Source organism: Brachycentrus maculatus, unplaced genomic scaffold, assembly GCF_059751285.1.
Source record: "Brachycentrus maculatus isolate JH-2025_06_01 unplaced genomic scaffold, ASM5975128v1 h1tg000117l, whole genome shotgun sequence".
Lineage (NCBI taxonomy): Eukaryota > Metazoa > Arthropoda > Insecta > Trichoptera > Brachycentridae > Brachycentrus > Brachycentrus maculatus.
Window position 1 is genome coordinate 1,576,619 of NW_028280870.1, and position 121,896 is coordinate 1,698,514.

The 121,896-nt window shown below is 33.6% G+C and overlaps 6 protein-coding genes, 2 long non-coding RNA genes and 1 other non-coding gene across 13 annotated transcripts; 6 read left to right on the forward strand and 3 right to left on the reverse strand.

The window, feature by feature from the left end:
- Nucleotides 1–43,090: 43,090 nt before the first annotated feature.
- Nucleotides 43,091–43,174, forward strand: TRNAL-CAG (transfer RNA leucine (anticodon CAG)). The gene has a single exon. It is a non-coding gene; the product is annotated as a tRNA-Leu (tRNA).
- Nucleotides 43,175–43,909: 735 nt separating this feature from the next.
- On the forward strand, nucleotides 43,910–56,318 carry LOC148309808 (transcription factor grauzone-like). The gene is made up of 10 exons (XM_088259395.1): nucleotides 43,910–44,166; nucleotides 44,241–44,456; nucleotides 45,190–45,385; nucleotides 46,644–46,884; nucleotides 48,764–48,937; nucleotides 51,955–52,158; nucleotides 53,309–53,479; nucleotides 54,082–54,271; nucleotides 54,971–55,121; nucleotides 56,039–56,318. Exons 1-10 carry the CDS (start codon nucleotides 44,032–44,034, stop codon nucleotides 56,209–56,211), a joined length of 1,851 nt encoding a protein of 616 aa, XP_088115521.1. The 5' UTR covers nucleotides 43,910–44,031; the 3' UTR covers nucleotides 56,212–56,318.
- Nucleotides 56,319–57,175: 857 nt separating this feature from the next.
- LOC148309809 (uncharacterized) lies at nucleotides 57,176–64,618 on the reverse strand. Its single transcript, XM_088259447.1, has 6 exons — nucleotides 64,324–64,618; nucleotides 62,443–62,782; nucleotides 61,088–61,258; nucleotides 60,189–60,390; nucleotides 59,654–59,827; nucleotides 57,176–58,301 (listed from the first exon to the last, which is right to left on the reverse strand). The coding sequence occupies exons 1-6, from the start codon at nucleotides 64,453–64,455 to the stop codon at nucleotides 58,094–58,096; spliced, it is 1,227 nt and encodes a 408-aa protein (XP_088115573.1). The 5' UTR covers nucleotides 64,456–64,618; the 3' UTR covers nucleotides 57,176–58,093.
- Nucleotides 64,619–65,431: 813 nt separating this feature from the next.
- Nucleotides 65,432–74,089, forward strand: LOC148309810 (uncharacterized). Of its 2 annotated transcripts, none has more exons than XM_088259495.1 (6): nucleotides 65,432–65,779; nucleotides 66,768–67,158; nucleotides 69,022–69,210; nucleotides 70,552–70,753; nucleotides 71,632–71,805; nucleotides 72,027–74,089. In XM_088259495.1, the coding sequence occupies exons 1-6, from the start codon at nucleotides 65,648–65,650 to the stop codon at nucleotides 72,250–72,252; spliced, it is 1,314 nt and encodes a 437-aa protein (XP_088115621.1). In that variant the 5' UTR covers nucleotides 65,432–65,647; the 3' UTR covers nucleotides 72,253–74,089. The 2 variants fall into 2 exon arrangements, with proteins under 2 accessions (XP_088115621.1, XP_088115622.1); XM_088259496.1 differs by having other exon boundaries at nucleotides 69,025–69,210.
- Nucleotides 74,090–75,225: 1,136 nt separating this feature from the next.
- LOC148309811 (uncharacterized) lies at nucleotides 75,226–78,129 on the forward strand. The gene is made up of 3 exons (XR_015837486.1): nucleotides 75,226–75,439; nucleotides 75,860–76,963; nucleotides 77,993–78,129. It is a non-coding gene; the product is annotated as an uncharacterized LOC148309811 (long non-coding RNA).
- A 6,814-nt stretch (nucleotides 78,130–84,943) lies between these two features.
- LOC148309812 (uncharacterized) lies at nucleotides 84,944–101,799 on the forward strand. Of its 4 annotated transcripts, XM_088259404.1 has the most exons (7): nucleotides 92,153–92,397; nucleotides 92,917–93,280; nucleotides 93,458–93,664; nucleotides 94,141–94,342; nucleotides 94,720–94,893; nucleotides 95,336–95,572; nucleotides 98,192–98,558. In XM_088259404.1, exons 1-6 carry the CDS (start codon nucleotides 92,269–92,271, stop codon nucleotides 95,544–95,546), a joined length of 1,287 nt encoding a protein of 428 aa, XP_088115530.1. In that variant the 5' UTR covers nucleotides 92,153–92,268; the 3' UTR covers nucleotides 95,547–95,572; nucleotides 98,192–98,558. The 4 variants fall into 4 exon arrangements, with proteins under 4 accessions (XP_088115532.1, XP_088115529.1, XP_088115530.1 ...); XM_088259406.1 differs by lacking the exons at nucleotides 92,153–92,397; nucleotides 93,458–93,664; nucleotides 94,141–94,342; ... (1 more) ...; nucleotides 95,336–95,572; nucleotides 98,192–98,558 and adding exons at nucleotides 84,944–85,222; nucleotides 87,465–87,831; nucleotides 89,206–89,412; nucleotides 89,797–89,998; nucleotides 90,377–90,553; XM_088259403.1 differs by lacking the exons at nucleotides 92,153–92,397; nucleotides 92,917–93,280; nucleotides 93,458–93,664; ... (2 more) ...; nucleotides 95,336–95,572; nucleotides 98,192–98,558 and adding exons at nucleotides 84,944–85,222; nucleotides 87,465–87,831; nucleotides 89,206–89,412; ... (1 more) ...; nucleotides 90,377–90,553; nucleotides 91,030–91,413.
- Nucleotides 101,800–102,221: 422 nt separating this feature from the next.
- Nucleotides 102,222–112,150, reverse strand: LOC148309813 (uncharacterized). Its single transcript, XM_088259402.1, has 9 exons — nucleotides 111,843–112,150; nucleotides 111,541–111,759; nucleotides 110,316–110,358; nucleotides 109,829–110,006; nucleotides 108,492–108,665; nucleotides 107,308–107,511; nucleotides 106,408–106,578; nucleotides 105,409–105,598; nucleotides 102,222–104,891 (listed from the first exon to the last, which is right to left on the reverse strand). The coding sequence occupies exons 1-9, from the start codon at nucleotides 111,972–111,974 to the stop codon at nucleotides 104,565–104,567; spliced, it is 1,638 nt and encodes a 545-aa protein (XP_088115528.1). The 5' UTR covers nucleotides 111,975–112,150; the 3' UTR covers nucleotides 102,222–104,564.
- Nucleotides 112,151–113,602: 1,452 nt separating this feature from the next.
- Nucleotides 113,603–120,675, forward strand: LOC148309814 (uncharacterized). Its single transcript, XM_088259485.1, has 3 exons — nucleotides 113,603–113,880; nucleotides 114,800–116,141; nucleotides 117,668–120,675. Exons 2-3 carry the CDS (start codon nucleotides 114,807–114,809, stop codon nucleotides 117,926–117,928), a joined length of 1,596 nt encoding a protein of 531 aa, XP_088115611.1. The 5' UTR covers nucleotides 113,603–113,880; nucleotides 114,800–114,806; the 3' UTR covers nucleotides 117,929–120,675.
- LOC148309815 (uncharacterized) lies at nucleotides 118,283–121,693 on the reverse strand. The gene is made up of 2 exons (XR_015837485.1): nucleotides 120,333–121,693; nucleotides 118,283–120,214 (listed from the first exon to the last, which is right to left on the reverse strand). It is a non-coding gene; the product is annotated as an uncharacterized LOC148309815 (long non-coding RNA).
- Nucleotides 121,694–121,896: the final 203 nt, after the last annotated feature.

Here is a 121,896-nt window from a genome sequence, read left to right on the forward strand (position 1 = left end):
ACTGACTGGCTAGCCATACGAAGTTTCATTTTCCCAGATTTATGGCCGAATTCACGGAAACTATTAAAAGTTTGACCTTGAAACGCAAAGCCTATACATGAAAGAGCAATTAAGCACAACCTTACCCCCTATATCCTATACTCAACCACTTAAAATCATTATTTTTCTATCAAACTGTCATTGTTCTCATCTCAAAATCGATATAAACGCAACCTTATTCATTTTGTTTGGTAAATTTAAAATAATGATTTTGAAAAAACTTAAAATCTATAGTTTTATATGAAATTATAGTAACTATAAACATAAAGAGTTAATCCACTCACGAGTAGGCATAGGCTATAAAACTTGAAAAAGTTAAAGCCTAAGTAGGGTCACGATAAGTGGTTTTGCATAAGCCGTAAATAGATTTCAGAGTCACTTGGACGTTAGGTAATTCAAAAAATTCATCCATTAAAAGTCACTGTTTGGTGTACTTTATGGGCAGGTGGAATCACTGGCCGATATTTTTTAAAAGATGATACCGGCCAGAATATACGGTCAATGGAGAGCGCTACAGAACCATGATTACTGACTTCTTCGTACCTCAGTTGCATGTGACAGAGTTGTGGTTTCAACAAGATGACGCAACATGCTATACGGTGGGTGTCACCTTCAATTTATTGCGGGAAATTTGAATTCTTATACCTCTAAAAAAACACCCTTTATAATGATAAGTTATGGAAATAGTTCATGGAAATAGTTCTCTGTAAATTCATAATATTAATCAAAGCCTTTAGCAATGCGTAAGGCGTTAGTTTCGTCTCGAAAGATATACGTCAGATGTTATTAAATGGATTTTCGAGTGTTATATTACCATACAACATGGAAACTATTCCACATTATTGGATTAAGCATAATATGAAACTAATATCTAACTCATCAATTCCGAGTCACATTATACGTTCTGGAAATGATGTATCACACAATAATAATACAAATTAACGTCAAAGAGTATTCACTCAAATTAATCACATATGACTAATCAACTTACCATCACGCCGTTTCTCCGCATGCGTAAGCTGAGAGAGTAGAACGTCATCTCGTCATACTTAGCCGCAGATTATTCCGACTCCTGACCTGACCATACCCAAGTATTTAACATTCTGATTATGCCAAGTTTCTACAGTATTCCTCGGCTTCTATTTATAACTAGATTTGCCTCATAATTTTTTTATACTGTTCACTCATTCGATTCACATGCCCAAATCATCTTAACACACCATTCTTAATTTTATCTATAATGCTTATCTCAGCCTTGCATTCCTTCCTTAGATCACTATTGGAACATCTGAGACAGTGCAGTAACAAAACAGCGTCAAGAGTATCAGCAATGAAGACTCTAAGGAGCATATCTGGAACACCGGGATAAGAGAAATATGCGAGATCGAAGATGTCGTAAAGTTGAGAAAACAACGAAGAATATAATGGTATGCGCATGTGAGAAGAATGGAACCATCCAGACTCAAGGCAAACGACAGCCGGGCAGACCACCAAAGAGAGGGATTGAGAGCTGGGAATCGACATCGCAAGAGGTTATCCCTCTTCAAAACAGGCCACAAGACCTACACCAAGAATATTGTTAATAAACCTAACGAATGAATAACAAAATCTGAAACTACAAGATGCAATTTTTCCTCGTTATCTCGAAAATATCGAATTACGGACAATTATCGCCTATAATGAAATAACAACTTTATAATGACTCGTGAAATGCTATGTGTGTCCGTATATGGTTGTGAGGCATGGACCTAAAGGTAAATACGATGAATCGGACTGAAGCGTTTGAAATGTGGCTTCACCGCAAAATGCTTCGTATTCCCTGGGTGGATAGGGTCACAAATGAAGAAGTTCTCAGAAGAGCTGGATCACACAGAGGACTCTTGTCCAATATCAATATATCGTATCCGGATCACGTATTTCGTGCAGAAAAATATGACAATTTCCAAATTGTAATGATGAGAAAAATAAAAGGATGCCGAGGAGCTGGCAGAAAGCAAACATCTTGGCTTCGCAATATTCGCGACTGGACCCGGATGAGAGTAGTGGAGGAGTTGTTCCGGAAGGTGCAGGACCGCGAAACCTTTGTCATAGTGATCATCAACGTTAGGGTGACCTAACAAGGCACGCGAAGAAGAAGAAGATTGTGACCTGGTAGAACTGTGGAAAGTATATAGTAGAACTGGCGACGCAATCTGATACCGGTCTCGATGGTGTAAGAAATATCCTTTCACTTGTTATCTGCCAAATACATTATTTTTTTTTAATATGTGCTTATGAAATTATTATACATGGCAATTATATTGGTAACGCGTTTTAATTAAAACAAATAGACACTAAAACAATAATGACGTTTTGTTAATATGGATCACATGGTAGAGGAAGGTTAATCACCTCTTGAAAATTCCCTCCCTCCCTAAAATTTTAAAATTTCAGCATAACAACATGAATATTATTTAATACTTTATTTGGTCATTAATACTGCTCAATCATGCGGATAAAATAATAAACCTACCGATTGAAATTAACCGTACAAATTGATCGCTCATTCCGAATAATCATGAAAAAAAACAAATGTATAGGTATATCAGGGGCGTACTGGTAATGTTTTATTTTTATTATATTTTATTTTTATTTTATTTGGAAATTTTACTGAACCGTTACGTACATTTACATTGATGAGTAACAAAAAACAGGTATTTGTAACATTCCAGTTACAAAATTTCACAAATGTTATTTAATATAAATACCTGGAAGAGGGACGGGAGGGAGGAAAAGAGGAAAAGGAAAGGTCAAAGCTCAAGACCAAGACAAACTATGTGAAAATTGGGATATACTACGACGTGAATATCGATTTACCATGTACGCGAATAAAGAGATGTTACAAAAAAAATCATTTGCAGTACCGTACATGTTTTAGAAGTGAAAGAAATAAAAATATCTAGTTTTAAAGTTGTTTATAGATATTTAGAGACATGGGGAGAGAGAGATCATCTCAACAGAAATACAATAAAAAAATATATTATTTCAACAATCGATTCAGAAGAAGCTAAACTAGCAGTGCACAACGGAGTCCTGGTTCCAACTCTAATGTATGGAAGTGAAACATGGAGTTGGCAAAAGAAGGATGAAAGTAGACTGAATGCAGTCGAAATGCGATCTCTCAGAAGAATGTGCGACAAAACAATGTATGATAGATGTGCGAATAGTGAAATAAGGAATAAAATTAAAAAAGGTGTGTTGAGATGGTTTGGACATGTAGAACGAATGAGTGAGGAAAGAACGGTAAAACAAATTTATGAGGCGAATGTTAGTGGGAAAAGTAGCAGAGGAAGACCGAGAAAAACATGGCACGATCTGGTATGCCAAATATTTGAAAGTGGTCAGGTTAGGGGTCGTAACAATCGGCGGGTATGTATGAGGAGATGCATCAACGTGGAAGAGGCGAAGAATGCAAGGACAGAGTGGTGTGGCGCTCTATTCTCTCTGCCTACCCCTGCGGAGAAGTGGCGTGATGGTTAGTTTTTTTTTTCAGAAGTCACTTTGTGATCATATCTATCTATTTTTTAATTAAAGTTTTACTTTGTAAATACCACTTTTTCCTTAAATCTATTATGTCACGTGTTTCGAAGTTCGCATTCCGTATCATTTTCAAACACCGTATGTGAAGATAAGTCTTAAATTTAGAGTTGTGTCCTTGGGACGTTTAAGTATGAAGCTGTTTCTCATTTTATTTATTTATTTACTTTTTGTATCAGTGAGAATGTTGACATTAGAGAGAGAAAAAAAGGTTTATAAAATATTTATACTCTCATTGATTGGTGTTTTAATTGGTAATACTTGTATTATTAGTTTATGATTACTTAAATACGGGATATTTTAGATTTAACACGTTAACTGCCACGGCAATTTTCAAAATTCTGATTCAAAAAGCCAATTTCATTTAATCATATTATATTATTAAAAACTGTATTTAATTAATTATAATAAATAATTCTGTTCCTTTACTAACAAATTTTCTATTGATGTAAGCCTGCATTGATTTTTGTTCTTTTTCCAGAAGCCATCTATCCATATTAGCACTGATATACTAGGAATTTTAGCGTAGCTGTACGAATATGGCCATAAACACAATACTAGATTCTACTAATTCATAGTCGGCATCCTAGTCAGCAAATTAAGTTTTGTACTGTCATTTCTTGGAGAAACTGTACTTTATACAATAAAATAACAACTTTTTGGTTTTGTCATTTACTAGTTCTATTATTGAGAGATCGATTCTGAGAGATTCATTCTTAGAGGTCTGAAAAAATTTGATAGCCTTGGAGATTGCACGAAAGAGAGTTCCGAGAACACTAAGGAGCATTCGTATTCTTTCTAATTCAGTTTGAAAATAACGACAAAATATTACAAGTAAGTGGTACTTGTATTACGGATGTCCTAGCGAATGAGTGAGTGCTTTTCAGGTGACACTGCAGAACGAATTTCTCTGCAAGGGAATGCACTTTATAAGTTGCTATTCTTGGGTACTATTCCTGAATTTTCAGCTAGTCTGAAAAATGTATGAGCAGCAGCAACACGATGAAATAAAACTCCGACATTACTCACTTCAGGAATATATATAAGGTCGCTTGAAGGGATTTACCCTATGGATTTATCCACTGTATTTTTCATAATGTATTGAGTAGATCCAAATCTTTGTTTACAAATCTGGCAATTTAGGAGTTATTTGTATTGACATCTCAACATAGATGAAGAAGAACATAATCACATTAATTAATGAATCAAATATTATGTTTTGAATTTTATTCATAATAATCCTGTAATTCTACAACGTTAATATAGTTCAGTAAAAAAATACAGATAAGTTAATTTTACGAAGCCGAAGGATCATTTTTTTATCATTTGTTTTACAATAATACCATTGTGCAAAATTGGCGAATAGTCTTTTTGTATAAGGATATTGTGTTAGTTTTGTCATTCACAGGGCTTCCGACCTGGCACTAGTTAATTTAAATAATCACTTCATGCAATGTATAATAATGAGCAGAATGGTGAACGTAACACAGTGTATAAAGTGACTGGCGCCAGTACCAGGTCGTAAGCCCCGTGAATGCCAAGTCATCTTTTTTGGCCTTTGGATAGAAGATGTTTCGTCTTTTTTGAGACACTAAAATATATATTGATAGAATCATCCGTTTTGTTGACTTTTTTTTAAATCAATACTTTTACATATTTTAAATACTTGCATTTGGTCAGGTTAGGAGTCGGAATAATGTGATGGTTTGTATGAGGAGATGCATGAATGTGGAAGAGGCAAAGATTATTTGTAAATACACATTGGTGTTCCTTGTGGAGTCTACTGCTTACCTCTTAGAGGTAACAGACACCCAGGAAGACCACCTAAACGATGGAAAGACAGCTGGTCCATAACCACCCAGGAGCGGACTCCGAGAACAACAGGAGACAGTCCTAGCTTAAAAAGAAGAAGAAATAGAAGATTAGTGTTGCGTTATATTCTCTCTCCTTACCCCTGAGGAGAAACAGCGTAATGCTTAAGTGGTTAGTTTTTTTAAATATTTATCTCAACTGGTGTAAATTTTCTGGTTTCAGCATCATTACATTCCCGTCTGCAGTTTCCCGGTGCATTCTCGAGACAGCTAACGATACCGTGCAAAATATGGATCGGAAATCTATTGAAATAATCTGAGAATCGTGCTTCTTTATCGGTGTAATATTTAAATATTTCACACGAGACACGATCTTATCCCTCGTAATCGAAAATGTACGCCAATATACGTTCACGCGGAATCCATTTCCACGCTCTAGCGTAACTTGTATTTATGGCCCGAAAGCGCCATCCGTTCTACCATTTTGTATACGGCTATAATATGCACTACATCATCACGTTAGAACTCTACGACCAAGCCACGTGACACTTCGATTAAGCATCTATCAATAAAATAAAATAATTACAAAACTCTCCTTATCATTGATCGAATATTTTGTGTAATACCACTTTATTAAACACTAATTCTTGACTGAAAAGGCGAAAGACTGTCCGCCTCCGTGGTGTAATGGTCAGCGTGTTTAGCTACCGTGCTGGTGCTGGAGGTCCCGGGTTCGATTCCCAGGGGGGGAGGTGAAAATAAATATTAGTGATTGAACACTGTAATATTTATTGAATATTACCCTGGACTGGTTCCTGAAGCGCAAGAGTGATCACCTTACCATCATGTAAGTAATGATCAAGATAACACTGCGTCAATTTGATGCAGTGCCCTATGTACCATTAGGTGCGGATAAGGGTTATAAAAATTAAAAAAAAATATTGACTACCGGTTACGGAAAAAATTATTTCATCATCAGGTCATTAAAATGAAATCGTTACGGTTGAAATTTATACGAAAATAAAATTTTGAATGACAGAAAGAAGATAAATTTATCATAATGGGAATATTTCTAAAAGTGCTCTTGAAGTTATACAAAATAAAATCATTACAGATGTTCCTAATTTGAGATGGAATATCTATTGAAATTGTAAATAAAAACACTTGTTATATTTATTTTAACGACTATATTATATTAGTCATATTTAGACCTGAAAATGGAAGCATCTGTAGCTTCAAAAACTAGTCATTAAAATAAATATAACTCACGTGGTAAAAAATAAGTGTTTTCATCTAAAATTTCATCATGTCTTACCACAAAGTGAATGTCGAAAAAATAATGAAACATCCATGGTTTTTTTACAAAAGAAGAACGTTTTTTAGGGCTTACGACGCGTCGTACAAATAATAATGTAAGTTTTCCCGTGCTGAGAGCATAGTTATGCTCTCAGCTATTAAATTTAAATACTTTTCAATTTATAAAACTACGAAAAAAAATACTTTTACTTGGTAAATACTTATTCCTTCTTAAAATCTATTGTGGCACTTGTTTCGATGCAATTCGCATCATTTTCAGACACCGTAGGTACGGTTCATCGAAACATGTGTCATGATAAAGTGTTAGAAATTGTAGTATTTAACAATTAAAAATGAATAGATATTACACAAAGGGTCTGCCGAAACAGATAATGAAAAAACACCCAAATAAAATAAAAATCAATTAATAAAATAAAATAATATTATTTATGACATGCAACCAAATATGACCTGGCACAATGATGCGATCTATTTCACCCACTTCTATTATCCGTATTTAATACTATCCAATATATGTTTATCATCACGGATGGTTATTTTTTGACATCATCATTCATCAAAGATGAAGAAGGAAGTCTGGGCATTAACGGGGCTGACGACTGTCATAGGCTGGTTTAAGTGGTCACTTTACACACGTGTAACATTCACCAATTCTACCCATTATTGACAACCACACTACTCAAATTCTTGGAAGTTCTATATATATATATATATATATATATATATATATATATATATATATATATATATATATATATATATATATATATATATATATATATATATATATATATATATATATATATATATATATATATATATATATATATATATATATATATATATATATATATATATATATATATATATATATATATATATATATATATATATATATATATATATATATATATATATATATATATATATATATATATATATTTATATATATTTATATATATATATATATATATATATATATATATATATATATATATATATATATATATATATATATATATATATATATATATATATATATATATATATTTACCAATTTTGAAACATTTTTCTTGAATCACTAGAACTTCGCTAGAGACATCTATTGGGGAGATGAAAAGAAGCTTTTTATTGAGCAAAAACTCTTTTAATAGAATGTGAGATCCGAATCCTGGATTCCGTGATGTTTATTGATATATCATCCGTAGGATAAGTTATTCAAGGTCTGATAGTATAAATAAAACAAAATATATAGGTTTGAAATCTTTTATATCATAAAAGACACAGCAGTCTAGAATTTTCTAGAATATTGTAAAAATATAAGGCGATTTCTCATCGCCTATAACGACTCAATTCATGTACTTACACATTTAAGTTTAATGCATATTATAGTAACAGCACATGTTTTACACGTTCAAAGTTTATACTCTATTTCAGAAATACTTAAGAACTAACTCAGCGCGAGATTGGGTCACGTCCTCAAATACTTCGATAGAAAACGGTATGCGAACATTTTGAAATAGTAAAAAATATCATTTCAATAGCGCAATAAGCATTTCTTATTAGTTCATAAAGTTAACTTGTTTTAACATATCGCTCACTCCTTTCAAGAACGTCATAAATCAAAAATCTTCAATTTTGAGTTGTGCATGTTTTCGTAATGCCCAGAAAATGTACTATATCCCAGCAAAAGCGGCATATTTTTAACTTAATATTTACCCGCTACAGGGCAGAAAGTGTTATTTTTGCATTTTGAAGAAAAGGGATTGTTTAATTATTTTTTTAAATATGCTAAATATTTTTCAAATGAAGAAAAAATATTCAGGTTTCACCTAAAAAGATCTGTTGCACAGTAAAAAAGTTAAATAAGTGGCTTGATATTTATTTTTAATACACTGTATATTATGTTTGAACTTTAAAAACGTTCTCCTGAAAAATCAAGTTTTTTGATTTATGACGTTCTTGAAAGGAGTGAGCGATATCATTATTTGTTTCTTGTTAATTTTCAACTAAGATTTCACTTGATAAATTATGTTTGTTATGATCTATCCTGACAAGTCGGCTGTCCAAATTTAAAACACAGTAAGGGACATTTTTTTGTAGTACGTTTTTTTTGCATTTTTGGACTAAGTAGAGTCTAAGTAGTCCATAAATGCGAAAAAAAACCTACTACAAAAAAATGTCCCTTACTGTGTTTTAAATTTGGACAGCCGAAGTGTTTCGATGCATTTCGCATTATTTTTAAACATCGTGTTTGAAAATGTTGCGTAATGCAAATATTAGTATTTAGCAACATTTCGTAAAACAGTTCACTGCATTTGATAAAAAAGGTGTAATCTACAAAGTAAATTACATGTTTTTTTTACGTTTATATGTACATCATCGAAAAGACTATGAGCTTGATGAAAATTGTATGATTCTCGCATGTTCAAATTTTGTCAACTACATTACTCAAATTCAGGAAATTGAATTATATGTATGTATATGTATATATCATTGAATTGACACGTTCTTTTACATGTGAGTACTCGGCACTCGTTCTCAGTTGAGTTATGTAAGCCTTTATGTAGCTTTATGTCCGCCTCCGTAGTGTAATGGCCAGCACACTCGGCTACCGTTCTGGAGGTCCCAGGTTCGATTCCCAAGGAGGGTAAAATAAATATAAGTAATTTTTTCACTGTAATATTTATTAAATATTACCATGGACTGGTACCTGAAGCGGAGGGCTGATCACCTTTCCTTCATGTTTAAAAGATCAAGATAACACTGCGTTTATATGACTCAGTGCCCTATGCACCATTGGGGTGCGGATAAGGGTTTTATTTATATATTTATTTATGTAGCAGAGACTTTTATGAAATGTATGAATTATACGATTCTTACACAATTATTTTATTTACTAGGAGAAGCATTAAAACTTATTTTTTTATTATATTTTTAATTTGACTACTTCATTTATTTACAATATTTTGTATGTGTCCAAATCTATGTTCACTTTGGTTTTTCCACTGACATTGACATCTGATCATTGATGAAAAATATTATATTTCGACATCTCACATAGATGAAGAAGAATATCGAACTCTGTGCATTTACGGGGCTTACGACCGTCCTATGACGGCTTATGCTTTAAGGGGGTTTAAATGATCACCTTACACACGTGTAACATTCACTAATTCTACCCATGATTGACAACCACACTACTCAAAATCTTGAAACTTTTAAATATATTATTCAAATTTGAAACAAAGTGCTTGAATTCACTAGAATTTCACTAGAATTTCACTAGAATTTCACTAGAATTTCACTAGATTTGTGAACAAGTATTTGGACACACTCAAAATGTTGTAAATTTATGAAAAACATGCAGACTTCTAAATTCTCCTTCATCTTTGTTGAGATGTCAATATAAATAACTCCTATGGTGAAGAAGACCCAGACATCCACAAACTTCTTTATCCCATATTTGAAACCCATATTTACAGATATAACATATCGTAGTCGTACAGGAGAAAGTGACCAACTGACAAAACGTAAAATGTTCAGGAGGGCCATTTAAGTCACCTTTGCTAGGCAAGAAAATAAACATCAATGCAGTTAGTCATATTTAACAAGGCAATATATTATACTTCCAAGTTAAAAATCCTTTGGGATTATTTCAGGGCAATATTAAGCTAGTAAGATATCTAATAGTCAATGATCACGTTTTTGTAAAAAATGCAGTTGGTCACTTTCTCCTGTATGACCACGATATATTTGGGCACACCTAATTTTTTATTTTTTTATACAATTACCACAACAATTCATCCAAAAGATTTAAATTATTTGTTTCTGCCCATCCCTGTTATGACAGTTATAAATTTCAAAGCAGTAGGTACACTTCGATTAAAAAACAGAAAGCGAATGGCGAATTTCGTAAGAAATGTTTATCTAATTTAACTCTAATTAAACTTTCATTGTTCCTCCTTAAACATCTTCGTTAAATATATTTCTCCCTCAGTCTATTTTTCTCGTTTTAGAAACACAATTAAAGCACATTTTCTATTTTCTTTGAAAAGCTGGGCGGAGATTTCAAAGAAAACTCGTTCAATTGGAAATCTCTCGAAATAAAAAATGTATTTAATTTTGTATTTTTCTCTCATTCGAAAAGCACGAGTAAATACTTTATTTTCTTTAAATTTGTTTCGTGCGCTGTTAGCAATTAACAGTGTTGTTTGCATCGGGGATTATTTTTCTCTTAATTAGTTTCATTGTGTACTTTTAGATTTAAAACAACAATGTCTGTAGTATTAAACAAACTTTCAAAAAAGACATTTATTACAGTGAAAAATCTATTCGTAGATTATATTTCTTCCAATTCTTTTTCTGGATAAATATTCTTACATTTTTGACATCTCAACAAAGATGAAGAAGAATATGAAAGTCTGGGTATTTACAGGGCTTACGACCTGTTATAGGCTGGTTATATGATCACTTTACACGCGTGTAAAGTGATCATTCACCATTATACCCCTTATTGTCAACCTTATCAACTACACTACTCAAAGTTTAGAGACTTATACACATAACATAAATCTCTGTGTGAGTTCACTGGAGCCATTTACGGTTGGTTTAAGAAAACTTTTAGTTGTAGTGATTGTTCTGACGAAGAGACGGCTACATCTCGAAACCGGTCGATGATTGTTTATATACTAACATTACTGATATTTTTGTAAAAAAATATATAAAGTTTTATTTTGCAGGTAGATTGCTCAGTCCCACGAGGATCCAATAGTTGGACCGCGTGATACTCATTTGTTTAGAAGCGGGCTTTTCTATAGGTCTCAGGGGTTTCGTTACTTTGAACAATTGTACCTGAAGACCTGTCGCCAGCAATTACACATGCTGAATTCGTCCCAAGCCAGCTGACACTAAACGTCGCCCCTTCGAGCCTCACAAAATGCAAAGTTCGCATACATCGTTTAAGTAAGATTCTGTAAAAAAAAATATTTTTCCCTTATGGAAATCATATTCTAATAATAATTTACAAATTTTTATTATTTATTCTACTGATAGACTGGAGTATTCACCCCGCATCACACATTGACAGAAGAATATTTTCCCTTATGGAAATCATATTATAAAAATAATTTACAATATATTATTATTTATTCTACAGGTAGACTGGACAGTAGAATAAATATATTATTATTTATTCTACTGGTAGCCCCCCATCACATCATCTTTGACACTGCCAACAATAAAAGTCACCCCCCTTGAGCCTGATAATTTACAAAGTTCTTAGGTTAGAAATTGTGCGAAAAACACAATTTTCCTTACGTTATCAATAATTAAGAATATTAATATTATTCATTAAATCAGACACTGGATTATTCTCCCCGCCTACATATTCACACTGTCGATAGTAAAAGTCACCGCTTTGAGCCTCATAATTCTCGAATTTCACACTGTTTACGTTAGATTCTCTTTAAAAATCATATTTTCCCATATCGCCCACTCCTTTCAAGAACGTCATAAATCAAAAAACTTGATTTTTCAGGAGAACGTTTTTAAAGTTTCAAAATATAATACAATGAATTAAAAATAAATATCAAGCCACTTATTGAACTTTTTACTGTGCAACAGATCTTTTTAGGTAAAACCTGAAGGATTTTCCTCCATTTGAAAAATATTCAGTATGTTCAAAAAAATAATTAAACAATACATTTTCTTCAAAATGCAAAAACAACACTTTCTGCCCTGTGGCGGGTAAATATTAAGTTAAAAATATGCTTTTTTTGCTGGGATATAGTACATTTTCTGGGCATTCCGAAAACATGCACAACTGAAAATTGACGATTTTTGATTTATGACGTTCTTGAAAGGAGTGAGCGATATGTTATTCATAATTGTTTGCAATTTTATTTACAACATTTTGTGTGTCCAAATACTTGTTCACAAATCTGGATTAACTTCATTTATAGGAGTTATTTTTCATATTATTTTTTGACATCTCATCAAAGATGAAGAAGAATATGGAAGTCTTGGCATTTACGGGGCTAACGACCGTCATAGGCTGGTTTAAGTGATCACTTTACACACGTATAACATTCACCAATTCTACCCATTTTTGTCAACCACACTACTCAAATTCTTGGAAATTCTATATATATGAACCAATTTTGAAACATTGTTCTTCAATCACTAGAACTTCACTACAGACATCTATAGGTAAGATGAAAAGAAGCTTTTTATTGAGCTGAAACTATTTTATTAGTATGTGAGGTATTATACAGTATATTTTACTATTTATTCCATCAAATGTTGAATTATTCACCCGCTGATGATAAGTCAATATTATAGGTGTCTCAACTTGAAATGAAACATCCATCGTTTTTTTAAGTCTCAGAATCCCAGGGCTTACGACTGACGTAAAAAACATTCACATTTTTGTTTGTACATTACATAAAAGCATTGTTCTCTTTGTGGTATGGTAATGTAATATAATAACTCTCCTTATCATTCACTTTGTATAATACCACTTTAAAATTATGCTTAACGACTACCAGCGAATGGTTATTCCATCATCAGAGTATGTATTTGACCTGATTATTAAATGTTTTTTCGAAAACCTGCACTCGTGAAGTAGAATCTTTAAGAGATATTAAACAAAGTGTACGATGAATGATAAGGAAAGTGTTATTTACATTTTTATGTATATAGATTTCATCCTTAGGGTTAAAATCCAGTGTTTAATAGTTTTTTTAAGTGTTTGTAATATATATTTATGGTTATAAAAAAAATACTTCGAGAGAATTTTCAATAGGTAAAACCTCCATATAATTTCATGAAAGGTTTTCAAAAAAGGAAAACTAAGTCCTTAAACAAGTGGCTTAGCGAGTTAGGGTTGGACCGAAATTGTCATGCTAAGTAAAGGCTTCCAGGGAAAGTTAAGTAAAGGTAGCGAAATTGTTTTGTTAAGTTGCCAGTCGAATGAACCCTGTCACAATCGTCTCCCGGGGGTTGCCAATAAGGGGAGGAATTTTCAGCACTATTTTAGTTGCAGGAACGCCCTGGATACGTGTTCGCTTCACGTGAATAGGACGCTTTTCATTTATTCTGATATATCGTTATTTTTCGTTATATAATGCGATTGGTTGGCAGTTATTTTTTTAGATTTCATACATTGACCTTTGTAAAAACTAAAATACAATTTACATTTTCATTTTCGTAAATTTTGTAAGTGAAATCTTTATTTCCTGATTTCAAATATATTTTCCACCTTTTGTAAATGATTTCAATAAAGTAATAAATTATTATTTGAAGCAGTAACCATTGATTTCGCATTTAATTAAACATTGTTTCGAATGACCAATTATTTTATTTAGCTTAGTTATAATATCCATTGGTTTCTACAGTAAATCATAAGATCTTACTTGAATCTCATCTGAAAAGCACAATGAATGTTTAGACTTTTTTTTTTCTTTAAAAAACTCCTTCATTCCTGTTGAATTATCCGTACTTTTTTTGATAATAACAAATAAGGAAAAAATGTTTTTTCGGCATTTTTTTTAGGAATTTCAATAAGTTATACAATTAATCTTAAACTCCTTTGAAGACGGCTCGGTAGGTTACTCGAGAACGCCGATTCGAGCAGTCCTCGTAAATGACGCGTTTTACATCCTCCGTTCAGTCCCAATTACTTACATTTCAGGACGCTTTGAACTTATGATTAATAGAAATAAGTCGTCCCGGAAAAGTTTGTCTTTTCCGGCATTTTAGCGCGGTCGGGACATTTTCATTTTCGGCGAATTCGGGCCGGATGAATGGGAAAGAAATTTCAAATTATTTCGGTGTTTTCTTTCCCCGACTACGGTAATTCTTTGGATTGATATTAAGATTAAATTTGGGGAAAATTGCGCTCCGGCTGAACGTGGAGGCGTTTAACTTACTTCCATTGACACAGCATTTGAATATAAAGCTTAAAAAATAAGCACTTTTGGGAAATGCGGGTTGGGGCAATTATTTTATACACTCGACAGAGAAATTTATTCATGATTAAATTCAAAAGTACACCGAGAATTTCTATGCTTTTTCCATTTTGATATATATATATATATATATCATTTATTTTTTGGGGAAATGTAAAGAGTATGTTTATGTATATATATATATATATATATATATATATATATATATATATATATATATATATATATATATATATTATTCCGACCTTTCAAGTATTTGAAATACTTAAATATGCCAAGTTTTCCTTGATCTTCTTCTGCTTCGATTTCCAATTATATACGCCTCATATTCTTTTACTGTTCTTTCTTCATTTATTCAATTCACATGCCCAAACCATCTTTATGCACTTAATACACCAAACAGTGCATAGGGCGTTAGATTGCATAGACGCAGCACTGCATTAATCATTCATTACATGAAGGCAAGGTCATAAGTCTTGCGATCCAGGTACCAGTCCCTCTTTTTTCTTCTGACTCTTATCCGCACCTAATGGTGCATAATGCACTGCATCGTATTGATGCAATGTTAAATAGTTTGTTCATTACATGATGCAAGGTGATCAACCGAGCACTTCTGAAACCAGGCCAAGACGATATTAAATGAATATGAGAGTGAAAATTAATTGTATTTATTTTGACGCCTCCCTGGACATTGAATAAGTAGCTAAAAGTGTCAACCGTTACTCTACTGAGACGTGTGAAAATTAATTGAAAAAGTTTTGGACCACCTTGAAAAAATTTAAAACCTTTTTCAGATCTTTCAAAATCTTTTAAAAAATACTTTTTGACATATGTTTTCGATAATAGCATGATTATCTATCTTTTTGCATTTATTTTATTTTTATAAATTATTGTTTAATATGAAAAAAATTATGTAGTGTAAAAAGTGACCAATTGGACCAATCATTAAATTGGTCCATAAGTATGTTTCATTTTCCCTAATGACCCTTGAGTAAGTTATAAAATATACCGTACCGACGTTAAAGCTTCCAAGTTTATTAGAATGGACGGGAGTTTTGTAAGCTGGAATGGCGAGTCATAACTCGACCTATTGGCTACATGTCTTATTCCGTCTCCAATATGTGACGTGACGACTATTAATCATCCTCTGCCGACATTTATCTCGTCCTGCCGATCCAATCTCCAATGGACCATGGGCACGGGTGACGTTCAAACTGTAGTACCCGGCGTTTTATATTTTAAACATTGTTTAGTAACACTGACTCGGCAGAGGCTGTCCCGCATAAGTGGGCTTTTTGGTAAAAAACGTTTTAATTTAAAGAAAAACTAGAAGTGTTGAAAAATGGTACTATGTAAAATATGGTACTATGAATGATTTCAATGCTAACGTGTGCACTTTGTTCCTTGTTTCGCCAGCTTCTGTGTATATAAATAAATTTTATGGTTTTCCATTGCAAACATTTGGTCCATTGGTTCCAGAAAAAAAGTCTTTATTATATTTCGACTATAGCGCCATCTATGTGAATACAAAATTTAGAGTTTCACGTAAATCCACGCTTCACATTTTCATTATTATCTTCATAGGAAACATCTTTAAGTAACATTTGTAAATAAGCGAAGGCCTTTACACCTATGTATGTGAGATTCTCCCTTTTCGCTTTACATGCTATAAAATGCTTGAAAGTACCATTTTTAATTTGTCTTTTTAATCATAGTTTTAGACCAATTATTTTATTTACAATATTTTAAAGTAGAAATATCAAATTTCAAAATCTACGTTATCAAATACTGTTTTTTTCGCCACTCAAAAATACCTTTTTTAACGAAAAATATATACATTGGTTTTTTGATAGTACCATATCTGTTTTAGAAAATTCTTCATATTAATCGATAGAATCTCACGAAAAGTCCACGTTTTCATTATATTGAAATATTTCAAATATTGTCCAAACTCAATAATTTTATTTTTAATTAATGTTTTACTTAGTAAATATCACTATTTGAAATAGTGGTATTTACTAAGCAAAACATTAATTGAAAATGGATAGATTTTACCACAAAGTGACTGCCGAATCAATTAATGAAATCAATAATTTTAGTTAATTTTCGTTGCTTTTGTTTCCGGTTCTTAAAATTGGCCCAAACAAGCCCCTGACGCAATGAAGCGGCTTACCCAAATTAGTAGCGGGCCCAAATAAACAGCTGGTCTAAATAATCAGCTGGCCCAAATAACCAGCTGGCCCAAATAACAAACCACTCCAAATAAGTGTCTGCCGCAAAAATAGGCGACGCCAAAAAAACGCATTATAACAAATAAAAAAAAGTTTTTTTGAATATTAATTTTAGAATGTATTCTTGACGGTACGGCGTTTTCCAATATCTCGATACCATGATATTTCTCTCTCCAGGACGAATTCAATCCTATGTGAAATATTGAAAGGCGATAAAAGAAATAGTATTTCTCAATTTCTCCGGCAGCAACAATACACCCACTTTGGCGTATCTGGCGCTCGCTGGCTGCGGACTAAAAAGAATAATAATAAAAACATTTTTCATGAGATTCGGTAATGCGGGCGTCTCGCGTCTGTCATGTGTAGCTCCCGCTGAATCTCCAGACTTGAAACGTGTCAAAGTGAAATGAGAATGAAGAAGCCATCCGACTCCAAGGCCTTTTCAACTTTATTTAATTTTAAAAATGTATTTAATTCAGTGCCGGATTTAGAGTAAAAGAGAAGCTCTAAGCCAGTGTGTGCCGCGGCGCACTGCACTGGTGTACCGTGTAGATTAGTTGGTGTGCCGCGGAAAAGTCTAGTTTAAAAAAAATAAAACAATTGCTCCAAATTTTGACTGCCTGTGCTCAGTTAAGTAGGCTCATATTTCGCATTAAACATAATATGTTACCATAATATGGTAAATATGCACCGTTTTTCGCAAATATTTTGCCGCACATTTTATAAACTGTATAAAAAAATACTTAGCTAACTATGAATATTTTAAAGTTTTAGATTTAGTAAATGACAAGGTCTTTTCGAAACCGTTTGAAGAAAAATACAAATAAAAAGTGGTTGAATATACAGTTCTTGTTTTATTTTATAAAGTTTAATGTTGAATTTTTTTAAAAATCTCAATTAAGAAGTTGAATTTGAAAATTTGAAAAATTCTCAATTACATCATTAAAGGATAGTTGTCTCATATTTTCAACTTCAATACACAACACCACTAAACCGGAAAGTTTCTTTTGCCCTAATGTAGAACGGCATTTTTTATTATCTTAAGCCGGCTGAATGATAATTTTCCTGTGTAATTCGTTATCATGAGACTTTAAAAAAATTGTTTTGTCCTAATGTTATATACGGAATCGTAGATTCGATTTTATCACGAATTATATACATACAGTATTTTACAAACCTTAGTAATTATACCGGAATAACTCATTTTTATGTATTCCAACACTGCTGTTACCAGATTTTCACCCGTGTGGCTTTCTAGGGGAATAAAAGATAGAAATCTTTCCACTACTGTCCATCCGCTGGTGACACATATCTAATAATCCCTGTCAACTGATCAACATGTGAAATATCTGGTGTAGAATCTACTGATTAGCTGAAATGTTCGGTGATAAAATTTTTAAAAAAAAATCAGAAAAATATTACGGCTACGAATTTTGCGGTCTGAATAATTTTGCGTCGCAAGCTACAGCTTATTTAGCTTGTACGTAAATCCAGCCCTGATTTTACTGAGCAGAGCATATAAGAACTTGACGTTTCATTCTTATTTTAGAGGCTTGATATATATACAAGGATATAATCTCAAAAATGTATCCACATGTTGTAGGATTTGGCTATTTTTACGCTCTCTGCGTTGCACGACATCATTGACAATATCTTGAACTAATTTTGTCACAAATTGACAATATTCGACCGCCAGACGGAATATTGCAAAAGACTCAACGTACGACTAAAGAATGATAATAACTGATCGCCTCAAAAATTTCTCAATAATTTTTAACGTATTCTGTTAATTCTCTGGAATCGCAAATTCTTTTTTTCCAATCACAGTGAGCTGTCAAAATTGCCGAACCGGTTTTTTCATACTGCTCGTTTTTCGTCTTTTCGACCAAAATTTATCTTCCAACCTTGCTACTGAAACTGAAAGTTCAAAATTCAAAACTGCTCGTAGATCTGGTGCAAGTAGAGAAGGATTTATATCTTAATAATATATAAAAGTTCATAACTTTTTCACTTTTTCAATATTTGAACATACTCCGTGATCTCTACAACTAGCAGATAACAGTCGTTATTCCAACTCGTCATTAAATATTTATTACTTTTTTATTTCTTTGAGACTTATCCAAATACGAATGGTCCATAGGGCACGGTATCAGGTCACCACAGCGTTAAGTGTTGACTCAATCTTGGTACAGGTGGGATACATATGACGTAAGAGAATGAGATCATTGGGAAATACGTACATACATTACTGTTATAAGGAAAATTAAATGGATGTTTCACTTTTTCGTCTGATACAATCCGATTCGCCTTACCGATCGTAAAATAAACTTTAACTTCAATATATACCTAACGCTAAATAAGAACCTACATCTTATCCAACATAATATTTATTAAATATTAATCTTTATTCATATAAGTGAGTGACCTTGAGACGTAATCTAAAGTTATGATAAAAAAAAAATATTTAAAAAATGCAAATCATAAAAAATAAAAGTAAAAAATAATGTACGCCCCCGGGTGGGCTCGAACCACCAACCTTTCGGTTAACAGCCGAACGCGCAATGGGCAGCGCAATAGGCCACGGAGGCCGCTGGACGGTGCGGGAAAAAAACAAAACTCTATTGGTAAACCCTTTCGACTATGAAACTTTGAAAAAATAATCTCATGTTTACCTTATGTAACTTAAACTTTTTTTTAATTTAAAGTAATTACGTATAATAAAATAAAAAAATAGATACCAAAACTGTTGTTGAATCGTTGTAATAGTGATATTTTTCTTATATGTAATTGCTGTGTATTTTTTTGGAAAATGGTCCTTTTTATTAGGTGTCAACAAAATCTAGAATATTTTTCTCAAATATTGACCGATTTTAGTATTTTTTCCGATATTGGTGGAGAACATGTCACAGTATAAAAAAACATTCACAAGAATATGTCAAGGTCGTGTAAAATCGACTTGTCCTCGGAGTTTTCACTATCGATGCGCATCCTCCGATTGATAAACATTTTAATTTCATCGTCTTCTTTCAGTAAAGAAACATTTTCGTGCCCATTTAACATTTGGACAAATTGGATGAATCCGATATGGTAAGAGTGAAAAAAAGTTGAATTTTCCAAATTTGTTTTTCCATTTTTTTTATTTTAAATTTGGTTATTTGTGAATATTATTGATGAATCAAAGCTCCAGAAACAATCACGCTACGTTATAACCTCCCTGTTCGACCGTCAAAGTATACTGGCGTCATCGTCGGTATATCGACGGGCTGTGCTTTCGGCAAAGTATATATCAAAGTCGATTTATCAATTTTGACCACTTCTTCCTCTTTTTACCCCTATGTGAAACCAACCGTAGATCAGATTGACCCAATGATAACTTGATCCTGATAAATCCTGCTCTCCGGGTATAAACAAATATTAGGGTAAAAATCTCTGATATTTATTTTAAACATCCTTAGAATCGAACCCGGGGCCTACAGCATCGTAGCAGAACGCTCTAACGCTAACAATAACAAAGGCGTAGAGAGCGTCAGTTAGAATTATGAAATATAAAAAAATTATATCGAAAACATCTCAAGAATGGACATAAAAATACAGCGCTTGTTACTTGTACCCTTGTAAAAGGGTGTCAAATAAACTTTAGCCCGAAATTTTATTTTCTGTACTTCGATCCGCGTTTTTCCTTTGATTAATATCATATTCGGATGTGAAATATGTACGATATCTGGAATCGATCACGTATCACGCGTTAGTCACGCACTCCCCTGAACTTATCAGCGCTACGTGACAGGACCGACAACTGCAAGTGTGAGCAGTGCTGCCAAAACATAAAGAAGAATCGCCATTAAAGTTTCCGAACCTGCGCGCCGCCATTTTCCAAGATGGCGGCCTGAGATGTTACGGACTATTTACATACATTTGCAAACGATAAAAATACTCGTATCATTCAGTAAGCATTTGACATCTGTTTTAGAGTATTACAACTAAAAAAAATCTGATATTTTGCATTTCTGTTAAGAAATATTGTACCCCGAGACTCGAGACTTGAGTGTCTTACTCTCAAGTTATTATAATTACGGGTAATCAACCCCGAGTGCCCTGGCCATTGCTGCTATCCTCCTTTTCCAAATAGATCATTTTTCTCCACGTCTTTTCCTATATACTCGTACCTAGCATTAATGTCCTTCACCCTGCGCTCCCTTACTTACGTCACATGTATCTTTTCAAGTATATTCCACTCCTCTCTTATCTGCACCACAGGACTTCATACACATAATAAACAATCAAGCTATCACCGCGTCTATCCGATGCAGTGCCCTATACACCATTTAGAAACGAATACGTCTCAAAGAAAAATAAGAATATTGAGAACAATATTATCAATGATATAGTTTACTTCTAACCTACAAAAATTTTATTGTTCATCTGGCATTGTGATGTCATATTTTGTAAAAATTTCGTAAAGTTTTCACATAGGTATGTTTTGTATTTTCACAAAATAAAACTTTATGTTTTTCAATTTATGATGACTATGAATTAGAAAATTTGATCGTCTTCTTCTTCTTCCTCTTCTTCTTCTTCTTTGAATCCTTATCCGATCCCAACGATGTGCAAGGCACTGCATCTTATGGACGCGGTGTCATTTCAATCGTTAATCATAAAAAAGCAAGGTCTAGCTTCAGGTACCAGTCCAGGATCGTATTAATGCATATAAGAAATAAAAACAATTTTATCACATTGATAAAGTTTTCGGCCTCCGTGGTGTAATGGTTTAGCGTGTTTGGCTACCGTGCTGGAGGACTCTGGTTCGATTCCCAGGGAGAGGTGAAAACAAATATTAGTGATTTTACTCTTGAATATTTATTTAATATTATCACCCTGAAGCGAATGAGTGATCACCTTGCCTTGATGTAAATAACGATCAAGATAACACTGCGTCAATACGATGCAGTGCCCTATGCACCATTGGGTGCGGAAGGTTAGAAGTAGATCAAGGAGGTTTATACATAATGTTTATTAGGATAAGCAACGATTTTAAAAATTAAAAAATGATCGATTTGATTTGAGTTTCATTTTTTTATGAATAAATTCAGCTTTTCAAAAACAGATACAACTGGAAATACTAATTTTTTTTTCATTTACGTTATAATAAAAATACATAATTGATTCAAATGCATGATTGAAACTTTCATATTTCATGGCAGCTAAAAATTAGCCTCGTTGAGCTTCAATTTCTACATACATACATAAATGAAGATGCGCAAATTTCATGTTACACGTGTGTAAAGTGACCACTTAAACCAGCCTATGACGGTCGTCAACCCCGTAAATGCCCAGACTTCCATATTCTTCTTCATCTTTGATGAGATGTCAAAAATAATATGAAAAATAACTTCTGCAATTGGAGATAATACATATTTGTGAACAAGTATTTGGACACACTCAAAATGTTGCGTACTGGTTTTATTTATTTCCAACAGATTTATAATTCTTGTATTTATGATTCGTACGTATTTTCTATAGTGTGGGACATCAGTTTGATAACCTTGTTATTTTCGCACTTCCTGGTGTCTCCTTCGATAATTCGACGAAGGATAATCGAAAGTATTAAACTCTAATTAAAACGCCTCTTGAATCTAGCTGATATCCGATACGGGAACTTTTGTTCCGAATTCTTCGTTTTATTGTCAGGCCATTTTTCCTGTGATTCACGGCGAAGCGCGAGAGAGTAAGATTGCGTAAAACGCCGCACATTGGTACCAGCTTATATATAAATATGGACAATAAAACCAAAATGGTTTTGTTATGTTTTAAAGTGCTGTTAATAATAATGGAAATATTTTTAAAAAATTAAAAAATATTGTTTCGTCAATCACTTTATGGCAAGACATAATGAAATTGAAAAAGAAAAACACTTGTTTTTTAACACTTCAGTTTATTTTATTAAAACGACTAGTTTTTTGGTTTAGATGGAAGCATAGCTTCCGAAACTAGTCGTTATATAAAATAAAATCTAGTGGTAAAAAAACAAGTGTTTTTCTTTTACAAGTAGGTTTGAGTTATGTACTAAAATTTCTTGGCGGAACTGCATTTTATATGATAACCCAATAACTATTGTATATACAATATAATAGTTTTGTCACTTTTATTTTGTTTAGACAGTGACCAGTTTCGTTGTTACTGACATCACCAGTAAATGTGATTTTACACTGTTAATCATTAAGATCATCCGTTATGTATTCAGATGTGTAAGTTACCGACATTATCAGACTGGTAGTCATTGTGCAATAATAATTTATAGGAGAAAACATGTTATAACTATTACTTAAGTACCTAGAATTGTATAGCTATATAAGGACCCTCAGTCCATTCAATCTTCACATTAGTTTGAAAATGCTATAATAACGCGAAACAATTGTGACAATTTTTTTTGTGTTTTAATAATAAAATAAAATTTAGTATACTCTATAATAATCAATTATTTTATTATATTTTTAATACATACATTAATTAAAATGGGGTTGTACAAATTAAACGCCAAATCTTTAAATACGTTAAATGTTACCTGAGTTTAAAAAAATAAGTTGAGGGCTATCAAATATCCCATATCAAATACATTCCATTTTATAATGTTATTAAATAGTATGTATACTCATGTCCATTTAATAGTGTTTAGGTCACACAGTGCTGCAATTCCTTTGACTGTAGTGTAAATAAGCGGAATTTATCTCGTTAAAGCGACATATCTCGAGATCTCAAATAATATTAGGCCATTTCACCTTCAAATGTGTTTTCTTAACGAATTTACATATTTATAGCCCTAGCCGGGCGTTTTATTCGCGGATCTAACGGATGATCTTAATGATTGCGATTTATGTATTTCTTTATAATGTTCGTGAAAAGAGAGGTCGAGAAAGGTCTTAGTAGATCAGGCACCATATCAAAAGCATGCAATAAGTTAAAGAATACCATCGATATTGCATACAGGTTTTTCACTTTACTTTACACGTTTTGCAAAACAAATAGGACGTTATATTGTATTTTAAAAAAAGAAAAATTGGAATTTTTCTTAATATGTTCAATGTAGTACTCTTGATTCAAAGTTATATTGAAAATCTTGTCTGAAAACTTGATTACACATCGCGTGCACAGACTATGACAGAGCGCCGCGCAGGCTTGCCAACTTGACGACTAACGTTTGACACTTGCTAGTCTTAAGAATTAAAGATCTGGGCAGGTATTCACACTGACGGTATACGTAGTACTAATGTGAATATATATTTTTTTATAAAATACAAAATTACGACAATTTCTTTTGTAAAACGTCCAATTCGATTTATAAGGCTTCCAAATTTGGTTTGTAAAACGTCCAATTTGAAATGAAAAAACCCATATAAAATGGAGACGTGATGCCCCTGAAATACATAGAGTCAAGCTTTACACATGATGTATTGCATAAGCACGAATGGTTCACAATAGTAAAATTAGCGCCAAACTCAGGGGCGTGGATGATAGGTAGGTACTTCCTACATTTTATAGGGTGTTTTTTGGTTTTCAAACTGGCAACATTGTTTCAATTGACAGACTGTCAATTTGACAGTTGATAGTTGATTTGTGGTCAGTACGTTTTGCCATTTCATCGTTGTACGCGTTGTGGGTTCGGTGAATGGGCTGGAAACAATATTTGTCCTCAAAACTTGATCCTTTTTTCAACGCAAATTTTTATTCACCGATGAGGCACATTTTTGGTTAAATTGTCAATTAGCAGAATTGCCGGATTCGGAGTGGAGAAAACTCAAAAGCCTTTGTTGAGACGCCTTTTTATCTATTAAAAGTCACTGTTTGGTGTGCTTTATAAGCAGATGGAGTCATTGACCCATATTTTTTTTAAAACGATTCCGGCCATAATGTTACGGTCAATGAAGAACAGAACTATGATTACTGACTTCTTTGTTGGTACCTCAGTTGAATGGCATTGATGTGACAGAACTGTGGTTCCAACAAGATGGCGCAACATGCATTGAGGGAAATTTGAATTTGTATACCTCTAAACAAACACCCTTTACATCTGTTCACTGTACAGTATGCAATGCAAGTAACAATTTACGGACGGATCAAAAGCGCAAATTTACAATATCAATGGATCAGGTTGGATGTAGGTACACAACTTCAAAGCGGAAATACAAATGAGACGAAGGTTCTATCAAACCTCCCTTCGAACTTAATATGCAAATAGAATTTACAAAGTCCCGAAAATTATTTAGATAGAATTGTTGAATTTACTTACTTTGGATGATACCTCATCAAAACAACCGAATGGTCCAATTGGAGAAATGACAAAGTCCGTTTTTATCTATTTATTAATATATATATATATATATATATATATATATATATATATATATATATATATATATATATATATATATATATATATATATATATATATATATATATATATATATATATATATATATATATATATATATATATATATATATATATATATATATATATATATATATATATATATATATATATATATATATATATATATATATATATATATATATATATATATATATATATATATATATATATATATTTATATATATATATATATATATATATATATATATATATATATATATATATATATACATATACATATATATATATATATATATATATATATATATATATATATATATATATATATATATATATATATATATATATATATATATATATATATATATATATATATATATATATATATATATATATATATATATATATATATATATATATATATATATATATATATAGAGTCAATGAAGGATAAAAGTAGACTGAACTGTTTTTTTTTGAGTTATACTTGGTAAATACCACTATTTCTTAAAATCGATTATGACACGTGTTTCAATGAATTCCGTATCAAACACCGTAGTTCGAAAATGCAGAATGCATCGAAACACATGTAACAATAGATGGTGAGAAATAGTAGTATTCCACAAATAGTGGTCAACACCAAGTTTTTAGAAAGAAACTCCGCCGATAAAACGGAGCGCGACAGAAAAAACCAAGATGGCCGATAAACTAAATTTTGGTAGTTATTTTTTATTTATTTTCCATTAAACTTTTTCGAATCGTCTTAGAGTAACAAGAGTTCTTTTTCAGAGAAAACATTGTGAAATTTAATTATCACCCCCCAGTTTCTCATCCATTCTGCAAACACAATTTTAATTAACAATTTTCGCTTGAGGCTATCTCCAGAGAACATATTCTGCAACGGATTCTTGCATAAATACACCCTCATTACATTAGGGTGGGGAAGGGTAGCTACCCGCACCTGGATACTAGACAACCAAACTGCGCCCCGTAGAAAAACAAGACCTGGAGCTATTCTCAACTCTCTTCAAGATATTCTGAAGATGCGAATTCTCGAGAAACAATTAGTCGTCTCGGCAATAAGAAGCTAATAAAATGTGTGAGAAATATAATTATACAGGTTGAGTATTGTAGTCCTGTATTTGAATAAAAGTACAGTTTGACGTATTGTTATCACGGTCGTTAATTATTAACATAACGATGTATTCAAAGTATTTTTAGTTTGTCTAAATACTTCATAAATCTAGGTTTTCTCCACTAAGCAGTTATTTTTACACTTTTTGTGATATCTCATGAAGAATATGGAAGTTTAGGTATTTACAAGGCTGTATGCTTTGTATGATCTATCGTAAGTTGGTTAAGTGATCACTCTACACAAGTGTAATATTCATTACTCTACCAATGATTGAGAACCTCACTACTTAAATTGTTGAACCTCCTACATAATAACGTAATGGTCAGCACGCTCACCAACCGTTCTGTAGGTCCCGGGTTCGATTCCCAAGGTAGGTTAAATATATATAAGTGATTTTTTCACTGTTATATTTATTTAATATTACCCAGGACTGGTACCTGAAGTGGAGGGCTGCTCACCTTTCCTTCATGCGTAAACGATCAAGATAACACTGCGTTTATATGACGCAGTCCCCTATGCACCATTGGGGTGCGGAAAAGGGTTTTTAATATATATACATACTCTTATATCACTAATCTCGTGACATTGTATATATTAGTTCACAAGAATCATCTATGTTGGATTGGGAAAGCTTTTATTTAGCAGAAACCCATTTATTTAGATGTTTGCTAAATCCGGATCCCGGATTATTTTCACATACTTATACAAACGACATAGTTGATCGATAAAATTAAGAAAGGTGTTTTGAGATGGTTTGGTCATGTGGAACGAATGAGTGAGGGAAGAACGGTAAAACCAATCTATGAGGCAAATTTAGTTGAAAATAAAAGCAGAGGAGGACCGAGGAAAACTTGGCATAATAAAGTATGTCAAATACTTGTCCCCATGTTATCTGGGAGCTTCAAACGTCTGCAATGTGTCAAACACATAAAACATAACCCAACGTTTGGGTTTATGCATTTGTGTATGGAAATGATGCATGAAGTTGGCAAAAAAATGATGAAAGTAGACTGAATGCAATCGAACAGACGAATGTACGGCAAAACGATATACGATAGGTTCAAATGGTAAAATAAAGAAAGAATGCAAAAGAACGAAAACTCAAAAAACCTTGGCATCATCAAGTATATCAACTATGTACTTGAAAGCGGTCAGGTCAGGAGTCTAGGTGTGTATGGTAGATATAAGGAGATGTATGAATTTGGAAGAGCCAAATAATATTTGTTTGGCTCTTTATAGCGTTCTAATCTCTCTGCTTTTAAAAATATATCCAACATTTTGAGTGTGTCCAAATACTTGTTCACAAAATCTGGATTATCTCCAATTACAGGAGTTATTTTCATATTATTTTGACATCTCATCAAAGATGAAGAAGAATATGGAAGTCTGGGCATTTACGGGGCTGACGACCGTCATCGGCTGGTTTAAGTGATCACTTTACACACGTGTAACATTCACCAATTCTACCCATTATTGACAACCACACTACTCAAATTCTTGGAAGTTCTTTATATATGAACCAATTTAGAAACCTTGTTCTTGAATCACTAGAACTTCACTAGAGACATCTATTGGTGAGATGTAAAGAAGCTTTTTACTAAGCAGAAACTCTTATATTAGTATGTGAGGTCCAAATCCTGGATTATAATCACACACATGAGAAACGCCAGAAAATATCATTTTCATTTTTATTATTTAAGCTTATAATTTGACCAGATAATTTATTTACAACATTTTTCCAAGAATTTGAGTAGTGTGGTTGTCAATAATGGGTAGAATTGGTGAATGTTACACGTGTGTAAAGTGATCACTTAAACCAGCCGATGACGGTCGTCAGCCCCGTAAATGCCCAGACTTCCATATTCTTCTTCATCTTTGATGAGATGTCAAAAAATAATATAAAAATATATCCATCTAAACCCAGCATAACGTTTGATATTTTATTATAAATGGCATCAATCGAGCACCTTCTAATTGAAATCACTACCGAAGCGAGTGGGGTGGCGCGACGCTGTGGAGTAATTAGATAAACGCTCGACTGCGTCACTGGATCGATTCCCGCCAGCTGCTATTAACTTCAAGAAAGATTAATTTTCAACTCTATTAGTACAACTGAGGCAACGTTTAATTTAAAAATGCCTTCTCCTTTTTATGTGCATCTTCAAATCAATTAATCAATGCCTCCTCTTCACGACAAATAAGTTTTGCAGTTCTTTGATACTCAATTGACATCAGTTATATTGAGGAGCTAGACTTGACCTTACCTCTCCTATATTCTCACGCATACTCCTGACCTCCTTCTGACTCCTGACTTCGGACCTGACTACTTTCATGTATTTGAAATACTTGATCATGCCAAGATTTTCTCGGCCTTCCAATACCAACCACATTCGCCACATAAATTTGTTTATCTATCCTTTCTTCACTCATTCGATTCACATGCCCAAACCATCTCAACAAACCTTTCTTAGTTTATTTATTTAGATAATCTAACCTAACCAAATCAATACTTTATTTAAACGATGCTCATATAACCAAGCCAATGCTGTAAACTAGGGTAGCTATCCTAACCTAATCACCAGGAATGCTAACCTAACCTATTCAATTTAGTACACTAGAGCTACACCTAACCTTACCATATAGCCCACTAAAAGGTGGGCGAATAAAACGTCTCCTTATTGGGCGCCTGCGTGACTAAATAAGGTTAAATCGCTTCACCATTGCCATATTTAAGACTTTTACGATTTCCCGCTAAGTGTTTATACTTGTTGTAATCCCTTTACGGCACATTCCCACCTTCAACCCTCGCGGGAACGAAGGCTTTGGTGTTTATAGACCCCGAAGGATTTCATAAACATTTCAAAATTTCCGAAAATTTCCCGACAAACATCTCGTATTCAACCGGCAAAGTGAAAACGTAATTTTGGTGAAATTGCGCTGTTAAGAAGGCATCTTATAGTTATTCATGTATTTGCATACATCTTGTAACCCCTCCCCGAGTTTAATATAAGTCTAATGTTTCTGTGAGATGTAAGATACGCGAAAGTATCACTTCCTGAACCATATAAGAAAGGAATATTATTTTAATCCCTGTATTAAATGTTCGCATGGCGGTGCTGAATTTAATAACGCTTTCAGTTGAAAGTTGAATAATTAAAATGTCAGGAAGATGTAGCGAATATTATATTTTAGATGTTACGATATGTAATTTTGAGTTGGACCCTAGAGTTGAAATATTAAGAAGGTTCAAGAAGCCAGTCATAAAACAAACTTAATTTAGTTTATTACAAGTACTAAATAAAGTAACTTGTTGATAAAATTTTAACGAATCCATAGGTATGGTTTTTAAAAGAAGTGAATCTAGGTGTAAAATAGTAGTAAATGAAGTTAATTGGGAAGCATGTTTTCTAGCAATGACGATGTGAGGAGAAGAACTCAACAGCCCCTCATACTGGAAGTCCTGAAGAGGAGAAGGTGGACATGTCCTTAGAATGCCACCTGAGAGCATCAACCCCTCATGTCTCTTCTTCCAACCCCGAGGATTCCGGCGCCCCGGAAGGCGCTGACGACCATCCACCGAGTATACTCGAGCGTAACTTCGAGACGCCGGACTGACCTGGGAGGAAGGCAAGTTGATGGTGCGCGACAGAGTGACTTGGAGACGTCTCGTGTTGGCCATATGCTCCACCTAAGGAGCGAACATGGAAAGAAGAAGAAGAATATGATGTTTTCTAGCGACGGAAAGACTGATAAAGAAAGGAGAGTTTATGGTTCACAAAAATAAGTTATATCAAATAAAAGCCAACATAGGAAGCTAAGCTGGCAGTGCTCAACGGAGTTCTGGTAGCTACAGACGGACGGCAGACGGATGAAAGTAGACTGAATGCAGTTGCAGCAATGCGATTACTCAAACGTGTGTACGTCAAAACGATGCATGATAGATTTTCGAGTGCTGAAATAAGGAAAGGCTGAAAGTATTATGAATGAAATTAAGAAGAGTATGAAATTAAAATGGATTGGACATTTGGACGAATAAGAGGGGAACGAACGGTAAAATAAATATATGAGGCGAATGTAATTCAAAATAGAACCGGAGGAAGACCGAGGAAAATTAAAAAAAAACAAATATTTGAAATACTGTTAATGAAAGTGGTCAAATGGGGAATCTGAACAGTCGGAGAGTGTGTATGAGGAAGATGCATAAACGGAATAAGAGGAAAATAATTATATTATTTTTTGACATCTCATCACAGATAAAGAAGAATATGGAAGTCCGGGCATTTACGGGGATCACTTTACACACGTGTAAGGAAAGGTGATTAGCCCTCCGCTTCAGGTACCAGTCCAGGGTTATAGGATAAATATTAGAGTGAAAAAATCACTTAGTTTATTTATTGGACCCTCCCTGGGAATCGAACCTATAGAATGGTAGCCGAGCGTGCTGACCATCACACTACGGAGGCGGGTATAGGCAATATATTTTTATTCGTCTTTTTTTATTGCATACACTCTTCTTGCACGCCACTGCTGTGGAATAATATCATAAACTGCTTACATTAATATTTTATTAGATTATGAAAAGGCGCTTATTTCAGGCGTTTTTCTATGTTTTCAATTATCTCGGTGCGTAAAAATTTGAAAGGGCTAATAATAAATAGCACATTATACATTACAGCTTTATTTTAGAAAATTCTGGCGGTTTTTTATAAAGCGCCGAAATTTTGCTGAGCTTAATCTCACGCCTTAGAATTTCGTTTTCATTATCTCTTATATAAAAATGATTTATGCTTTTTTCAATGGGTTTTGTTGTAATCTTTTATCAAAATCATAATTAATTATATTCTATTGTCTCTAACGTCTCAAAACCAATATACAATGTTCAACAATTTACTCATGAATAAAATAACTGAATCGTAAAAAAACATAAGAAAAAAATATTTATCGTATTTGAAATAATATTTTTTATTTGATTGTATATACTCAAACAACTACTGGAAACTATAATGTCCGAAATTTGAGTAGTGTTGTTGTCAATCGTGGGTAGAATGATGAATGTTACACGTGTATGAAGTGATCACTTAAACCAGCCTATGACGGGTTGTATGCCCTGTAAATACCCAGATTTCCATATTCGTCTTCATCAATGATGAGATGCCAAGAAATACATTTTTTTTTCTTTAATTTTAATAAACGAGTATATTTATATATATATATATATATATATATATATATATATATATATATATATATATATATATATATATATATATATATATATATATATATATATATATATATATATATATATATATATACATATATATATATATATATTCCGTATATAGCTCACTCCTTTCAACAACGTCATGTATCAAAAATCGTCAATTTTCAGTTATGCATGTTTTCGGAATGCCCAGAAAATGTACTATATCCCAGCAAAAGCGGCATATTTTTACATAATATTTACCCGCTACAGGTCAAAAAGTGTTGTTTTAGCATTTTGAAGAAAAGGTATTGTTTAATTATCTTTTTAAATATAGTAAATATGTTTCAAATGGAGAAAAAACATACAGGTTTTACCTAAAAAGATCTGTTGCACAGTAAAACGTATAATAAGTGGCTTGATATTAATTTTTAATACATTGTATTATATTTTTAAACTTAAAAAACGATCTCGTGAAAAATCAAGCTTTTTGATTTATGACGTTATTGAAAGTAGTGAGCGATATGTGCTCGATCTTTTTCGTATACACCCACCTACATTATCCGTGAGTAGCGCTTTTATACATAGTTGCATTGTTTACCGATCACCTTGTCTTTATACATATAATAATCAAATTAACTTTGCATCAATCTTATGCAGTGCCCTATGCACCATGAGGGTGAATAAGTATCACTTGACTTATTTTTTTGTTTTAAATTACCAACAGTATTCCAAATATGCTTTCCTTTCTCTATTCTGTCACCGCTAGTTTGCCGAGGCGGACTGAATACTGAATAACCTTAAAATATTTTAGAGTCGCTTAGTTGACGAAAAAAACCCTTAAACATTTTATTAGAAAAACTGTAATCTGGAATTTACGGTTTTTCAAAGTCGCTTTGATAATATCCCGATTAAATTCCAGCGAGCGGGTATCGAAGGATTTCATTTATTCAAAAACTGGATTCGGTTTTTTTATGAAAGGGAAGACAGAAAGTGCTATTTGCTTTAAGGGTGGTTTAGGGGTCCCCATTTGGGCACAAAGAGGAAAGCAGTTGTATCCGTAAATAGGAAACGCCTCCTCCGAGGAAATGGTGGCAGTTTATGGCTGCGAAACCGATATAAACTTCCGCCTAAACCGCTACAAGGCGCGTGTAAAAACAGTTCCCACTTGTATTTTTTCGGTCTCCAATGCTCATATTGAAAACCGATACAACTGTTTTGGTATAGCTTTAAAACTCATCCGAAGATGAAGAAAAATATATGTAAATTGATGTTTTCTAGATGTTTCTATGTATAAAAAATATGCTTTCTTAATATGTTTGTACGGGAACATAGGAACAACTCGATCGTACATAGTAAATATAGTTATAGATATTCTAAGACTGGCGCCGTGGCGTGGTTGGGTAGACGCTCGACTGCGAAATTGACGTCGCGGGTTCGATTCCCGCCAATTGCAAAATAAATTCAAGAAAGATTTAATTTTAATTGGTCCTAGTGTTTGTGGTGTATTTTTCACATTTACCTTCCCTATCCTTATTATCCTAGCTGCAGACAAGCCTCTAATAGAGGCTTTGCGGGTTATTCCTTAATAAAAAAATAATAAAAAAGTGTTCAACTCATTTCAGCGTAAATGTAAAGTTTTTTGAAATATATAAGGGCGTAATAAAACTACAACTATGTAATTTTACAGATATTTTTATTTGACCATCAATCGGTTTTCATCGATATCAGACTGGTGTTACATCATCTGAAAGTGAAATCGGTAACAAAGAAACCCTGTCACTGATCGCATAATATAAATGTGGAAAAAACTATATTGTTGTTATTTTATTATTATTAAACCATATCTGCTCCCTAGGTGGAGCATATGGAGTTCACAAACTGTCTCCAGGCTTTTCTGTCGGCTGTCAGCTCCCTTGCATCGTCCCAAGTCAGATCCGCGTCCCGAAGTTCTGACGAGAACTGCCGACGAATTCAGCAGTGGTCGTCCTGGGCGGCGCGAACCCAGGATTGTAAAAGAGGCAATCTTGATTAAGGCTCTCAGGAGGCATGCGGAGTACATGGCCAAGCCAACTGAATCGCCTTTTCTTGACGACAGTTGTGACCAAAATTTGCTGCGTCCTACGCCTTATCTCTTCATTCCTCACAAAGTAAATTTTTTGGACTCATCGCATTAATAATTGGGTGTTTGGTTTTTAACAGGTTTTGAAACAGTTCGGCGTTTTAAGTTAAATATAAAGTGAACGTTATATAAACACAGTGACAAGTTGCAGAACCCCGTTGAATAAATCGATGCCTCATACTACCCTTTCCATTAAGTAGGCTAAACGAATCGTTTATTTACTACCTTCAATACCTAAATTAACTATTTAGGAAAAAAATATGTTTTAAAAAAACTTACTTACCATCACGCCGCTCCCCAGAGAGAATAGAACGCCATACCACTCTGTCTTTGCAAACATTCTACGCCTCTTCCACATTCTTCTCCTGACCAGGTCGCTTTCAAGTATTTGACATATATACCTGATCATGCCAAGTTTTTCTTCGAGTCTTCGTTCTTTTTCATTTTTTCTTTATTTCGCCGTTCGAACGTCTATCATACAGCGTTTTGCCACATATTCGTTTGAGGGATCGCATTTCAACTGCATTCAGTTTTCTCCCATCCTTCTTTTGCCAACTCCATGCTTCACTTCCATACATTATGGCTTGGGTTATTTATTATATCTTTTGGCACATTGGAGACAGTCGTTTTAAGCTCCCAGATAACATGGGGACGTTTAAAAGTTAAATTCTTGTTTAAAATTATCTCTTATTCAAATTTTTAAATTTTACACTGTCGCGTAGAAGCAAGCAGGTACATATAAATAAAGAATTCTACCGAAAGTAAGTTTTAATTAAAAGCCCTTTCGCAAAAGTTTATGCACCACTGGGAGATAAAATAAGCACCCCTCTTAGCTTTCTCGCCTGAAAAGTCACAGCCTGAAAAAAGGTAAAAAAAAATGCACTCAATTTTAAGCAAACATATTTTCTAGAAACTGTTTTACATTACCGCATAGATACTGAACAAAATGAATTTATAAGGTCAATTGTTAAAATTGTAAAAGAAAAACACTTTTTTTACCACTTTTATATTTATTTTATTAGAGCGACTTGTTTCGAAGCCATGCTTTCATCTTCAGGTCTAAATGTAAACATGTAAATATAAATCTGTTTTTATTTAGACCTGAAGATGGAAGCATAGCTTCCGAAACTAGTCGTTTTAATAAAATAAATATAACTCAAGTGGTGAAAAACTAATGTTTTTCTTTTACAATTTCATCATGTCTTATCACAAAGTGAATGCCGAAACAATAAATAAATTGGTCAGTAGTAAGTTGAAAATTTTTATATCAACGATGTGAAAAAATATTAAGATTTTTATTGATATCTTAACATAGACGAAGAAGAATAAAGATGTCTGGGCATTTGCAGGGTTTACAACTTTTCATCGGCTGATTTAAGTGATTGATTTATACACGTTAAACATTCACCATTCTACCTTTTACTGACAACCATACTACTCAAATTTGCGAAGTTATATAATTCAATTGAATAAGTCTTTCTCATGCTACTTCTTTGGCACCATCTATGGTTAAATTTAAAAAGAAAAAAATATTAGTCGAGACCTTTATGAAAAAAACCTTTAAAATTCAATTAATGATGGCGCTGAAAAAGCTTGAACACGGTATTTTTAGTTGGAGTATAAATTTACCTTTTGAAATTTTTGAAATGTGGTTGTTAATCATGGATGAATCACTGTGAATATTATAAGTGTATAATGTGATCACTTAAAAAAAACTTTGACTTTTCCTCATTCCTGCAAAAGCCCAGACTTCCATGTTCTTCTTCATGTATGTTGAGATATCAATAAAAAAACCTTAATTTCAATAACTCCTAGGTGATGCTGAATCCAGAATACGCAATTGTGAATGAAAAAATATACATATGTTAAATACAAGTATATACGCATACTCTCCAATCTACAGGTTCTGATAAAAAAGACAAAATCATTAATGCATGTTGGTCTTTGGTCCAACTAACAACGCATGTGATGTATATTTTGCTACGTGGTGAAAGTATGTGAATAATGCTATGGTATTGGTGTATAGAATACGTCTCGAAACCGAGTAACTAAAATCTAAAAATCTAGGAGAGTTGTGTACCTTCACAACTTCTTCGCTAGTCACAATCTGTGTGATGATTGGTTTGCTTCTTTTATGGTCAATCTCCACCCACCTCTATCTTCCACTCATCTCTTCAACTCGGCGTACCCACTACAGCGCATGTCAGAGATAATTTGGTCCACGTAGGCTAAGCGGGGTCGTCCTCTGTAGTTTGTGCCTTTGGAGATGCCCTCCTCAATCGTAAGAAGCAGGCCTGGGTGTTTTATATTATGGCCTATTGTTTCATTTGGCTCGCTGCTCTTATTATCCTTCTTCTTTAGTTAGGACTGTCCTGTTATTCTACGGTCCGCTCCTGGGAGGTGGAAGACCAGCTGTCTCGCCATCGTTTAGATGGCCTTTCTTGGAGTCTGTTACTTCTAGGCTAGCTGTTGTGCTTCTTAATTTAGAGGGACTCTCCAGCCCTGTTTTATACCTCGTTGTTCCCTACATGTTCCGACCGATGAATCCCTAACATGCGCTTGTGGCCTTCACAACTAATATCCATATTTGATTGTTTTAATTTCGAGATAAATATGGTACATGTACCTAATGTAGGGCAGGTCGTTATCCTGATTATACCTTATATGAGTGAATACTGTTCTATCCTTTTTAAGTCATTCTCGTTCTTTGCGGAGATAAAGCCAATCAGTAAAAAGCGGTATGTGGGTTAAATTGCCCATTTCTCCAGCGCCTAAAACGGCGCTGGTTATCTACAAAGCGAACAACGTAATGCTGATTGCATTATGTAAACCAATAAAACCGACTCTCTGGTATTAAGACCGAATCACAGTGTAAGCAGGTTTCCGCTTACACTGTGATTTCAGAATTTGGTTAAAAAAAATTGTAGCTGATTTTGTAATACTGTTAATTGCAAAAATATACTAACTAACTTACCATCACGCTGCTTCCCGCAGGGGTAGGCAGAGAGAATAGAACGCCACACCAATCTGTCTTTGCAAACAATCTTTATTCTTCCAATTCACGCATCTCCTCATATATTATTTGTTGATTCGGCATTGACTTTTTGGAATGACATGTTCATTTTTTTAAGTTAACACTTGTATAATATTGTTATTAAATTTTATTTCATTACATGATTTCACTACATGTTTCGAAAATAACAGTTGTTTTCACCGACAGGTGAATAGTATTACTAAGTTTTACTATTCACCTACCGATGAAAACAACTGTAGTTGTTTTCGAAACTAATCGTGTGTAATGAAATAAAACTCAATAAGTGGTACTATACAAGTGTTTGATTTTTTTTTAAACAATCATCTCCTCATACATATGGACTCGCCGATTATTCAGACTCCTATCCTGACCACTTTCAAGTATTTGAAATCCAAAGTCTTCCTCAGCTTCTATTACCAACCACATTCGCCTCGTAAACTTGCGTTATACTTTCCTAGTTGTTCTCTCGCTATCCATTTGCTCCACATATCCATACTTCATGGATATGTGGAGTATATCAATCTTTTCAATTATCTCTAGCTCAGCCGAATCAGTCAATTCAACAACTAAATTTGCAACTTTGGAAAGCCTACAAGTCACGTGTTTTTTTTTAAACCCCAACATAGACTCTATTACCTACCCACCTTTTTACATTTTGCGATATGTACTTTTGAGGTAGCTAGCAAAAAGCATCATTGTATAATGTAAATAAATATTGTATTATCCTGTTATACTTTCAAAATATGTATATGTCTTCTTGTTCAAAAAACGTTTGTTTGCGCAATGCAATTTCCGGTTCCCAATTAGCTAAAACATCGCGACAACATGAAATTCAATTAAATTTTTAGGAGAGCTTTTTGAAGCTGTTCCTTTATTGTTTGAAAACATGCATGTCTAGCCATTTTGAACAAATGAAACGACAAATATTTTTTAAATATATGTATTGCCTTAAAAATAATTGCCATATTTTAGTATTGTTTACATAAAGCAATTTTGAAAAATTGATTGAATTAGTATATAGTTTTTACTAGAAAATAAAACTTGGATTTGAGTTATAACTATTCAGATATTAATATTTTTTATACAATGCATTTACTCTGTTGTTATTTTTTTTTAATTTTTACTATTTTTTTATGTTAATGGTATTAACATTATAACCACTCACGGTGAGTAGTTATATACTTACATTTTGTAAAACAAATAGTAAAAAAGTAATAATCCCCACTGTTCAACTATCCCATGTAATATGCTCAAGCCATACCCCTTAGTTTTATTATTATTTTAATTGGTTGTCACCCAGTGAGTGGGTGTTTCTGCCAGGGTCAATTCTTATTTTTAATATAAAATAATCTATTTTATAACATAAAATAAAAATATAAAATTTTAAAATTAAAATGAAAAAAAAAAATATTCGAAATTTTAATTAATTGAAATATGAAATACGAAATTCTTCAAAACCTTATCCATACCCCAATGGTGCATAGGGCACTGCATCATATAAATGCAGTGTTATCTTGATTGTCAGCATATGAAGGGAAAGTGATCAGCTTTCCGCATCAAAGTGAAAAAAAAACACTTTTATTTATTTGATCCCCGTTGGTAATCGAACCCGGGACCTGCAGTGCGGTAGCCGAGCGTGCTGACCATTACACTACGGAGGCGGAGGGGAAATATAAAATAAAAGATAAAAATTTAATCTCTTTTTCGGCCCAATCAACCCCACAATTTGACACTATAAGTATCTTGCGCAAATCATACATATGGCTTAAATGACAGATTACGCATTTTTACTAATTTAATATGATTTATTTCAATATTTACGTAGTATCATACAAACTACCCAAGCTGGCCTAGCTGCCATGGAGTCCTCGTGGACTGTCTCTCAGCCTCGCAATTTTGGACACGCGATATATATCTTCCCTTTCAGCCTGTGTATTTATATAGTACAAGACTCTGTCTCGCGCACACTTCCGATGGTCCCGTAGCCATTAAGATTTCGGAAATGTCTCGCGGTGGTAAAATGACAAATAGTTTAGCTCAGCAACCGCCCAGAGAATGGAAAAGCTTTGTGTATACACACAACAGTATATTTGGCACATACCGGCTGACACTCGAATATCGGGAGGTGGAATTCAAAAGTATAGGTGAGAAATAATACAATAATATCCTATATAAACTCACAAGTCAAATCATAAAACTAAAATCATATCTTGGGTGACTGGCAAAAAACGTTAACTCGAAAATATGCAATTTTGAATTACCTAACGTCCAAGTGACTCTGAAATTTAGCTACGGCTTATGCATCACCGCTTATCGTGACCCTACTCAGGCTTCAACTTTTTAAGTTTCATAGCCTATGCCTACTCGTGAGTGGATTTACTCTTTATGTTTAAAGTTGCTATAATTTCATGTAATTCATGTATGAAAATTCTAGGTAAAAACACTCGCTTGACCTAATGATGCAGTACTATGTATTAGTTTTGTTTAAAAAAATCTTGTTAACCTTAATCCCATGTCCCAAAATGATAAATGGAAATTACTCATCGGGTATATTATATATGTATATGATTAATGTATGTTATATGTTTTAAAAAAAATAAAATATACCTAAGTAACTTCATCTTAGAATCATTGAATTGTTTATAATCATGCCTTTGGCAATGGTTTTGGCTTAAAATTTTCACTCATGAATTACATGAAATTATCTTCAAAACCCTTATGGTGGGCGCTGCTACTCAAATTACTCCAAGGGTGCATAAGGCGCTGCATCATATAAACGCAATGTATCTTGATCTTAACACATGAATGAAAGGTGATCAGCCCTCCGCTTCAGGTACTAGTCCAGGGTTATATAGAATAAAATTAGAGTGAAAAAATTACTCATGTTTATTTTATCACCCCACATGGGAATCTTTATGCTAAATCATCAAAATGTTTGGTAGAAAAGAGTAAAGGTTTTCTGGGTCAGCTCAGAACAGCTTATGATCAGTACCAAGATGACTCAGAAAATAATTTCATATATTTTTTGATCATGGGAATATAAAAAACGTCACAAAAATATCACAGCCTATAATTAAAATATTTCTTTGTTTTAAAATTACTTTAAAAATTATTAATACTCAGTCTTGGAGAAGAAGCGACTAGCTTCAAAACCGGTGACACTATAATTAAGTTATAATAAAATATTTATAACTAACTAACCATCACGCCGCTTCCCGCAGGGGTAGGCAGAGAGAATCGAACGCCACACCACTCTGTCTTTGCAAACATTATTCGAGTCTTCTACATTCATGCATCTCCTCATACATACCCGATGATTATTACGACTCCTGAGCCGTCCGCAAAAAGAAAATAAAAAATATTTATAGTGATTTTAAAACAAAGTTATATTTTAATTATAAATGGAAAATCACAAAGTTATTGCTTCAAATATAAATTGTATAACAGCCTAGTTACAATGATCAATTTACGCTTGTAAAAGACTTACCTGACTTTTTATTATACTAGAATAATTAGAGGGACTTTTTATTGACTCCCCCCTCACGCTGAGGTGTCCCTCGAGGTAGGTAACGCAGGGTGACCCAACGCGCCGGTATCCTTGGGACTAAGCAAATGAAATATTGAGCGACAACTGGCAGTAAATTTAAACATGTCGGGAACACATCGTACCAAGCGGAGTGTGAAATGAGATACCGCCATCTATGGAGAACTAGCTGGAAATTTTACTGTCCAAAACACCTCCTTGGACATAGCATTTGTCTTTGTGTTAATTTATTGATACGGTGTTTGAAAATTGTGCGAAATGCATCGAAACACGTGTCACAATAGATTTTACTAAAGTTTAAATTAAAAATAATTTTATTCAATGTTAACACGTTAACTCCGACACTAAAATTTGTTAATTTTGAAATTCACAAAAAAACTTTCGGTAATTTACGTATTTTAATAATATAATGTATTAAGTTTATTATATTTTTTATTTGACGATGGGTTCCATAGTTAAAATTTTTGAAATGTTTTTTACCTTTTTTTTAGCTGTAATTTTTTTTTAATTAAACAGTTTTTTTCTTATGTAAATGGGAACTCGACCAAATATATGAGGTGAAAAATAAGCAAAGGAAAACCGAGGAAAACTCTCCATCATCAGGTATATTGAATACTCAGTTGGGAATTCAATCATATTTTACCGAAATTAAAAATTTATCATGGCCTCAACACGTCAAGACATATATTGTATCCTTTTAATAAATATTTTTCTCCGTAACGATATAAGGAAGAGTTCCATTCTTTCACGAATCGTTTGTTGACGTATACCTAGAGAACATGAAAACGTTTGTTTCAAAAGGCACGCCCTCTTATAAAAATAAACGATTGAATTGTGGTTCTCGCTGGAGGTGAAAAAAATCCTTCACTTTTTAATCTAAAGTAGGTTTTCAAAAATTACGGGTCTAACTCAATTTTTCGCCCCCTAGGAATTATTGGTTTCTAAAAATCTCGGGAATTTAAATTTGAAATTGAGTTACGGGTGTAAATCAAATTACTATTGAAATTTTCGGCCCTTCCTGCCCGATAAACCGACGAATCATTTCACGTTGCGCAACTTTCGAGATTATAATATTATAAATTGCCAAATTCAGATGTAAATTCCGTAATCAAATTGCTTAAATACACAGGTCTGAAACCTTAATTCTCTTTACACTGTACAGATTTCTATTTGCCCGGGGGATTTATGAAAATTTCCTTAACAACCATCCACCATTCTACATTCGCAAGAACGGTAACCATTCATGGTGAGAACGACAGTGAAATTAAACATTTAACATCAGGTACGTTCTTAGCTGCACAATTATTCACAACTTTTGATTTAAATACAAATGATTATTCATCTCACCAATAAATGTCTCTAGTGAAGTTCTAATGATTCAAGAACAACTTTTTGGAATTGATTCATATATATAGAACTTCCAAGAATTTGAGTAGTGTGGTTGTCAATAATGGGTAGAATTGGTGAATGTTACATCTATGACGGTCGTCAGCCCCGTAAATGCCCTGACTTCCATATTCCTCTTCATCTTTGATGAGATGTCAAAAAATAAGATGAAAATACAAATGAAATAGGCAGAACGGAAAGCCTTCTTAGAACTACCAAAATGGAGACTTTACGACCCATTGCAGGCCCAACACTTCGCGACAGAGTAGGAAACTCTGAAATAAGACAAATCAGCGATGCCGAAGATGCTGTGCGATGCGGGAAGAGTAAGAAGACGTTTCTGGAGAAATCATATGGGAAGAGCAAGTTCGGTACTCAATGCAGAATCTGAATGTGTGTGTGTGTATATATATAAGTTTTAACACTAATGTATGGAAGTGAAGCATGAAGTTTGTGCGTTTGCTCAGACAATGTTCGAATCGACTGGTTTGGGCATGTGAATCGAATTAGTGAGAAAAAGAACAGTAAAACATATTTATGGGGCGGATGTGGTTGGTAATAGAAGCCGAGAAAGACTGAGGAAAACTTGGCATGATCAAGTATTTCAAATACTTGAAAGGTCAGGAGCCGGAATAATCGTCTGTAATGTATGAAGAGACGCAGGAATGTGGAAGATTCGAAGATTTTTGCAAAGACAGATTGGTGTGGCGTTATACTCTCCCTGCTTACCCCTGCAGACGGCGTGATGGTAAGTTAGTTTTTCGATATGGAAAAAGAAATGGAGGAAGAATGTAGGAACGAAGGAAGGACAAGCACGTCAAAAGTCATTACTATGACACTCGAGATTCCGTTGCATACCCGTACTCGTATTGACCTGTGCAACTTCTTCTTCTTCAAACCCTTATCCGCTCCCGATGGTGCATAGGGCACTGGATTATATAAATGCAGTGTTACCTTGATCGTTAACACATGAAGGAAAGGTGACCACCAGCCAGCGCTTCAGGTACCAGTCCAGGGTAATATTGAATAAATTTTAGAGTGAAAGATCACTTATATTTATTTGACCCCCCCTGGGAATTACCTAACTTGGACATTACTAATATGTACGCGGCTCTTGAGAAAAATATTTTAATTAAATTTCTAAGATGTTTTTGATTTACAGAATATAAAAAGATTTATTTAATAATATATGTTGTAGGGGTTTATATTAATTCAGACAGTCATATTATTTTATTTTTTAATCTAAACAAAATATTACGTCTAATTATAAACATCCTAAATAAATATTCTAAATAACATTCCAACAGGTTATAAAATTTACCGATCCTGGATAAGTCAGGATGGCCGAGCGGTCTAAGGCGCTGCGTTCAGGTCGCAGTCCACTTCTGTGGGCGTGGGTTCGAATCCCACTTCTGACAAAAGTTTTTTGTCCTCCTTTTCCTTTTTATTTATAAATCGCGTCATTTTCCTTCCCGACATCGCACGGTATTTATTTAAGTCACTTGATCTAATCTTTTAATTTTGGCACATCAGCAAAACGTTGAAGATTCAAACCATTTACTCGTAACGAATAATTTAAATATCTTTTATTTTTTCGAAATCGTACATGCGATTAAATATTCGCACTTTCAATAAATCTTAAAGTTTGGCTTAAAATTATTGCGTTGACTTTAAAAATAGCTTTCAAATAATCTGGGATGTTTTATCGATTTGACGTAAATACATATTATTACTCACCTTCGAAACACATAGTATCTTTTAGTCAATCGTTTTTTATTCTATTTCAGATCTATTTGTCAAATCACAAAAAAAAATAGTTAATTTACCAAAAAACATAAACATGAACAAACTTTTTATTCAACTCTAAAATAATGTTATAATATTATTGAATAAATATAAATTTCAAGCTACGTGATAATTATTCTATAATATAATGTTTCTTACGATAAAGATATAAGTATACGTAAGTATGAATTTTTTTCAATGTATTGTTCAAAAAATTATCATTTCCTAATGGAACTCGTGCATCGATTTTTATTTTTGTTGTAGCTTGACACTGGTTCATACACTCAAAAATGACATTGAACCACAAACAATTTTTTTTTTAAATAATGTTTTATTATCTGGCAACACCACTCCAAACTCCCAAAACCAATCCCCAGATTCCCAGATGTCAAATTGACATCGGAACGGGGTTAAAAGTTGGCGATTCGTCTGTTTTCATTCTGATTTGCATCAATTAAATGTTTCTTACCAGTATTTTTCGCTACTAAAAATGGCACTTACTCTAGGCAGTTTATGTCGGCTTTGTGTCGGTGTAACGTCAGTAGGAAGTGATACCCATTTATTTAGTTCAGAAGGAGAAAGCAAAGGAGTTTTGCAGTTAATAGAAAAATACCTCGCGATTTGCGTAAGTACTCGTATACCTAGTTTTTATTGTGTTATTTAACATAACTACACTTTGTAATACATTTCACGTTTTAGATCAATTCCGAAGATTCCTTGCCATCGAGTATTTGTCGTGTTTGTACCGACAAGTTGACCGGATTTCACAATTTTGCTACCCAATGCGAACGATCTCAAACCTTTTTTGAAGTGCACAAAAACACCGTACTTCAGGATGACATACATCTCCAATATCTTAAATCTGAATTTGATTTGGGGGAAAATCCAGTTAAAATCAAACATGAGACCAATGAAGTAAGTTTTCTCTCTAAAATATTTTTTTATCAATTTCTAGCAATTTCAAAGCATTCTTCTCGATTAATGAAACGGTGTAAAAATACCTAACCGCATGTGTAAGATTCAGTTACAAACCGGATCACAATTTATTTTAGATGTCCCAAATTACTGTCTCCTTGTATAACATTCACAACTCTGCCCATGACTGAACTTCCATATTGCCTAAACCGTCAGAAGATCTATATATATGGAACATCTTAATCAACCACTTTTGTACCTTAGTTGGAAATGACAGACAGAACTTCCATTTGTTGAGAAATTTGTGAAGTACATAGCTTCATTTTAACATTCTGCCAATAGTTGAGATTTACTTCTAAATAGTTTACTGTGCTCAGACTTCCTTATTCCCTACATATAAAAGGTGCTTTGTCTTTATTGAGACATCTAATATAACAACAATATTTATATATATCTTGGATTCCTGTTGTGTTTACCTTCTTGCTCATATATTCTCTAAGTTTTAATGATATTATGATACACATGTTTCATAGAATCATTAAAACCTTTTTCTCATAAATACAGAAATTAATATTGAATCTTATTAGAAATTATACATTATCTTTTCTTTTATTTCCTGATATGTATTCCATTAAAACTCATCCTTTAAACTGGTTTGCAATCAAAATATCTTTTGTTATTTGTAACATTGAAAATTTTTTACTAGATAAAAAAAAATCAAAATCTATTGCAGGATCAAAACATTCCAAATAACGAAGATGACGACATGGACTATATCCCTCTTAGTAATTTACGGGATTCTAAAAAGAAGTTAAGATCTGAAAAAAATTCTTTGACCAAGAAAAAAAGAGGGCGGCCACGTAAACAAATATCTACCGAAGACTTCTCCGAAGAAAAAGTATTTAGTGAACTTGAGAAACTTATGGATGGTAAGATTAAACCTTTTTCCGATTTGCCTGTATCACATACGGACAAAAAAATCGGCTCTAACTGATTTTTTTTTGCCTGTATTTAAAAAGAAATAGCTCAAACTGATTTTCCCGTATTATTTTATGAGGTAGTTGAACGTATTCTCGCAGGGTGGCTCTATGTGTATGACCGGTAGCAGACTCTGTCGCTCATTGTCGGTATTATTTAGTATGTTTCAAATATATCTTAATATCATATATTTGCAATAAAAAACCCTGCCCGTTTTCCAAATACATTCTCCATTAAAGTCATCAAAGGTTTAGGAATGTATATTTGCATGTTACATTTATTTACCTAGCATGATTCTTATAAGATTTTTTTATTATTATTAAAAATGATTATGATTTAAGTTAAATATTTGTTCAAATATATGTGTACAATATTTTCTTTTTTAATCGTTTTGAAAAAAAGCGGGTAGCTTCGAAACCTGTACACATTTTAACTGTTGACGGGAATAGGGAAGGATGCAAAGAGAACAAAGATTAACTTTTCAATTGAGTTTATTTAATAACAATATACGTGTTTTTCTAATCGACCGACCACTGTCGTAGATCCTCTTATTTGCTCTGCGCCGCTCTCTTGCGCACCTCTGCTTGCTTACATCCGACGCCCACAGATGGCGGTATACAATGTTTTCATTTCTTAAATCTAACATTAACTAAGTTGAAAAAATATATTTATAGTGATTTTATAAAAAGTTATTTTTATTTTAAATTTCTTTTTTCGTTTAGGGAGAAAAAAAATTTATTGATACACTTACATCATATTTTTTAAACATTATAAATTACAGTCAATATTTTGTTTACGATTTTATATGCTATAATTTTTTATTATGACATTTGACATAAACTTTAGTAAAATAATAGTCTTCATAAACAAATGAACACAAATTATAAACTGACCAAAGAAAGCAAATACCCAGAGACAATTCATGAAATATTACACAGGTAGGATATAATTTTTTATTGCAAATTTTGCTAAACATACTGGATATAGGCTGCATTTGCATCCACTGATGTTAGACACATTAGTGTTGAGCCCCCGTAATCTACTAGAAAATATGTTCATTATTACTGTATGAGGGTACGGTACAGGGGGCAAAAACGGGTCAATTTCTTTTTTTTAGTATCTATTTATAAGGTCAAATTTTAAAGTCAACTCTGATTGCATTTGAGACTCTAGTAATTTGTAACTTAAATATTCCTAACCTTTTTACAGGAGAATTCACTGATAGTGCTACAATCCTACAGAACTCTGCAGAAGACCCCTGTAAAGTAATTAAAACGGAAGATTTCGACGATGATCATATTGGTTTTGATAACTCGGATTCAGATGACCAGACCCTTAAACTCTTACCAAAATCCAAAAAGAAACTCAAAGACAAATATAAGGAGAAGAAAAAACATTTTACTGATCCTGACAAGCAATCGAGGAAACGAAAAAATTATGGAATTTTCAAGTATGTACCTGTTTCAGATAACCTTTTAACTGTTGGTAGCTATTAATATGTTGGTGCTCGGCATCCTGGAATTTTATTTTGTAACAATCTTGTCTTAACACGTAAAAATTATCCTAAAAGATGACTGCATATTCCAATATTGACACTATCAAAAACATTTGACCTTAGCTAGTGAATTGTCCGCCTCCGTAGTGTAATGGTCAGCAGGCTCGACCACCGTACTGGAGGTCCCGGGTTCGATTCCCAGGGGGGGGTCAAATAAATTTAAGTGAATTTTCACTATTCAATATTATCCTGGAAGCGGAGGGCTGATCACCTTTCCTTCATGTGCTAACACAATCAAGCTAACACTGCTTTTATATGATGCAGTGCCCTATGCACCATTGGGTGTGGTTAAGGATTTAAAGAATAAATAAGTAAAATGAAGATGTATGAATGTCTTATTATGAAAATTTTGTACCACTGGCATCTGATACATGCCCTGAGCCCATATGCGGACTGACACTCAGCACTATCAAGTTCTGCCTAAAAAACTGGGCCATGGACAAGAGTCAAGAAATCTGGTCCAACAGCTCAGAGATGAAACACGCAAAGGAACTGATCATGGGTACTCGCGGAAATTCACCACAGAAGCTCTAAAGCTTAGCAAAACACAAATAAGGATCCTAACCAGGACCTTGACAGGACACGCAGACTGAGGAAACACATGACAAAAATTGGACTACACGACTCCCCAATATGCAGTTTTTGTATGGAGGATAACGAAACACCAATCCACATTCTCTATAATTGTGACGCACTCGCTCGCAATTAAAGTCAAATCCTTTGAGGACCACTACTGGACTCCGAGAAGGTGAAGCTCTTACCACAAGACAGGTCGTGAGCTACATGACTCGTGTAGGTCTTGAGAGTGAGCTATGGTACAGAGGGAGGTCACAATAGACATAATATGGTTGCAGTGTCATAAGGGATGCAAGATCCCTTAACCTCATAAAAAAAAAAAAAACACTGCCATCGAGTGTTGTGGCAGTTATAGGCAAATTCTTAAAACTGGCCAAACTGTTGATTTTTAACACAATGAAATTCTTTCAAAGGCTTTTCATCCTATCATTCTAAAATCAGATCAACCAACTGCTATCAACTGCCAATATTAGATATATTGAAGGAATAAAATTATATTTTTTTGTCATATATTGAGTAATAATAAAAAAAGGATATCGATAAAACTAGTAGTAGCTCCGATAAGTGGAAAAAATCCATCAAAGATTCAAACGCACTCAGAATGCTGTATATAATTTAAATACATATTAAAATAAAACACTTGAATATTATATTAATAATTTTAAGAAAATTATTGTTCGTTCAACAAACAAACAACGAGTTGAATTTATTTAAACCTACTACAAAAGTGGTGATTCAAACGTAGCCACTTTTCAGGCATTACGCGCTGATTATGGTCGTCATAATAGACCAACTACGCAAACAATCGGTAAAATTGTGAAGATTTTTGAAGAGAGTGGAAGCGTTACTGATGTTGTAAGGTTGTCGTAATGTCGTTACTGATGTTTGGTGTGCTCTATGGTCGAAGAGTGTCATTGGCCAATATTTCTTCGAAGATGCCAATGGGCAGACGGTTACACTCAATTCGGAGCGATATGGTATGGAGTCGAATGATTTTTTTTGGCCGGTGGTTGAAGATCATGACTTGGACGATATGTGATTCAAGTCACAAATTTAATTTTAAATATAAACATAAAAACCAATCACAAATGTGATCTTATACAATTGTTTCATTTTCATATTCAAATCATCATGCTATTCCCCAAAGCTAAAGCCAAATCAATAAATAATATGTATATATAAAATTTATATTACGCAGATTTGACTGTCACGTATGTGAAGACCAGCTCCCAAATTGGACTGCTTTAAAAGTACATGTAAAAATTGCTCACAATGAAAAGGCCAAGGTGGCGTGCATATGTTATAAGTATTTGACAACCAGAAGGTCCCTTTTGCGCCACATTGCTCAACATGACCCCGCCAAATGCTTCAAGTAAGTTTTGTATATTATTTGCAGGTTTATATTATTATCATATCAGAAGGTCCTTTTAATAAATGTCGTTCAAACCATAACTCACCCTAGATAACTAAACTATATATGTAGATAAGGTGGGTGACCCAAATAAGGCCTATGTCCTAATAAGGCCTATTTTTTAAATTTCCCGCTTCACGATTTCAAATGGCCATCAACGATTGTAGATGTGTGCATGTACATTAACTAACACCCCTAAGCACAGCAAGTGGCCCGTGCCGCGAGCATGTTGGAACCTTCAGTCGAAAACAACAATGATGCGGAGCGCACGCTTGTTTTTATAAAATTCTGGCAGATTAAGCAGTAAGTATTTTTATTTTTATTTGTACACGGTGTGCTGTGTTTTGTCTATAGGATAATTATACGTGTAGCCATCTCCTCACATAAGTCAAAAAGCTGTAATATCGGTGTATTCCATACAATTGTTGTTTTGTTTACCCATGTGCCATGCCCTAATAAGGCCTACAAAAAAAATGTAAAGGCCTTATTACGGCACAGGTACAGGCCTTATTAGGACAATGTTTTATGTCGGTGAGAAAAGTATCACCAAGTGTGACATGGAATTGAACATAAACCTGAAAGCATTAACAACATCGATGAAAAAAATTGTCGCATATCTTTGCATCATCAGCAGGAAGTTCTGACAGCCAAAGGAAGAAAAAGAGTTCATCAAATAGCGAATGAGCATGCTGAAAGTGTGACTGCGGAAATGCTATAGGATCAGCTATTTCGCCAATGATATTGTTCAAAGGCAAGAGACTAAAGCCAGAATTCCAAGACAGTTTACCTCCAGATTTCAACTGCAAATGTCGAGATGGGCCAGACACAGATTCTGAGAATTTGCCACTGTCCTTGCTCTTAAAAAAACAATCTAAATGCTGGAACTCCACAGAAGATAGACAATCAATCAACCACGTGTGAGATTCATGAATTTTTACCAACTCCTAAGTTTAAAGTTGTAGCGACTGCTCCACGCAAGAAGTCTCTGAATTACAGGGCTCAAGAGGTTACAAAAGATTTGTTTGGCGACAGTGCTACGAATTCCATAAAACAGATTACTGTACCATCGTCAAGAGTAGAAGATATTTCTGGTACTTCATCCATGATAAAGATTAACATAAAGACACCTAAATCAGCGTCAGTTACTGGCTGTACATCTGCACAACCTGCAGTTGCTGCAACGCGAAAGCGAACTTCAGTAAAGACTGCTTCTTTGACAGCAGATAAGCTTACGGAATCTAAACCAAAACGTCACGATAATAAACCTTCTTGGTACTGTCCAGCTTGTAAAGAAGATCGAGTTGATGATATGCGACAATGTCTTACTTGTGGCGGTTGGTATCATGAGCTGTGTGTTGGACTCACACCCCCTGATCAAATATTTTACTGTTCAGATTGTTTAAAAAAATATGAAAAAGCTGATTAATATAGTACTTTTACATGATAAATAACTCGTTAAATCTGATCTATAATGATAAAAAGTAATTAATGGGATCACATTAGATTTAATATACGTATTGAAAACGTTTTTTATTCATTAAGAAGTTGAATGTTTACTTATTTTGAATTAGGCTTTATTAAGACACAGGGTTCCCAATAAGGCCAAAGTGACATTTTAGTTATTTGTGTTCACAAAAGTGTGATTTTTGTGTTTAAAGCAATTTGGTTTCAATTATTACAAAGATAAATAAATAAATATTTATACTTTAAATTACCAGTGGATTGTTATTATAAACCCACTAGTTAGAAAAAAAAAAAAAATAAGGTAGGCCTTATTTGGGTCACCTACCTTACATAGTAACTAAATATTCGTCAGGCGGACTACGCAATTAAAAACGTGAAAATTATCAAAAGTATATATTAAAAATAGTAACTGGTTACATGACACTTAGTTTAGTTTATTAGGAATGAATGGAAGAGACATTTAACAATAAATCACTATTCCGTAAACAAAGCCTGGCGGGTGCGGGGTGCAGGGAAGTAAGTGCACTTGACTTTTTCGGAGAAGGGCGTCATCGTGTGGACGAATGTTTAGTTATCGAGGGTTAAAGGGGTCGAGACAGAACTGAGGTTCGGAACCCAATTCGTTAGTTCTCTTTGGTAACTAGTGCTTAGCAATTTTTTTCTCAATGTAAGTACACTAAATCCGAGTATAATTGAACCACCAATCATTTAATTTGACAATTATCTTAATATTTTTTTTTTCATTAAATCAGAGAGTGTCAGACATTAATCAATATTATAGGTATCTCGAATGAGACAAAGCATCAATAATTTTTTGTATGAAAAAAGGTAATTCCACATCTGTCAGTATCACAACTAATATACAAAAGGATTCCTACAACAGTGTACATATATGTATATATAATATACATCTTTCAAAATTAATGCAATATAGTTATTCACTAATGGGGAGAATGTTTCACAATTGTATTAAGTGTTTACTTTAGCCAGCCAAATGCTTGGACTTCCATCTTCTTCCGTATATAAAGGATAGATGCTTCGTCTTAGCTGAGACACTTAAAATTAATTATTGTCTTCTTTTTAACTAATCTTCTTTTCCGTCCTATTCCTCATTACTAAGGGTTGTGACCCTTGTGGAAGTATCTCCAGTTATCCCTTGACTGCGCTGCACATGGCACTCCAACCACTGAGGTGCCTGCTGCTGCCTTAATTTGATCGGTCCATCGTGTGGGGGATCTTCCTCTCCCTCTCTTCCCCTCCAGGCTACCGATCACTAATAACTATACCTAATAACTTGTGGGATGTACTAAATACAAAAAAAATTAGTAAATTTCTGTAAAAGAATCACCGCATTTCAAATCTGTTGTGACGTTTACGATGATATAATATGACACCTTTTATTTATTATTTTAATAGCTTTCATTCTTGAGAACCAATATAATTAAATATATAATTCCTTTTTAACTGTACCCAAATTAATTCCTTTGTTTTTTATTGCCATTTATTTTTTGCAGATGTGACACATGTGGAAGAATATTTGGGTCAAGAACAGCTCTCAGTAACCACGTATTGTATCACATGCCCAAAGAAGAATATCCATTTGTATGTTGCAAGTGTGCCAAACGTTTCACCACCGCGCGTATCCTCAAATCCCACGAACTCACGCACATTCCCAGAGAAGAGAGATTCATCTTGCCCTGCGATACTTGCGGTCAAAAGTTAGTACCTACTGTACTTGTTACTTTCAGAAATTATGTTCTTTCTCAACTCAAAAAAATAATTGATTGCATGATTTTTTTTTCTTGACAAAAACCTATACAATCTTAACAAACGATGGAAAGAAAAAAATAACCCTAACACGCTAGCACAAGTCCTACCCATGACTTAGAAAGACAACAACGCAATGCAGCACATTACACACAGAAACCACCCTTATTATGCAGCACCTTCCATCAAACAGTTATTTTTTATGTTGAATGCTATTTAAATTTGATTTTGTTGTTTTATTTGATTACATAATAATAATATAAATGTTACAAAATAGGTACTTTATCATCAATATCTATTCATTTTATTCTAAACGTTAAAAAGCTAACCCACACTTCAGGCATTTAATGATTGTCTCTTAACACCATGCTCGGTTACATTTATACCCTTTTTTCATATTCTTTATACAGCCTACCAGCCCCACATTTTTGTCTACTCTGTATTTTAAATTAGAGTCCGCAAAGAAGGATGAAAGTAAACTGAATGCAGTCAAAATGCGATCTCTCAGAAGAATGTGCGACAAACCGATGTATGATAGATATTCGAATACTGAAATAAGGAAAGAATGAGGAAGCTGAGATAAGCATTATCAATAAAATTAAGATAGGTGTGTTGAGATGGTTTGGACATGTAGAACGAATGAGTGAGGAAAGAACAGTAAAACAAATTTATGTCGCGAATGTAATTGGAAAAAGGAGCAGAGGAAGACGGAAGACCGAGAAAAACTTGGCTCGATCAGGTATGCCAAATACTTGAAAGCGGTCAGGTTAGGAGTCGGAACAATCGGCGGGTATGTATGAGGAAATGCATGAACATAGAAGAGGCGAAGAATGTTTGCAAAGACAGAGTAGTGTGGCGTTCTATTCTCTCTGCCTACCCCTGCGGCTAGGCAGAGAGAATAGAACGCCACGCATGATGGTTAGTTAGTTAGTTAGTTATAATTATTCTCTATTTCTAAAGAAGTTAACTTATTTTCTGAAATTTCTACGCTCTTTTGAATAGTATTGTCTGTTGTCATTTGAAAAAGGGTAAAATCAGAGCTGTTGGGTAAATCCAATAAAAGTTTTTTTGTTTGTTGTATTTATTACCATTTAATTTCAGATTCTCGTCCAAAGGAGCGCTCAGAACACACAAGCGAGTAATACATGACAAATTGAAGCCGTTTGTTTGCGATTTGTGCGGTCACGCATTTGGGGCTAAGGCAAATTTAGACGAGCATCGTATTCGACATAGTGAAGAAAAGAACTTCTGTTGCACTGAGTGTACAAAAAGGTACCTACAAAATAATTATCTTTTTTAATAAATGTTTTACTTAGTAAATACCACTATTTTTCTTCTTATGAGCTACTGTACTAGCTATATCTCGAGCTCTGTCGTCCAGGCAATCCCATTCCGCAGGGTGAAGTAGATAGGTCAATTCTGAATGTAAAATTTTTAACTGATGTTTTATATTTTCTTTTGATAATTAACAACGATTTTATTTCTTCTTTTAACCATTTTATTTTTGCAATCACAATAGCTTTATATGCCGCGATACTGTTACTTTTAGTTTTTATTTTAATGAATTTTGGAAACACTTTTTGTTTTAAACACAATTGATTGAAGTAAATATTTGAACACACAACTCTAAATTTGGTCATTAACTTCCTATACATTTTGCCTTTTTTAACTGTACTAGCTTCAATAATTTCATTAATTGATTCGGCAGTCACTTGTGGTAAAATCTATCCATTTTTTATTAATGTTTTACTTAGTAAATACCGCGATACTGTTACTTCCTGCTCGTTCCATAGCATGAAGTGGTTAATAAAGACACCCTTTGTACTTTGTAGAACTCCAAAACAAATAAAATACGGTCATTTCACTTATTTCAGGTTTAAAACTAAAGGTGCTATGATTCGCCACATGGACACACACAGCGACACGGCGTACCAATGTCCTCACTGCCCGATGCTTCTCAATTCAAGAAGGACATTGAAGAACCATCTGTCCGTTCACGACACTAAAGCAAACCACATATGTCCGTTCTGCAACAAGGCATTTAAACGACGCAAAGATTTAAAGGTATGCAAGTGTATAAAAAAAATAATGCAATTTAATTCAATAGTTTAATAATAAAAATTATTATTAAATATATTAAAAATTACCATGTTTCTCTCTCGCGCTCCAACACTATGAATGTAATTATACAAAGAATGTTGGTTAAACGTTGGTAAAAGTTCTTTGTAATTTGTATTTATTTTTTCAATTATAATACTGAAATCTCTGAACTAGCAGTACACAATCGAGTCCTGGTCCTAGACTGAATGCAGTCGAAATGCGATCTCTCAGACAAATGTGCGCCAAAACGATGTATGATAAATGTTCGAATGGTAAAATAAGTAAAGAGTGCAAGGCTCAGAACATTATTGATAGAAACAAGAAAGGTGTGTTTAGAGGGTTAAGACATATGGAATGAATGAGTGGGGAAAGAAAGATGATACAAATTTATGAGACAAATGTAGTTCGACAGAGGAAGACCGAAGAATACTATGACCAAATATTTCAAAAACTTGAAAATGATCAGGCCGGGAGTCGGAATAATCAATGGGTATGTATAAAGAGTTGTATGAATGAGAAAGAGGTTTGCTAAGATAGAGTGGTGTTGCATTATATTCTCTCTGCCTTTCTCTGTGGTGTGATAGTTAGTTCAAAATGCCAGCCTTTAAAATAGTCTGTCAATCTCTCTTGAATGTCAACACATTAATGATATTTTTATTATAGTGCCATGTGAAACTGCATACGGGTGAACGCCCATACACGTGTCCCTGGTGTTCACGTACATTTAGTAATGGATCTAACTGCCGGATTCACAAGCGTCGAATGCACCCACATGAATTCCAGATTGCCGAGACACTCAATCCTTACGCTCCTGGTAATACCCTTATAGTGCACTATTTAAATTGTTATTTAATCAAAATTCAATCACTAGTTTAAATTATACTCATTATAGTCATGGTTAAATCCATATAAACTGTCACTATCTATCTCTTCTAGGTTATAATGATCTCACACATAATTTTGTCTTGATATGATGATAAATGTCAGAAAACAGATATTTGACTATCGCTGTAATATCTGAAGCTTCTTTTGTAATTTAAGTTTTACTATTTCTTGAAATCTATTGTGACACATGCTCCCACTGATAAGAAATAAATAATGATAATAATAATAATGAAATAAATAAATAAAAATAAGAAACATCTCCTGCCCCTCTTCAACCTTCAACGTCCCAAGGACCCAACTCTAAAATTTAGAATTAGCTTCACATACGGTGTTTGAAAATGATGCAGAATGCATCGAAACACGCGCCACAATAGGTTTTAAGAAATAGTGGTATTTACTGAGTAAAACTTAAATTAATAATGGATAGATTTTACCACAAAGTAAATGCCGAATCAATTAATGAAATCTGAAACTTCACCAGGAACTATGATTGATACCAGGACATCCTGACAAGACAGATAACCTGATATGTAATATGGATCGACAACTGGTTTAAAAATATCATTAGAAATAAAAGTCCTGAAGTAATTTTAAAGTTATCTACATTATGTAATCAAAACATTTTCTCATGTGAAATCAATGCCCTGGCAATTATGCCCTAATATGTTTATTAAACCCTAAAAATATTTGTTAGTTGTTTCTGCAAGTAATTTGGGTTAAACTTCATCCACAACCAATGATGCATAGGGTACTGCATCAGATTTATGCTGTGTTCTTTTTTATGAAGCTCTATTTTTTTCAAAGACATGTTTGTTCATACCTAATCAATTCCATATATCTTTTTAGTTGTTAAAGCTGAACCGAAAAAAGTCATCCACGCTACATTTAAACCGAGTCGAATTTCAACTGAAGACTCTGTTATCAGAAGTCAGAGAGAGTTGCCTCCTGTTTTGCCAATTCCGATGGAAATATCAGAAGACGACATAAAACCTCAGGGATTTCCAATTATATGCAAATAATGTTGTTTATAAATAGTTTTATGGATCAAATGTATTATTGACAAATTGGTTTATAAGAATAATTTTATTGTTGTTGTATATTATATTAAATAAATCACTAGCTTGTTTATATTTATTTATTTTAAATTTGGAACATACCTTTTTTGTGACAACCTAATCAGTTAGTAGTCAGGTTTAAAAAAAATACATTTTTTGTATTTTTTTTATAATAAAAGAAAAAAATGAAAGTAAGAATATATTTCAAAAATTATTATTTATTATCAAAATATTTCAAATATAACATTTATTTTATTACAATACTTATAATCATAACATTTAAACAAAAATAATACAAATAAAAATAAAATAAAACCCATTTTGTGCCATTTAAATATTATTCTCAACACACTAACTACATATATGACATTGTAGACTAATTTTACATCCTGGTGTTGTAACTGCGAAATACCTGTCTAAACTAAATATTTTAACATTCAAATTGTACATATTAAGTGTATTAAAATATTGTGTATGACATTGAATCCAAGATAAATTAAATAAATTTATAATTAAAATGTAACTTTCTTTTAAAATCATAAATATATTATTATAACTTAATTGTAATGTCTACCGGTTTTGAAGCTAACTGCTTCTTTATCAAGACTGATAAATACTAGTATTAATTCTAAGTATTAATCAGTCTTGATAAAGAAGCGGTTAGCTTCGAAACCGGTAGACATTATAATTAAGTTATAATAAAATATTTTTAGTGATTTTAAAACAAAGTTACATTTTAATTATAAAATGGAAAATCACAAAGTTAGTTATTAAAACCAAACCAATTCTTGCAAGACTAACTAATATGAACCATGTTTATAATGTTGTTTCTTTAATAGACATATTCTCGCAGTGCAAATGGGTTGTGCGAAATTGGACATATGATGTCTTACTGTTAAACAATTAATAACAAGTAATAATTTGTACATTTATTGTTGTTTTATTTTTCCACGCATTCGGGAGATGTTTCACTGTAGATTATTTTTTACAATGCATGAGAAAATGTTTTTTAAATTAAATTGTATGACCACAAGGAAAAAATAAAACTCTGTTGATGTTAAAGTGAATAATTATTTATTGACATAAAAATGTAATGAAATGTATGCCATTGAAGTTTTGCTTGAAAAATATTATCTGTATAATAAAATAACTATGTATTTTTTTCCATGTGAATTTTATTTGACCAGCAACCGCATTTTGTCGTAACCGACATCATCATTAGAATGTCGGTTATGACGAATCCCGGTTGCTGGTCAAATAAAATTCATGTGTAAAAATTACATACTTGTTATTTTATTATATAAAATGCAGTTCCACCAACAAATGTCAGTACAAAACTTAAAAATATTATCTGAATTGTTGACCGTCTTTATTGATGCACTTTTTCACTCTGCCTTGAGATTCTGCCACATTCTTCTCTTCTCTTCTTCTCATTCACAAGAATATTTCCTCTGGGGATAATAAACCTCGCATATTAGAAGAACTCAAAGATGTAATTCAACGTGAGATCCAACTGATTGATAAGCAAACATTGGACAGAGTGTAGGATAACATCAAAGACAGAGTGGAAAAGTGTATTAATGATGACGGTCAACATCTAACAGATATTATTTTCCAAACATAACTTCAATGGCATCATTTTTATGACAATAAATAATTATTCACTTCGAGTATTATTTTTTCTAAATCACCTTGTTCTTCGTGGTCGCCGTGTCCTTAACGCTTCCTCATTGCTGCTTTCCAACAAAAGTTAAAAATGATATAAGCCATGTCTGCAAGTAACCACTTCACATGAATGTTTTCATTTGTCGAATTTAACAAGGTAAACCTTTGTTCAGAAAAGCTACTATAATGCCTGATTTTTATCTTCAGAATAGCCGTGCATGGCTAACTCGTGCCTTTTCTTGTTGTCGTGTCGGGAGAACTTCTTTCCGCAGAACCTGCAGGACTGCTCTTGCTCCTTGGAGTGCGTGAGGAGGTGTCGCTTTCGTCCTGAAGAATTCACAAACTTCTTGTCGCAATATGTGCATGGGTAGTTTTTGATATTTTTATGCCTAGAAGTAAAATTAAATACACATAATGAGAGGTGAAAATTTTGGTCACATAATGAGAGATGAAAAGTATGCCACCCTACAACTGCTCATAAAAGGGAAGATTGAGGATCACAGAGGGGTTGGAAGAAGGCAGCTTTCCTAGCTTCTGAACATTCGAAAGGGGACTGGGATGAGATGTATGGAGGAGCTGTTTTGTGCTGCCCAAGACAGACAAGATTTCTCCCGAGTCATCATCAACGTCAGGGAGACCCAGCAGGACACATGAAGAAGAAGATACAAATTCACTAATATTTATTAGTACAATACACTATTAGCCTGGTGACAATCGACGGAACTTTACCATAGATAATGCGCAGATAGGTAGATGCTTAGTTGGAACATTTTGACTGGAGGATATTGTTTATTATAGAATAACTATTGAACGACATTGGCCTGTAATATGGACACATGGTCACTACACAATTTTACTGATTTTTGAACTCTTATATCTTCCAAATGGCTATGGTAGGAATAAGAGTGCAAATTTTATTTGCGGTTGGTTTCTCAGTATTGCCAACCGAAAATCGGCAGTTAAATGCACTAAAAAGATTAACACGCTCACTGCACATAAAGTCATACAGATAAAATTAAATTTGCTAAGTTTTGAAAACCCATAACTTTATTCAAAATCAAATTCTACTTTCTATTTAAACATAATAAATAAGTGTTTTCCTTTGTGTTTTCAAAATACATGTAACCGGCAACGAATCCTTATCTTTATTTAACACTACTCCCGGTTCAACACATGGCTGCAATATTTGTATGGACACGGGAGCCATATTAAACAGAATATGAAAATGAATGTATTAGTGTGAGAAAAATCTCAGATGGTAAAAAGTGAAAAGCTTTTTACTTCAGAAAGTTCTCAACAGATGGCAGTTACTAACTAACCATCACGCCGTTCCCCCGCAGGGGTAGGCAGAGAGAATAGAACGCCACACCATTCTGTCTTTGCAAACATTCTTCGCCTCTTCCACGTTCATGCATCTCCTCATACATACCCGCCGATTGTTTAACTCCTAAGCTGACCGCTTTCAAGTATTTGGCGTATCTGATCGTGCCAAGTTTTTTTCGGTCAGATGGCAGTTATAACTGACCTAAAAAGGCAATCATTGAAATACACTAAATAATTCGGCAATATAGACATTCAATAATAGGTAGAATGGTGAATGTTATACAGTGTATACGGAGAGATCAGAGAGTGACCCCCGTGAATTCCCAGACTTCCATATTCCCTTCATATAAAAGGATGCTTCGTCTCATTAACACACTGAATAAAAATGCTCGCATTGAATCAAATAGGAAATACATACCATCGTTCGTGGACTACCCTTGCTGAGGAAGTGAGCAATGCTTTGCCACAATAATTACAGGAATATGGCCTCTCGTTTGTATGCACTCGGATATGAGTTTCCAATTGGTACTTATCAATAAACCTCTTACTGCACAAATGGCAAATAAAGTTCTTAGTACCAGAATGAGCGATCCTGAAACAAGACACAATTCAGAATCATAATAAAATTTAAAATGGTTTAAATTTAAACTTGATACGTTGTATGGTTCAGTATTGGCACAGTTTAAGTAATACATAATGAAATATTTTTATGGAATTTATTTTAAATTGTGCAATTTCTTTTCCGATAAAATGAATGACACCATTTTTTTTTAATATGCAGTATACACGGCGACTCTTTATTTAATACACCACAAAACAATGGGCGGGATCCAAAATAATCCCAGCCCTCAATGCCAGCTACTGTAGAAAATTGTCTGGATTTTATTTATGCCCTCATATTAAAAAAAAAATAGATGTATATATATCACATAGCATTCAGTTAATATTATTACAGGTGTCTTTCGAGTCCATTCAAACTCAGGAATTTTTTTTTACAGCCCGTAATGGTGCAGTCAATCCTCTCTCTATCAGTGGAGTGGGTGTCTTTATGTATGGCTAGCTTCGCTTTAGTGTTAAAACATTTAGAGCAGATATCGCACTTGTGATTATTCCCTCTTTTGTGCATGTTCCGGTGATCCTTCTCATTTCTGTATGCTGCAAAATAAATACACAATTAATGCGATTACTGTTAAATTATATATATTTCGGTAACTAAGCTCGCTGGTGTACTTCTATAGTATGGCAACACTTAATAATAATAAACCCTTATCCGCACCCCAATGGTGCATAGGGCACTGTGTCATATTAACGCAGTGTTATCTTGATCGTTTACACATGAAGGAAAAGTGATCAGCCCTCCGCTTCAGGTACCAGTCCATGGTAATATTGAATAAATATTACAGTGATAAAATCACTTATATTTATTTTACCCCCCTTGGGAATCGAACCCGGGACCTCCAGAGCGGTAGCCGAGCGTGCTGACCATTACACTACGGAGGCGGACGGATGGCAACACTTAAATGATTAAAATAAAATATTAACACCGCATTGGATCGACACGGTGGTGACTCAATTGATAATTATAAGAAGGCGTGGTGGTCAGTCCTGTGCTTTTAAAATATTGTTTTAGTTTTTTATCTCTCGGTCGAGTAAACAGATGAAAAGCAATACACACCACCTTTCCGTAAGTTGTTGACAAGTCATGATGAATTGTCTATGGATTAAAATAGTATAAACCTCGCATTCAGTTGAAATACCTTAAATATGAAACTGAGCAATGATATGGCTATAAAAAACAAAATCATCAATGATAACAGGAATATGAACTAAAATTTAATAAGTAGGTACTTACATTTTTGACATATTTCACAGAAGTACCTTTTAATTCCAATGTGTGAATCCTGATGTGCCACAAGTAAATACCTCCATTTAAAAGTCTTAGGACAAATGGAGCAAGTCAACACTTCCGGTTCTTTCCTCTCTTTCGGTTGTTTTAATTTTTCCTTGCATGCTTTTTTCAACTCTAAACAGTAAATTAGAAATGGATTTAAATTTGGTACATTACAAAAGGATATTATTAAGCACAAAAATTACGGATTTTTAAAAAAAAATATAAAATACTAACAATACAACATTAACACTTTCTTATCATGTAAAAAAATGTGAATTGTTCTTTCACTTAAGTCAAACCGACCTAAAAACTTTAATGCTGTTACCAATAAATAGATTGCAATCTGGTGCGAAGTAATTTTATATTTTGTATGGTGGACATTATATAAAGTTAAGGAAATAATCATTAAATCCTGGAGTTAAGTTAAGGAAATAATTATTATACCCTATTTCATATGGGAATCAATAATTTAAATGCGTAGAGTGGAGAAGTTTAGATTCACTTCTGGACTTTTATTTCTAATCACTTCGTCATTTGTAGACCAGTTGACGATCCATATTGTCAGAAAGTTATAGTTGCCGATAAAATAAATTGTTTTTTACAGTAAAAAATTCAATTTTAAATGTACAGAGTAGAGAAGTTTAGATTCACTTCTGGACTTTTATTTCTAATCACTTCGTCATTTGTAGACCAGTTGACGATCCATATTGTCAGAAAGTTATAGTTGCCGAAAAAAGTAATTGTTTTTTGCAATAATTTTTTTTTAAGGAGTAGAGTACAGGAGTTTAAATTCACTTCTGGATTATATTTCTAATGACTTCGTCATTTGTACACCAGTTGAAGATCCGTATTATCAGAAAGTTAAAGTTGTCAAAAAATAAATTGTTTTTTTTTACCAAATAGAAGTAGTCAAAGTTAACTATACTACATAGTTTAAACATCAACTTATATTAAAGTATGGAATCCAACCCCTTGTATAGCTTAAGTTCAAAATTCTTTCTCCTTTCCAGGAGTACAAAAATTGACTTTCTCTGGGGAGTGGGTTCTTTTTACATGAAATTATTTTTTTTTCATTAAATCGATGTATTATGAAGATAGAAATTATGTTAAAATAATTTAATTAAAAAAAACACCTATTCGAAATATTTTTCAATTCTGACAAAATTACACACAAATATCCACAGATGTCATTGCTATACAAGCTACATCATACTAACTGATAGACGGACTTCGACATTCATTAATGTCGATACTCCTGGATAGGTTAAAGAGTTAAATAAATCTAGTGATATAGATAAGAAATAACTTTTAGTTACTTTTACTGTGCCTCTCCAATTTTCTTAATGTTTTTGCAGAGTTCAACTTGGCTAGACTTGTGTTTTCATAGTCGGAATCAGACTCTCTATCAAAATCTCCGTCATCTTCGAGATCTTCTTCTTTGCACGAGTCGTTTTCAAACTTGATATCATCCGCTAAAATTTGTGTTAAATCTGATCGGAACTCGTTATCTTTCTCTTCCTTTATTTCCCCATTGTTCATGGCCTTCAGCAGAATTGAAAAGGAGTTCTCACACAGCTTCCGAAACTTATATGCAGAGCATAAGTTTTGAAAACATAATTCGCAAATTAGGGAGGTAAATCCATCATTTTCAGAAACCTAAAAAAAAAAAAATATTTTACAAATTCATCTGAGAATATAAAGTTATGATTCAAATGGAAAACATTTAACATACTTATATATTTATAGAAAAACAATTTTAATAGTTTTATAATAAAAAAATAACAATTTTAATAATTTCTAATTTTCTTAATTTTAACTTCTTTCTTCTGCTTTAAGAGCCCTCGGACCTCCATTGCTGGATAATAGGCCTCTTCCCCTTCTTTCCATTTACTCCAGTTGGTTGCTGCTTGCAGCCAGTTTTTACCCCCCACAGCGACAATATCGTCAGACCATCTCTTTTGGTGTCTTCCAACACCTCTTTTGCTCTCCCAAAGTCTCCTCCATCGTAGAATTCTTGGGGTCCATCTCATGGGATCCTGTCTCCCTATATGTCCTGCCCACTGCCATTTGAGTTTTGCCACGCGGTCCATGACGTCCTCTTCTTTGGTTTTTTTTCCTGGTATATTCATTATTAATTTTATCCCTCAGGCTAAAACCAAGCATGGATCTTTCCATGGATCGCTGTGTGCACTTGAGCTTCTCTGCATTTCTCTTTGTCAGTATGCAGGATTCATAAACTTTTCTTTTTAAACAAGTCGGAATCTCTTTTCTCTCTTTAATAGACACAAAACCACAAACATATCTCTCACTCCTTTCAAGAACGTCATAAATCAAAAATTGACAATTTTCAGTTGTGCATGTTTTCGGAATGCCCAGAAAATGTACTATATCCCAGCAAACGAGGCATATTTTTAACTGAATATTTACCCGCTACAGGGCAGAAAATGTTGTTTTTGCATTTTGAAGAAAAGGTATTGTTTAATTATTTTTTAAATATACTAAATATTTTTCAAATGAAGAAAAAACCTTCAGGTTTTAGCTAAAGAGATCTGTTGCACAATAAAAAGTTCAATAAGTTACTTGATATTTATTTTTAATACATTATGTTATATTTTTAAACATTAAAAACATTATCCTGAAAAATCAATCGTTTTTTTATTTATGACGTTCTTGAAAGGAGTGAGCGATATATCAAGTACACGATACAATTGTCTAAATCTATAAATCATACATGAAAAAGATCAGCTTCTCTTCCTAGGCTATTCAGCAGAATAACCATCCTGCCCACAGACAAAATGAAGACAGAAAGCTCAATGTAAAAACTAACTAACTAACCATCACGCCACTTCCCCGCAGGGATAAGCAGAGAGAATAGAACGCCACACTACTCTGTCTTTGCAAACATTCTTCGCCTCTTCCACATTCATGCATCTCCTCATACATACCCGCCGATTGTTGACAACATGAATTCATCATATCACTGGTGAAAAAGGTGACTTATACTCTAGGATTCGAACCCGGGTCCTCCGATTTTTATTCAGATACTCTTTTTCCCTGTTAAGCCAAATTGAGAAGAGTTATTTCTTCAGGGACTAAGTAAACAAATAACATAGATTCAAATAATTTTAATATTGGCTTTGATTTATGGAATTTTAAAAAACAAATACTATATCAACTAATAAACAAATTGTACTTACAGTAACAGTAGCGCAAGCTAACATCATATCTTTGCAAGACATTGTAATATTGCCAACGAATTGCTCAGACTCAAAAATTGGTAGCATAATTCCGTCTCCTAAACATACTCGACAAATACTATTATAATGCATTCTATTTGAAAAGGGTGAACTTAATAATGTGGAAAAAAAATTAATAAAGATTTTATCAAAGTACTTTAATTGATTGTACAAATTTCATTTAGCAAATTAAATACAATTAGATGGGACACTACTCATTTTGACGTTTCAGTGACAGTTCACAACAATACTGTGCTGCGTTCATAAACATCATACGTACATCAACCATAGAATACATATATAAATATTATTTTTTCATTCATAAATCAATGTAATAAAAATTTATATTTATTGTAAAAAAAAACATTTTATTTTATTTTATGGCTTTAAACCTATAGGAAAAACCAAATCTAGATACATATGCTCATTACTAGCACATAAGTATGCTATTGTTGAGCAATTGCACCTATGTGTACGTACTTTGCTATAAATAAGCATGCTCATTTATAGCGTGCTCAAAAATCAGGTTCGCAGTAGGTTTTCTTGCATGACTTCGTTCCAAAATGTTTCGCTGGGGAAATGAGAAAACGTTTATATTTGTTACTTTATATAAGAGCAATGGATGCCTCTAGAATCCGCGATTGCCCCTTTATAAAAACAATATAGCACGAAATAATGTATATCAAGATTAAATAATTTAAACGAAAGACCCAACCCTTACTGTGAAAATGATTTAAAAAAACAATGCTTTGTAAGCAAAATTATTCATTTCTGTGCGAAATACTTGGTTTTCCATTTTACACTCCACTGAGTAGACAAAGAGCTTGCTAGTAAATGACTTATGTTGGGGTATTTGCTTTGAGTGTACTGAAAACGAGCACGCCTATTTCAAGCAAATGTATTCAGCTGGAGACCATGCTCGTTTTAAACATGCTTAATTAGAACCTTATGCTGTCATAATTACTCCGGAACCTTATATATAATAACCAAATAGGCTCTGAATAAGTAGGTAACTAAAAAAATCGAAAATGACATGTTTTATATTCACCCTGTATTATTTATGGTTTTCACTTCTCTTCTGTCATCATCTATCATTTTCTCGTTGATATTTGAAATTGATGGAAATTAAGTAATTTTTCTAATTTACTTGCCACAAATCTAATATATAATTTCCATACATAACAATTTTCTAAACTTTTAAAGCTAGGCAATGCTTACAAAACGTTATTTCTACCTATGATGCTATGAATTACCTTGTAGTTTTTTAGTCTTATCTTTTTCGAAAATGAACTTTGAAACTATTTGTCGCGTTTGTTTGAAAGAGGGATCTATAACGTCGATTTTCACCACCAGAAAGTCAGATGGTGACCGTAAAATTACGTGTTCGGATATGCTAATACTTTGCGCTACGGTTACCGTGAGTAATCTTCTATTTACTGTATTCTCCCGGTTATGCGAAAATACCTCGTCAAATATCTTATTTTTCTGAATCATCTTTACTAGGAATCATCTCGTAGGACGGATTACAGTTATAAATTTAATTATCATGGGTCATTCACACAGCCAATTGCGATGCTAGTCCACTAAGGTTTTCTGGATAGTGGACTGGCTTCTGACTAGAATATTCAATAACAATAGGGCTATAGGCAAGAAAACCTATTGCGTGAAAGGTTGGCAAGCTATTCGAAGCAAAAATTCGAAAGAAATTGGTCGAGGAATGTCTGACTGGCTCTGAAATTTGATGCAACCGTTATTGACTGGTCCCATGTTGTCCCGGTTTTATAAATAGTAGTAAAATAAATTTATATATACAATCAATGTCATCTATTGAGCAAAGTAAAATATGCATTTATTGAGAAAAAAATTCATGCCACTTAATTAATTATTTACAAAATTTTGTAATTAATTAATTATTTACAACATTTTCAGTGTGTTCAGATACTTGTTCACAAATCTGCATTATCTCCAATTAGGGGTTATTTTTTTTAAACATTATTATTATTTTTGATATCTCAACATGGATAAAGAAAATTATGAAAGTCTGTTATATAAATATGGAAGTCTGAATTAGAAGCTAAAATAATGTTATTATAAGCTAAAATATTGTTAAAATAAATTATGTTTTCAAGCGTTTCTCGAGTATGTGAATATAATCCAGGATTCGGACCTCACTCACTCAGGAAACAGAGTCTGCTTACTTAAAGCGTTCCTCATCCCACCATAGATGGTTATTGTGAACTCGCACATACTGCCCTCCCAATTGGCATTTCCATTTCAATATGCATTTCTTCGTATTCCTCTCCTCTCACGAAATGACCAAAATACTCTAAATCTATTTTATTTATTTTGTCTTTACCTTTAATATTGAAGGTTAAAAATATATATTTAATTGTTTTTTTCTGCAGGTTTCTCAAGAAGATGGTCTCCCTAGTAATATATGCATTTCTTGTTTCAAGAAATTGTGGTCGGCCTATAAGTTTCGCCAGCTTTGCGAAAGGTCTTTTTCTTGCCTCCTAAGCTATCTACCAAAGAATTCAGTTGACAAAATAAAAATCGAGAAATTAGACGATGTGATATTGGAAAGTGAGGATATCAAATTAGAAATTAATTTGGCGGAGGATGCGTATTTGCCGCACCAGATGGTCATGAAGAACGAAGATGTGAAGAGTTGTGATGAGGATAATACCGCTGATATATTTGAGGAGAATGATTTAAACACTTCGCATTTTGCGGATGAGCATATTTCAACCAAATCGGATGATAGTCCAGAGAAGGAAAGAACAAAACGTAAAAAAAGTAAGTTCTAGAAATAGGTTAGTCAAGTTTTTTCAGTAGCAAATGTATAGTAATAAACTCAAAACAAAAAATATCACAACAGATAAAAATTGGCATTGTTATTTTTTTTAACATTTCCCATCCGGTGCTAAAATAAAAGGCGCGTCCCGGTGTGGGTAGTCACTACACAATAAAAAATTAGCAATTTTAAATCGGAAAAATACGGACATTCATAACTAATCCCCTTAATTAATTATAAATGAAGTAAAAAATTATAATAATTTAGATTTATTTGCTGAAAACATTAAAAAACCATTTGGCAACGCTCACGGAACAAGCATAGGTCCACTCTTGTCGGAAGCTCAAAAGCTACTGCCGTGGCATGCCGCTAGCCCGCTAGCTAGCCAGAGAACATTGAGCTTTGAGCTCCTCACGCTTGCACAGTGCATGTATGCAAGAGTGAGATGCGAATATGGTGTCGTGGTTCCCGCACACTCTTCACGCGTTGTTTATACGCGAATTTGTTTCCGATATTCTCAAAATACCTCCGATGTACCCGATAAATTCTGATTATTATTAATTTTATTTTTTTAATCAATGCGTTAATATGTTATGGAGGAATTACCTAAAATCTTAGCCTTCTATATATTATATTTATAGAGATATTATGGTTATTAGAAGCAATGTGTACAAGGTACACAACACCAGGAAGGGAGGGTTAATCTATTAAGAAATATTAAAAGACATATAAAGGATTGAACCCTCAATATTTAAAATCCCTTTTTTTATTTGTATTATACATACTATGCATGTAAGGGTAGTAGGAAAAGTTACCGGGTATTTGTAGAGTTAATTGTTTCTCCACCTTCATAGTGTAGTGGTCAGCGCGTTTGGCTACCGTGCTGGAGGTCCCGCATTCGATTCCCAAGGGGGTCAAAATAAATATGATTGATTTTTACTGTTATATGTATTTATTTAATATACTCCTAGACTGGTACAATAGGCGCAGGGCTGGTCAACCTGCCTTCATGCAATTAACGATCAAGATAGCACTGTATCGCTACGATGCAGTGCCCTATGCACCATGTATTTAGAATTTTTTTATTTGAAGTGTAGGCTATTATCTTGTTTGCCTCTGTGGTGTAATGGTAAGCGTGTTTAGCTACCGTGCTGGAGGTCCCGAGCTCAATTCCCAGGGGGAGGTGAAAATAAAAATAACTGATTTTACACTCTAATATTTATTTAATTTTACCTTGGACTGGTCCCTGAAGCGCAGTAGCGATCACCTTGCCTTCATGTAAGTAACGATCAAGATAACACTGCGTCAAAACAATGCAGTGCCCTATGCAACATTAGGTGCCGATAAGGGTTAGAAAAAGAAGAAACTTGTTCAGTAGGTATAATTTATATAAAATCTTTATTTTCTACATGAATATAGCAAATATATAATTCTATTTACAATCTCTTGAAGATCTATGCAAAATCTGAATCCACTAAAAGCATTTAAAAAAATACCTTTAAAATAAGTCAATCACTCTCTCTGGGCGTTTGTCCACTACACGAAATTTTACCGTCCGGCACGTCAGTTAGCGTTTTAAAACAATGATTGGCTTGGATTGGCTTGTGCTTTTGTCCACCTTTCTTCAGATCGGAGCTCTTGATCGGTGCGTGAACACGTTGCGCGTAAATTCGATCACGCTAAACTGTCGTAGTCGCTTTCATTTTTCAAAACTGGACTGCCGGACGGTAAAATTCCCTCCCTCTGTGTTTAGAAGACAAGTGTATATTGTTCAGAAAATCAAAGTTGATACTGACTATCAGTCGACAAGACATAATTTTTTTCCCAACAAACCATGAACATCAATGCATAAAATGTCATTTCAGAAGAAAAACGATCCAGGAAGAAAAAGTTGGACAAGAAACTGGCAATTATAGAAGAAACGGATGAATCACAAGGAGTGGGTTTTCCGTGTTCCTTCTGTCCAAAAGTGTTCAAGAAATCCTCTCGTTTGGTTGCCCACCAGGACTCCCATATGGGGATCAAGAGATACTTTTGTGAACTGTGCAAGAAATGTACGTGGAATGAATTTTTTAATGACATCATTTTCAATTTTATTGTAGATAAAAAAAAGTCTAATGTGTTACTAAGTTATTAAGTAAATCGGCTAAGCCGAGTTTCGATGTTAACTCAGGAGCCACCTTTATCGGATCTCTTATCCATAGTAACTAGATTAAAATTAAATTTTACCTTATACCCCTAGACATTAATTGCATTGCTTAATTTTCTATACCTATATGCTTTTCCGCCTCCGTAGTGCAATGGTCAGCACGCTCGGTTACCGTTCTGGAGGTCCCGGGTTCGATTCCCAGGGGGAGGGATCAAATAAATATAAGTGATTTTTTTTCACTCTACTTTTCATTCAATTACCTTGGACTGGTACCTGAAGCGGAGGACTGATCACCTTTCCTTCATGTGTTAACGATCAAGATAACACTGCATTTATATGATGCAGTGCCCTATGCACCATTGGGGTGCGGATAAGGGTTTGAAGAAGAAGAATATGCAGTGGAATCTCTCATAACGAGCATAATTTGTTCTGTAATCTTTATGTATTTCAAACGAATGTTCAAAACATTCGTTGGATAATGCCCTAACAAGGCGAAACAATTGTCACAATATAATTTTTTATGTGTTTTTTGTTAATAAAATACAACTTAGTAGACTCCAAAAATCTGTGTTTGATTTAAAATTAATACATAAATTAAAATGGAGTTCTACAAATTAAACGCCAAGTCAATAAATAAATTCCGTAATCTTACTCGTTACGCGAAACATTTTTTGTTTTGTCTGGCGCGGATGTCCCGGCTCACAACTGAATGTCGTGAAAAGGGACTTGCCCTTTCTCTGTAACCCACGCGAAATTACGCTTGTTAAGAAAGCAACCTTTTCACTTTATTACTAGTTATGAGAGGTTCCATTGTATGTCATTCTAAAACTTTTCACTAAACGGTGCTAAATAAATTGGCCATTATTATTATTCATTAGCACATGATAATAAAGATTTAATTACTACATTTTGGATTATCCAATTTGCAAAAAAAACCTACTACAAAAAAAATGTCCCTTACTGTGTTTTAAGTTTGGACAGCCGAATTGCGCTGGTATCCATTACTTTTTCTCAGCTTATATTTTTTACCTACTCCTGTTTTTGATTAGATATAAGCTAGAAATACGTAATACGCAACCAAATTTGTGCACACATTAGCGTGATTAGCATTGAGGGATCTAATCCAAAAACCGATTTAAGTTACTACTTCTTACGAAAAAGATGTGACAATTTGCTTATTGGATTTGATTGCCCATCACTGCACATAAATACTTCAATAAAAAAAATCTGTTTATATTTTTTTTAGCTTATAGATCAGAAAAGGATCATAAAGATATGCACAAGCGTGGTTTTAACTATAAGTGTGATATTTGCGGTAAATACTTTAATACCAAGTCGAAATTGACCATTCACACCGAAACGCACAATGAAAACAGAAAAAAAATTGTATGTGGACTAAATGGATGTACAAAAGTATTTATGACAACGGGTGGTTTAGATAGACATCGGTATGTTGCATGAATGGGTAGTATTTACTCTTTAATCATTTCTCACACAAATGAGATATTGTACTCTTTATTTTGAAAATACAGTGATGCCTCACATAACGAACGCTGCGCACAGCAGACTCTCAGTTCGTCCATTACGCGAACCTCGCTTCCCACAAAGGACTGTATTGCATTTCATCTCGCCACTCGAGTGCTCCAAGTTCGCATGCGGCCAGTGCACTTGTACGAACATACATCAACGTGCGGCTTCTTCTCTGCGTTTATCTCACGCACATGTTTGTTTTAATATGTAAATATATTTTGTGTATCTATAATATGGCTTCCATAAAAAGCAGGAAACCGATTTCTCTTGAAATAAAACAAAAACAATTAAATAAAAAGATTTGACCCTGTAAAGCCTCGGTAGACTCTCCTAAAACTGAGTAAAAAATAAAAATATAGGTAAATTTTTTTATTTTAGAGTACCATGTTTTATGCTACAAAATGAATTGAAATTTTTAACATGTATTGTTATGGGAAAACATTACAAACTTTTCGCATAATAGTTTTTTTTTTTTTAAAAAAGGAATAACTCGCAAAGCCTCTACATTTAGAGGCTTGTCTGCAGGTAAGATAGTAAGGATAGGGAAGGTAAATGTGATAAATACATCACAAACACCCTGACCAATGGGAAATAAATATTCCTTGAATTTATTTTGCACTTGGCGCGAATCGAACCCGCGATGCCAATTTTGCAGTCGAGCGTCTACCCAACTATCCCACTTGCTCTTAGAACAGATTAAGTACGTTATGCGAGGCATCACTATACTAAATGTAATGAACCCTTTATTCTAACAATCACATTAATTGATATTTTGAAAATAATGTGTTTGTTTCAGAGCATTTCATGACGGCTTGAAAAACTTTATATGTCATTTGTGCAGTAAAAGTTTTATAGACAAATACCTATTGGAAACTCATCTTCGAAGTCATAATAATGAAAGAAAGTACCCGTGTTCTTACTGTGATAAAAGATTTATACAGTCATCAGCCAAAGTTGCTCATGAAAGAAGGTTAGTATTTCTGAAAATATACTTGTACATAAAGAGAATCTTTAAAAAAATCCCTTTTAAACTGTGCATGTGAGTATACTTAATCTGATTTCCCTCCTTTGTGGTTTCCTCTTGTGATTTTTACATAATTGTTATTCTTGTCTCCAAAAATTTTACGTTTGACCTCTGCAGGTTCGTATTTATTGTAAGTTGTATTAACATTTTTCTTTGTTTTTTTCTAGGCATACTAACACCAAAAACTATCACTGTACTCAGTGCGAAAAGAGTTTTGTGTGTTCATCAGTGTTAAAGCGCCATCTTTTGTGTCACAACAAAACCAATCAAGAATCTTGTAGATTTTGCGGTAAAAAGTTTTCAAGGCTTGACAATAGAAAAAGGCACGAAACCGTTATGCACGGCGTAACAGATAACTGTGATGAAAAGACTATTCATTTTGAAAAACCATGATTCAAAGAGCTAAATGTGATTTATTTAATTTACTGAGATAATGAGTTTGATGTACAGATTTGTTTTTTAAATGTTATCAATTGGAGAAATCTGGTAGTATAGTGGACTGTAATTAAGCACCTATCTTCTTAGACATTGTTGTAGAATTGGAACAGTGACTGAGTGGACAACGTAAATATATGGAAATCTGTTGATTGGTGCCCAGTAACATTCACTACCGGTCTATTTGTGTTACAGGTTGACAGAGAAGAACAGATCTCTCTCTCTCTCACAACCTACATGGACTCTCTGGTGTACAAACATTCTGGTTTAAGCAAAATATTGTATAATCAATATTACATATCGCTCACTCCTTTCAAGAACGTCATAAATCAAAATACTTGATTTTTCAGGAGAACGTTTTTAAAGTTTAAGAATATAATACAATGTATTAAAAATAAATATCAAGCCACTTACTGAAATTTTTACTGTCAAACAGATCTTTTTAGGTAAAATCTGAAGTTTTTTTCTCCATTTCAAAATTTTTAGTTTATTGACAAAAAATAATTAAACAATGCCTTTTCTTCAAAATGCAAAAACAACACTTTCTGCTCTGTAGCGGTTAAATATTAAGTTAAAAATATGCCGCTTTTGCTGGGATATAGTACATTTTCTGGGCATTCCGAAAACATGCACAACTGAAAATTTACAATTTTTGATTTATGACGTTCTTGAAAGGAATGGGCGATATATGTACCACCCGCTTAGTGTCAATATATATTTTTTTAATATTATGAATTATATTAGTAATAATACATAATATGTAATAAGAAGAACCCAACAGCCCCTCATACTGGAGGTCCTGAAGAGGAGACGGTGGACATGGTTGGGACATGTCCTTAGAATGCCACCTGAGAGCATTAACCCCTCGTGTCTCTTCTTCCAACCCCGAGGATTCCGGCGCCCCGGAAGGCCAGAGACGAACATTCACCAACTATACTCAGCGGAACTTCGAGATACCAGACTAACCTAGGAGGAAGCCAAAGAGATGGCGCGTGACAGAGTGACTTGGAGACGTCTCGTGTTGGCAAAAGCGTGTAGGAAGCGAACATGAAAAAAGAAACTAATTCTAAGAAACACTTAGAATTAGTTGAAAGATATCTAGAGAAAGACCAAAAAATTCATGGACGCTGCAAATAGAGAACATGGTTCGACGACATGAACTAGGTGACGTTGTCCATTACAGACAAGAACCTGAAGGATCTACAACCTGAGAACGTGGAGAGCTGACCCCAGCAGTCTACAAAGACGATAAGTTGGGATATAGCTAGGAAGAAGAATAATAATAAGAAACTCACTTATCTGTCTTTTCATCTCAATTTAGTTTTAATTTATGAATACTCTTTGATGTAAATTATTTCTTTTTATCGAGATTATTATCAATTTTTAATTTAAGTTTTACTTAGTAAATACCACAATTTTTTTTTCACAGAGAAGTATTTGTATTTTTCACAACCTGATACCCGACATTTAAAAAAATCTATTGTGACACATGTCTCGAAACATTCCGCATCATTTTCAAACACCAGTATACGGTATGAGGAGATGCATGAACGTGGAAGAGGCAAAGAATGTTTTCAAAGACAGTGGTGTGGCATTCTATTCTCTCTACCCACCCCTGCGTAAAACGGCGTGATGGTTAGTTATTTAGTTAATAATACGGTATTTGGAAATGATACGGAACGCATCGAAACACGTGTCACAATAGATTTTCTTTTAATATTGGTGTTTACGAAGTAAAACTTAAATTAAAAATGTATAGATATTAATTACCGCAAAGTGACTGCCAAATCAATGAATGAGATTACTATTATTTACTTTTTTAGTTTTAAATATATTTTTTTTAGATGTTATATGTTTGTTTCATTTTTATTATAAAACTGTATTCATACATTAATTATGCACAAATGATTCAGGTCAACAGAAAAAATTATGTACTTTTGAGTCATGATTAATATATTAGTGGTATCCAACACTATAGATATAAAGGCGGTTCAAACAATACTGGTTTTAAACTATTGAACCAAACATGTGCAATGGAATGGCGTTGGACCAAACAGCCGACCAATGCACATATTACCATGAAGGGTCTATCTAACATAACAGTCGGCAATAACCGACTATCATGGGAAATCACAGGAAATTCAAAATTGTTATGACCAAATTGGACTTTATCTGTTCGACAAGTAAATCCATATATTTTCCCTGGCGTAGATGATCAAATGATTATTATTTTTATTTTATTTTTTTAAAAAGAAATACATATCTGTGTTTTTATTAATTACACAAATATTTCAATTTCATACTATTTCTGTGAGTGTAAGCGGCTCATTATAAGAAATAGGTATGGAATTGTGGTAAAGTGGGTTGAACTGAGAAACTCTGACTTAAGAATCTGCGACACTAACCACGGGACCACAACCCGACACTTTGACTTTGGATAACTTTATCAAGTGTGTATAAGGGTCATTAAAATAATTATCTTTAAAATTAAGAAAGGTGCGTTGAGTTGGTTTGGACATGTGAATCAAATAATTGTAGAAAGAAAAGTAAAACAAATTTATAAAGCGAATGTGGTTGGTAGTAGAGCAGAGGAAGACCGAGGAAAACTTGGCATTATCAAGTATTTCAAATACTTCAAGGTGGTCAGGCCAGGAGTAGGAATAATCGGTGAGTATGTACGAGGAGATGCATGAATGTGGAAGAGGCGAAGATTATTTACGAAGCCGGTTTGGTGTGACATTCTATTTTCTCTGCCTGCCCTTACGTATATAACGACATGATGAGGTTGGGTCCCGAAATATATTTTTTTCTCTAGGTAAGTAATTCATTGGCTGTTATGATTACATTTATGTAGCTATGTAAAGATAAAAAAGTTCTATGAAAATAATTACATTTTTGTCTTTGAATTTTGACATAAGCTATTGGCGATTATTTACGCGGTTTTTGCTAGTCCCCATTCGAAACCTGATAATTATGCTTTTCGTCACATATTTTTTATTCTCTAATTAATCTAATTCTGTAATTGCGTGCAATCTGTCGCCTTTGTTTGAAAGGAGTTTCAATGAAGTCAATTTTTGAAGCCTAAAAGTTGGGCGGAGACGAAATATGTTGAACAAACATGCTGACAGCCTGCGTTCCTATTACCGTAAGTTAATACATTTATTTTTTATGAACAATTTGAAATATGATGTAGATCCATTAATATTGCTTTATATTTATAATTTTGATTTTTTCTGATAAACCCGACCTTTTTTATGCATTCTTTAGTTCTTCTATTAATTGAAGTAAGCCCACAATAAGGAATTTCTAAAAAATAATGTTTAATTATTTCTTTCAAATATATATAAAGAAATAACACTTCTAACTATTTTTTAGCTTTAAATTGTACTTTTTACGATAAACGTAACCATTTTTGGTAGAAATGCGTACTTACAAATTGTTTTAATTGATACTGTCTTAAAATTTATAATTTCCTTTTTTCCCGGAGATAGTTTTCTAAAAAAAAAATGCGGCATTTAAATTTAGAAAACTGCGAAAATCAATTTCATGTCTTATTTTGTTGCAGAAAACGTTTCAAATAGTGAAATAAATGATGAAATTTTTCAAGATGTTACAATAAATTGCAGTGAAATCGATTCTAATCCAGATTTACTAAATGAAGAAGATTTTCAAGATGTCATAATAGATTGCAGTGGAATCAATTATTATCCAGATTTACTAAATGAAGAAATAAATGAAGATGTTATAATAAATTACAATGAAATCAATTCTAGTCCAGATTTACTAAATGAAGAAATAAATGAAGATGTTATGATAAATTACAATGAAATCAATTCTAGTCCAGATTTACTAAATGAAGAAATAAATGAAGATGTTATAATAAATTGCTATGAAATCAATTCTAGTCCAGATTTACTAAATGAAGAAATAAATGAAGATGTTATAATAAATTGCTATGAAATCAATTCTAGTCCAGATTTACTAAATGAAGATGTTATAATAAATTGCTATGAAATCAATTCTAGTCCAGATTTACTAAATGAAGAAAGAATTGAAGATGTTATAATAAATCGCTATGAAATCAATTCTAGTCCAGATTTACTAAATGAAGAAAGAATTGAAGATGTTATAATAAATTGCTATGAAATCAATTCTAGTCCAGATTTACTAAATGAAAAAATTGAAGATGTTATAATAAATTGCAATGAAATCAATTCTAGTCCAGATTTACTAAATGAAGAAAAAATTGAAGATGTTATAATAAATTGCAATGAAATCAATTCTAGTCCAGATTTACTAAATGAAGAAAAAATTGAAGATGTTATAATAAATTGCAATGAAATCAATTCTAGTCCAGATTTACTAAATGAAGAAAAAATTGAAGATGTTATAATAAATTGCAATGAAATCAATTCTAGTCCAGATTTACTAAATGAAGAAAAAATTGAAGATGTTGTAATAAATTGTAGTGATATCAATTCTAATCCAGATTTACTAAATGAAGAAAACATTGAAGATGTTATAATAAATTGCAATGAAATCAATTCTAGTCCAGATTTACTAAATGACGATAATACAGTCGTCAAAAAAGGAGTAACGAGTCCGGACATTGCTACTCCCACCCTCCTTAATTCTGGTGATAATGTCATAAAACAGGAAACTAAAAATAGTTAGTATTTACTCAATGTATTTGCTACTCTCAAGAGACATTGTCAATGTATTCGTTACAAGTACGGATATGCAACACCGAGCACCCTAGCCATTACTGCTATTCTCTTCCTACCTTTTATTCCATCTCCATTTCCTATTACACACCAGTATATAATAGGAAATGGAGACTTTCACCCTATTTCACTTTCGTAATCAATATTCCTAACTTACTATCACGCCGTTTTCCTACACGGGCAGGCAGAGAGAGTAGAATGCCACACCAATCTGTCTTTTCTAACAATCTTTGTCTCTTCCACATTCATTTATCTCATACATACACGCCGATTATTCCGACTCCTTACCTGACCATTTTCAAGTTTTTCTCGATCTTTATCTGCTTGTATTCCAACTACATTGGCCTCATAAATTTGTTTTACTGTTCTCGATTCACATGCCCCAACCTTTTAACGCACCTTTCTACATTTCATCGATAATGCTTACCTCAGCCATGCATCCTTTCCTTATATCACCATTAGAACATATATCATACATCGTTTTACCGCACTGAGAAATCGCATTTTGACTGCATTCAGTCTACTTTCATCCTTCTTTTACCAACTCCATGTTTCACTTCCATACGTTAGGGTTGGAACAATATTTCCTCATACATATTATATTCCTAAATCCACGATCTGGAGCGCAGGACGGATCACCTTCCCTTCATACAATCTTGATCAAGTTAACACTGCCACAATCTGATAAGATGCCCTATTCGCCATCTGGATGCGGATAGGAGCCAAAAGCAAAAGATTATTTTTTAAAAAATTAATATTTGCTTTTTATCATAACTCCTGTAATTGGAGATAATCCACAGTTTGTGAACAAGTATTTGGACACACTCAAAATGTTGTAAATAAATATTTGGTTAAACATTATTTTTTTACCTTCAGATTTTTAATTATTACTTTGTAAATGTTGCTAACTCGATGGAAATATGAATCTCAAAATATACATTTACAAGCTTATTTTACAATGTTTTGTATTTTAGGTTACAGATCAGAGAAGGATCAAAAGAAGTTGCACGAAAAAGGCTTAAATCACTGTGACGGTTGTGATAAAAAATTCAAAACCAAAAATGGATTATGCACGCATGTTGTCATGCATGAAAAAAACAGGAAGAAGACGGTATGTGGTTTCAACGGCTGCACTGAAACATATATGAGTCGGAATGGTTTAAATAGGCACAGGTATAATATGCATTAACTTTGATTGATAATAAACTATAATTTGAAATATTTAATTAAGGGCTGGTATTCGTTAAGTCGCAACTTCTCTAAATCCAGGTAACATTTTACATAATTGATCTTTTTCTCAAAATGCCGTTTTTGCATTGAAAAAATAAGTTTTTCTTCGAAATAATGACATGGCTTTGAAAAGAAAAAAGTTATTTAAAGGTAAGGAGTTACATATTCTAGAAAACAAAAAATATCCAATATTTATATTTTTAAAAATATATAAAAATAAAAATTCATTTTCATTTAACACGCTAAACGCCATTACTAAAATTTGTCAATTTTGAAATTCACAAAAAAAAACTTTTCGGTAATTTACGTATTTTAATAATATAATGTATTTAGTTAATTTCATTTTTTGATTTGACGATGGGTTCCATAGTTAAAGCATTTTGAATATAGCTCTTGATTGAGGTCACTGGTACCTTCCATGCCGCTGTGGTCCAACACAGGCGTGGTCACCGGTGCCCCCCATGACGTTTAACGTGTTAAAAACTATGTATGTACAGAAAGACATACATATATTTTACCACATACTATAATGACATCAAATATGCCACAAGATTACAAGTATTGACAAAATTGTACGTTGTGAATACCAATATCACATGTGGTTTTCGAAAATTCCAAAAGCAACACGTGACATTAAAACAGCATTAAGCGGGGTGAAATATTATTAATAATAATAATAATAAAACCATTATCCGCACCCCAATGGTGCATAGGGCACTGCATCATATAAACGCAGTGTTATCTTGATCGTTTACACATGAAGGAAAGGTGATCAGCCCTCCGCTACAGGTACCAGTCCAGGGTAATATTGAATAAATATGACAGTGAAAAAATCACTTATATTTATTTTACCCCCCTTGGGAATCGAACCTGGGACCTCCAGAACGGTAGCCGAGCGTGCTGACCATTACACTACGGAGGCGGTATTTATCTCAATCTTGCATTTCAGATTGTCGCATGATGAGGTAAAAAAATTCACTTGCCATATTTGCAGTCAACAATTCAAAGAAAAATGTATTTTGGATTTCCATATTCGTCGACATAACGATGAAAGAAATTACTTATGCAAGTATTGTGACAAAAAATTCCTATTCTCCTCGACAAGGCTTGTACATGAAAGAAGGTGAGTTTGTAATTTTTTCATTAATTGATTCGGCAGTCACTTTGTGGTTAAAATCTATCCATTTCAAATTGAAGTTTTACTTAATTTAGCTTTTTAGATAGAATAAGCTAGAATGAGCTCCACATATGGTGTTTGAAAATGATGCGGAATGCATCAAAACAAGTCGGCTGTCCAAACTTAAAACACAGTAAGGGACATTTTTGTAGTACGTTTTTTTTGCAAATTTGGACTAAGTAGAATCTACTTAGTCCAAAAATGCAATAAAAAACCTACTACAAAAAAAATGTCCCTTACTGTGTTTTGAGTTTGGACAGCCGAAGTGTCATGAGAGATTTTAAGAAATAGTGGTTTTTAGGTTGTAAAACTTAAATTAAAATTTTTGATTTTTACAGTAACCTAAATTAGGGTTTTCATATTACATAATATGTTTTATTAAAGTTAGGTTTATGTGCGTGTTTGATCAAATGTGTTGGATTTTTATGAGATGATCATGTAATAACGGCTAATGTATTCATAAAACGATTGATGTAATACAATTGTGTAATATTTTTCTAGGCACACTAAGACTCTGAATTATCACTGCACTCAATGTGAAAAAAGGTTTGTGACATCTACAATATTAAAACGCCATCTGTTGTGTCACGACAAAACAAATAAGGAATGTTGTCGATTCTGTCATAAAAAATATTCGAGAGCTGACAATAGAAAAAAACATGAAAGGGTTGAACACGGTGTTTCAGAAAATAATGAAGGCAAATCATTTACAAAAACTACGATTTGAACAAATTTTATTGACTTCCAACTATGTATTATACTATTTTTCTAATGATAATTTGTGTTTTGTTTAGCATTCGTATAATCATATTTATGAAGATATTAATTAAACCAATAAATGTACTATCTATAACCCCAATCACATTTTCTCACACAAATGCCGACAGGACATGGAGCCTTTAGAGTCTATTTAAACCGTTTCGGCCTTCGTCCTGATCCATGCTGCCCGTGTGATGGCACCACTGCTCAGTCTGTGGAACACGTACTGAGATCTTGCCCAATGTTTGAGCGAAACAGGTGGATTCTCCAAATGGAGTGTGATGCTCACAACATCGACTCCCTGAACCCGCAGGAGATGCTAAGAAGCGAAGTCGTCACCAAGTTGTACTTGGACTACCTGGAAAATATAGTTGTGGAGATGAAAAACTACAATGAAGGAGGATAAACGTCGGAACCGGATAATACTTATGGAGCTAAATGCAGTGGAGTGAAGCGGCTGAACGCTGCCCTACCCTCCTTTTTTTCTCTCCCAAATAATGCATACTGGAAAGCACTAAAGCAAAAGTGCAAGAATCCCGTACTCGTAACAAAATGTGAGAGGGAGAAAAAAAAAACCCAATCACAATAAATATCAATTTGATTTAAATCTACTGAATTGATGAACTACTGAACTATTGAATTTAGATGTACCATACATATAAAGTAACTGTTTGGCAAAATGTATGGCAACCAAACAAAAGATTAAATGGAATGATGTCTGGAAATAAACTCCAACATAATGTGACAAGAGACTTATTGTAATACCAATACTGAATGGTCAATTAAAGCTGGAGAACGTAGTCTGTCTTTTATTGCAATTAAGTTTTTATAACAAATGAAAATGAGTTTTGAATCTGAGCTCACTCTTACACTGTGCCAATAAAATCAATATTTTAAACACCGACTCGGTGAATTTCCCTTTTACAAGTTATCTATTAAAAATGCTTTCAGTGAATTTGTTTTTAATTGGTATTGAGATGTCGGTTGCGTTGAAACCATTTGATGTGATAATAATTTATAAATTTTATATTGATATAAAAGATGACTTGTTTTATAAGTATTACTTATAACATTAAGTAGGTATATGATTCCGGTTACTATTTTTTTATTGTTTTTGTTGCTTTGATTAACAATGACCCTACCTTTTATCGCGCTATATTTAATTTTTTTACTGAGATAGGGTTTGTTGGTAATTGTTTTCATTGTCTATATTAACCGCCCCACCCCCACGAACGTAAAGAAAATAGAAGAGAATATATACTGATCCAAAAGTCTAATATATGAGACTTAATTTTTTGCATGCACCCTTTCATACAGGCGGTTTTTATTACTTAAGAAATTATTTTATTAAGAAATTTAAGCATTTTAGCAATAACACTGAATACAATGAATCGGCCCACCCCAACCCCAATTTTGCCCTGTGTTTCAGTACTTGCAAAAAAATTCAACAAGTATATCCCTGAGAGAAATGTGACCATAGATGAAAGTTAAATATCATACAATAGATGTCTAGGATGGATACAGTACTTCAGTAAATAAAAATGACTAAATCTGGATTAAAAATACACAATTAATGTATGGCTGTTTTTAAATTATCACGCGCTTCTTCCTAGTACCTGACATGAGCCGAGAAGAGTAATGATACACGAGCGCAGATGCAGGCGATACACGATTAGCCACCTCGCTAGCTCCCCTTGGCTTCAGTATAGGCTTCTGGTTCTGGCAAAATTACTTATATTTTTAGTTTAAAAATGTAACTCTTACCATAAAATAGTAGGTACACATATCACTCACTCCTTTCAAGAACGTCATAAATCAAAATTTGTCAATTTTCAGTTGTGCATGTTTTCGGAATGCCCAGAAAATGTACTATATCCAAGCAAAAGAGGCATATTTTTAACTTAATATTTACTCGCTACGGGGCAGAAAGTGTTGTTTTTGCATTTTGAAGAAAATGTATTGTTTAATAATTTTTTTAAATATACTAAATATTTTTCAAATGGAGAAAAAACTTTCAGATTTTACCTAAAAAGATCTGTTGCATAGTAAAAAGTTCAATAAGTAGCTTGATATTTATTTTTAATACACTGTATTATATTTTTAAACTTTAAAAACATTCTCCTAAAAAATCAAGTTTTTTGATTTATGACGTTCTTGAAAGGAATGGGCGATATGGCATTATATATGGAATTGAAGTGAAATGAAAAGAATCAGCGTGAACGTCGCTACATGAAAGCCCTTCACTATTTGCAATCGTATCTAATGTATTTCATGATTGTTATCTTTTCACTCTACCGTCAAACTGTTATCAACGACTTTTATGCCTTTGTAGAGTTCGAAAATACATAATTAAACACAATTATTAAGATTTCTTACGTATTCATATGTCATAATGAGTTCGGCCGATGTCGTCCCTTGTGCTGATTTAAAGTGTTTGAAGGAATTAATTCATAATGGAAAGGTTAACACTTTTTTTTTTTTTAAATGATTACATCTCAAAGACCTACTCTCGATTTAAAAATATTGCAAACTGTTAAATTCCATAAAAGAAAATTTAATGGGTCGGTATACAAAACTCATTAGATTGCCGGTTGCACTCATTTAAATGAATAATTTTGTTGGTTTTGTATTTTTTTTTCTAATGACAAAAATGTATGAAATTCATCCGGTTATGATGATTTAAACAATTTAACAAACGCCATAAAAATACATCAAAATGCACTGAAGCATTTGATCGCTGTTATAAGTTTCCATAATTTCGATAAACAAAGAATAAAAACATTCATATCTTGGAAATTGTCTGAGGAGGTAACTAGACTAATATAAAAGTAGATAATAAATAATCAAAGTGTTTTTTAGCATTTATGTACCTCAAACCCATTATGTCTAGCTGAAAAACATTTCATTGATATAATTCCCCCTACCGCAGGCAAACTGATGCAAAACATTGTGTTGTTTGCTGCTCCAAAGTAAATCAAAGAGGGAAAAAAGTGAGGAAGGAGATCAGGTATTACTGCTCTGACTGTAATGTGGGGGATTGCATCCCTTGTTTCAAAATTTATCACAAAAAGTGCAATAAAATAAAAATGTACACCTAAATATCTGGTTTTATTATGAATAAATATCCCTATTTATTACATTCAATATAAAATATGCATATTTGATGAAATATTCAATAGAATATAATGTATTTGTCCGCCTCCGTAGTGTAATGGTCGGCACGCTCGACTACCGTTTTGGAGGTCCCGGGTTCGATTCCCAGGTGGGTCAAATAAATATAAGTGATTTTTTTACTCTAATATTCATTCCATATTACCCTGGACTGGTACCTGAAGCAGAGGGCTGATCACCTTTCCTTCATGTGTTAACGATCAAGATAAAACTGCGTTTGTATTATGCCGTGCCTTATGCACCGTTTGGGTGCGGATAAGGGTTTGAATGAATGAATATTATTACAAAAATTATTCTGTAAAATCTTATGTTCATAACCTCCGACTTGCAAAGGATACAAAACAGGGTCATGAGTATCTTTTTTTGTATTTTGTCTGGTATATGGTAAACAAGGCGACCCCCGGGGTTTGGTCCAAGGTCAAGGCTGATGTTAAATGTAAAACGAAATTTTACATTGCTGTTTCATAACTCCGGTAATGGAACTTGAAGCGTGAGACTACCTTTGCTACATTCATACATGTTATAATTTATTACTGGTACATTGAGATTGGAATACCAATGTAGTGCCTTATGGTCATGTGCGTGGACAAGAAAATGGTGGCATAGAATTGAGTTTTTAGTAAAAGTTGCAATTATCGGTGTACATCAAATGAATGTTCAAGAACCAAGGTTTGTATGAATGGCGTGTTTTATCCTCTCTTCTTACCCTTATGAAAACAGGCGACATGGTATTTTATTTATTATTATTTTTATCTGATTAAGCATACTTTTCAATGCATCTATTTTATAGCCATCATTATCTGTAGTTTCCCCTAGGAACATATGGGTCGATACCCATTGTTTATTGCATTTTCAATGGATTCACCTAAAAAATTAAGTCCTAATGGACTCTAACAATAGACGGAAAAATATATTTATTAATTAGTATGTCAATATTGAAATACATTTATTTCCAAATTTCGGGTACCTCCTATACTTAAAGAAAGGTGCATATCTATTTCTATGGCCGAAATTATATAAACTGCGGATTACTCCCGTAATAAACACAAAAGGATTTTAATGGAGATAACTCCGATAGCTTAATTGTTATTATTTAAGAAAGCAATTTATTACTCAAGAATTTCTAATGACACAGAATTTATATTATTTCGTATTATATTATTTTTACAAATCGCGGCGTTATTTCCCGTTACAAAGGCTAGGTGCATAGTGAAAGGTAAAATACCTGCTCATTTTATGGGAAATACGTTTTTTTCGTGAATATTTTGGACATGTAGGTATTTATGGAATACAGTGAACCCCCCTATAACGTTGAGATATGGGTACCGCGTTATCGGAGGGAACATTACAGGGGGTTAATATTTTATATTGGTTTTTTACATTTTAATCGGCGGAAATGACCGAAACGAGTCATTATTAATAAAAAATACATTTTAAAAACATTTATTCTCAATAAAGTTCCCTCCGATTACGCGGTACTTATCTCAACATTATAGGGGGGTTTACTGTATATCAATCGATGATTACCATAGATTTAATATCTATCTAGGAGGCAGTGGAAAAATAACATTTGAGTAATATTATCTATGACTTATTTTGACAGATCATGTCAATAACAATAATTTCGGCTGGTTCCGAATAAAATAAAATTGAAAAATAATTTGAATGTCGTTTTCCTGTTCGTAAGTTTATCGAACTTCACTGGAATGAAAATCTGGCGACAAAATTTGGAAAAATGCAAATGGGTATAATTTGTCGTATTTGCTTGAAAAACGGTTCAATGAAATCAATATTTACCACTAAGAAAGTGGACGGAGGCGAAGAAGTGTCTTGTACAGATATGCTGATGGCTTGTGCTTCTATTACCGTAAGTTAATGGATTTGGATTTTTGTGCACAACCCGAAATATTTAATTTGGTTCATTATTTTTTATTGCTATTATCGGCTTTGGAGATGTTTGTCAATCTTTTTTTTTATCGTCTTGGAGGTCATTAGATTTTCCTTATAGAACTTCGTTTTTATTGAAGTTTGCGCAATTTATTCTAATTACATGTTAAGTGAAAATGTTAAAATATTATGAAATGGCAATAGAGTGAATTGTGCACGGAGATCAGTCAAAGCAAATGAAAACCAGTGAAAGCTAAACTGCCAGTATACGACGGAGTCCTGGTTCCAAACCTTATGTATGGAAGCGAAACATGGAGTTGGCAGGAGAAGGATAAAAGCGGACCGAATATAGTTGAAATGCGATACCTCAGACGAATGTGCGGCAAAACGATATCTGATAGTTGTTCGAATGGTGAAATAAGGAAAGAATGCATGGCTGAGATAAGCATTATTAAGAAAGATAAATTTAAGAAAGATGTGTTGAGATGGTTTGGACATGTGGAACTTATGAGTGAGGAAAGAACTATAAAACAAATTCATGAGGCGAATATAGTTGGAAAAAGAAGCACAGGAAAACTGGGCACAGTCAGGAATGTCAAATACTTGAAAGTGACCGGGTCAGGAGTCGGAATAATCGGCGGGTGTGTATGAATGTGGAAGAGGCGAAGAATGTTTGCAAAGACAGAGTGGTGTGGCATTCTATTCTCTCTGCCTATCCCTGCGGAAAGCGGCATGATGGTTAGTTAGTTAGTTTAGTTCAAATATTATTTTAATAAATTATTTGAGTCAGTTTGTGGTCCCAAGTTAGTGTCGCAGATTCTGAGTCAATGTTTTCTTGTTGGGCCTGCCTCCCTCGCAATGATGATGGTGTGATAGTATTAGTCTTCTTCTTCTAAATGTGTCCTGCCGGGTCCCCCTGATGTTGATGATCACTTGAGAGAAACCTTGTCTGTCCTGGGCTGCAGGAAACAGCTCCTCCACACCTCTCATCTCTGTCCACTCTGGAATGTTCCTAAGCCAGGAAAGCCGCCTTCTTCCGACCCCTCTGCGAGCCTCAATCTTCCCCATAGGATGGCATACTTAGTGCAAATCAGTGGAACCTCTCATAACAATCATAATTAGTTCTAGAATCTTGCTCGTTAAACGAAAGAACATTCATTTTGACAACTCAGAAGTCCCGGCTCACAAATTAGTGTTGTGAAAATGGGACTTACTTTTTCTCTGTAACTCGTTATGCAAAATTTCGTAACCCGTTTTTGTCGACTGTCGGTTTTCGGCGGGAAACGGCAATATACGGATTTGTTATCAGCGTGAAATAAAACGCCTTGAAGGGTAATTTGCTACCTGGGTGCTAGGTGATAGTCTGTTGACGTTATTTGAGATAGATTTATATTATCCACTGACACTTCGTGATGGAATTGCATTTTTAATTTATTATTAGATTAAAACCAATATTTTTAGCTTTTCCACTTTTTTTATTTGACCAGCGACTGGGTTTCATCGTTACCGACATCATCAGACTGGTCTGATGATGTCGGTAACGACGAAACCCGGTCGCTGGTCAAATAAAAAAAGTGGAAAAGCTAAAAATATTGGTTTTAATCTAATAATAAAAAAAAGTTATTTGAGATGCCTTGTCCGGATTGGCGCTTGTAAAGGCATCGCCAGAAATCTAGAGTTTTTATGCAATCTCAATCTCCAGTTTAGTTTGAGTCATTTCACGTATTGGACTATTTTTCATATCGCTCGCACTGTTTTGTTAACTGTTTGGTATTTTATTATTTGAATATATTAGCATTGTATAGGGAATGATTCCTCAGAGGGGACGACTATTTTTCAGAGTTTACAATGCTTCTAAAATTGTGAAATACAGAATACTTAATTAAAAATTATGATTATAATTTATTTTTGATGATCATATGTTATATATGATTTCTTTGAAAATTTCAATCGAAAATATTTTTTGGTTTAGAAATTGTGTCAATTTTAAGAAAGCGATATATTTTTGCACTAATCGCGAAAAACATGCGCTATAGGCTAGAGTCTTTTGTTCGAAGCGCCCGACTACAATGTGTTAAGGCAAAATTTCGTTTGTTAGAGCAACTTATTCGCATTTTTTTTAGCTTATGCGAATTACTTGTGAAAAGTGCTCATTATAAGAGATTCCACTGTATTTAATTTATAAGTATATCCTCTACGTTTATTGTATATTATGTTTACAGGTTTCCCCTGGAGATGGTTTTCCTGAAAAAATTTGCTCGCAATGTCTCAAGAAGTTGTGTTCGGCATTTAAATTCCGAAGACTCTGTGAAAAATCACTCACCCTTCTGCTCTCTCACGTCGCGGAAAACATTAAAAATAATGAAATCAAAGAAGAAAAACTAGAAGATATTACGATAAATTATAATGAAGTAAATTCTAACCCAGATTTACCAAAAGAAAATAAAGCAGTCGTAAAGAAAGAGGAGGAATCGAGTCCTGATAATAATTTGGATGATGGTGACATCCTTTTTAATAGCCAAGAAGATATTTTTTCTCCTGCCCCCTGTGATTCCAGTGATGATGTGATAAAACAGAAAACTAAAAAGAGTAAGTATTTATCAACAACTTTATGAAAATTCTTTTATTTCACGGGAATTAGCCGCTGAAAATAATAATAATAATATCAATATTTTATTCCGGCTTGACTAAGCGGTGGGTGCAATACCTAATAGTATAAAAAAAGAAGAAAAAAAAAACAGAATTGGGGCAATGTGTTTGTTCAATATGGGCAGAATGGTGAATATTAGTGTAAGGGATAAATTAAACCAGCCAAAGTCAGGCCCTGAATACATAAATATATCCCATATTCTCTTTCAAATTTTTGTTTGTAAAAGCCGAATTCGCTCAGCTTAGGATTAATTCTATTGTAAAAATAAAATCGAAAACTATTTTTTATGGGAATGGCAGCGCCATCTATGGAACGTATTATCAATCAACACACGCAATACTAAACATTGCTCATTGCAAACTGTGTGCTTTTTGATAGCTCCTGTCGCTTAGCATTTTCAATATTTTCGATTGCATTATCATTTTATAGATTTTCATTGCTTTGAAAGTATTATGAAATTATACATATTAGAAATGTGTGCTTTCTTTTCCATTTAAAAAGACCACAGTAACCCGTAGCAGAGTACAGCTAGTAATTAGTATGTATCCTTCTTATAGATGTTTTAACTTGATATGAAACATCTACCGTCCTATTTTATATGAAAGAAGATGGAAGTCTGAGCATCTCAGGGCTTACGACCTGGAATTTGACTGGCTTAAGCGATAACTTTATACACTTGTGTAACATTCACCTTTCTGCCCATAATTGAACATTCATATTCCATTCATTTTTGAAACCTGTATAAATCGCTCACTCCTTTCAAGAACGTCATAAATCAAAAATCGACAATTTTCAGTTGTGCATGTTTTCGGAATGCACAGAAAATGTACTATATTCCAGCAAAAGAGGCATATTTTTAACTTAATATTTATCCGCTACAGGGCAGAAATTGTTGTTTTTGAATTTTGAAGAAAAGGTATTGTTCAATTATGTTTTTAAATATACTAAATATTTCTCAAATGGAGAAAAAACCTTCCGGTTTTACCTAAAAAGATCTGTTGCACAGTAATAAGGTCAATAAGTGGCTTGATATTTATTTTTAATACATTGTATTATATTAATAAACTTTAAAAACGTTCTCCTGAAAAATCAAGTTTTTTTATTTATGACGTTCTTGAAAGGAGTGAGCGAAATGACAAATGCCGGGTCGTAAGCCCTGGGATGATCAGACTTGCTTCATTTTTTATACGAAAAGAAGGATAGATGTTTCATATCAAGTTGAGACACCTATAATATTGACATATCATCCGTAGGGTAAATAACCCTGATATAATAAATAATAATGATATCGTTAATTTCTCCTTTTGTTTCAGGAAAGAAATCAAAATTGCATCTCGAGAGAGTAAGTGAATGTATCAAGCCATGCGACGATGACTTTATTATAAGGCGAAGGAAAATTAAACACAATGAAGTGGCTTGCTCATACTGTCCGAAAATCTTTAATCGACTTTATCTTCTTCGGTCACACGAGGACTCACATATGGGAATCAAGAGATACTTCTGTGAATTGTGTCAAAAAAGTAATCATATTTTTAATTGAATTTTATGTTTCTTGAGAGAGGTAAAAGCGAAAGTCTCCATCGCAGTTATAGATTAAACCTAATATAATACTTTAAGACCTCTGTACTGTAATGGTCAGCACGCTCAGCTACCATACTGGAGGTCCCGGGTTCAATTACCAGGGGGGGAAGAATATAAGTGATTTTTTCACTATAATATATTTATTCAATATTACCCTGGACTGGTATCCGGAGCGGAGAGCTGATCACCTTTCCTTCATGTGTTAACGATCAAGATAACACGGCGTGCCCTATGCACCATCGGGTGCAGACAAGGGTTTGAAGAAAGAATAATAATATTTTATCCTTAATATTTTTTGTGAAAGATATTTACTTTATTTTCAGGTTACAGATCAGAGAAGGATCATAAAAACATGCACAAACGAGGTTTCGAATTTAAATGTGATATTTGTCATAAGAATTTCAATACCAAAGCTAAACTACGTATTCATATTGACACACACAATAAAAATAGGGAGAAAATTATATGTGGCTTAAATGGCTGCACTAAAGGATTCATCAGTCATGTCGGCTTAGATAGACACAGGTATAATGTTCATTTACTTTTTAAAAAAACTTTCAAACAATGATAATTGAAACATAGTATGTATCAGTACCTCACTTATCCAAATTTTATTTTATTCGATAAATTTCTAATAATGAGCCGCTTAGACTCACAGAAATTGTATGAAATTAATTGTAATAATAAAAAACACAAATATTTCTCTTTCTTTAAATATAAAAATTAAATTAAATAAGTTGTTTAAAATCATAAATAAAAGATGTATTAAATGAGTCATATCACAACTGATCTAAAACACTGGTCATGTTGATCTAATTAAACAGTGAATTTGCTGTTAATATTATGGCATTCCAATTTACAAATCTCCACTGTATATCCTGTTATTATCTGAATTCTTTTCAGATCTTTGCACGATGGATTGAAAAATTTTATTTGCCACATCTGTAGCAAACGATTTCTTGATAAATATTTGCTGCAAGGCCACATTCGCCGGCATAACAATGAAAGAAATTTTCCCTGCAATTATTGTGAGAAAAAATTCTATAAGCCTTCATTGAGACTAATGCATGAAAAAAGAAGGTAAGTCAGTTAAATTTTGTTGGATTTTTAACATCTACCTTGTATATTATCCTGTTATGAGTAATGCCTTATATGTACGGCAAGCAAAATCCTTGCTCAGATGAGTACAGGTGTATACGATAGTGCTCTTCCAGAAGACTAATACATTTTGAGTGTATACGTGTGGTTTGTAGGTTTGCATTGTCCAGAAACTTTTTTTAAATTGGCTGACGAGTAATATGTTTTCCTGTTTTAGTTTTAGTTCAAAATGCTTACTTTTTAAATGTTTAAATTCCTTACTAATCTCTTTTAAATATTGAGTAACAAAAAATTACAATTTTACCATTATTTTATATGTAACGTAAAATATACCTATATATTCCCTATTCACTGGTCGCATATTCATACAAAATTGTGAATGATCAATGATTGTACTTTTCTTTTGGAATTGTATAATATAGCGGTTTGTGTCCTAATATATTTCATCTTTGTTCTAGCCACACTAACACTAAGGATTATCCCTGTACTCAGTGTGAGAAGAGTTTTGTGTGTTCTTATGCATTAAAACGCCATCTAATGGTTCATGACAAAACAAATCAGGAATCTTGTCGATTTTGTAATAAAAAATATTCAAGGGCCGACAACAGAAAAAAGCACGAGAGAGTTGAACATGGTGTTATGGGAAACTATGATGAAGTTGCATAATCTTAAAAAAATGCCATTTCAAAAGCTAAAAATCGATTTAATTCACCGTTTTTAAGGGCTAATAATTTGGGATCATTCAATAAGCAAATAAGTGCACTGCTAGCAATCATTTTCATCATATAATTTTAAATGTACACAATGGATAATAAATTTAATTAAAGGTTAGGCATATGAAACAGTAATTTTATTTAATTTTGGTGTTAAACTTGTTTTTTATTTATGTACACATTTCATACATTTAAATACAATAGCATAAACTTTTATTATTTAACAATGTTTTCCGCCTCTGTAGTGTAGTGGTTAGCACGTTTAACTACCGTGCAGGAGGTTGTGGATTCGATTTCTGGAGGGCTCAAAATTTATTTAATATTACCCTGTACTCATACCTTAAACACAGGACTGATAACTTTAATTTTGTGCAATTAACAATTAAGGTAACACTTTGCTAAGCTTTGATATGATGCAGTGGTGATCATTTTATGTACTGCAACATTCCTGATGAAACAATTTTGTTATTACCTAAATTAAAACTTGCAATAAATTTACCAAAACATATCTAAGGCGAAATTCACAGACTTCCAACAATGTTAATCAAAAACTAAACTCTAATAACAAGATCTAAACTCTAAATTCAGTGACTAGGCAGAGGCCTGAATTTAAAAATAAAAATCGAAACCTCTAACTCAGAAATCACTGGCTTTATCCAACGTAGAATAACGATTTTCCTCATTGACTACCCATCTAATGAAAATCTACCTGCTGTCTTTGTTTTTAAAAAATTAGTTATATTTATATGCGTAACTATGTAGGTAGGTCGGTATAGTTTATACATCGGTAGGTGTATGTGATCCTTTTCATTTCTTTATTTTTCTCTCTGAAAGAAAATAGTTTCTATGTAAAATTGTCTTTGAATATTTTTGACAGCTGCTGTCAATAATATTGTCCTATTCTGTGGTGAATTCTATCTTCTGATTTCTCATCGATGGAAATTTTCGAAATTCAAAGAAAATCTTCTGACTATTTATCCAAAAATGCAGTTGGATATCATTTGCCGTATTTGTCTACGAGAAGGTTCAATGAAATCAATTTTCATCACCAAAAATATAGATGGCGACGAAGTATCTTGTACGGATATGCTTATGGCTTGTGCTTGTATCGCCGTAAGTCAAAACATTTTGTTTCTCAATTTTAATTAATTCAAGATTTTGATGTTTTGAAAATCTGTTTTTTTAGTATCGTTATGCGAAATATATTTGTTAAAAATGGTCATTTTATCAAAGTTTTTTTTATCCACCTCCATAGTGTAATGGTCAGCACACTTAGCTACCGTACTGGAGGTCCCGAGTTCGACTCCCAGGGATGGGGGGTCAAATAAATATAGGTGATTTTTTCTCTCTAATATATATTCAATATTATCCTGGAATGGTACCTGAAGCGGAGGACTGATCACCTTCCCTTCATGTGTTAACGATCAAGATAACACTGCGTTTATATGATGTAGTGCCCCATACACCATCGGGTGCGGATGTGGGTTTGAAGAAGAAGAAGATTTTTGTAGCTAACTTTATGGTTATGAGGGCGTGTACAGAAAGCAACATCTACCTAAATGCGGCCACCATCCAGAGGTTTCACTGCCTACTCGACAATTTATATTTCATGAAAGCTTTTTTCTCTTGCAGGTTACCCCTGGAGATGGATTTCCTGATAAAATTTGCTACCAATGCTTCAAGAAGTTATGTTTGGCTTTTGAATTTCGTAGACTTTGTGAACAATCAGTTTCAAGACTTCTTTCTTACGCTGCAGAAAATGCTGCCATGAAATTAAATTGTATCAAAGAAGAAAAACTGGAAGATATTTTAACAAATTGTAATGAAGTCAATTTAAAATCAGATGGAAATGAAATCACCAGCAAGAAAGAGAATTTTTATGAAAATAGCCACAGTAATGATTTTGAGGAGTTGGATCTCCACTTAAATGGCCATGAATCTTCTCTCACCCTCTTTGATTCCAGTGACGATGTAATAATAATGGAAACTAAAAAAAGTTAGCATTTATGACATGATATTTTAGCTCTAAATTTATGACAAATATCTACACACAGCCGCAACATAAGGTTTCTGAAACGCACAAATATGTGCATGTTGTAAACAATGTGTTAAGTTAAAGCATGTGTGAATTTGCTATTCAGTAAATGCATTAATATTCCAATCTTTATTTCAGAAAAGAGAAAAAATCTAAACCTCAAGAGATTAAGTGAAATTATAAAGCCTTGTGAAGATAATTTCACTACAAACCAAAGGAAAATTAAGCGTAACGAAGTAGCTTGCTCATACTGTCCAAAAATCTTTAATCGACCTTATCTTCTCCGGGCACATGAAGACTCACATATGGGAATCAAGAGATACTTTTGTGAATTGTGTAAAAAAAGTAATCATATTTTCAGTTATAATTGATATATATTCGGGCTGAGGTGAAATTGAGGAGGATGGGGCGTCCAGGGATGACCCTGCGAATTGATGTTTTAATCGATTTTAAACATCTCTTCCAGGACCCCGTCTTAGTTACCAATTAAGGTTTATAGATCTCTATTGATTCCCCTCTTTTCTGCTTATTTTTTTCGTCTTATATATATATATATATATATATATATATATATATATATATATATATATATATATATATATATATATATATATATATATATATATATTTTTTTTTTTTTTTTTTTTTTTTTTTTTTTTTCATTGTTGTCGTAGTCCGATAACATTTCGACTTCAGCTAAGCTTTAGTGCTAAATTGTTAATTTAAATAAAAATGTGGACCCATTTTCATTTATTTATAAGTAGTAATAAACAACTCGAACAATATATTTGGAGAAATTTAGTTACAATCTTTATTTTCAGGTTATAGGTCGGAAAAGGATCATAAAAACATGCACAAACGAGGCTTCGAATTCAAATGTGACAAATGTCAAAAGAATTTCAACACTAAAGCTAAATTGCGTGTTCATATTGCCACACACAATGAAAACAGGGATAAAACGATATGTGGTTTAAATGGCTGTGTTAAATCATTTATGACTCAAGTCGGCTTAGATAGACACAGGTATCTAAATATGTTCATTTATTTAAAATTGTAAGTATCACATAAGCCTTAAAAAATTTATTCAATTCTTTAATATTGGTCACTGTAAACCACAATGCCTTTCATATAAATATTACATTTCAACTAACTTAAAATCATGCTACTGTAAAATGGTGATCTCCAGATCTAATAACTCATTCGACTTGTCGAAATAAATTTAAACCAAGCACATATGAAGAGCAGCAAACAATTTAGCTGCGCGAGTATAGATTTCCATTATCCGACAGTTATAAGCTAACTGCCCATTAACAATGAACGTAACATATAGTAACACTGGTTGTTCAGAGAAGCAGTGTCATAAACAAAAACATTCTGATTTAAATTTGTATACATTTCAGATTGTTGCATGACGGGTTGAAAAATTTTATTTGCCACTTTTGCAGTAAGAGATTTATTGATAAATATGTGTTAGATATCCATGTTCGCCGGCATAACAATGAGAGAAATTTCCCGTGTCGTTATTGTGAACAAAAATTCTATCAATCAGGAGCAAGACTAGCACATGAAAGAAGGTAAGAAAAAATACAAAAAAATTAAAAACAATAAAAATAAATAATAAATTTATATGTACACAAACACATGTATATGCATATTTACAAAGGCCATTAAAAGTTAACCTTCAAATAAAAAATTCAAATGAGAGATTAGACTGGTCCCCACCCTCTACATGTATCCTACCCTCATGCAGTTAAAATCTTCATAATCTCTAGTAAATTACCAGAGTTCAAAACCCATATGCTAAAAAACCCAATGTGAATACTCCTGCCTTTGTTAAATATAACAGGATTTTTATATCCATACATACACACAGGGACATCATCAGGACAATGTATTATATTATTTAATTATTTAGTAAAAATAATACTTTTAAATAAAATTTAAGGAATTCTATCTGCTGACTGTAATTTTTTTTTTATATAGTGCGAATTTAATTAGGTTTTTTTTTCATTGCAGACATACAAACACAAAAAATTATCGTTGCTCACAATGTGGGAAAAGTTTTGTCACTAATGCGGCATTAAATCGACATTTGTTAAGTCATAATAAAGAATTAGCAGAAAAATGTAGATTCTGCAGCAAGAGATTTTCAAGAACTGATAATAGAAAAAGACACGAAGCTGTCATGCATGGCGTATCAAGAGCAAATGAAGAAAATGATACATAATGACACATTTTGATCTTGATTAATATGTATGTATCATATGTATTTTACTTAAATATTTATTGTGGAAAATATATTGTGGAATGTGGCATATAAAAACAATTTATCAATAAACTTAGTATAACTTATACAAGCTACGATTTAAGAATATCCAAACCCTATTGCCCTAGCTATTTTTCATGCGGAACCATTCTTTATGCGAAAAATGTTTTGTGTTAAAACTGTAACAGACATAGGTAAATTTAATTATTTGACAATAACTAGCACATTACACATACTGCGGAACCGTGTGTGACTTTGTCAATTTCGAATTTCGTTTCCTGAATCAATGAAATGTTTTAACAGGGGGTGGTTGACTAAACGAAAATAAAGGTTTGAGAATCTAGGATCTATAGTAATCTTTAGTCAGTAGGTATTTTTTTACTCCTGTATTTGTTTTTTTTTTTATGAAAGGAAAATTGTTTCTATGTTAATATTGTCTTTGGTTAATTTTGACAGCTGTCAATAATATCCAAATTCAGTAAATGACAAAACTACAAAGAGGGCATCCAGAAAATCCGCATCAATGAACCGTTCATTACGAACGGATCAATTGAGCGATCGGTCTTATCTATCACTTGCAATCATTAATTCTTTCGATTGGCAACGAGATAAATAAAACAAAGCTAATTTTTATTGAAGTTAAATCCTTTTCTGCAGAGATATTTTACGTTTTCGGATCTTATAGCATGTTTGTTTGTAAATGAGATTCACTCGAAACTGGGATCCGCATCTCTCGATTAGTGTATCTGAACGGATCATAAAGATCTCGTTTGCGAACGCCCACCCCGCGTACACATTTATATTCTAGTCTAGTAATTAATAGAGGGTCTAGTTACTAGAATGTCCAGTAGTATGTTTATGACATTGGTAAATGTAATTATTTGACAATAGCGAGCACATTCACATACTGCGGAACCGTGTGTGACTTTGTCAATTTCGTTTCCTGAATCAATGAAATATTTTAGCAGGGGGTGGTTGACTAAACAAAAATAAAAGTTTGAGAATCTAGGATCTATAGTAATCTTTGTCGATAGGTATTTTGTACTCCCAGGAGTACATCAAATCCAGATTTGATTTTTTTCTATGAAAGGAAAATTGTTTCTATGTTAATTTTGACAGCTGCCAATAATATCTAAATTCAGTATAATACGCGCGTTTTTTTTTCTTCAAAAATGCGGTTTGACATAATTTGCCGTATTTGTTTGAGAGAAGGTTCAATGAAGTCAATTTTTATAACTAAAACAGTGGATGGAAATAAAGTGTCCTGTGCGGATATGCTAATGGCTTGTGCTTCCATTGCCGTAAGTATCATTTTAACGTTTTCCTTGAAATATCAGTGTCATGTATTAAAAAAGACTTCATTTTATTTATTACATACGAGAGGGCATGTATGACTAGATGTATGGATGTGAAGGAGGCGAGGAGTGTATGTCAGGACAGAAGAGTGTGGCGTTCCATCCTCTCTGCCTACCCCTGCGGGGAAACGGCGTGATGGTAGTAGTAGTAGTAGTAGTAGTAGTAGTAGTAGTAGTAGTAGTAGTAGTAGTAGTAGTAGTAGTAGTAGTAGTAGTAGTAGTAGTACATACGCCACAGCTGCAGGTGCCGCAACGACCTATAGTAGTCTGACTGGGTTGCTAGATGGTGGATTAGATTTCAGTGCCCTTTGCACCATTGGATATGTTTAAGGGTTAGAAAACGAAAATTACGAGTACTGCCGGTACGGCAGTACTTGTGTGCAACATCAATAATGTGTTTACCATATGAACCTTAGAGACTTGCCCTCTGCCTCAAGGTTTGAAATAAAGATACATAAATTACAGTAAAACCTCGATATAACGCACTAATTGGGGGGAGAGGGTGTCCGTTAAAGCCGAAAATCCGTTATATAAAAATTGGTTTAAAATAAATCAAAAAACTTTATTTTGAAAATATGAACACTGTTTATAAATAAACAATACAAACCCAAACATAATTCTATTTATTATCTTCGAACACTCGTCGTGAAGTGATGTCGCTGTTTGATATCAACACACTTGCTTTCAGTAATCTTGCTTCGAAAAAGGAATCAAATTTTGTTTGCACTTTTAAAATTTGCTGTTTTTTCTATGATCTGTTTTCAACTGTCATAAATTAAGAAAATGCATATAATGAAGGTGAACTACATTATCTGACAAATAGTCATTAAATGTTATTAGATTGTCGAGATGTGATCTTACCACTGATTACTTCATTTTTGGCACTTTTGTTGTTCTCCGGATAGGTGTAGTCTAGGAGCAGGACGGCATCATGTCTCAAATTCTTGTGCTAGACATGACGTGATTATCATGGCTGCTAAAAAAAAATTACATGCGGCAACACTTGAATTTAAGCTTGTATAATATAAACAGGCCTTTTTATTTTTTTTTACATTTGACTAGATTTTTTGTCCATTATATACGAAATTTATTAAATAGAGGTCCGTTATTTCGAGGTATTAATTACTCTACTCTTGAAGGCACTTAAAAAAAAAAAAACAAAACACACAATTTTTTTCTACTGTATAATACATTATAGAAGCAAAAATAAAATTACATTTCAATGATGCATTCTTGAAATCTGTTTTGTAGGTTTCTCCTGGAGATGGTTTTCCCGAGAAGATTTGTTGTCTGTGCTTCAGGAAGTTATGTTCGGCATTTAATTTCCGAAAACTTTGTGAAAAATCACTTTCCCTTCTGGTCTCCTATATTACGGAAAATATGAAAACTAATGAAATCAAAGAAGAAAAAGTGGAAGATACTGTAATGAATTACGATGAAATCGATTCAACTCCAGAATTACTGGATGAAAATAAAACAGTCATCAAGAAAGAGGATGAATTGAGTCCTGATAATACTTTAGGAAATGCGGGTCTCCATTTAAATGACCATAAAGAAATTTCTTCTCCTTGCCCCTTTGATTCCAATAATGATGTTATGAAAGAAAACACTAAAAAGAGTTAGTATTATTTTATCGCTAATTCATATTTTACTTGTATATTGTAAAATTATATATCTAAGAAAATTTCATCCTTTTTTTCAGAAAAAGGACCTCAACAAAACAGCAATAGACACAGAGACAATAAGTCTTGTAACAATGATCTTACTTTAAACCGAAGAAAAATAAAGCGCAAACATTTTTGTTGCTCACTCTGCCCGAAGAAATTCAGCGGGTTCCGTGATCTTCGGGCACACGAAGACTCACATATAGGACTTAAAAAATACTTTTGTGAATTATGTAATAAAAGTAAATATCACATCTTTATTTTACATTAATGTATTTCTTCTTCTTATAATGCTTTTCATTCTAGCCAGTGTCTAGTTATTTTTTATTTATACTTTTTACATAAAATTTAAAAATGTTATTATTCCTGTCAGTGGGGTTAGTTTTATTAGTGATTTATTTTACCTATATAATCCAAATTTTACAAATTAATTTAAACACAAGTTTATTAAGGGAGATTAATAAAGTTGAATATTTAGAAAGTGGATTGATGTGGAAAATAATTCCTGGAATTCACTTTCACTCCAAAATAACAACTTCTTTACTTAATCTTAATGTTTATTTTACTGTCACACGTTAAATAGACACTCACATAATTAATTATCAATATAAGAAATGTTTACAACAATATGAAATAGTTTTAATTAAAAAAAATAATAATTGCCTAATCTGGGATTTGGACACACTCTTTTGAGTGTGTCCAAATTCTTGTGCACAAATTCTGGATTTGCTCCACTTCAAACTTACTAATTTGATCCATAGTTGTCTCTAACAAAGAAACATGTAGTGGATCATTTCAATTGAAGCATAAATATAACTTCCGACAATTTGATTTGTGTGGTTGTCAATCATGGGTAAAACGGTGAATATTATACACTTAAACCAACTAATTACATCTCGTAAGCCCTATAAATGCCCAGCAATATTCTTCTGTGTCTTTGTTATATCTAAATTTGAAAAAAAAGATGTAGAATATTTTCAGATTACAGATCAGAGATATATCATAAAAAGATGCATAAACAAGGCTTAAAATTGAAATGTGATGTGTGTCAAAAGAAATTCTATACTAAAGCCAAATTAAGCATCCATATAGCTACACACGATAAAAACAGAAAGAAAATTGTATGCGGTTTAAATGGCTGCACTAAATTATTTTTGTCTCAAGGTGGTTTGGATAAACACAGGTATAATATTCATAGCTCACCTTTAATTGTTAATAAATAAGCGTGAATCGAACAGAAATCAAAACCTCAACAATTTTCTCACATATAAGTAGGTTTTTTTGTCACTAGCATCAGGTGGCCGCTCACGTATTAATACATGTTCATCTAACCCATCTCAGACACGAGAGAAACATTTCTCCCACAAGGCGTGCACCTAAGCTCGACCCACCAGGAAGACTTTTAATGGATATGACAAGGCAAAAAGTAGAGAGCGTAGTTAGTACTGGGAGAAAGGACACTCCTCAAAGATTGTGTGTTAATAGAGTATATGTAGCCACGAAATAGAGAAGTGAAACTTACTTTATTTGTGGAAAATATCAAAGAGTAAAAAGTAAAAACAATACAACCAAACAATGAATATTTTCGTTTATTCGAGCAGTTACTGGGTTTCGTCATTACCAGTCTGATGATATGAAAACTGGTCACCGGTCAAATAAAATTTTCAAAAAGTTACATAGTCGTTGTTTAATATATATAGACAATACAGTTCCACCAAGAAATGTCAGTACAAAACGTAAATCCAACAAATTATCAAATTCAAGTAAAATCATTTTCAGCAAGAAGATTGTAAAAATTTCTCATTTTTAGAGACTGAACATATTTTGTTTGGCACCAGAATAACCTTATTTGTATTTGTTACTTTTCAGATTGATGCACGATGGGTTGAGGAATTTTGTGTGTCACATTTGTAGTAACCGATTTAAAGAAAAATACGTATTGGAACTTCATATCAAGTCCCATAACAATGAAAGGAATTTCCCGTGCCGTATTTGTGAAAAAAAGTTCTTGCAGTCCTCAGCGAGACTTGAACATGAAAGAAGGTATTTTTTCAAATGTTTTTGAATCTATACTTATTACTTAAGATGCACTGACAACTGCTGGTTAGCCATGCTAGTGCAAAAAATGGTTTTCCTAGACACAGGGAATATTTATGAAGAGTTATCAAAATAAAATGCATTTTAATGTTGGAAAAGTATTGCATTAAAAAGCCTTTGCATGGTTTTGGAAAGCTGGTATCAATGCTGTTAAAACTAGAGCGTAATAGTTTCCAAAGTAGTCAGTTCGGCTATCAGGCCTATGCGTCAAAGAATTTTATGATTTAGTAAAAATAATGTTATTTATTGTTACGGCATTCACTTTGTGGTAAGACACGATTAAATTATAATCATCTAATAAGCATCTGTAGCTTCCAAAACTAGTCATAACAATATAATACTCAAATGGTAAAAACAAGTGTTTTATTTCTTTTTAGTTTTAGTTCTTCCTTCTGTAGTCTCAATCTTGTGGATTGGTTTGCAGCAACAAATAACACCTCCTTCGCCATTCTGGACTATTATGGGCCACCCTCTCCGGCTCCTCATAATTTATGATAATTCATTTATAATTTAGTAAAAATAATTTGACTGATAATCTAAGAAATTTAATATACTGGTCGTTTATAATAAATAATAAATAATAATAAAACCCTTATCCGCACCCAGTGGTGCATAGGGCACTGCGTCATATAAACGCAGTGTTATCTTGATCGTTTACACATGAAGGAAAGGTGATCAGCCCTCCGCTTCAGGTACCAGTCCAGGGTAATATTGAATAAATATGACAGTGAAAAAATCACTTATATTTATTTTACCCCCCTTGGGAATCGAACCCGGGACCTCCAGAACGGTAGCCGAGCGTGCTGACCATTACACTACGGAGGCGGATAATAAATATGTATGTAAAATTAATTATAATTTTTCTTTGTTATTACAGACATACAAACACAAAAAATTATAGATGTTTGCAATGTGACAAGAGTTTTGTCGCAAATACGGGGTTAAATCGCCATATGTTATCTCACACTAAAGAATTAGCAGAGAAATGTAGATTCTGCAGCAAGAGATTCTCAAGAACTGATAATAGAAAAAAGCATGAAATTGTAATGCACGGAGTATCAAAACCGAATGAAGAAAAATACACATAATTATACAATACATATTTCTTGAATTATTTACCTGTATCATATGTTTCTTACGAAGCTTAGTTAATTTTATTTGGTGAAATAAATAATTATATTTTGAATATTTAAAGCATTCACTTTGTGGATCATTGTAATATATTTTGGAGAAATAAAATGACTTTGTTTTTTTAACCACTCACAACAACCTGTTGCCAAAACTAGTTGGTTTTTAATACAAATGTGAGTGGATCAAAAAACAAAGTCATTTTATGTCTTCAAAATAAAATAAAATAAATAATTATATATCAGGTGTCTCAACTTGAGATAAAGCATCTAAGTTTTCTTTTTTTTTAAACGAAAGAAGATGGAAGTCTGAGCATCTCACTTACACTTTTTTCATAACCGTATTGAATATGGTGTAACAAATATAGGGGTAATAATTAATAATAACACAAATGTACTGAAGAATCACTTTTATTTTTTATTTTACAGAACACAACTAATGTGCTGATTAATTATTCCCATAATATAATTTTGTGATGATAAAACTTTTGATATCATAAATTAAAAATAACAAGACATAATTTTATCAGTTTTATACACTGATGTTTGAAAAGTATTGTAAAGCTTCAATACTTTTTAAAAATAAATAATTTTTAAAAAGTTTTGAAAAGTAATTTATACATATTTGCCAGTAAAACTAAACAGTCACCAGTTGTGCCCCTCAGAATGGGAATGGATGTAATATAAAAAGAATGCAAATATAAATATCTGAGCTGTTGGCTTAATGACCAGCATGACCACTTCCAAGAGATCAAAATCAGGGATTCAAGAGATCAAGATCAAAATGGTGAGAAACTGCTTCTTCAAAATGCGGGACCTCCTTGTATGATGCTAATATTTTCAGTACTTCTCTATGGTGTTGAAAGCTTGACTCTCACACAAGCTACCACAAAGAAGATTGAAGTATTCTAAACGAGAGTTCGAAATTATGATGTTTTAACCTTTTGCCCAATTTGCCTATACCACATAGCAACAACAACAAAAATGGGCCTTTGCAGATTTCGTCGTACCTGGTACAAGCACCCCAGTGAAGAAATAGCTCAAACTGATTTTCCCTTTTTTTTACGAGGTAGTTGAATGTATTCTTGCCTGGTGGCTCTATATGTGTGGACCGACGTGGACTCTGTCACCCAATGTCGGTATTATTGCCTATGTTTTTAACATATCTTAATATCATTTATTTTAAATAAAAAACCTGCCCTTTTTCCAAATAAAACCTTCAATAAATCTCATACATCAAAGGGGTAAGATGCTTGTGAAAAGAGAGAGAAATTATAGACACTAAAGAATAAAAGCTTTTAGTACTTTAACCCATATGAATGGAAAGAAATACGAAATAATAGATATCATATTACAATTCAAAGTGGAAGTAAACATAACATGGGGAGAAGACGTATATCCTGACTTAAAAACTTGAGTGACTCCAATGCAGCACTAAGACAGCATTTAAATTGGCTGTAGATAAAGTGGGAATTGCTAACCTACACCACAAAGAGGCACAATCAGAATAAAAATATCAAAATGAACACATGGCATAGAAATACTTAGCTGCCATTCAGAAACCAAACAACAAACAAACCAAGCAACATCATAAACCACGCTTATTTTATTTTATTGTGACCCTTTAATTTATTATCATTAATTGTCAATTTATAAACATCAATCAGTCATCAATATTGCTACTTACATAAAAAATAATATCTATACTTTGCAATTTTATTAGCAGTTTAATTTTTTTTATCTATCGAACTACTTTTTTTTAAAGTACGAGTTCTTGAGCAAATCAATGGGATATTCTTATATTGCACTTCAACACTAAGCATAATTTTGACATCACGAAATTCCATCATTTAGACTTTATAATACAGTCTCATATATAGATTTGCACAATTAGCTGTTTACAAATATACATGTAAGGATATAACAAATAAAGTAAAAAAATTAAGGCATAAAAATTATATACATAAAAATTTCCTATAATGAAACCATATTTACATACATCTTATCACCTTCTTATTTTATGTCATCCTCATTTTAAAATTACTTTTATCATAAGTTTTCAGCTGATCAAAAAACATCACTTTTAAAATATAAAATCACAAAGTAAGTGCTTCGGATACTGTCACTTGTCCTTAAAAGAATTATCAACCTTTCAGCGAGTGAGTTTTGCGAACTAAACTGTATCTGAAGAATGAGTTCATGCCAACTAAGCCATGTCTGAGGAGTGAGTTCCTATTGAACTAAACTATACGTGGAGTGAGTTCTTGCGAACTATACTGTATCAAAAGATAAGTTCTTGCAAACTTAACGCATTGTTTGCGGGAAACGCTTAAAAGCGTATTTTACATACTGTTGGTAGAAAGCGGAAGATGCTTATTTGCTTACTTTTGGTAGAGCGCAAGAGATGCAAAAAAACATTGTACAGATGGAATTAGGTTTGCGGTTAGTTACTTGTGATTAGTTTACTGAGGGTCAGGCGGCAGACTATCTGAGTATAATTAGGGTCAGGGTTGATGAAAAACTGCCCGACAATAATATGTTCTAATAACTGTATCTGAAGAGTGAGTCCTCGCAAACTAAACTATGACTGAACAGTGATTTTAAATATGTGAGGGGTTTTGTTGTACATTGTAAAAAAATTGAGTATTTAATTGTAAAAGGTAATATCACTACGAAGTGTGTATTTATAAAATATTACCTATTTCAAATTCATATTTTGTGAAATTAGAGGCACAATCACTGAACATTATTTTGCTCCATTATAATTTTCAAATTATCCTTGCTGTCCCCATCAGTCATGTGGCCCTCGTATTGAGCGTTCATATTTGGTTGCATTTGCATGCGGTCCAGGGACGGTTTTTGCATTTCGGTCTTGACGGCGCTTTGCATGTTGGTGTCGGAGCTGTTGGAGTTGTAGTTTGTCGACGGGTTCTGCGTCTGCATGGCGAGCTCTTCGGGGTGGCAGCGCTGCTTGTGGGAGCGGCACGCCGAGCTGTATGCGAACCTCTGCGGGCACCACGGGCACTGGATCGGGGTGTCGCCCGTGTGACAAGTCAAATGTACCTGCAAATGAGATTCTATTTCAACTTTGGGTACTTCGCATGGGACCTACCCCCGCCTGAGTAGGAACCTGATCAGAAAAGTTCAAAAAACTTCTAATCGTAATAACTTTTACTCGGTAAACAACATTATTTAGATAATTTAAAATTGATCAATATTACTACCATGTAACCGTCAAATTAATTGACGGAATAATATAATAATAATTGAGGTGTATAACCGGAAACACTTTAAGAGATCGAATAAGGAACACGAAAAATGTGTTGCACAGAGGATATAGTCAGATGGGGAAGACAGCAAAGACGATTCTGGAATGCCAATGTTAATAATAGAATGCAAGAAAATAGACTGGCCCGAATTGCTCTTCAAGAGAATGCAGATGGAAGAAGGCCACCTGGAAGACCTCCAAAGCGATGACAGCCAGCAGTCCACATCACAAAAGACAGATAGTGGAACAAACAGACTCGAGGATCTATTTAATTGTAATTCCATAAGCGTAACGTAGATCAGATGGCCTCACCTTGAGAGTCTGTCTCCGCTTGAAGGCTTTGTTACAAAAGGGACAGACGTGTCGGCAGAGGTCGTCGTGAACCAAGAGATGTTTCCGGTAAGTTCTTCTGCTATTGAGGACCTTGTTGCAAGTACCGCACGGGTACGATGTGGCATCGTGAGTATCCAAATGGGCCTTGAGGTTGGATCCAGTCTTGAACCTACAATTTTAACATATAATTTTTTTATTTGAATGATAGCTCTTTCGTGCATTCATCTTCCTTCTACCGTACCAGTTACCGCTTCTCCCTCTTAACTTCTATTTTGCCTTTTACAAATGTATGAAATATGTTTGTAAGGAAGACGTAGGACTAAGTAGAGAGTTGATGGTGGGAATAAAAAAAGGATCCATGTTAGAGTTTCAAGGATAGATATGTAGTGATCGTGTATACGTACACACACATACACATATATACGAGTAGTCCACTTGCAAACCATGTTATGTTAAAAATTAAGTTTTTTACCCAATGACGGCAACCGGTAGAATATTAAATCTTCTATCGATTTGAGCTTTTTCGAGAGATTTTAGAAAGTGAACTATCGATCGGCATAGCGAGTTATGCAAGAGTATTGATTTTTCTATTCCATTTTATTCCTAACTTAACAGATAGTTCATAAGGAACTCTCACAAGAGGTAGATTAAATATTCAGCTAGAAGAAACAAAAATCAACTAAATGATCTATAACCTTGAACATAAATTGGTAAATAATAAATGCAATTCCCATCTAAAAAAAAATTCATAACAAGTTTAAGCAGATTAATGTTAAATATGGATGTTAATGTTTAGAATTTTCCACTGATTAAGGCCATTAGTTTATAACATGGTTTATTTATTGTAACTGCAGATGTTAGTAGAATTCCATATTGAATTGTTGAGTAATAATAATAATAAGTAATAACGTGGTTTGCAAGCGGACTATGGAGAAGTGGACATGAAGGAATATGCCAGACATAGAGTAACCATCTTACTTCTTTGGACAGCGAGTGCATTGGAAAAGTTTCTCTTCGCTGTGAATGGCGCGGTGCTGTATGAGTTCTCCGCCCGTGCTGCAAGCGTACCCGCACACGTCGCATATGTACCGCTTGATCTTCTCGTGCACTGCGCGCGTGTGTCCCACCACGGCCGATTTGGTTGTGAACCTGGACAACAAAACACATAGAAATCAAATAAGAAATCATGCGTCGTTATGGCATAAAACAGCTTAATGCCCCGATTCAGAAATCTCGTTTATATTTATAATGAAAATTCCGTATAAAGAGTTTATACTCATCCTTATCCCCTGTTTCCTACCCTCATCCAGTTAAAATTATCATTTCTTCTAACCCTTATCTGCACCCAATGGTGTATGCACCATGGTGGTGTAGGGCACTGCATCGTGTTGACACAGTGTTATCTTGATCATTACTACTACTAATACTTATTTTCACCCCCTTCCTGGTAATCGAACACTGGACCTCCAGCACGGTAGCTAAACACGCTAACCACTACACCATTAGTATAACAGTGTTGTCTTTATCGTTAAGACATGAAGGAAAGGTGATGAGCTCTCCATTTCAGGTACTAGTCCAGGGTAATATGAATAAATGGTAAAAATAAAGGAATGTGAAACAATCTATGCCGATGCTATCTTAGGTAACTATCGGGAACATACAGACCAATGTTCCGGATAATTTCAGGATTATCGATCATACTGCGCAACAATCGATAAAAATGCATTAACAAATACACATTCCTTCTAATCTCTTAACTATTGTGGCTAAGCGTATCCTGGAGAAACTCGGTCGGGTAGAGCCATGATGCAGTGCCCTATGCACCATCGGATGCAGTTGAGAGTTTTAAGATGAAGAAAAATGAAATGTGGAAGTTACTTGTTTCCGCAGATGTTGCAGGGGTAAATGTATCTCTGGAAGAGTGGAATGTGCACTCGCTCGTGGGACCGCAAGTTCTCCTTGGAGTTGAACACCTTGCTGCAGCCGGAGCAGTTGTACACCCGGTCCGGCTTGGGCACGTGCCGCATCTTGTGCTTGTCCAGATCTTCCTGGGTCTTCAGGATCCGAGAGCACTGGTCGCAACTGAAACAACAATCCATTGAGGAATAATTGCATACTGCCAGTAAACACATCGCTCACTCCTTTCAAGAATGTCATAAATCAAAAATCGTCAATTTTCAGTTGTGCATGTTTTCGGAATGCCCAGAAAATGTACTATATCCCAGCAAAAGAGACATATTTTTAACTAAATATTTACCCGCCACAGGGCAAAAAATGTTGTTCTTGCATTTTGAAAAAAAGGTATTGTTTAATTATTTTTTTAAATATTTTTCAAATGGAGAAAAACCCTCAAGTTTTACCTAAAAAGATCTGTTGCACAGTAAAAAGTTCAATAAGTGGCTTGATATTTATTTTTAATACATTGTGTTATATTTTTAAACTTTAAAAACATTCTCCTGAAAAATCAAGTTTTTTGATATATGACGTTCTTGAAAGGAGTGAGCGACATATGCACACAGCGATCCATGGAAAGATCCATGCTTGGTTTAAGCCTGATAGATAAAGAAAGAAATGAAAATATCAGGAATACAACCAAAATAGAGGATATCATGAATCGCGTGGCAAGACCCAAGTGGCATTGGTCCCATAATAATAATAGTATAATATTATAATAATAGTAATAATTTTGGATAATTTATACAGCCATTTTTATACAATACTAACTCAAGGGCGCTTACACAGATGTCGAAAATGATAGATAAAAAAATATATAAAGTGATACATTGTCCATAGGATGAATAATCCAGTGTCTGAATAAAAATTATAGTGAATTCTAGTATTAAACAATTTTAAGTGTGCAAAATATCAAAGTGTATGAAAGTCAATAGCCGCTCACACATGATGAGCAATAAATGACATGATAAGAAACACAAATTAGAAATAAATGAGAAATGATATTTCTCACCGATAAAAAACACCCTTTTCACACAAATTATAAATCACCTACAGAGATTTTGTTACCATCCCAAAAAGTATTTTGTTTCAAAATGCAAAGTACTCACGCAAAACTACTGGGATCATTGTGTCCGGACACGTGGCGGTATATTGCCGTCTTGGAGCGGACAATGCAACCGCATTCACACTGCACCTTGGGTTGCTGCTTGTGTTCCTGGACAATGTGAGACTTCAGCCTGAACCAGTTGGAGCAGACTTTCTGGCAAACGAAACACGCAAATCTGAAACAACAGTGTCACCGTGTACCAACATAACTAGCACAAATATCCTAACCTGTAGATGATACATTCCCAAACTTATTTGACTCAACGTCCATTTTTTAATGTCAATAATTTTCATTGGCTGCAGTACCGTAGAACGGGGCTACTTGAACTTTGATGTGTTACTTAGGCCCAGTACAAAAAAAATTAAATCTGTATTTGGTCTACAATAATGAATGTATCGACATGATTCATTGTTTCCCTGACAGTTGACGCTTATTATCACGATATTTACGGTCGATACCACGATCAAATTTTTTTTTTGTACTAAGCTCAGGTAACACATCAAAGTTCAAGTAAATAAAGTCTTAACCTGTTAACCGGGCGGGACGTATAAATACGTTGAACGTAAACAATATCAGGTACGGTTAGGACATATGAATATGTCCTTGAAATATATGTTGCGCCCTGGAATGGGCGGGACCTATATTTTCAAACAACAAAGGTCATCCATACATGTTTCGACATAAATTTTAGACACAAAGGGGATCAGTATCATTTTGCTATTGAGATTGGTGGACGTGTTCTGGGTGAGCGAAGACAGATACTTACTTACACTTACCTACCTATTTTCGCATTGTATATTTACTTATATTTTTTATATTTCCAACCTTTTAATTCTAGAACACATTTTTTAAAGTTTCTATCAAAATTTGATGTTTCCATTTTTTTGTTGCTATTCTTTTCTATCTGTTTGTAATTTTGTATTTTCTTTTGTGATTTATATATAAATAAATGAAAAAAATGTAAATTTTGAAGTTTTTTCATTTATTTTCAGGATAAATAAAATACATGAAATCACGTCCTCCGGGCGTGACATACTAAACTTTCTGACACGTTCTAGTGAAAGAGTTCGCGCTCGTTGTTTTTGTTGCGTAATTAAAAATAAAACTCCCTATTTAACAGGTTAAGAAGAGATAAATTTGAAAACATGATGGTAATCCACTACTGTTAATCAGTATTATTATCTGATGCAACAAATTTGCGGGGGATACCATCGCCCTGATGAAAAGCTCCTGCGATGGCGGCTCTCAATAGTATCAACACATAGACCAGAAAAAACAATCACAACACAAATGGCAGTCTCAATAAATCATATAGCAGAAGAACGAGTTGATACTTACGAAAAATATTTCTGTATATTTGGATCTGACTTTTTATACGATCTCGGCTTCGACTCGGGATCCGGTGAATGGTCCAGCCTTAACTTCTTCTTTTTTGACGATTTCAGCTTTTTTTTCCTGGGTTTCTTTGGCAGAAGGTCACTTATCGGGTAATCCAGTCCATCATCGAATAATGAGTCTAAAAAATCATAATAAAGTTCATCAATCTCAGGTTTTTTATGATGCTTGTAATTTTTCATAGAATAATTATCAAAAATATTTATTTGTAGTTTTTTATTAGTTAATAAATTGAAATGTTAAATATTTAGGACAGGGGTTCCCAATCTTTTACAGCCCGGGACGCACTTACAAGTTTACTTTCTACCTTTACATTCCCCTCTTAATTTCTACGGTGCACCAGAGTGCCGCGGCACACACTTTGCGAACCCCGGATATAGGCAGTTTATCGTCAGGTTCTTTACATAGAATATAATTTGTAAAATCTTACTTGAGATATCATCTTCCTCTACATCCAAGACTTCAAGTTTCACCTAAAAAACAAAAAGGCCTATTAGGAATAATTTTAATATAAAAGCAATAAAACAAAAAGGAATAATTTTATTTGGACGTTAATAAAATTATCATTGTTACGTTCTGATATTACTGTCTGTTACAGTCACTAAATAAGAGGAATTGAAAGAATATAGGTGAGGGTCTGTGTGTTACTGTAGTGTGTTGCTTTCGATTTTTTTTCGCAATTTTCGAAAGTTGTTTATATATAGGCAGCTGTACAGCACCAAACCAAGAAGCTAACTGCGTAGAGATGCACATTATTATTAAAATATCATTTCAAATCTTCAATCAGCCTTCCAGATTATTTTTAGTATGGTTTCTGTTTCAGATGATGATTGGAAAATGATCTGGCAATGAATGAAGGTAAGTCAAAGGTCATGGTGTTTGAAAGAGAGAAAGATTTGACAGAATGCAAGATTATCGTGCACAATGAATCCCTAGAACAGGTGCAAGAATTTTTATATCTAGGAAGCATGTTCACAAGGGATGGAAAAGTGGATAGGGATATTGAGAGAAGAGTGAATGCAGGGAATAGAATAAATGGTGCTTTTAACAGAGTGATTGGGAATAAGAATATGTCCATAGAAGCCAAGCTAGCGGTTCAAAACGGCGTGCTAGTACCGACACTAATGTATGGAAGCGAAACATGGAACTGGCAAAGGAAGGATGAAAGCAGAGTGAACGCTGTTGAAATGCGCTCCCTCAGACGAATGTGTGGAAAATCATTGTATGACAGAATTAAAAACGACGATATAAGAAAGGAATGTAAGGCTGAACGAGGAATAATTGAAAAGATTAGGAAGAGCTCTTTGCGGTGGTATGGACATGTGGAGCGAATGGATAGCGAGAGAATGACTAAGAAAATATATGTGGCGAATGTGAGAGGGAAAACCGAACGTGGACGACCGAAAAAGACTTGGCACGATCAGATCAATCAGAACCTAAAATCTGGCGGTGTCAAAAGTCTGCGTAATCGGAGGGCATGTATGACTAGATGTATGGATGTGAAGGAGGCGAGGAGTGTATGTCAGGACAGAAGAGTGTGGCGTTCCATCCTCTCTGCCTACCCCTGCGGGGAAACGGCGTGATGGTAGTAGTAGTAGTAGTAGTAGTTCCTGTTTCAGTGCAGAAGTTCCCCCAAATAAAGTAAAATCACAAACCTTCACATCTTCATCTTTAACGTCATCAATAGCATCCAAATCAGACTCCGCTTTGACACTTTTAAATAAATCATCCTCTTTGCTCGTTTCGGGATCATCTATCAATTTTGTGAAGAAATTCTGCGCTCGTAGACACTGCTCGACATATTCGTCGAATGACTTGATTTTCACAACGCAACATTCGCAAACTTCTTTTGGGAAAACGTCGTCTTTAGATATCTGCGAATAAAAAAATAAACTTTCAGAAAAATGTACGCAATCAATTTGAACACAAATTGTGAAAAAAATATAAAGGTAATTACTGTTATGTCGAAATATTTTAATATTATATCAGCCATATTCATATATTTGGAAGCATCTGTCAATATATTTGTCATATTTGATCCTCCGGGTGTTGCACATAATCTACACATGCCTTTCATGAGCTTTGCCATTTTTCATTGTTTATTTAACCTTCTTTTATATTTTAGAGGAAATAATAAAAATTAAAGAATAAAATAAAATTCACTTAATTTAAATAATCTGTACTGTCAAAAAATCTGATCAACAATCAAAAACGAATCAAGCAATCTCCTTTCTTTTCTTCTTAAACTTTATGGCTAATGGCTACATATTCTCTTTGTTCCTGAAACCGGATAGGTATCTACGTAGTTATTTTTTCCTCTTATTTTTTAACTGATACGAAGGAAAAGGTTTTAGAATTTTTAATGTTCGCTCATCATTATTATTCATCAGCTTGCATTTAGTAGTTTTTCACATTTTTTACAAAGAGGAATACTAATCAAAACACGCCTCCCATAAATTTTCAAATACTACTACTACTACTACCATCACGCCGTTTCCCCGGAGGGGTAGGCAGAAAAGATGGAACGCCACACTCTTTGTCCTAACAACATCTCGCTTCCTTCACATCCATACATCTAGTCATACACGCCCTCCGATTAAGCAGACTTTTAACACCACCAAAATTTAGGTTTTGATTGATCTGATCGTGCCAAGTCTTTTTCGGTCGTCCTCGTTCTGTTCTCCCGCTCACATTTGCCACATATATTTTCTTAGCCATTCTCTCGTTATCCATTCGCTCCACATGTTCAAATGGAGCGAATGGATAACGAGATATGGATACCACCGTAATAGAGAATGAATACCACCGTAAATAACTCTTCCTAATCTTTTCAATTATTTCTTGTTCAGCCTTACATTCCTTTCTTAAATTTTCTTAAATTGCCTTAAATTTTCAAATGACCAAGATATATATTTAATTAAAATGGGTAGCGCATTTTGTCAATCAAAATATGGCAAAAGTTAGCGGCTTTTTAAAGTTCAATTTCATTTTTAATATTTGTAGATAATTTTTAGTGCGCCATTTTCGTAGAATAATTCCAACTTCCACAAAATTCATAATTTTGCACAATGTTTGAGGTAAAAATATGTACCTTTTAAAATTTTAATTGTTGCATGTTCAGTTGACAAAAATAAAACATAGGCCAAAGAATAAAACATAGTATATATCACAGCTGACAGATGATACAGGAAATTTTTACATAAAAAAATAATAAATCTTTTGTTTTTTGAATTGTAGTCTTTTTTATTTGTAAAACATATTTTAAGAGCATTGTTATGAAATTAACGACAGCAAAATATTTAATAATATGAATATTATGTCCTATTTTTTTAATAACTTACGTATTTTCTTCACTTTATTTTTGTAGTAATATGCTAACATTTTTTTACAAGCAAAACTGTGCAATATTTATAAAGTAGAAGCAAATGCATTTAGTACCCATCAAAAAAAAAAATATATATATGGAATTGGTTTGGAAAAAAAACATTATACTCATAATGCCTTCTAATGTAATTTTATGGTTGCAGACGTTTAAGTACCGGCCTTTTCACTATTCCATAATGCGTACCTGAAGTGGATAATGAGGTTTTATCCCAAATATTAATGACAAAACTCATTAGTAGGATTCGAAAATGGTCTGAAAAAGGATAGGTACGAGGTTGGTTTTTTAGGTACCTACTTCCTGGAACTTAATTCTTTTACCTGTTTTAAATTTTTGTCTTTGGAAAAATGAAAAGTGTTTTGAAAGTTTGGGAATGTTACTGGAGCTAATTACTGCGAAAATAATAACGGTTTAGAAAAAGCCATAACTTTTATAAAGTTGTGATATCCCGAATCCTTAAGTGCTTTATGATACGACGAGAAATTTTGCCCCGCGACAAGACATCAGTTATTGAGTGAATATCGCCAAAGTTTGCTGGTTGTCAAATAATAGACGCGTTCTCCATGGCGAAGTGAAAGTAAAAATCTGCTCACAAATACAACCACCTAAGGAGGTTTGACTTTATTTGTTTTTTATTTGACATATTGCATTATATTGCGACTATTCGGTCAATTTTTATTTGCCTCGTTTATAGTAGTATCATGGAAGAATCCAAACAAATTTGACATTTGCACATATTTCAAATGTATTTAATGGTCTAATGCAATTTCAAGCAAAATGACTTAAAACAAATGTTTGCTTTTATTCAAATATATTTTTTAGATAAGTTTATTTTTTATTACTTTTGAAATAAATAAAAAGTTGAAAAACAATCTGTGTAAATCTTAAATTCTGTAATATGATTCTCTATTATCATTAATGATTAAGATTAAGTTAAGCTTGCTCTTGCCAATAAAATGTTAATTCACAGATCCAAGCTGTAGATACGATGATAACATAATTTTCGTTGATGAGGTTGCCCAATGGTCTTAGCATTATACTCAAGATTTACCTTTTTGGTGCTTAGAGTGTTTATATGTATGCTAAAATTGCTGAAGACTTGCAAAAACGGTCTGTTTCAAATTTAGTGGACGTTGTTAAGGCAAAAACAATAGGTTTGCTAATTAATAAATAACAAACAACATATTTATTTTTTGTTATTTTAAAATTTTCACTAAAAATTTGTCAAATTATTTTATTTGTGAATATTATTGACGAATCAAAATTTTGGAAGCGCGCATACTGCGACACTGCCTCCCAGCTCGACCGCCAACATAAACTGGCATCATTGTCAGTTGCAATTGGTCAATATATCGATTTTTACTCTAATGGTTATTATCATATGGTGTCTTTTTGACAACGCTTGACTAAATGAAGGTTTAAACAAGCTACTGTTATAAAACAGTTGAAGTTGCTATATTTTAATAAACCGTACTTATTAGCGTAATCTAACTATGGTTTTAAAAATAACGCATTCAATCTTTTATTTACAGTTTTATAATGAATTCTCCCGAAATCAACATGCTGTCGGATTCATCTTTCCACATATCCAAAGAGATACGCACAGATGACAGTGGATATGTGACGGTCACTCCGAGTTCTGCCGAGACCACGGGGGACCTGTCCGCGCGGGAGCTCTGCTCGCCGGAGGAATCTCTGGAGAAACGCACCGCCAGCCTCGGGCTCTACACTCCCGAGGAGGTGCCGCCCGCCCGGACTGGCCGCTTCCAGCGCTCCAAACCTAAACTTCTGTCCCTCGACTGCTCCGCCGAGGATACATTCATACTCCATCCTGTTCAATACAGTTTGAAGAATAAAGGAAAATCTTTGAAGAGACAAAATGCCATCTCGGTAGAATCAGAATGTACATCAGACTGCGTTATAAACCCTTGCACGTGCACTCTAAAAAGTTCAAAGATTCAAAAGTTGGCGGTAACATGTGAGTCGCCAATATCGAGGAAACAGGAACGCAAATGCATTTGTAGAACTGCCAAAAGTTCCAGCTCCGATCCCGGTGAAAGTTATCTCCGGGCAGCCAGTTCAGACATCCAGCCGGAATGCGGCAGCTCGCAAGATTTAAAAAGATGGCAAGCATCGGAATCGTGCGCGGAGAAAGCGTCCCGCTTATCTTACCCCGTAACTCCCGTGAAAAACAGAAAAAAAATGCGTCAAAAAGGTGTAGTTTCGTACCAAGATCTGAGACTCCCCTGTGACATGATAGAGGATGACTTTTCACCTATTTTTAAGCGTGATATTCTTCCTGAGAAACAGGCTCATTTTTCCTCACAAAAAATAGGCACTCCGGAGAAAAATCAGATTTTATATTCGCATCTGAAACCTGTCACTCCGCCGAAAAAAATCAAGACTCCCGAAAAGTTGAAATTGTCTCTCCAATCCAGCGCGTCCAAATGCCGGAAGAGTCTGAATTATCAAAGAAAATTTTACTGCGGGGAACAGTATATAGACTTCCTCAAACTCCTCGGAGAGAAACAGAACCACTATCCGGCCATCAAGTGTCTGTTGCACAAGCTGGATGCCGAAGACCTGGTCAACGTGTGCAAGGTCAGCAAGACCTGGAGCAACGTGTGTCGGAGGGACCGGCAAGCCGAGAAGCGGCGCAAGCCCTACCTCATACAAAAGGAGGAAACAAAGGAAAACTTTTGCGTCAATATGCTAGCGATGCCTGCCAAGAGACTGGACGCCGTCCACACCACTACGCAGAGAGACCTCATGGAGATACAGAACCACTCCAACGTGTTGCCACCCAAGCCCCAAACTAAGATCAGGAGTCCTCCCAGTAGCCCGAAGAACAGACGTTTCAACAAGTTTGTGAAGGTAACAATGACAACTTTTGTTCAAAATCTAATTCTACTTTCTATTTAACCGTTATAAATAGTGTATTTCTTTGTGTTTTTAAAACACATAAAACCGGGTACAAATCATTATCTTTATTCCACACGACTCCCATCAACGATATTTATATGGACACGGGAGCTGTGTTTAACCCACAGAATGTGTTTAAAGATATTAAATCTCTATCTATACTGGCAATTTTCCACTTAAATAATACACTTTTTCAAATATATTTCAAATATTTCACGTTTGTACTGTTACATTTTTCCAGTTATTTTCTTGTAGATAGAAACTAAATCAAACTGTACATTAAAATAAGATGCGTTATGGCTCCGTGGTTGCTGTTGTTGAGTCAAATTTTTAGGTTAAGTTTGCCTTCTTCTTATGCCTTTTGTCCTCCACTGCTAGATATAGGATATACCTCTTCCGTACCTTTCCATTTTTTAAGTCCGTTGCTGCTTGCAACTAATTTCTACCCCCCACAGCGGCTATGTCATTGGACCATATTTTTTGAGGTCTTTACATGATCGTCTTCAAATCACAGACTTTGGTCTAACAAATTATTATTCTTATTATGTTACTCCATGCTGAAGGTCGCCTATCATCATGGAAATTTTCGCGCTCTCTGCAGCCACTCTAAACAGTGACTTAGTGATGAAGTAGAACCACTCTCATTCCAGAATAAACATTTTATTCAAATGCCGTGTTAGCCTTTTCGCCTTGTAATGTAATACATAAATGACCAAAGTACTCGAGCTCTCTTATCGTTATTGTGTCCTTAACTTCTCTCTCTTTTTCCATGCGCCTTAACCCATTGTTTGCGGGAAACACTCAAAAGCGTCTTTAACATACTGTTGGCAGAGAGCAGGAAACGCTTGTAAGCGTTCTATTTGTTTAATTTTGGTAGAGCGCGAGAGACGCCCGCAAACATTGTACAAATGGGAATTGGGTTTGCGGTTACTTATGATTAGTATAACGAAAGCCGGGCGGCAGACTGTCCTGTAGTAGAGTATAATTATCGTCGGGGTTGATGAAAGAACTGCCCGTCAACAATGTGTTAACACTTTTTGGTTTCCAACTCTTTGGTACACCATATTTTGTCAGCACCTCTTCCGTTGAAAAGGCATCCTAGTGATGATTTTATAAATTAATACTCTCCTTATCATTCATTGTTCACTTTGTGTAATACCACTTTTATAAACACTTAATCGTGACTACCGGTTTTGGAATAATTATTCCATCATCAAAATAAAATTGTTACAATTTGACATTTGTACAAAAATAAAATTCTTTCAAAATTGTATTTTTGTACAAATGTGAAATTGTAATAATTTTATTTTAATGACCCGATGGAATAATTATTCCCAAATTGGTAGTCACGAATAAGTGTTTATAAAAGTGGTATTACACAAAGTGAGCGATGAATGATAAGGAAAGTGTTATATTACCATACCATATAGTTAACAATGCTTTTAACATACAAAATGTTTTGTAAATTTGCTATGTAGACTGGATCGGAGGACTCAACAAGAGAGCTGCGGACCTGCCCGCTGTGCAAAGGGCCGGCGCGGGTGCAGGAGGCTCGCGCCGAGTGCGTCGGGGAGTGCTGCGGGGTGAGCTTCTGCGCGGTCTGCTTCGCCATCCTCCCGGCCGACTGCCTGTGCCTCAAGCGGCCCATCGAGGCGCCCAGCCCCTCCAAGCAGGCGCAGACGCGCTCCAGGATCGGCACCAAGCAGAGCCGTCACAACCTGAGGAGGCTGTGCATGTGAAACCAGCAGCGGAGACAGTAACCTCGCTTTGCAAACTTCTCTCCGTAAGCTGCGTGATTGACTCCTTCACCTATAGTGCCAGGACTGTATTAGCTAATTAAATTTCCTAGATTTTAATAGCCATTTTGATGTCGGCTGCTGTTTATTGAGTTATTATGGCATGTGTCACTTGCACTTTGTCGCCACTGCGCTTCGTCCGTTCCATTTTTCACTATTTGTCTTAAAATAATTCCAGTTCATATTTATTAGGATATATTAGAAGTCTCAGCAAAGACAGAGCATCTTTTCGTCAGGGGTCAAATCCAGTGTTCAAGTGCAATTAAATAATTTTTTAAGTGTATATATATATATATATTTTTAAACAGTTAAAATACTCGAGAAAAAACATTACAGAGTTTTCTAATTGGTCTTTGCTACTAACACTCGGGTGACCATTTCTTAGTTTCGAATCGTCAGCGATAAATGCCAGCGACAGCGTAATAACCCGGAAAAACACAATCAGCAGTGCATTGGCTAATAGGAAGTCCATGGAAAATACAATGAAAGATTGTGTTTTCTATGGAGATATTTGAGGGCTCTAGAAACAAATGCATCTCCAAATTACATGATAATTATTGAGCTTCTTCATTTATTTTATACCTAAACATCAAGTATTAAAATAGGTCTGCAGCTCAAAATCATCATAATATCAACCTATCGCCTAAAGGCGGTAAGGATAGAAATCTTATTTCAAGTTGTGGTATGAACCTCGCTAGTCCATCAATATTCTGTCATCGTATCGGAATGGTGACCACATTATGATGATTTCTTGCCAAAGATAACTTTTATTTATTCTCTATCTCTCAAGTAAACTCTAAAAATACATAGTTCTTTTAATGATTGGTTCGTTTGCTTTCTATATGTACTTTCATTCTTTCCCTAAGTTAAATAGAACATTTCATTATTACATTAGAGGGCTTTGAAATTTCAAAAATTTTATTACACCTTCTAATTGCAAATTTGCCGTAAGAAATAATGTTAAAGTTATTCGATATCTGTTACTCATTCTCTATGTATTTCAATATCTTTTAAAATTAACCAAAAATACCTTAAATATTATATCTACAGTAGTAGTTTTTCTCTGTATTGATAATATTTTTCACGGAAGCCTTCGGTTGCTGTAAATTAATTTTAAATATAACAATCGTTTGGTAACAGAACTTTGTATTTGACTATTTTTTACTTGAGCGACATCATTGAGATATATCATAGCCCACCTGGTATTACCAGAAATTGCGCAGATTATAGAAATTACACGGTATAAAAAGAATGCTGTATGAGTTATAACCATAGTTTAAGTATAGTGTACGGTTGTGCGAATGAATTAAGGTAAATTTCACTCCATCCTAACTGATTACCCCGTCTCTCGCAATATAAAATAGGACTGATTAGATCCTCGCAAGGCTGTGATCGCTCATTCCATGACAACTGATAGCGAGACAACGAATCACCTCTCTTTACACATTGCCGCACGATTACCTTGTCTATAGTAACATATACACTCTGAATCCTCCATGGATTCAGCTTTATTCACTGACCAATAGCGTGTATATGTAAAATCAAGCGATACTTAGTGCGGCGATGTGGGATCATTGATACTTATTAGTTTAATGTTAATGTATTTGTGACTGCCGAGTATTACAAATTCCCAGTGAAAAATACAGAATTCCTTAATTTTAGTTTGGTGATAGAATATTTTAGTTCATAACTGAACGGTTTTGTTGTATCAAGATTGACCAGTTTATTAGTTAGAATAGAATCTCCGTGATGCATTTTATTAACTTATGTATTTTGATCTCGATAACTATGCCATAATAATCCTCTTCAGTAATCCGCTTTGTGAATCTTGTTTAAAATACTCTATTGCCCAATAAAAGGAGTCAGAGTTATGTTACTCTGCTGTATATCAACATTTTCATTTGCGCTATTTAAAAATTGTTAGCTAGTTAGAAACTGCATTATTCAAAACTAGAATTGGAACAGTGGTAGTTTGGCAATATCCTGGTTATAGTAATAAAATCATCCCAGTGACTCGACTTTATTATAAACCAGTTTTTAATATTCTAACGAGTGTTATAGATATATATGTGTGAAAGCGTGTGTAGGCATTTAAATATTTTTGATACTACCATATTTTACAAATTAAATTAATTATGTAGTTTAAAATTGTCCCGTCTGTATACTTGCTAAACGTGTCAGTATACCTGTTAAACCTCATGTGTATTGCACGATAATGTGTCTGTATATCTGTTAAACCTCATGTATGTGTGTGCACGACAACGTGTCTGTATACCCGTTAAACCTCGTTTATGTGTGTGCATGATAAAGTGTCTTAATGTGTGTGCACGATAACATGTCTGTTTACCTGTTAAACCTCATGTATGTGTGTGCATGATAAAATGTCTGTATGTGTGTGCACGATGACGTGTCTGTATGTGTGTGCACGATAATGTGATTGTTGGCGGATCAGAACAGAATAAGCAATAAAATGTCTTCATCACTTTGAAACTTTTGAATCTGATCTAAGATCTAGAAACTGTATGTAGATGTTGATTAGTAATTAATTATGTAACATTGCGGTATGTAATGACTCTCTGTGTAAAATACTCACCGCTTGCAGTGTTGTACATTTGTGGCGTGGCAATATTCCAGTTTGAATGTCTTCAATACAGGGTTTTATTAGATTGTGTAAATATAAATTGTTATTCTTAAATGGCCACTGTTTAATTATTCCAAGCACCTTTTTATTATTATTACTTTAAATGCTTTGTATGTTGTATATATATACACGTGTATTAGATATTGTGCATATATTTAAAAAAAAAATTTAAACTGGTATTTATGTAACTTAGTTTTATTGTATGTCCTAAGTCTTTAATGCTGTTACTGTCCTACTACTGGTCACACAATTATTGTTCGTCCGATAGACCTTTAAAAAAAATAGTTTTTTGAAAGCATTTAAAAAATATATATTAAATTATTAACCTTGTAAATAGTAAGATTTTTATTGAAATCTCAGTAAAGATCAAGGCACCAATTGAAGGAATCTTAATAATCTCGTCCACTGGGTACACATCGGGAACTGTGTCCATTTTGCCGTGGCTCTAAAATGGTCTTGTGTGTTTTCGATACATTCAATATATCATAGCCACCACAATATTATCGCTACACAAACTTCATGCGGTGTCGTAGAAATGTACCCTCAGTATTTAAAATCTTTTCAAAATTTAAGTAGTATGGTTACCAACCATGGGTTCGATGGTGATTGTTGCACATTATATAAAGTGATCAATTATGCCAGCCAATGACAGATAATAAGCCCATGTAAATACCCAGGACTTTTACCATTAATATAATTTTAAATAAATTCTTTGTTGAGATATCAATAAAATTCTTAATACAAAATTCAACATTCGAGAAGAAATATTATTTATTTTTACTTGGTAAATACCACTATTTCTTCAAATCTATTGGGACACTTGTTTCGATACAATCCACATGCTTTTCAAACACAGTATACACCAAAAATTATGCAGAATGCATCAAAACACGTGTCACAATAGATTTTAAAAAATAGCGATATTTAACAAGTAAAACTTAAATTAAAAATGGATAAATGTTACCTCAAAGTGACTATCGAATCAATTGATGAAAATATTATTTATTCAGTTTACAAGCAGTTATTTTTGTTAATTGTTTAGGCAATCACTTTGTAGTAATATAACCTAGTACAGTAGAATCGCGATATAAGTAATCGCGATATATCGAAAAATGACGTATATCGAAAAAAAAAACCAAATTTATTCCCTAAAACTAATTTTTCATACAAAAATGCATTTATATAACGAAATCCCGTTATTATGTACAACAAAATCACTTTTGTCCCGTACGAAAAAGTGCCAATACATTTAAGTAAATTTATAACAAAT

What these genes read in the sequence shown, in the direction of transcription:
- LOC148309812 (XM_088259403.1), top strand. Translation starts at nt 85,091, where the DNA reads ATGCAAATGGGTATAATTTGTCGTATTTGCTTGAAAAACGGTTCAATG. An exon ending in AAAACAGAAAACTAAAAAGA is followed by an intron (nt 87,832 to 89,205) that starts GTAAGTATTTAT and finishes CTTTTGTTTCAG; the next exon opens with GAAAGAAATCAAAATTGCAT. An exon ending in GTCGGCTTAGATAGACACAG is followed by an intron (nt 89,999 to 90,376) that starts GTATAATGTTCA and finishes AATTCTTTTCAG; the next exon opens with ATCTTTGCACGATGGATTGA.
- LOC148309810 (XM_088259495.1), top strand. Translation starts at nt 65,648, where the DNA reads ATGAACTTTGAAACTATTTGTCGCGTTTGTTTGAAAGAGGGATCTATA. An exon ending in AAGAACAAAACGTAAAAAAA is followed by an intron (nt 67,159 to 69,021) that starts GTAAGTTCTAGA and finishes ATGTCATTTCAG; the next exon opens with AAGAAAAACGATCCAGGAAG. An exon ending in GGTGGTTTAGATAGACATCG is followed by an intron (nt 70,754 to 71,631) that starts GTATGTTGCATG and finishes TGTTTGTTTCAG; the next exon opens with AGCATTTCATGACGGCTTGA.
- LOC148309813 (XM_088259402.1), bottom strand. Translation starts at nt 111,974, where the DNA reads ATGGCAAAGCTCATGAAAGGCATGTGTAGATTATGTGCAACACCCGGA. An exon ending in AATATACAGAAATATTTTTC is followed by an intron (nt 108,666 to 109,828) that starts GTAAGTATCAAC and finishes CTGTTGTTTCAG; the next exon opens with ATTTGCGTGTTTCGTTTGCC. An exon ending in AATGATCCCAGTAGTTTTGC is followed by an intron (nt 107,512 to 108,491) that starts GTGAGTACTTTG and finishes TTGTTGTTTCAG; the next exon opens with TTGCGACCAGTGCTCTCGGA.
- LOC148309814 (XM_088259485.1), top strand. Translation starts at nt 114,807, where the DNA reads ATGAATTCTCCCGAAATCAACATGCTGTCGGATTCATCTTTCCACATA. An exon ending in GTTTCAACAAGTTTGTGAAG is followed by an intron (nt 116,142 to 117,667) that starts GTAACAATGACA and finishes TTTGCTATGTAG; the next exon opens with ACTGGATCGGAGGACTCAAC.
- LOC148309809 (XM_088259447.1), bottom strand. Translation starts at nt 64,455, where the DNA reads ATGCATTATAATAGTATTTGTCGAGTATGTTTAGGAGACGGAATTATG. An exon ending in TAGCTTGCGCTACTGTTACT is followed by an intron (nt 62,783 to 64,323) that starts GTAAGTACAATT and finishes TTTTTTTTTTAG; the next exon opens with GTTTCTGAAAATGATGGATT. An exon ending in CTGTGAAATATGTCAAAAAT is followed by an intron (nt 60,391 to 61,087) that starts GTAAGTACCTAC and finishes TTTATTTTGCAG; the next exon opens with CATACAGAAATGAGAAGGAT.
- LOC148309808 (XM_088259395.1), top strand. Translation starts at nt 44,032, where the DNA reads ATGGCACTTACTCTAGGCAGTTTATGTCGGCTTTGTGTCGGTGTAACG. An exon ending in GACCCCGCCAAATGCTTCAA is followed by an intron (nt 48,938 to 51,954) that starts GTAAGTTTTGTA and finishes TATTTTTTGCAG; the next exon opens with ATGTGACACATGTGGAAGAA. An exon ending in TGCACTGAGTGTACAAAAAG is followed by an intron (nt 53,480 to 54,081) that starts GTACCTACAAAA and finishes CACTTATTTCAG; the next exon opens with GTTTAAAACTAAAGGTGCTA.